Source organism: Rhinolophus ferrumequinum, chromosome 3, assembly GCF_004115265.2.
Source record: "Rhinolophus ferrumequinum isolate MPI-CBG mRhiFer1 chromosome 3, mRhiFer1_v1.p, whole genome shotgun sequence".
Classification (NCBI taxonomy): domain Eukaryota; kingdom Metazoa; phylum Chordata; class Mammalia; order Chiroptera; family Rhinolophidae; genus Rhinolophus; species Rhinolophus ferrumequinum.
This window is the reverse complement of record NC_046286.1, coordinates 62,517,988-62,644,886: the sequence shown is the minus strand read 5'-3', so window position 1 is coordinate 62,644,886 and position 126,899 is coordinate 62,517,988. Positions and strand designations below refer to the sequence as shown.

The following is a 126,899-nucleotide window of genomic DNA, read 5'->3' as shown; positions in this document are numbered from 1 at the left end:
ATGTTGAACATTTTGGGCCAATCCCTTCTGGCCTGCAAAGTTTCTGTTCAGAAATCAGGTGACAATCTTATGGGAGCTTTATTCCCTTACAAGTTACTAGTTGCTTTTCTCTTGCTGCTTTCAGGATTCCCTCTGTGTCTTTAAACTTTGCCATTCTAATTATAATGTGTTTTGGTGTGGGCCTGTTTGGGTTCATCTTTTTTGGGACTCTGCATTCTGCTCTTCCTGGACTTGTATGTCTACTTCCTTTGCCAGGCTAATAAAGTTTGCAGTCATTATTTCTTCAAATAGGTTCTCAATTCCTTGCTTGCTCTCTTCTTCTGTAATCCCTATGATGTAAATGTTGTTATGCTTGATGTTGTCTCAGAGGTCTTTTAAACTATCCTCATTTTTTTTCTATTCTTTTTCTTTTTGCTGTTCTAATTGGGTATTTTCCATTACCTTGTCTTCCAAATTGCTGATTCAATCCTCTGATTCATCTAGTCTGCTGGTGAGTCCTTCTAGTGCATTCTTCATTTCAGTTATTGTATTCTTCACTTCTGATGGTTTCTGTGTTCTTTTTTATGCTTGCAATCTCTTTGTTGAAGTTTTCACTAGTTTCTTGAGCATCCTTATAACCATTGTTTTGAACTGTCTCTGGTAGTTTGCTAGCATCCATTTCATTTAGTTCTTTTTCTAGAATTTTCTCCCGTTATTTCATTTGAAACACATTTCTTTGTTTCTTCATTTTGGCTGCCTCTCTGTGTTTGTTTCTATATATTAGGTAGATGTGCTAGGTCTCTCAGTCTAGGATGGGTGGCCTTATGTAGTAGGTGTCCTATGAGGCCCAGTGGCACAGTCTCCCTGGTAACCTGAGCTGGGTGCTCCAGGAGTGTCCCTGGTAGGTTCTGTGTATTCTCCTGTTATAGTTGAGCCTTGATTGTTATTGGCACATCAGCTGGTGAGATTGACCCTCAGGCTGATTGGCTGTGGGGTTTGGCTACATTCACAGCTTATGGGCTGCTGTGTGGGAGGCTTACCTCACTGAGTGGGATTTGTCCCAGTGGGCTCTGGTGCCTGTTAAGACCACCTTTTGTATGTGCCACCTGTGGGACTAGTTGGCTGGTGATCTGCTGTGGTCTGAAGCCAATCTCCAAGTATGTTGGTTCTGGGGCCTCTTGGGAGGGGCTCTGGTGCAGGCCCAGGTCAGCCACTGCCTGTTACTGGCCAGGGACTACCTGGTTGGAGCTACAAAGTAATCACTATTGTTTGCTGCCTGTGCTAAACCTGGAAGTATGTGGGAGAGGTCACACTGCGAACTGAGAACAGCTACTACCAGAACCTGGCCTGGGGTAACCCTGCAAAATGCCAGGACACCAGAGGCCTGCTGCCACCTGCCAACTCCTTTAAGGTTCAGCCACTGATAAAGCCTCGTGCACTATGAGAATTGAGTGAGGCAGGGCCTCAGGGAGTCACTAGAGTGGGAAGAGTTGCGGTTACCAGGTTAATGTAGCCTCTGGTTTGGTGCCAGTACTGAGCCTGGAGAGACTCAGCAAGTCTCAGAGCACACTGAGGCCAGTTGCCACCCACCTGGGGCCCATTGACTCTGATAGTTTTCCAAGAAAGTGTGCAATGAGGGAGGGGATGGCTGCTCATGGAGAAAGTGCCTCTGGCAGTGCACGAATTGGGTTGTGCAGGTTCCCAGCTGAATCAGGAGGGTGGAGCAGTGGAGCTCACCAGACCAATCAGATTCAGATTTGGCCTATGGGGGTGGGCTCAACACAGCAAAGATGGCGCCTGCCTGCCAGCTGCGTGGGAGGAAGACTTCTCACCAGGAAAATGCCGACTGTCCTCCAGTCCTTCCCCCGAAGCCACATACCTCAGTCTGCCCCCCGGTTTGTCTGAGACCTCCCCCCCGAATCACCGTCCCTCCGCTGGAGCCCAAGGTGAGTGCCTGCTAGTGAGTGAGTGTATGCGCGTCAGTTTAAGTGGTCGTCTGCTTTCCCGCAGCCTTCCTTCCCCCACTTGAATGGTGGGAATCCCCAGTTTTTCACAGCCAGATGTTGTGGGGACTCCTCTTCCTGGCACCAGTACTCTGGGCTGGGGAGTTTGATGTAGGGAGGTGGGGTCCCTTGCTCCTCCAGGGGAACCTCTGCAGCTGAGATATCTCTCCTGATTCTCAACTGCCACAGGGAGGTTTGGGGCCCGTTCTGCGTCTCCACTCCTCCTATGAGTCTCAACATGGCTGCTTTATATTTTTAGTTATAGGATTTCTGTTCGGCTAGACTTTAGATGGTTCTCCAGGTTGATTTTTCTATAATTTAGTTGTAATTTTAATGTGTTCACGGAAGAACACAAGCACAGTGTGTATCTACTCTGCCATCTTGGATCTCTCTCTACCCTTTTCTTGACATGGTCGTTTATTGGCATGGTTGTTTTTGCTAACCTGGAGATCTTTCTTGACCTTGGGGACTTGAGAACTATATAATAACTGAATTGAACAATAATAATTGAAGGCTCAACTTTTACTAGAAGATATCCTAGGATATTAAACCTCAATCTTTGCTTCTCATCTCTCATTGTTCTTTCTTTGTACCATTTCCCAGAAAACAAACGTTTTAGTCATTGTGTAAAAACCACACTTCAGAATATTTTAAAGAATATTTATGAGAGGAGGAAGATATGATGTGAAGCTATTTCTGCCAAAGATAGGGGTTGGTAGTTCTACAAAAATTATTGAAACAGTTGTTGTTCAAAAGTAAAAGCAAGTTGAGAAAAGTTATCGTGTTCTCAAAACTATTTGGCTGAAGTATGACCAAGTAACACCCTTGTGAACAGTTATGAGGTGATGGGGCCCAACTCTAACAGAAGAGGCCATGAGAATGTCTTTAGCTATAGGTTGTTTTACTAAAGGATGAAATAAACATGATCTAAATAGGTGTTTCTTTTAAACCACCTAACTCAGAGCAAGCTGGAAGCAACAAAGATTTCACCAACCTGACAGTTTAAAAATAGACAAGTAAATGGCATTACATAGAGGAGGCAGGATAGTAGGATGGAAAGAGAAAGATTTTAATACTGCTGCTAACTAGCTGCACAATACCAAGTAAGTCATCACCTTTCTTGGCCTATTTCTTTACTTAGATTGGAATATTAAATTTCTATGGTTACTTTCTTCAAGATTGAAAATTTCATTGTTTTGAGATTCTCATGCTTAGAGAAGACATAGACAGTGGTAGTGTAATTTCTTGTTTTGTATGCTATTAAGGGAAGTCTTAGGATAAATTCAGAACCCAAATGATGTGCTTATTCGGAAAAAAAAAAAGCTCAAAGATGAATCCATTATGATGGCTCTCTGTCATTAAGTGAAGTGCCCTCAGGAAAAATACCGTTTGGGTAACACATTTAAACCCCCATGGTTCTAAAAACTGGAATATTTCCAACCACACTAGTTGATACTTGTTTTTAGACTGTCCTAACAAAGTGACAATATCTGAAGACACTAGATTAAGTAACTATATCTATGGTGATCCTTCTGTATCATCATATGTGCATGAGAATATGTATGTATTCAGATATATTTAGATACAAAGAGCTCAGAGAGAGCCTAGAGGCAGAGGTAAGCAGAAACCTCCATGTAGTAGTGCCAGGAATTCAGTGTGAGTGATGGCGAGAGGCCTGAAGCCCTAGAGAGTAAAGGATTGGGACTGAGCCACCTGCAGCAGTGGGACCCTTGGAGGGCTACAATCTTAGTGGAAGAAGGTCCCTAAAAATCTATTCCCCCAGCAGAAGGAAGCCTATTCTTGATGTAGCTCTGGGAGAAAATAAGTTTTTCATGAGAATTTGAAACCTCTGGCCTGTTAAAGGACTTGAATTTACACTAATTGTGAGGAAAATCATACACTGAGAAACTAAGATTAAAAAGCCGGTCCTAGCGGGAGATACCTCAGGGGTACATAGCAGAAGCAAATGTAAAACCATTTCTGAAAGAACCTTGGGGGTTAAACTCAGGCTACAAAGGATTTCCTCAAATAAAACAAGACCCACTTAAGAAGTGGGTCCTAATAAAAAATTACAACGGACAAGGAAATGGCCCACAACGAGGTAGAGTGAACAGATAAAAATAAACACTGGGATTTTCAGCCCAAGAATGTGAGATAACAGAATAGCAATCATAAAGAAAGTGTAATATAAATTATTTAAAATGCATAATAGAATATATACAAACCAGAAGAAAACAAGACATTTGAAGAACAGGTAGATATTAAAAACACAAATAAACTTTCCATAAAGGAAAATGTCATTGGAAGGAGAAGTTTAATGAATTAAACAGATTAGACACAGCTGAAGACAGTATAGTGACCTGGAAGATAAACCTGAAGCAACTACCCAGAAAAATATAATCATTTGTATTCTTTACATGAGATACCTTATGAATTATTTGAACCTTAGCATACCTTTCAGAAGATGAAGCAGTAAAGTTGACTATCTGAGCTAATGTGTGTAAAAAGTCATACTAGAACTTACATGCACTGTGGCAGCTGTTAGTCACATATTGCTATTGAGCACTTAGAATGCGGTTAGAGTGACTGAGAGACTGAATTTTAAAATATATTTACTTTTAATTACTTTAAGTTTAAAAACTTCTACTTGATTCAATTATTAGAAAACTCTTAGGTATGTTTGGAACAACTCAGGCATGAAACTACATTCTTTGAAACAGATGAAAGTATTTGATGAAAATTTAGTGTCTGAATTGAAATGTGCTGTTAAGTGTAAAACATACACCAGATTTCAAACACTTAGTATGAGAAAAATATTAATTTCAAAAATAATTGAATGTTGAAATATTTTGGATGTATTATTATATAAAATATTAAGATGACTATCCCCTGGGTTTCTTAAAAATGTGGCCATTAGAAATTTTAAAATTACATATATGGCTCTCATATTTCTATTAGACAGCACTATACTAGAACATATACTTAAACCAAAAATTTTTGAGACTTTAGTCCTTTAGATCTCAAATGCCAAAGGTTGGAGAGTGGGGAGGAGGAGCTAAATAATTCACTTGAAGACAGCTATTGCAATTATAGGAAGCTGAACATGCAAAGGAGTTATTTTTTTCTCTGTCACTAAAAATAAAACCATTCTAAGGACTCTGGCTGCAAGTCATGACTTCTTTTCCCTTAAGTTCCAGAAAATATATTTTGCAGTATTCAGGTTGAGAAAGTTGTTCGTACAATTTATTAAAGTGACTATGAATATGCAAAGTATACATATACGGATGGTGCCAAAAAATGTATCCACATTTTAAGAAAGGAAAAAACTATATTAAAATTGTAATACTCAATATTTACTGATAACAAAAGAGCAATACAAGTCACAATTGACTTCTGCAATTACAAGCGGTGCTCAAAGTGGTTACCATCAACCTTATTTTAATAGTTTTTTCCTTTCTTAAAACGTGGATACATTTTTTTGCACTCTCTGTATGTAAAATGTATATACATACATACATACATGCACATACATGCATACACACACAATGCATGCACGTGTATGTATTTTTAGTTAGCTAAATTTCGGAGTTTATGTGTACTAAACAGTGTAGTTTCTGAAATACTCAAGATAAATTCAGACTCTACTCAACTGATTCTCCTCCTTAGTGTGCCTATCATCTGGGGATATTGCTAGACCTGTTGAATTTAACCCAGTGAATGAATATGTTTTTAAAATTTCAGTCTTTCGTTAGTTCATTCATTTTATTTACCCATTGATCAAATAAAAATTGGTAACATGAATTTTGAGCCAACTGCTGTGACAGAACCTTCTTTCCATTGATTGGATCTTCTCTCCTTCTTAGGTCTTAGAACTTGCCTTGTTTATACTATATTTAAACAATTATTTTATGATCTACTGAGAAGGAATGCTGTCAATTGAACTATGACGCAACACTCATTTGAAGATGTAGCTCCATTTAAGAGGTACGGCAAATATGCATCTGTGATGACATATCACAATAATGTTCCATAGGTCTCACTTTGAAACCCAAACTTTATACTACTACGGATGGATATCTTGACCCGGATGCCACTTCACACTTCTCTTCCCCATACCAGAATTCATTATGGCTCCCCCAAGTAACCTCTACTTTCTTCTGAATTCTCTATCTCAGTAAGTGACCCCATTTCCAGGTGATTATGATGCAGGTGGTTCTCAGTCCACACTCTGAGACACACTCTGTTCTTCAAAGAGAGCCTCTGTAATTGCTGCTATTTCACTGCCAATGTTTTCTTTCAGGTAATTTACAAACATCTGTAAATTTTTACAAACATCTGGGGACATCAACCAGCCTCACAATGCATCCTCAAGACTTACTCTTTACTTTTCTACAGAAGTGTCTGTTTGATACTACTTCCTGTTCCTTATCTTAAAACTGTCTCCTTGTTTAAGACAAAATATTCCCAGCTTGTGCTTCAATATTTAAATATTCATTCGATTGAAATTTCACTAAAGCATCACTTTTAGTTTGACTTTTAGGAAGGAAATCTGTCCTGCGTACGACAAAAAAGGTTGCAGTAAGGAAAAGGAGTCAGTTGGTAACCACTTAATTTCAGTAACATAATCTTGAGACTTGTTTATGCTGGAAAAGAACCCCACTCACTTGTGCACTCTAAAATGAGAGCAATCATGACTCTGCCACCACTAAGTGAATAAATATGAAATGCGTTAAACTTAATCTGTATGCTCTGAAGGCTATATCCTATATTTTATTATTTAATTAGAATAAGCCCATTAATATACCACAATTAATACCCAATTAATACCCACCTCTAAAGCCTCATTTCTCTCCATAAAATCAAAATGACCCATTTAAAATCTGTAAATGGTTTAATTTGGTGGCTCATCAGAATTAAGACTTAAAAGGAGACTAAGAATGAAAATTCTGATAACATTTTCTATAAAAAATGCTTTATTTAAAAATATGAATTTTTTTTAAAAAAGACTTTTATATACAGTTGCTTAGTTTAGAAACAGTCAAAAAAACACAATAAAATAAACTCAGATTTAGAAATTATGATTTGTAGCATACAAAACACTGGTGCTGAACAAAACAGTTAAATATATGATTAATCCTTTCATTACTAACCAAATGTGATAATTCACATTTGTTAAACCCAGTGGTTGGGACTAAAGGAAAGGTCTTGTCTGAATTCTTTCCCCTTCAGGGAATGGCAGCCACCCTTTCTGGCAGGTACAGAAACGGCAGCAGCTAGGCAGTGTATTCTTATTTCTTTGAGTGCCTCTGTGTTCAAAACCATAGCTCTACCACTTATATTCTGTTTTTCTATTTTCTCCTTTGAAATTTATTTATATGTGGCTATAGCACCTGGTCATCTATACCAGGCTTTTTAAAAAATTTTTTAAAATGGATGTTCTTAAGGACAAGAAGCATGAACTGCTATTGATAGCATAGGACTCAGAGCTGATGCCCTTAGGATATGAAACTCAACATGATTTTTGGCTCCAAGTCAGCAGCTATGAGCCAATCTTTTGTAGCATGGCACTGACATATTTCACGCCACATTCAAACATCTGATACAGATTTGCAATCAAACAGGAGAAATGGCTTGTCAAACTAAAGTGCTATTAGCTACTATGTTCAAGAGGCTATCTTGACTTCACAATCTAAAGTTTAAAAAAAGTTTTTTTAAAAGTCACTGCTTCTCAAACTGGGGAACCCTAGTCATTTTACTGGAATGTCAATTTTACTCAAAGATTTGGAAAGAAGTTTAAGTTTCTAGTAAATTCTGTCGAATACATTCACAAGCCAAATCAGAATTTTAATTATAAAACATACAACTTCAAAGAAATTGCAAGTTAATATTTTGAACTATTCCCTCATACCCTATCTCCTATGAGGAGTATTTCAGTAGTAACATTTGTGAAGCAATGACCTAAGAGACCCTGATTTCTTAAAGTGTAGTCAGGTCCTTACCGACAGTAAATACAAATAATATGCAAAGTCGTGAGTTCTCTTGAGTTCCATCTTCAAAAATAACGTAATTCTCTGATTATAAACAGTCCTGACTATACTGATCATGAACAAAGTCAAGAAAAGAACTCTGGACTGATTTGTATTTTACATTGTTTAATAATTAGTGGAATGCTACAGTCAAAGATTGCTGGCTTACAACTAAAAATACTCAACATGTGTCATAAAAAATAGTGGAACTCCTGAATCCAAAAGATTAGAATTTGACCCACTGAAATAATGAAAACTGTAATTATGGGTGGTGTTACTCTTCTTTCAGAGTCACATTAAATTATATCATCCCTGTTCCTTACCTCTCTTTTTGTTGAAGAGGTCTAAGTACATGGTACCTTTCTGAGTTATTTGTCTTTAATTATATTACCTCCTTTAGAACCCCCAAATCCACTAGGGATTCTCTCCACTCCAGAGGGATCCTTTTAGTATGTCATGGGGGTAAGCCCAAACTGCCTGCCAATAGTAACTACTTGTCTAATAGGAAGTCGATGGTCATTCTCTGTATAAATAATATCTATAAAGAACAAAATAAAGCTGCCAATGAAATCATATGAGCCAAACTTACAAAGTTTTTTTTTTTTCAAAACAAGGTGTCAACTTTGTAAGGCCATGTAAGGAAATGATAATCTGTAAATCAAGTTGCCATCCAACACATTTAATAATTAAATAGTTAAATAGGATAGTGGATCAAAACGATCCTAGTTTAACGATTAATCTCATTAATCCCACAATTTAATGAGACCATCCCAACCACATGTTATGACTTTAGATGTTTCATGAGGATGCCACACGGCACCTATACACACTTTTTCATGAGCTTTAAACCGACTGTAGAGTTTTGTGGTCTTCCAGTCCCAGATGTTTAATTTTCCATTTCCATCTCCTGAAATCACATAGCTAAAATGGGAAGAAAAATTCAAATTATTCCAACACTTTACACTGGTAAAGCAAAGGAAGAACAGAGAAAAATCAGTGTGAATATATAACACTCAGAAGAACAAAGTAGAGCATGAAGCAGTCTATAATTTAAACTTCTACCAAAAACCATTCCCATTGAGTGAAATCTAAGAGTGAAAAATTATTTTTAACTTGGAAGCCTGGGAGACCCAGGGTCCACATCACAATCGCTCTCTAGACAGTCAGAAACAGTGCAGGGGAACCAATTTCATACAGAGCCAGCAAACACATTTAGACCCTTTCTACTATATTAGACTCTACCACCTTCATAATTACTTTTTGGCTCCAATTATCTTTTGAATACGTCTAAAACGACTCAGAAGTAGGAGTCTAGGGCCCAATTACCAGACCAAACATACAAGGTTACAGGGATTTCTGAATTACTTATACCTATATATTTTAGCAAAGAATGGGGGGAATGGATGCAGAGTTTCACTATGAGACTCTAGATTTCACAAATCTAGTGTGACCTAGAAATATGCAGAAGCTGGGTTTGAGATTTCAGCACAGAAAGGCTGTAGTGAACTTGTTAACTTCAACAATGCAATACAGAATTAATTCTTCTGGGTCTCATTCAATTACAGCAATATAGTGGTTACAGTCCTCTAAGCCTTGCTTAAAAAAGCAGAGAGAAAATAAGGCATTGCCTATGTAGACAGGAATTTGTATGTTGTGAAAGGGCACAGGACTAAGTAATATAAGGAGACGTACTAAAGAACTTAAAAAATGTCAAAAGTAGTTTTCATAACGTTTTATTGCTCTTTTACTTGGCATTTTGACAATCTGGGTAGTTCTCACGTAATTACATATGTGAAAGTGATATGTAAAGTGTTACTATTTGTACAACAGTAGTTTACATCATCGTATTTAAATATGAGAGTGCATGAGAAAATTTAAACTTACCTCATGTCTGGTGAAAAGTCCACCTGACAAGCATAGCCTGCGACCATATGGCCCTTAAAAATTTTTTTCTTATTTAATCTAAATCTGTTCTGTGCTCCAAAAATTAAGATTTGGTTGTCCATTGATTGGCATGCTAGCCATTTCCCTGTAAATTCAATAAAGGAGGTATTTTAGAAAAAGACTGAACATTTTAAAAAGACTTTTTATTTTAAATACATTCTTTGTTCCCAACTACTTTGTAAGAGTAGGAAAATAAATTTACCATACCACCTATAAAGTATTACAAATTTGTTGCTGGGAAAAGGTATTTATACATATGTAAAATTATCTGAGCAAAATCTATTATTTTATCATTGAGCACTTTTCATAGAAAAACATTTTGTTTAAATATAAGGATATACAGAAAGTCTGAGTTTAATGTTAATAGAACTAAACTAAAACTTTATGAAATGAAATTAATATGTAGTATTATAGACAATAGAACAATAGGGAAAAAAGAGTTATCTATGTTAATTATGGAAAAAGGAAAGATCAACTTTAGGTTAAGAAAACCTAGGATTATTAAATAAAACTATACAAAAAAAATATGGTTAAAAAAATTTCAGTAGCTGTTGTTGAAAGGCCACATTGCTTTTATCTACCCACACTTAAAGTCCCTCGAGCCTAAACTAAACTGTAGTGTCTTCTTGTGTCCTATATACCTGTAGACTTTAACTAAGGGAATGATACTAACAAGTCTGAGTGGGTAAATGGCCTCGTTCAAGATGGGCACAATATTTGTAATGAATGGTTTAAAAATACAGTATACGGAATGTAGATGCTGTGACAAAGTATGCAACATGGTGATAATCAAAATAGAACCCAGTTGAGTTGCTCCTCTCATAAAAATCCTAGGGCATCTGACGACAAGATCACCCATTTGCCTGTGGCAGATAGCCTGATGGAAGAGCAAACGCCTTCTTCCCCTCCCTTCTTTGCCCTGCACTCCTAGTAGCATGTGTGCTAACAGTGGCTTGGACGACAATGGTGCCCAAACGTGAGATTCTCCACTTTAATTCTCTCATGCAGAGCTCTAATTATATTAGTGTGCTGTCAGTACCCCAGCAGTACAAATTACCTGTACTTTAAAGGCAATGCGTTACTGAACAGAAAACAGTATTAGACTTATCTTTCGTATTTTTGCCCGAGAAAATCTTTTATAGTGAATTGCTAAGGTGTTCTCATTATGGGGAAACAGACCAAAATTTTATGTACCCTGAAAGAAAAAGAGCTCACAATAAATCACTACATGAATTGTTGAACAGGATTCTGTTGGTAGGAGAATTATTTTAAAAAACTTTCTCAGATGGAAATCCTTAGATGCTCAGTCAACATTAATTGCAAATTATTATTTCTTTTTTTTTTTTTTAAAAAAAACAAGAGACTGGGTGAGGATTCACCTATGAAAACCAATGATTATTTCTAATAGTGAAAAGATTTCCTTATACAAGTATGGCACTGTGACAGACTTCTCCTTGGAGGGAATGGCCAAGCTTCTTTTGAACAGAAATCACACCATGTCTTAGAAAGTAATTTAAAAACACATTCTGTCTACTAACTCACCATTTGGAGACAAAGTCACTGCAGGCATTGAGTGCATACTGGGTTCTGCTATATACTTGAAATCCACAGGGATATCCCTAAAAATTAAAAATAACATATCAGAATAAGTAACTTTAAAACGTACCTTTAGAAGAATTGTCTCTGAAACAAAAGAGATACTCTTGAAATGATATAGTTAATAAACCTTTCATGAAACTTCCTGGGGGAAGGAAAATCACAAAATGACATTCTATTGCTTAATATAAATCTTTTAGTTCATAAATGATTTTGTGATAATTATAACAGTGTCAATGATTTACTCTTTTTAAACTCTATTTGATTTAAACTTTGGTCTTTATGTTTTAAAAAATCTGTTACTAAATGTCCTTTAATAATGAGCTCATCTAAAAATGTACTATGGTAGGCAGAAGCAAGATGTCTGAAGAAAGCCTACAGGGAAACATTCTTATTCTACCTGCCAGTCAGCTTTAACTTTCCCTGCAAGCAGGTGAGGGTGCTAAGGAGCCTTCAGCAATGTTACTGAAGGGTAAGCAAAGCTCTATAGGGATCTGCAAGTAGGTCGAGCCCCTCCAGAAATGATGAGATTTCAGGAAAGGTAAGGGAGATTAAGTGTTTGGTATCTGGACAGCTTCTATTTTCAAAAGTTACAGGTAAAATACTCCAAATGTGTAGGTGCAGGAGAAAAGCATTAAAAAAATTATCTTATGAATGATACACAGGATAAAAATCTAAAACCTAGTTGCCTAAATCTATAATCATCAAAAGTTCAAAGTGCCTTTTCATTTTTAATGTTCTCTACGATAAAAAATTCTTTAGTAATTTTGAAGGATTTGTCTTGTTGCTTTTCATGATACACCAAAAAATATTTTTTACAGAGTGTGTGTGGGAAATGTAATCTGATGTTATCTCAAAATATAAAGCAGCAACTTCCATTTCAAACTATGTGTCAAGTTCCAAGACTTTGATTAAATGGAAATTATAATACCAACAATAATAACTTGCCTTTAAGTAAGGATTTTCTCTATTCATTTATCTATCCATCCAGAAGAAAATGATTAGAAAAAAATTCTACCACGGTCTTCATAAGAGGAAAACATTTTAGATATAACCTGGGGAACAGTATCGTTGATCAAATCTCCAACCCTTTACACATCTAAGGTAAAAAAACCTGACATTCGGAATGACCCAAATGTATTGAAAAGAGCCTCAATCTGAAAAAGGTTCAACTGTTTGTCCCTCCTCATACTTATTATTAGTGGCTAAGTGCATTTTTATAAATGTGTTATTATAAGTGCATTTTCTAAAGTAAATTACCCATAATCCAGTTTCATATCAATAAAAGTAAAAAAAATTTAAACAGATCCCTTATTTCAAGAACTCTTGGTACAATGAGCTCTAGAACAAGAGATGAATCTGAATACTTTGTGAACTTAATTATTACTAGTAAAAATGTCTACTAGGCAGTTTTATTTAATAAACAAAACTATTTTCCAATTATAACAGAAACTGTAATTCAGTATAATAAGCTAGTAACTTATATCTTACAAATAATCTTCAGTCTGGAAATGCAATCACTGAAAATACCCTAATAAAAATCTGTGAAAATTAAAAGCTAAAAGATAAATAGCATCAGCTCTGTAAAATTTTCTTTTAAAAATACTTTAACAAAATAAATACTATTGGGAGAAAACATGTCTATGACATCTTATGAATTCAGTCAATTAGAATACTATAGGCTGCTCAATATCTAATTATAATCTCTTATTCGCCTTTAAAACTACTTAGTAATCCCGTGTTTTCCCGAAAATAAGACCTAGCCGAACCATGAGCTCTAATGCGTCTTTTGGAGCAAAAATTAATATAAGACCCAGTCTTATTTTAATATAATATAAATATAATACATTATATTATATATATGTATATATATAATATACATAAGACTGGGTCTTATATTATATAATATATATAATACTGGATATAATATAATACCGGGTCTTATATTAATTTTTGCTCCAAAAGATGCATTAGAGCTGATGCTCCGGCTAGGTCTTATTTTTGGGGAAACACAGTCTTAGTTTGCATACTATGCAGAAAACCAAGTTTCCTTTGGTTTGTTTTGTTGTATCATCGTGCTACTCTAAGCAGGTCTAGTGTATAAAAGTTTGACAAATAACACTTGTCTGAAGGTCTCAGTGATAATTTTCCTACTGTTGGAGTCAGTTCTCACTTTGAGGTGGTCAGAGACTCCCCTTCTCTCCCAAGCAAAGTGCCAGTATCACTAGTAATTGATCTCAGGGATGGCTGTATGTGGTGAAGACAATTCCAGGGATCCTCAGGTAGTTTTGCTTCCCTCTTGTCTTGATAGCAAGACTGATCCTCACATTTATTGCTTTCTGACTAATTAATCAATCGAGATACAAGTTATCTTCTCTCCCCACCAGACCCTTCATTCATCTAATTAACCATCCACACGATTAAGAACTCCAGTTCTGGATGGTTAATGTAAGCGTCGTGGTGTCCACAAAGCAAAAACCTATAATAGAAACACAAAAGATAAAGAGACAGGAATCAAAGCATACAACTACAGAAAATCATCAAGTCACAAAGAGAGGAAGAAACAAAGGAACTATAAAACAACCCAGAAAACAATTAACAAAATATTAAGTCCATACCCATCAACAATTACTTTAAATGTAAATGGCCTAAATTCTCCAAAAGACATAGAGTGGCTGAATGGATAAAAAACAAGAACCAACTCTATGCTGCCTACAAGAGACTCACTTCAGTTTTAAGGACACACATAGATTGAAAGTGAAGGGATAAAGATACTCCATGTAAATGGAAACCAAAAGAAAGCAGGAATAACTATACTCATATCAAACAAGAGAGACTTTAGCCAAAAACTGTAATAAGAGACAAAGAAGGTCATTATATAATGATAAAAGGGTCAATTCATCAAAAGGATATAACAGTTGTAAATATTTATGTACCGAACCTCAAAGCACCTAAATATATAATGCAAATATTAATAGATCTGAAGGGAGAAATAAATAGCAATACAATAGTAGTAAGGGACTTCAATACCCCACTTTCAACAATGGATAGATCAGAAAATCAGTAAGAAAATCAATAAGGAAACATTGGACTTAAATGACATGTTAGACCAGATGGACCTAACTCTCATATATACACAACATTCCACCCAACAGCAGCACAAGACATATTACTCTCAAATATACAAGGGCATTCTCCAGGACAGGTCATATATTAAATCACAAAATAAGACTAAGTAAATTTAAGAAATTTGAATTCATATCAAGCATCATTTCTGACCACAATGGTATGACACTAGAAATCAATTACGAGAAGAAAACAGGAAAATTCGCTAATATGTGGAGATTAAACAACATGCTACTGAACAAGAAATGGGTCAAAGAAGAAATCAAAAGGGAAATAAAAAAATTTTGAGACAAATGAAAACAGAAACACAACATACCAAAACTATGAGATCCAGCAAAAGCAATTCAAAGAGGGAAGTTTATAGTGATAAACACCTACATTAAGAAGGGAAGATCTCAAATAAACAACCTAACTTTACACTTCAAGGAACTAGAAAAGGAAGACAAATAGTTAGCAGAAGGAAGGAAGTAAAGATCAGAGAGCAAATAAATGAAACAGAGACTAAAAAGATAATAGAAAAGATCAATAAAACTAAGAGCTTTTTAAAAAAAGATAAAATGGACAAAAATCTAGCTAGACTAACAAAAAAGGACAAAAGACTTAAATAAAATCAGAAATGAAAGAGACATTACAACTGATAATATAGAAACACTAAGGATCACAGGAATACTATGAACAATTTATATGCCAACACATTTATAAACCTGTAAGAATAGGAAAATACGTAGAAGTATACAACCTACCAAGACTGAATCATGAGAAATAGATTACCTGAGCAGATCAGTAATGACGAAGGAGATGGTCAAACTGCTAAAAAACTTTTCAACAAAAAAAAAAGTACAGGACTAGATGGCTTCACTAGTGAACTACACCAAACATTCATAAAATTAGTATCAATCCTTCTTAAACTCTTCCAAAAAACCGAAGAGGAAGGAATACTTCCAAAGTCATTTTTAAGAGGCCAGCATTACAGGCCAACATCCCTGATGACCACAGATGCAAAACATTCAACAAAATATTAGCTAACCAAATTCAACAGTACATTAATAGTATTATATACTCTGACCAAGTGGGATTTTCCCCTGGGATGCAAGGATACTTTTGAATATATGCAAATCAATATATGTGATACACCACAATAACAAAATGAAGGATAAAAATCATATGATCATGTGAATAAATGGAGAAAAAATAATTGACAATATTCAACATCCTTTCATGATAAAGTCTCAACAAACTAGGTATAGAGGAAACATACCCATATGTGACAAGTCCACAGCTAACATCACACTCAGTAGTGAAAAGCTGAAAGTTTTTCCTCTCAGATCAGGAAACAGACAATGTCATCCACTTTTACCACTTTTATTCAACATAGTATTGGAAGTCTTAGCCAGAACAGTAAGCAAGAAAAAGAAATAAAAGGCATCTAAATCAAAAAGGATGAGGTAAAATTATCTGTTTGCAGATGACATGTTATACATAGAAAATCCTAAAGGGTCTGCCATAGAACTGTTAGAGTAAATAAATAAATTCAGTAAAGTTGCAGGATGCAAAATCAATATACAAAAATCATTTGCATTTCTACACACAAACAGTGAACCACTGGAAAGAAAAATTAAGAAAACAACCCCGTTTACAACAGCATAAAAAACAATAAAATATCTAAGAATAAATTAAACCAAGGAGATGAAAAATCTGTACATTGAAAACTACAAGTTATCTGTTGATGTTGATGGATGAATGGATAAAGTGTATTTATATATACAATGGAACATTATCCAGCCTTTAAAAAAGGAAATCTTGCCATTTGTGACAACATGGATGAACCTGGAGAGCATTATGCTAAGTGAAATAAGCTAGACAAAGATAAATAATGCTATCACTTAAAAAAAAAAAAAAGTCGAACTCATAGAAGCAGAGAATAGAATGGTGGCTGCCAGGGGCTGGGAGGGTAGGGGAAAAACTAAGGCTAGTAAAAGGGTACAAACATTTAGTTGTAAGATGAATAAGGCCTGAGGATCTAATGTATAACATGGTGATTATGGTTGATTGGTTCATACTGTACTGTATGAAATTTTCTGAGAGTAGAACCTAAGTGCTCTCACCAAAAAAAAAAAAAAAAGGTAAATATGTGAGGTGAGGGATGTGTTAATGAACTTAGTGGGAATCCTTTCACAATGTGTATACGTATATCAAATCATGTTATACACTTTAAACATATTATAATATTGTTTGTCAATTATACAGTAATAATCCTGAAAAAAAAAAAGTACTCAAAGTCTGGAATCATTTTGATCTGACCCAAAATGCCTACTGTGCCTGGCACATAGTAAGGGCTCAATAAATGTATAAATGTAACATCATTAATAATTTCAACAGTAATGATTTCCTTAGATATTGAGTACATACTATGTGCCAGGCGTGCTGGTGCTGGGGACAGATGAAGAGTAGACGCAGGTCTTTTTTTCATGGTTAAGACCTTGTCAGGGAAAAGGAACAAATAAGCTAGCGCTAAAAAGCTATGGGAAGCAAAGGGTTGTGTGGGACGACAGAGAAGAGGCACCCATCGTCATGTGAGGATTGGTTAGGAAGATTCCAACACCCAGTGAGGACTCAATTGAAATGTAAAGAATGCCATCATTTATAAGGACACAATGTTGACTCTTAGGGAATATTTCTTAGCTCTGAAAAGGAAAAACGACCCTGCTACCATCACCCCTTAATTTAATCAAAATACTTTGCTGGCCAATGCTCTAATTTAGAATACATACATGTGTTCTTAAAGCCCTGTAACTGGTATGTCACTGAAATATTTACCAATTTCTTGTATACCACTCCACATTTTAAAATGGAGCTAAAATACCATTTAAAGATAGCAACATCTAAAAGTTCAAGTATAATCAAACTGTTCAAGTATATCAACTAAACAAGTGTATGGATGTTTATTATTGTGCAAATTGGTCTAAGGGGACTCAGATCTTAGTTATAAGGTAGGCTCAACTCATGGACCTTAAGGATGATGTGAAGACTACATATAATATAAAGTATAATCAACTCTTCCTTTATTAGGGGTAATTTGGAGGGGTGTTCTGGTGGTGAGTGTGGAGAAAAACACAGTTAAATTAAATTTTCAATTACCCAAATTGCCCTGACAATGGTTAGGGACTTGCTCAGCTCCACAGAGGAAGTCAGTTTCAGGAGGAAACTACTGGCTGTAGTTCAATGCTTCCTACTTCTTAAAGCAGAACAAATTCTGCGGGTGGGAAGACATACTTTCTACTCCCTGCAAGGCTGTAATCACAACTGAACTGTGCTTCATAACTGATTATCAAGACAAGCTGGGTTCCATTCAAACATTCATTTTAACAAATTATGCATTTCTTTGGAAATAAATTATAAAACATCATCTATGACACTCAGTGAAATTAGCTTTTAATATTTCTTGACTTTATAAAAGTAGTTTTCTTTTTCTTTAGGAAAGCAAAATTAACCAGTATATTCTCATTATGTTCTACAAATAAAAAAAATTTGTTTTCTCTCATATGCACTATAAGTGACAGGGCACAAGTGTGATGAAATGGGATAATTTTCAGTATTGAGGAGTCAAAATGTAGACAATGAAAAAATTAAGAGATTTTTCAGTATTTTCTTTGGGTTAGTTCTGAGGCCAGGATCTTATGCTCAAACTCTAGTGTAACCAATATAGTCATACATTCGTGGCCCCTACGTTGGTCATTGTGCAAAGATGAATAAGATACCTAATAAAGAATATAAGATTGCACTATACAAACTTTTCCCCAGAAAAATGACTCAAAATACATACCGTGTTTCCCCGAAAATAAGACTGGGTTTTATATTAATTTCTGTTCCAAAAGATGCATTGGGCTTATATTTAGGGGCTGTCATCCTGAAAAATCATGCTAGAGCTTATTTTCCGGTTAGGTCTTATTTTCGGGGAAACATGGTATCCTTTAGATAGATTATTCAAAGACTAAAAAAAGTAGCATGTTTAAATTTTTATTTCCATATTCTGAATACTCCAATCGTTATTTGATGGGCAAGATCACAGTTGTAAAAATATTTAAATGGCTGCATGTTATCGGGCTTTGTCATTGGACACAAACTTTTAAATTGCTTGCTTTATATAATCAGATTTTCTACTGATAGAAACTCACCATTCCCAAACTCTTAGGCTCTTGTCATCAGATGTGCTCACAAACCTCCTGTTCTCATCAACAAAAACAATGGTGTTGACAGCTCCCAAATGCCGATCATATTCTTGCACAATTTCTCCACTTCGAATATCCCACTGTATATCAAACAAGAGAAGAGGTAAAGACAGAAGTGGAGCAGATTTATGAAAACAAAGATCAATAATTATGGAAAGTGGAGAGAGGAAAAGATTTCCAATATCATGTTTTTATGAATTTACTGTTTTCTACCGAGAATAGAACACCAGCAGTCCCTAAAAGTAGCAAACATTAAACAAGCTGTTATTTCTTATTCCATCCCCTGATACAACACAAAGTTCATGAACCTTTAAAATGTTGTGAGAAGACTTACTTACTTGCACAATCTTTTTATCAGACATCCCAGCCACAAAGAGGTTTTGCTTATCTTCATCAGGATTAAATTTGACACAATAGGGTACTTTTCGGTTTGTAAATCTTGATATACACTGTCCTAAAACCAAAGACCCAAGTTAAACTAGGCAAAATAAATCTGACCATTTAAAGACAACCCAGGGATTACGATCTAGAGATAATCAGCTGAATAAATTATGAGGAAAGGCAGCCTACTGCTTGCTCTTTATTGTAAACCACATTGTTCCTTTTCATGGGGATTTTATGATTAAAAATATTTTTTTCAAAAGTAAATCTGTAAAATCAATTGCAGAATAGATACAACTCTCCAGTTGATTATAACGTGCAGCCAGAGCTGAGGAGCGACTGCTAAAGAATTTACGAGAAAGGGCTTTGGCATTAGAGACCTTGATATGAACCACTGGGCCATTTACTAGCTGTGTAACCCTCCAACACTTATCACTTTAAGCCTCAGTTTCCTCATCTATAACAATAATAGTACGTATCACATAGGGATATTTTAAGGATCGAATAAGATACTGCATATAAGCACTTAGCATAATGCCTGGTAAACAGGAAGTGTTCAATAAATATTAGTTATAATCATTACTTTTAAACTCAGCAAGATGAAAGATGGTTGTCTAATTACATAAAATTATACTAGCCAAAATGTACTGATGCAATATATGTCTGTAAATATATAAAACCAACTGGATCTTGGAAGTTTAGACCTACGTTTTAATCAGTTTGGGCAATTAAATTTAATTCTGTTCATCAGACATGTACTGTGCTTCTATCATGTGCAGTGCAATGTGCTAGGTGACTTAGGGGAACAAAAAGATCAATTAATAGTCTAGAAGATTTCAAATTTCCTTATCTATCAATACGTCTGCTTTAACAATTGCATTTAGTGGAAACAAAGTTTCACAGTCAAAGAGCTACTCATATAGCTGAGTTTCAACTCTACATTTTGTGATATAGGCTAATAGTCAAGCATACGAGAATTAGCAGTTAGAGAAGGTACCATTTTGCCACGTTTCATTTAAAAATGCAAATTTGTAAGATACATATGTATTAGTATAAGTGAGCTCTTACCTGTCTCAGTGTCCCACAGCTTAAGATACCTGTCATAGGCTGCGCTGAGGAACTGCGTTCCTGCAGTATTAAAGCAGATGTCTCTAACAGCTTTACTGTGACCTAAAGGCAGAGACAATGGAAATGGAGTATCTTCTTGTAAAACACAAACACTATAAGGAAAACAGCATTAAACAGTGTTTTTCAAGCCACACCATGAGTCAAAACCACTGGAACCCAATCCCCCGAATTTTACTGACTCAGAATAGGTTATATGTGGGTTTGGGAATCTAGGTGGTTTCCACCCTGCCCCTCCTGCAAAAAGCTCCTCAGGTAATGCTGATGCATGACATTTAGGTAAGAACCAAGAGAAAAGATCTAACTTTTTTATTTTCAAGTCTGTTATGGCAATCTCTTAATATGTACAACTGATGACTAAACAGCTAAGAATTTAAAGAAACAATAGGCCAATGAAAGAGAAATGACTGGTGACATTTTGGAGGTTCTCTCAGATTACTCAGAAGCTTGAAGTAAAAACAGGGACCTACACCTGAAGTTCATGAAAACTGTTCATTAATTGTGTTATTTGTGTGATCACATTACCAAATTACACAGAATCTCAGAGACAAAGCCTTTCTGAAAACAAATATTAACTTCTATTTTGTTTTAAGATGGCATTTTGACAAATTAACTTTAAGGTGCAAATCTGAAATCAATCTTGCCAATCAACTCTTTTGAAAAGTACAGAGACAAATAAAACGTGGCTAAATGAAAGCAGAAACTTAGTCCGGTTTTTTACTCCACTGTGACCAAGACTGCCAAAGTACAATTAATTGTGTAAAACATGCAGGGCACAAATGGTCAACCATATACAGCCGCCCTGAGCCACCACCACCCATCAACTCTAGGCAGGACTATGTGGCAATTAGGCCCTTTTTCTATAGCAGGAATCATCAGAGCTGCTATCATCTTCTTCAGGAGGAAATTTTCAGTTTTCCACTGAAAAACTGTCTGCCACTGCAGAGGAGACAAATGGGGACCAAATCCACTACATCTGCAGGAGACATTTTGTTTCCCTATGTGCGGCTGAGAGCCTTCCCATAAGTCTTTTCTTGGGCTGCTCCGGCATCTTGGGCAGTATTTATCTGTGCAGTGAGGCCCTAAAATCATAAAACACTACAGAACAGACTCCCACTTTAATCTAAAAACACAGGCACGAAGATTCACACAAATAGTGTTTCAACACAGTACAGTTAAATTTGGAAATGTAACTAGTCTTCACATGAAATCTGACAAAGACAATAAACTATTCTCTATGAAAAAGGCTAGACTAGCACAAAGCAGTCCTCTCTGGTGCTCTTCTTTCCTTCAAGGAGTTCTATCAATCTCTTCCTTTCCTATGCTTTAGTTGCCAATTCCCAGCCCCTCTTTGAAGCTTAATATCTGGCTACCTAATTGCTTACTGGACATTTTCATCTCAGTATCCCAAAGGCAGCTCAAATTCAACGAGTCTGAAACCTCACCATCCTCTTCTGTTCCCTCTCTTGGTGAATGACACCACCATTCTTCCAGCCACCTGGAAGTCACCCTAGATTCCTGCCTCACCCTTATCACTCTCATCCAGTTACCAAGACCCACTGATTTTAACTCTTGATTAATCCTTCCCCTCTATCTCTGTGGCCTGAGTTCAGGCTCTCACCATCTCTAATCCAGGCCAATGGAGTAACCTGGTAATTCATTCCTCTGCCTCCAGGCCTGCCCCATCAAACACCCGCCACACTGCCGCTGTGATCTTTGTAAACTTCAAATCTGATCATGTTGCTTTCCTGCAAGAGATGTTTAATGGTTGCTTCCCAACGTCGTCAGGATAGAATCTAAAGTCCTTTATTAATGGCACACAAGGGCCTCCATACTCTGATGCCCCTTCTACTGCTTTTCTCACTTTCACCTCTCACCGTATCCCACACACTGGGAATTCTGGAATGTATGTGGTTCCCGCAAAGCAGCATGCTTTCTCATGCAACTTCTACGTTTGCTTCTGCTGCTCTCTCTTCCCAGTTCTCTTTTTTTATCTGTGTGACTTTTATCTATGTGACTAAAGCTAGCGAGACTTTATTTCACATTAGTGTAGTAAAATTATGGTCAATAATGTTAAAAAGTTTAAAAAGTCTTTCCAAACAGATTTATAGTCAGGGAAAAAAGAAATATTACCAATAAATGTTCGCAGACAGCGCCTGTCTCCATAAACCTCCCATAGCTAGGGAAAAAAACACATAGACATATTAAATTTAATATAAGACTTTGATAAAATGACAACTTTCAATCAGTACCAACAGTCATAAGCTATGTGTATGCATACCTGTGTACAGGGGATTTAAGCAAAGGCATTATACATCATTAAATATACTGCTTGGTGCCGCTAGTCTGTGTTGCAGTTTTTGGACTCATGGACGGATGGACACACACACACACACACAGACACACACTTTAAAGCTAAATTTTGAAACCTGATACTGAAAGATACATCAAAATATCACTAGGACTCAGAGCTAATACAGGTGATTTTTATTTTCTTCTTGTTCTTTTCTGTATTTAACATATTTTCTATGATGAAAGTTTCTACTTAAGGAATACTGTGAACTACTTTTAAAAGAATTAAATACTATTAAAAGTGCCATGGTTATAACATTTTGGTACTGCAAGTTTTTTGGGGTTTTTTTGAACTTTTCTGAAGTAACAAGTATTATAGAAGCTGTATTATGAAAATGAGGATCTAGACTAACATGTAACAGGCTCATTAGTCTCATCATATCTAAAGTGAATTAAGACGAAGCTTTAAAACTACCTTTATTCTTGCCAGCCTCACATCTAATCCTCAACAGTGTTGCTAATCCTCTAAAATAGAAAGCATTTCCTGGCCACCCAGCATCAACGGGATGGCCTCAGTTCCCACAACACACCAGGCACGGACTTCTGGGACCTGGTCCTTTTCCTGGGACTGTAGAAGTTCTTTTGTGTCTCAGATGTTAGACTCCAGCCACCATAAAACTCGTAGTTTCGGCACACACCATGCTGACTACTGTACTCACTCCTCTCAGACATACGCTACTCTCTAACCCCCTTTACCCAGCTACCTTCCTAGTGAGGTATATTCCCTCTTTGAAACCAGAACACCTGCCTCTAGAACCATCATTCACATCAAAATGAAAATGCTCATTAAGGGACAGTGCCTTAATAATTTTTTATTCTCAGCCCCTTGAACATGATAGATACCTGACAAATGTTTACAGAGGTGAACTAAACTGAATTCTATGCTTTTTTAATTGGTCAAAGAGAAGACCTTAATCTCAATTAACATAGTTTGTATAAAGTAAAAGTTAAAGGAAATAAGGGCTTTTACTCCAAACTGTTGGAATGTCATCTTAAGCTAGTACTAAGTACAAATGCCTAAATGACTGTTCTCATTAAAAAAAAAGAAAAAAGAAAAAAAAAGCCTTTATGTATCATTAATATCCATGAATTATTTACAAAGGATAAAATCTTAACGATTCAACTTCCCAAGCCCCCAGAACACTAAAGGGTTGCTATTTATTGACCATCATCATGATCCAGAGATACAAACCAGAAAAGAACTATTATTTCAGATTTAAGGTTTTTTAAAAGGCTTTCCCCATATTTAAGTTGATGTGCATTGGCAACTGAATTTTTCCTACCACATACTCTACAGCTGAACATCACCTAGAGGTGAAGCTTCCTGAGATTATAAAAAGTGGGAGAAGAGTCTGGGAGCATTCCTGCCACTTGGTGTCTACTAGCATTTATAAGAAAAAGGATGAATTACATTATCTACCCTCTAAAAATCGTATCTCTATGTGTCCTCTCTACCTCATAAGGTTCTGAGGAACAAATGAAACTTACATATACAAAAGGCTCAAAAATTCATTGTTAATGAGTAAACATTTACGTATCTAAAGCCAAAGTGATTGATTACATTCTACCATCAGTTATCTAAGCTCACTAAAGAGCCTCGCCAACTGGACCATAGAGCCGTATTTGAATCGATAGGTTTCGAAGCAGTTCCTAAATTGTTGCATTCACAGGGCCTAAGAGAAAACAATTAGGCTCTAATTACCTAACAAACCCAAATTTATTTATAATTAACCACACAGATTTTAGTAAGAGTGCTAGCTTTGCAGCACTCTTACTCTATTACTGCACACTCACCTTAATTTTACAGTCCATGGAACAAGACAGCAATAAATGGCCAGAGAGGGGAAACAATCTGACTGCACTGACGCCCTATAAAAAGGTATTACAGTTATCAATCAGAAGCACTCTAAAACCAGCTAAAATTAAACATAAGGAAAGGACAGTATATTTTTAAGCAACCTAATTTACTATTTTTTCTCATTCCAAAAATCATGCCTCAGAATCATCTTCATTAGTATTCCAAGAGCAGCCCTACTGACACTTAGCTTCCGAAGATTTTTTTAACCTTTAATATTGACTTCCTCACCCAAGGGAATCCTTAGTCAATCAGGCTACTAACGCCCCACTCCTCTCCCTTCTTTCACTCAGTCCCTTTGTTCTTTGCCAAGAGCTATACATTGTCAGGTGGAACAGTGCAGATGACAAAGATTATTAACATCAAACGTTCTCAAAATCTTGTCTCTGCATTACTTTAAATACTATCATACTTTATAAACCAGGGAATATCTAATCTTTGAAGAGTGATAACTTCAAGGGCTAAGGCAAAATTACTGAAGCTCTGGTGCTAGTACAAGCCCATTACTCACTGACTTGGTGCCCACAAGGAAGCAGGTTGTGGCAGGAACTTAGAGGGAAAGGCCAGGGCTACCATAAGGGGACAGGACCCCAAATCCTAAAATCTTATGACATGGCCAATCCAGAGGACCTTGAAGACCGGGTCATCACTTGTGACTAATATGTGTGGGTACCTCCAAAGCCTATCTCAGGTTTATCTTCAGTTCGACTTCTCTGCTCTACCTTGACTTCCCTACACCTTTACCAGAAATAGTGAATGCTGCACATCAATAGCTGAAACTTTACATTAGCTACATTATTCTACATCACACAACAAACAAAAACCATGGGTTTGCTTACCTTTGTGTGTCCAGACCACACATGAATTTGCTTTTTGGGAAGATAACACTTCTCAGGTGGCACAGCTGACCGCAGGTTAACACCAACATCCTGAGGTATGTGAAGATAGGACCTGCCTTGATAGTCATACATTTCTTTAACTGAAACAAGAAGGCAAAGGAAAGCAATGAATACAAGCCATAGCCGCCACGAAACCTATAGCGTTAAAATGACAACAAACATTTATTCATAGAGGTATTATTCCACGTTAAGATTTAGGTAATAACACTCTGATGCTAAGACCAAGACTGGCTAAAATTTAGCTGCCTGAAATCATTGCTATTGTTTACAATCAGAGGTAGTGTTTTTGAATTCCTAAATACCCAGAGAATATTAGACCTCTGGATAAGATCTATACTTCTTTTACCCAGTTACAGATTTTACTGATTATAAGACTTTACTGTAGTATAATTACAGCGAGGGAAGAAAAAGAAATACTTGGGCCTTGTAAGTCACAGGTAAAGAATCAGAAGCAAAACAGCATAAGAAGGAAGTTAAAACAAAAAATATCAGCTATTCTTTTTCCTTGCTTTCCTCTTTTATGCCCTTGTGGGTTCCTCTTCCATTTCCTTCCTACTGATTTCACAATCAAGTCACTTGTGGGAACTAAATGACATAGTGTAAATAAAGCAGTTAGTAGCATGCCTGGCACAGAATACTAAATAAATGTTGGCTGTTTATTGTTATTATGGCTGCAAACACCACAGTACTAAATGGGCTCCTTGGAGATAGAATTGGAGCTTGAGAAACCAAGTAGAGCTTCATCAAACCTAAATATTTGATATGTGATATAACATTAGAATAATCAATACTATCAGTACTGAATTATTCTTTCTAGTTTCAGATAATCACTACATAATTTCCTAAACATAACTAATTATTAATGAACCACGTACATTCTAGAATATTTATAATTTATTTTGGTATATATGCATTTCCTTCCACAAATCAAAATAAACATGAGTCTTAATGTCCAATTTATTTGCATGGAAAACAAAGTTTACTCCTTTGAAGTATAATCTAGTAACTGTAAGGAAAACTGGAGAATATTTGATTTGGGTTAAAAAAAAAAAGGTTAAAATGACTTGGGTAGTATTGACACACCAAAAAGGGTCAAATCTGTCTTAGGAAATAGCACGTCGAACATTCAGATTTCTTTTTTATCATTTTTAAAAATTCATCAACACCAAAAAAATTATCTGTGGTTATTATTAATCATGCTATTTTTTCTCCCTTATTAGAACATGGAAGAGTTTGTTGTAATTTCTTAGAGATGCAAATTGTCCAATACGATTCTTAATATAATTAATCGTAGTAGCTGATTAATAAGGGTAATCAATATTATATGAACAGAAAACAGAGTAAATATCTTTAAGTTTATCATAAAAATGAAGAATCATAAAAAATATATTACCATGTAAGATTGTCTTTTCCTCCCCAGGTTTCTCTTCTTCCTGTTTGCCTTTTTTCTGCCTCTTTGCTGTGATTTCATCTAATTCTTTTTGTTCCTCCTAAGGAAAGTAAGGCGTGAATTTTAAAATGCATGCTCTAGAACCCCATCATGGCCAAGTTGGTTCTAAACACTTTATAAATGAGGTCCACTTTTTGGTGAAGCAATAGCTTCAAGTACGTCTCCCAGGATAACGTTCTCAATGCTTCAACAGATTACAAAATAATAATAAACACATAATGGGTACTAGTTAATACTTTTAAACTCCTTTTATACAAAACCATCCTCTGAAACATCGAGAAATATATTTAACATATTATGCTTATTACACAAGTGAAAGGACAAAGCAATTAGAAAATCTAGTACCAGAAGGAAACTGAGTTTCAGTACACAATGCTGTTCTTCAGTAAATAGCTTTTACAGAGTCATAAGGATATAAGCAATGACAATAGATTTGTGAACAACTTTTATAGGAGGAGGAATGGAAGGGAGGTGGGATAGTAGCGATTTTTGTAATAATGAATAAGTCAACAGCTGATGTCTAAATAGCAGCATATATATTATTGAGATATATGGATGTAAGATATAGCTATAATATAAGCTTCATGAGGATAGAATTCTCTTGATCTAGTCCATTATTGTATCCTGAAGATCTGGAACAGTGATTGGCTCATGAAACAGTAGGATTAAGAGGTAGGGAGGATCAGGGTAGGGGTCTATAGTCTTACTTTATACACTTCATAGTATAATTAAAAAAAAAAAACACATTATAGATATATTACTTTAAAAATTTTAAATAAATAAATAAATAAAACCTATATCATTTCTACAATCATAGTAAGGCTGATTCTTTAGTTACTATCTGAACATCTGATATTGGAAGATCAGCTACCATGGCAGTCTTTTATGAAAAATTGTTCAATATTGAACTGTAATGAGAAAGTATGGAAGAAAATAAATCAGAAATAAATATAAGTAAAAATATTCCAAAGGAAAACAAAGAAACTATTTTCTCAATTAATCAAGGCAGAGAAATTTTGATGAGTCATTTGGTTCTCTAAGGAAATCTCAAGTTTATTAATATAGATATCTTTCATAAAGATATAGCATACATCTGAACTGACAATGAAAGACATCAAAGCTTACTTCTGAAGGTTTGGCCACATCTTTTTCATCCACATATTTTGCCCAAGGTCCCAAGAAACCATCAATATTAGATGCATCATTTTCTTTGAACTTTTTCCTCTTTTCTATTTTCTTTTGACCAGTTTCAAACACAGTTAAACCTGTATTAAAAAAAAAAAAAGACATCACAGACACGGATCTTTATCTAATGAAATAGCAGCATACATATAATTTTACTTTATATGGTTAAAAAGGGTGATTGCTCATGTGACTAAAGATTTACTTAAAAATACAAAATAAAATCTGTATGACTATGCCAGATACAACTCATGTTATACAAAAAGGAATTCAACCTTCTAGACAAAGAAGTTTTCCACCACTATTATATTTTGCAAATTCTAATCCATGTAAAGAAAAAACCCAATAGGCCAATGAGATTTGTGACAAGTTAGCATTTAGATGATACTGTGCCTAATAATAATAAACACAAAATGAGTATGAACACAAACATGTATTTTGAAACACATATTCAAAAACTCAGCCTTCCAAGCAAACCTTGAAAGACAATCTCCACAGACATGAACAAGGAAATTTTTCTGCTGTTAAAATGTAGCTTTACATTAGTGTTGAGAAATAAATTGCTAAAAATAGCTACACATTAATAATTTATTGAATGATTTCTACAGGGTTGGCACTGTGCCAAATACTTGTAACAACTCCCCCAAATAAGTATAACTATCTTCCCTACCAGGTTGTACACCTAATAAGTGGCAAAAGCAAGCTGTGAAACTGATAGTTCTAAACTATATTGTTCTAAACTGTATCACTAGTGGGACCATTTGAGATCTTGCTTCCTGGCATGTTGTCAGTTTGGGCTGAAATAAACTTTTATAAAAACAAATAAATAAAGAAACAAACAATCACTGTTGTCTTGTAAAAAAAAATCAAGGCTAAATAAAATATTAGTTTTTTCCTATTGTCTAAAGTCACTTTTCAAAATAGTAATTATAGGTATATATGTCATTTCAAATAAATTACCTTGATTTTTTTCAGCTTCTTCTACAGAACCTATATACTTAGTAGCCATTTGATGAGTATCTAATGAAGGGTCCAATGCATAACCTGAAAGGAAAGAAGTACAAATTACTGACTCCATTTTTTTCCATTTACAATTCATTTTAATTCTATACATACTCCCTTTCATCCCAGGTGTTGAAAATAGTCTCTAACTTAGGACAAATCCTTCTTTCCTGAGCTATGTTTCTCTTTAGAACAATTAACCCAAATCCCAGGCTACACCATGAATGACTTAGCAGAATAAGAAGTATGCTAATGACTTGAGCATACTGACATTATAGTACTAAAAGCCTCTCCGGCCAAGCTATCACATGGCTGTCTTAAATTTTGTAAGAGCTTAAAAATATACGTATACCATACATTCAGAAGTTTAGAAACTCTTTTTCTTTTCAGTGACAAATAATACATGGCTTAGTTTATCAAAGTATATAAACTACTACTGTGTTTCTCCAAAAATAAGACCTAGCTGGACCATCAGCTCTAATGAGTCTTTTGGAGCAAAAATTAATATAAGACCCAGTCTTATTTTAGTATACATATAATATAATATAAAACCGGATCTTATATTAATTTTTGCTCCAAAAGACGCATTAGAGCTGATGGTCCAGCTAGGTCTTATTTTCGGGGAAACACGGTAATTAATAAAAAAATGAGGTAAGAAAAATCACATAAAATCTAGCTGTTATTTTGAAAATCCCATTCCCAGTAAAGACAGTCTGCCCTTCCAGTTTTGAAATAATATATTTCTGCTTTATAAACCATTCTTTATATTGCCACGGTAATAGAAGTAAGTAGGGATATCTACTAGCATATAAATATACTCCTTCAACTGGAGTATGAAGTTACATACAAATGTGGTCTCTAGTGGTCTATGGAAACTTAAGGGAAGTCTGTATTAAATCAGTTTTTTCTCAAATGGGGGTGCTAACATGATAAATGTTTGGTAAAATCGGTATTCACAAAAAGAACTAGATTGTTAATCAGTGTATGGCCTACAACTCACGTGAACAATCTCCCAATACATAAAAGTACAGGCCTATTTTCTATTTTAAGGGCACATCTTAGTGGATGCTGTTAACATTTTAATTTTCCAGCTAAAGATTAAAAGGAACTTCTTTGGGGAAACAGAAACAGTTTGTCATCAAACATAATTGTGAAATAAGCTAAGGATGTAAGTGCCCAACTCACCCTCATGATATGCTTAGAACCAACAACCTGGCTACTAGCTCATTTGCATATAGTGTTTTTCAATATTTAAAACATGTGCTTAGCCAGAGAAGAGAGCCTGACAGCAGAAAAGCATCTTTGGAATAGAATCTCTGAAATCATAGGTTCAAACCCCATGAGTTATTTTATCTTTCATCTCCTTGATGTACAGAACAGTGTTCTGTAAATGATATTTTTTAAAAATGAGACTATATAAGGCTCATATAAAATTCAGACAACATACCATAAGTTAAAAATCCCCATCTCAACCATAACGTATCTAGAATATAATTCTATCTTGAAGGAGATTTATGTCTATATAAACAGCATTACATTACGTGTTTGGAGGGATGGAGTAGGAGGCAGAAGAGGGAAGGGAGATCCCTGGCCCTTCCTGTTAACTGTATAAGCACCAATCCCCAAACTCTTCTGGCCATAGTCTTGTTTCTGAGGAAAGGAACTTTTTTTCATCTCCTTTTCCACATCCTCAGTGGTAAAATTTTTACTGGTACTATCACCATTACCACCACTGCCTCCCACCCCAGGTAATTAGGGCATAATATTATTTCCTTTATGAATAAGAGAAGTTAAAATATTAAGCTCTACGTCTTACTAGAAGTCCGCCAGTGACAGAATAAGAATGACTCTAACATTACAGAACTTCAGTCCAATCCGTTTTCTACCATCCTAAGTCTCAAATAAATGAATACATACATCTGTATTTTAGTTCTGAAATATTCTCACTCATCTTTCTGAAGCTTATTTTCCATTTTATTTTTTTAATGGAGTTAATGTCTACTTTCTTCATTTGTAGTCTTATTTGAAATGGCTATCAACTTTATTTTTTTATCCTTAAGATTATTAATACTAATATCCAAATGGGTGAATCAGAAGAGATTATAAACAATTTGCAAAAGAATGGTCACAAATACAGGCATACCTTGAAGATAGTATAGCTTTGGTTCCGGACCACCGAAATAAAGTGAGTTGTAATCTTTTTGCTGATGGAGGGTCTTGCCTTTAATTTGTAAAAAATGCAACATTTATGAAGCGCAATAAAGTGAAGCGCAATAAATGAGGTATGCCTTTATATAGGTTGAAAAACCTTCAACCTCATTAGTAATCCAAAAGAATAAAATTTAAACAAAGATAAATAATATTTTGTTTGTGAAATAAAGGAAAAACAAAGATAAATAATATTCTGTTTATGAAATAAAGGAAAAAACAATCATGGGTCTTAGGTAAGGAGAAATAAGACTTTCATACATAGTGGTGGCAGTAGAAGTTGGGAGAATTCTTTTGGAAAGCAATTTCACAACACATAACAAAAGATTTAAAAACTTTTATATTCTTAGACCTACTTCTGGGAATTCATCTTAAGAAAATAATGAAAAGCACTCAAAGTTTTATGCACAGATATTCAGCATATTAAAAAAAGCATTTTACTGCCGTTTAATATATACATCATCACATTTTTAACAGTGAAAACTGGAACCAACTTGAAATCTAAATGATACAAGGAAGTTTTACATAAATTATGATATCTTCATTCAGAGTACTCAAATTATTTAAAAAGGTTAATAAAGAGTTTCTAGTATTGAAGTAACTTAGTTCCTAAGTTACTAGGAACTATAGTGAAACTAAAGGTATTTACTTTAAATTCTATTCCATAGACTGGTGTAGAGAAAAATTCTGGGTGAAAGGAGAACAAAGAGAGGAAATCTCATTGAGAAGCCCCAAGTAAGACCAGCAAGAGAGCAAGCAGGCCAGGAATCTAAGAGGAAAAGGGAGGAAAACAGGACAAAAGGATTCACATAAACCACTGAAAGACTGAGAAGTCAAGAGAAATACCGTAAATGGGAGCTAACAGCAAAACTGTATAAGTAAAATGGGACGATACAACAAATGAGACTGAGACCATCTTAACCGATAAGGAGTCTACCGATGGGTTCTATGATACACTAAATGTAGTATACAATAGAAACTTCCAGAAATAATATACTTTGATTATAACATTGCTACAACTATTTAAAAATGGGGAGGGGGAGGAAAGTAGGATTAATGTTTGTTTTATATCCCAGCAGAGTTATAGTGATCAATATGAGACTTAGATAAACTGAATTCATGTGCCATCTCCTTTATGTCTCGTAGATAACACTAGTGTAAGACTGAAGGTTTGTTCCCCGGTACTTTGCAAATGAGGGAAGGTAACACAGAGTTCTCAGAGCCTGACATTCCATGTACCTGAGTTGAGAGAAAACTCTTTCTCATTATCTGAACAGAATCACTTTCTGAAGTTAGACAAGAACTTTCTATGAGAAAATTATAAAACTTTTAAATTAACAAGCTATACTTGCTTAATACTTGGGGGTGAAAAAAAGAGAGACTGCTAAAACTGAAGTTGATTAACTAGTTTATTAATTTAAGTTCAAACAAATTGCTCTCAGTTCTAAGAATATTATAAGGGAGACAGACCATAATTTTCTTAGTTTTGCAACTGGCCACTCCCTCTATTCCAGGTTGCCTAATATACTATAGCCCGACACTCATTTTTTTGTCTTTAATTCATGAAATACTTTCAACCTGTGTTCTAACGCACCCCCTCCTAATGGGAGAGGCAAAAAACACAAGTTATTAAAAAAAACAAAAAAAGTCCATTTCTGAACCCAGGTCTAAAGCCAACTGAATACTTTTAAATGCTTATTCTCTGTAGGATAATTTAAGAAGGAAGGCAGGTATCGGAGATTTAAGCTATCTAAATTATTGCTTAAGGCCCTTCTAAAGTCTAAGAAAACACGCCAAGTCTTTAAATCTGTTTTATTATAAGCTAAAATATAATAAATTCATGATGTAATAAAGTTGACTGATTTTTATGTGCTCCATATATATTTACATGGGATCCCTTATACAAGTAATGGGTACAATGCACTTATAACCATTTTATTTCAGTGATGTCTTTTAGGTGATTATAGAGGTGTAGTCTTAGTTGTGACGTTTGCACACAATTATAACCTTGCAAAGGTGAAATAATGATCTAATAAGTGACAATCGTTTTATAACTAGTTTCTAAGAATATATTGTGTTAATAATTAAACCTCTAAAGTAATTTACAGTGAGTCCGTTTGCATCGCTCATTAAACATTACAAAAGTAGCCTTCCAACATTAGAATAATAATATAAATTATGATACAACCAATCAATGGATATTACATAGCTTTCAAAACTGTTAAGCTTTGAGACTATACTGAAAAATGCTTATGATAAAATATTGAATAAAAAAGTGAGATGCAAAAATTTCAATTTAGAAAGATTAAGCTCTGTAACACAAACATGAATAGGAAAGAAGACTTGGAGGGATAAAGACCACAATGCTGAGAGTAGACATTTTAGTTTAGTGGGATTGTAAGTAAACTTTTTCTTCTCTTTCCTAAATGTTTAAAATTTGTTTATAATACTTTTTAATGAAAATAACTGTTACTAAAAAGCATCAGTGAAAACATAATATTGTGTCTTAACATTGTTTGGTCCTATCTTACAATAATGGAAGTTGATGGTAAATAGGACAGAAAAATTTGTTTAGAACTTTAAAAAAATTCTATCATAAGAAATAAAAGGAGGTATCAGAATTCCAAGTGCAAAAAAAATTTAAAAAGAGACAATATTGCTGATGTCTAAAATGATTATTAAATCTATTGTAAAAAGAATTCAGTTTTCTTTTTCAATTATTCTTTTGGGAAAGAAACATCAGCACAAGTGATTAATTCATAAAGAAGATGACTACTACCACAGGGATTAAAAACATTCTCATTTACTTTGCTCATCCACCCCTACCAAAAAAACTCTTCAAAGCAGATGATCAGTGTGTCTGTCAACCTATAGATAGATATAGATTATAGGAAAAGAAAGGAAAGGCACTACCAAACATGGACAAACCTGATAAAAGGGACAGGGACCTATGATCTGTGGAACTCTCAACAAGGGCATAATAAAGACCATTTTCTTTTAGAAGGGATTCCCAGCCTTGCATATACATTTTCTTATGTCCTGCCATCGATAGGACATAATTATTTTACACAATAAATTTGTGGCCATTCTATTTCCTGATGCCCTTCAGTGATCAATAGAATACTTTTTCAGTGGTAAGATCTAAGAAACAGAGTAAGGTCAACAAGTGTTTACGATAAAAAAAAACGCAACCTCTGAATCTATCCTGTTATTTACTAACTTCAATGGCAATCTGCGTATAATGGATGTTGAGTAATAACTGTTCACTATCAAGTACAACAGAGAGAATACTGTTCTTAAGACCACAGAATATTTTAAGTACTCAGAAATCATAGCTAATTTAGAATGACAGCTAAAAATTATTTACCTTCCCATTTATACATTTATAGATGTGTATAAGAAGACACACTACCCTTTTTAAAGGAATCCAGATTAATAAATTTAAAAAGTTAGAAGATACAATAGGTTATCTCATATACACACAAACACTTCTAACAAAGCCAAACCTGAAACTGTTAAGTCTAATCATCTTACCATATGTGGCAAAAGTTCTTCTTTGCTGTTCAAACATAAAATCATTGATATGAGCTGGTTCAGCATATCCAGAAAGCATATTTCTAGGGGCAGCCATTTGCTGTGTCCTAAAGGGATTTTCTGGTCCAAACTGCAGTGTTATAAGAAAAAAAAGAGAGGAAGGAAAAAAAGGAAGAAAAACTTAAAATTCTGAGTGTGTAAGGCTAAAATTACTAGAGTAATATACAACATACAATATATTTTCAACTCTAAATCATTAGGCTCTATTAACCTATTTGGGAACACACTCACTTCACTTAGTTCAGTACAATTGGATGATGGCTGATTAGGACTGCTTGTCAGCCCCTAGGACAAAAGGAGGGGAATGTATAATAGCTCACCCAAGTCTACAGGTGGTTATTTAAATTTAAGTTAATCTAAATATTCAGTTCTTCAGTCACATTAACCACATTTCAAGAGCTCAATAGCCAGCCACCTATGGTTATTGGCTACTATACTGCCATCATGGGAGGAAGCTCTACTTGGCAGTGTTGCTCTAGATAATTCAGATTTACTATAGTTTGGTCTAAACAATGATTTGGGGAATTTTGGGTGACTTATATTGATGATGGTACCATGATGTAATTAAAAAATACATATTTTTCCTCTACTTGATTATGAGTTCTTCCAAGTTGGAGACTTAGAATCCTCAATACTTACCATAGTACCTGGCATATAGAAAGCAGTATTGAAGAAAAGATTAATCAGAATCCTACTGGGGGCAAAAGACAGTAAAATAGACAATAAAAGTAAAGTGCTTGAAAAAGTCCGTAGGAAAAGACATTATAAATGTAAATAAAATTTCTCCACTCTGAAATGTCACACTGTAAGTCTTACACAAAATAACACCATTATTATCTATTGTTTACTATGCTTTGAGCTTCTAGAATGGCTTTCCAAATGTTATTTCATTTGTACAAAAATCCTGGAAAGTTAGAGAGGTATTTATTTTCTTTCATGTGTTAGAAATGAAGAAAAAAGCCGAAGATGAGGTGTTTCACCTGCCTTAGAGTCAATAGTTTTATTAACTTGTAGAATCAAGGCTAGAATAAATCCTAATCTAGTATTCTATTACATAATATTCCTTAAACATACAACCATAGACTCTAACTTTTAAAAAAATTGGGTAAAAAAGCACCTAGAATATATTATGTCAAGTGCTATTAACTTAATGCTATTATTAAAAGTATTGGGAAAATCCAACTCCTTTCTTTTTTGTTTTAAAATAAAATGAACTTCTCACTTTGGAAATAGTGGAATTAGACCAAATATTTTTATTTGAACTCCGGAAGGTCTGTTGTCATGATGAAACATTTTGACATTAGAGCATCTTAGGTCCCTATCATTAGAAACCACCTTTTTCTGTGATAGGTTTCCAGAGCCTAAATATAAATTATTGATCTTCTCTTAACCAGAATGTTGCCATTTCTAAATATCTACATTATATTATGCACTAAAATCTGAATTTAAATTATGTTAGATTTGCCTTAAAGTTTTTTCTGCTTTAGAAGAAAATAAATTACAAAATTTCTTTTTTTTTTGAGAGCTTCCATTTTTATGTTTTAAATGATTCAATGTTTTAAATGATTCAATCTTAAAAAATCTGATTTATAGATAAGGCTTTTATTACTATTTATTCTAAATTATAATAAAGGATAGTACAAGACTTTGCAGCCCATATTAGTTCTTCCTTTGCTGATGGGTGGAAACAAAGGGGAAAAAATCTAGTTTGCTGAATGTTGGAATTTACAGTTAACTTCATTCAGTCATCAAATTTATTACAAAACAAGAAACATCTATAAAATTAAAGATAATAAAATGATGTAAAAGTTTCCTAGATGCTCTGCCTGCTATATAGTCAGCTACCATCTGCAAAGCAGCATGTGATTATTTCTGGGGAGAAAAAAAAATATCCAAAATTCTAAGAATCCCCATTGTTCTCATTGTTACTCCTATCATATCTAATAAATTACCAATTGTGCTTTTAATTTCCAATTTAAAAAAGGAAAACACAATCTCCATAGTCTCGTCTTATTAAGATTTTACAAAAAGAGAACAATTCTCCAATAGGCCACACATATCAAACTGGCTCCATCTTTTAAAGAAAAATTCTCAGTGTTAAAGAACTTTGATTTCTGTATAAATACAGATCCATATATTACAGTTAAGTATATGTCACATGTGTTGCTATTCCTAACTCAGTCTAAAAATTTAAATATGCTTATGTTGTATAGATATTTAAGCTGAGACAACAGAAAAAAATCTTCTAATGATATAGGAAGCTGCCTGGGGGAGGACCCATCTGTATGTCTGGCTCACCTAACCGCCTGCTTACTGGCAGTTATCGAAGCTGACCTTAAAGACATTATGAAATGTCAACAGACAAAGGCAGAGAATGTGATTTAGTAGGATTCAGCTCTTCCCAGTTGCTCAAAAAGTGTCTCCCAGATGTTTCTGGTCTCTGTGAATATGCACCTCTTTTAATTCTGGGATAACCATTAAAAACAAAACAAAGCATATAAAAAACACACAAAACTAATTTCTAAATACTCTTTTCAACTTCTGGTAGTTAACTAAGTTCAAGTATAAATTTGTATTCAAATGATTAAAAAATACATATTCAAGTTAATTAGGTAGAGCATTTAACAGTTTTTAGCTAAGACAACATTAAAGTACACTGTAGTCAATTACAATTGTAATCTTTCACATAAAAATATACACATTTAAGTATTAATTCAAATCACTACACCCAAAAGAATACATGATTTTTCTGGGAGAGGTATCTTTAAATCTTCCACTTGAGTGAAGTAAAGATTGTATTAGAGTTGGGAGAAAAGTATTTTTAATTTGTGAAGGCACTGGTTGATAAATCTAAGAGATCTGCATATTATAAGGCAGTGATTCTCTAAATTCTTCAGTAGGTAGAATATTTGAGGACCAATGTCTTAGCAGTATATCACAGCGTTACAGGAATTAAGAAAATTTATACTAGTGAAAACTGATGAGTATATGAAATTATAATCGTAAGTTCTCATAGAAAAATAAAACCCAAGTTAATTGAACTAATAATCACACTTAAGATTGTTGGTAAATTTTTCATTAATTTTTATTGCAGTCATCAATGTTTAAAATATTCATAAACAACTTTTAAGGTGAGAAGAGTCTGTTGATTAACTGTTTTCTACAAATTTAGAAAAGATCACCACAATGCAATTTTACTGGTGGAATACCTCAATCTTGTAAACCATAAGCACAATTTAAGTATTATTAGTATAAGAATATATTAGGGCTGGTTCTATAAGCTTGGGCTTTAGCTCCCTCATCTATAAAATATAAGAGCTGAGCAATATGATTTTTAAAGTAAATTCTAACGTTTATAGGCACCCACACAGCCAGATTTTTAACAGTAACTGTCATTTTTTCTCTTATTAAATTTCACATTTTTTCTGTTCCTAAAAGTACTATTATTTTAAATCTGAAAATTTCCCTGAAGCTTATGGGTTTAATATGAGTCTAAAGAAGCTAATAAATACACTTTTCTCTAAGTAGATAAAAGAAGGATTGAGTGAAATGAAGAAAATGATTAGACTAAAACAATGGCTACTGTCTTCAAGTTCTATCTATAAATTTGAGAAAGCTTATCTAGATAACTAGGTAGATCCTTTAGGAAAAGTCCATGTAAGGGAGAAGCAGTATTTTATAAAATAAAATAGACAATTCAGTTAATTTACTGACCTAGCAGAGTCAAAGGCATAGGGGATACCCTGCAAACCCCATAATGGCCTTCAAACTGGTCTTCCAGTTAGAGAGCAATTGTTAAGTGATCAGGATTCAAATCCGCAAATCTGCGTATGTCACTTGCTGGTTGTATAATCTGAGACTTGGTTTCCTTGCTATAAAATAGGGATAAGCTTCATAGGGTTGTAGTGAAAACTAAAGGAGGTAAGTTACATAAATATATAAATCCCTCAGCATGGTAGCTGGCATAAAGTAATAAATGGTAGTTTTATCTCATTAGTTTCTATCCCTGTTCTTTTCCATCATGCAAACCCTTACCAAATGAACCCTTCCACAAGTTCAGCTTTAATTATGCCACTTCATTAAAAAATCTTAGAAATCTATTTATCATCTATTAAATCAAGACAAACTCTTCACCGTGGCCCCCTCAGAGCGCTGTGCAGTACTATATAAACTATCATTCTAGTCTTATGTCCCTGTTCTCCCCTACTGATAGCAATTAAAACACTCCTGTTCTTTAGATCTTTTATGATTTGGCTCATGCGGTTCTCTTCTGCCTGGAATCTTTCCTCATAAAAGCTTTCCTAGCCATCAATGCCAATAATAGTAATATAAATAACTATTTATTAAATGCTTACTCTGTGCCAGTTTCCTAAGCATACCATACATTATCTCATTTATCCATATAACTCAGTAAAGTAGAAATTATCTTTATTTTATCTGTGAGAAAATTAAGATAATCCAAAGTCACACAAGACGTAAAAAGAGGTCTCTTTAATTCCAAATCTCAGGTTCTTAATCTGTATTGTATTGCTTACTTCAAATACCATTTCTTTCATGGGACTTTTTCTAATCTTTACAATCAGATGCAATCTCTCCTTAAATCTGAGTAGTACTTTAGAAGCACTATTCAAAATAGTCTGCTTTCTTTTTAAAAAATACACTTAGCATATCCTCTCTAATAAACACTAGCTTGAGGAAAGGGGTTATCTAGTTTCTAACAGTGGATTCTCAAATATGGGAAGTTGAATTTCATCTAGCAAAGTTCCTCGTTAACACCTTCCAGACTTTGCCAAGTTATACAGACCCTAGCCATAAAATTCAAAGTTAACAATCTGTTATGTCACAGACAATTCATTTGGCAACCAGGAAAAATTGTAATTTTTCACTTTTCAGTCTCATCATTCTTTTCTTAAAATTGTTGATAAGCATTGAGGTGTTTCTAACATAAACTAAAGTGTATATTTAATGTGAGGCTTCCTAACATGAGAAAAAAGCCTAGAATTTTAAAGGATTGATAATCCCACAAAGAGAACAGGCCTACTGCCTTGTCATATCACCACAAAAAAATCTTGACCTTTTAAATTTTCTTGAATTTTTGAAAACTAATCACATAATATTATTAGTTACACATAGGATCTAAAAATTTAAGAAAAACAAGCTTTATAGAAAACACATACACTGACATAGGAATGTTATACACCACATTACTTCCAAATCTTCTCATTTTCTGAATTCAGTGGCCTTATTTCATTGAAGTACTTTTCATTTAAAAAAATCATAAAGCGTATATGTAATACGTAACCTCTCTTCAATGTGCTGGCTAAAATGGTGCCAAAGAATACAGGGCTTCCTGTAGTTCAACAGAATAGAAGGGTTTAAGAAATAATGGAATAAAATGTAAAATGTACCACATTTCAGAGCATAAGAATGAGATTTTTGCTTACACGTAGAGAATGGCTAGGGCACTGTCTAAATACTAAATACTAGCACGGACATCGTTGGCTGTGATACACATTTCAATTGCCACATTTTAAGTGACTACAGAAATCTAAGCAGGCAAATTATGTGAAACAGCTTTATGACTCTGCTTTATCAAAAAAAACCAAAAAAAAAAAACAAAAAACAAGACAAAACCCAATGACTATACACTAAGAAATAAAAAAGATTAAAAAGTACCTCTTTCTCCACCAAGATGCAGTAAGATTTGGTTCCTTACCTCCATCTTTAAAGTGCTTCTTAAAGATCCAGCTACTGAAGGCCTTTTTTTGTTTTATAGTTGACCATTTCTGATATTTCTATTTTGTCAATCAAGCATTCTTTTTGCTTTTGAAAAGGCAAAATATCTAGAAATTTAATCTTTTCTACAAATGTTCCTGAATGGACAATTTTCACTGTTAATGCGTTTTTTCCCCCCATTCCTCACCTTCTTTCATGCTTTCATCACCATTTATCATTACCATCATGTGGAAAAAAGAATCCATCAGATGTCTTACTCAGAGCAGGCAGTAAACACGGTGACTACTTCCCGGCAGTGACTCTGTCAGTCTGGCCCCTCTTTTTAGGGTTTAGCACAGCAGCATTTGTAGCTAGATGTTTTGTAATATACTGGGCATTGATGATGTTAACACACCAAATTCTTTTTCCCTTATGGTTAATTTGTAATACTCTCATCAATACTGAGAGGAAGATGTTACCTAAGTTCACATCTCAGAATCAGATATTTTGAGATTTCCTTTTTCAAAAGACATAGTTCTGTGCTATCAGGCTAAGTGGTATGTTGGTAGATAAAAATCAGTGGATTTTAAAAAGTATTCGCACAAAAGCATACACACTATTTAAACTTTTGGAGAATAAAAGGACATGTTTTCTTTTTCTTTCTAAATTGAGATACAGTTGATACATAATAGGATATATTTTCTAAAAGTTTAAATAGTATAGTTTCATAAGAAAACTGAACAATTCACCGTTTACCTCCCTATGTGTAATTTAAAGACTTGAGCAAAAGGTAGCATCTTAAATATAGTATGTTTTCTCACCTCAGGAGCAAACATTGTCTCATAGGTAGGGTTATACTGAACCTCTTTGACAGCAGGGTCAAGGTGAACGCCAGTCTCCAAATCTTCCTAAAAGAAAACCAAATGAACATTAAAGATCTGACAAGTAACTGTTTTATTTTAAAATTACATTAAGGTCACACTAGCCACGTTAACACCAACTTTATGGTTATTACATTAGTGCCATAATTAATAATTCTAATAATCAAAGACTAAGAAAAGTAATGTATATAGATAGATTAGAACACACAACAATTTTTTCCTTTCAAAATACTGACTGTATCCCATCTGAACAAATTTAAAATTTCTAAATAAGTTAACATTACTCAAAGGCTTAAATTAAGAGAGTCCAGCTCCTCTTTTTTCTTAACTCAAAAGACCTAATCTGGTTCCAAATTCAGGAGAAGCACGCTTTCTTTATTCAGCAAACCTTATTAGATGTATACCCCATGACACTGCTTAGGGACTGCAGAGGAAAAGCAAGTGGCAGGGCCCCGGCTTCTACAGCCTCACTCCACACAGGAGCCAGTGTGACTCTTAAAATATTCGTCAGATTGTGTTACTCCTTTGCGCTACACCTTCCCGTAGCTTCTCCACTCAGCGTAAAGGCCTAACAATGGCTCACAAGACTCATTACCAGTTCTAAGAAAGTATGGTGTTCCCTAGGGCATTTTTTGTCTCCTGTACAAAACATGTTTTCATACAGGTTTAATTTCCACATTTAACATGTTATAAATATCTTCAATTCAATGAAGGCATTCAAGTTATAGTTTGAAATTTATAAGGAAGTTACACATGATCTCTGAATTATGTTTCAGTAAAACTGGAATCACAAAAGCGCTGTTATAAAATGAGGTATTTGAATTTAACTGCTTGAGAATTTACCCTCCACGATCTGCCCGTCCTCCCCGTCCGCTCTCCCCGGCTTCTGTCTTCATCGAGCCCTGTGTCTGTGCTCACTTCACTCCAGCCTCACTGGCTCACTGCATTTCACCAAAGGACATTCCTGCCTCAGGACTCGGGACTTACTGTTCCCTCTTCTTGGAACGTTCTTTTCCTGAATAGCCACAGAACCGTTCTTCTTTCAGGTCTCTGCTCATTTTTCCAACTCTCTCCTTACCTTCCTTTGATTACCTCCATTATACGAGTATTTATCATCATCTGACATACATATTTATTGTCTACCTCCCTCCACTAAAATATAAGCTACGCAAGTTGGATTTTGTATGCACAAAGGTGTCCTCAATTGCTAGAACTATCCCTATCATATCACCATCTTTATTCTGTTGGCCTCTTGTTGATAGTAGGATACATCTGTCAACACAATGCAAAGTACTATTGTAAATTTTGCAAAGCAGGTGGGATATCATGATGTTGAAGAAACAATGCCATTGACAAATGATCTGGTAGAGTTAGACCAGCTAATGACCCAAGATTAGAAAACTGACAACAAAAATAATACGAGAGGCACACAGTTATTGTTCCAAAATTTTACGTCTTTTAAAACACCCTTCACAAAGCAGGCAACTTCTCTATTTCTCAAAGATAAGAGTTCTTCAAGTATGACTCCCTTAAACTTCCTTCCTGACTAGTTTCAAAATTGTTCGTATCTTTACCTTAGTTCATCATGACTTCTATTTCCACCCCAAATTTTTATCTGCAGCCTTGACCACACTCCAGGCCTCTGGATCCCTACATCTAACTGCCCACTGAATTTTATTAATGGATGGATGTTCCACCGTGTGACTCTTTGCTATGTCCACAGAAGGTATCATTCTCCATGACTCTACGACTTCACTCACTAACAAATCAGGCACCGAGTCTTACTGATTCTACCTCTGAACTATTTTTTCCAGCGATTCCACTCCCGCCCTCCCTTCTCTCCATCCGGGTCACCACTATCCTAGTTCAGCGTGTCAACATATCTTGCGTGGTTGGTTATAATACCTTCTTATCTGGTTTGCTGTATCTCCACTTTTGCCATATTAGACTAATTGCTGATTTTTAAAACTATCAAGCATTTTCATGCCTTCTGTGCTGCTGGCAATGTTATTATCTTTGTTCCTTACGCATTTCCCTTTATTATCTGATAATATGTCATCTTCTTACTTCCCCTGATACCTTTCCCCCTCCTGGCTCAGGCAAACTGTTTTTTTATCCATAGTCCTCAGAAATGTTTTACATAACGCCTTACAGCACTGGGGATGTTATATTATTTGTTGCACATGACCTTTACTTACATTTTATATCTTCACTGCCTAGCAGAATGCAGGGCACTCAGCACATGTTCAACAAACATTTGTTAAATTGCAGAAAAATCAAATCCATAGAGAAATTAAATAGAATGCAGGCTGACCAAAATCACTGAATTTGATAATTATGTCACAAAAAATCTTTGCCACAACAATTTTGGTTGTGGGGTGGAGTATGGGAAGCCAGTTGCAAGGGACAGAGGTATAACTAAGGATTTAGGAAAACAAGAAAGTAATAATTTTTAAGATATTTGAAATTTTTAAGATATCTTTCAAGATATTTGGTGATAAAGAAGAGAAGAAGAGATGTGGTGCCAGACTGAAGGATTTTCAGGGTGAAATTAAGTTTGTTTTTTTTCCCCTCCGTAAGAAAAGACGAGGTCCAAGATTTAGTCAATCATCATAAGCTAAAGAAAAGGAACTAGTAGGGAGAAACACGTGAAAAGGACGGCATAATCAAAGGTATGGTTATCCCGGAAGAGAGGGGAGGGGAGAACCCTGGACACAGTTGGAAGATGAGCCTTTGAAAAGAGAAAGAGCTCTTCTGTGAGATGAAATAAAGATGGCAAAGACAAGACCAGGTGATGGGTGATCGACCTGTGGGAGATGTTGGGATTACACTTAGAACTGATCATTTTCTTTTTTTGGTGTAGTTAGGGGCACAGTCAGCTTCACAAAGCAAGTGTGGTAACTACAGATTCATTTGTTCAGTCAATAAATACTGATTGTGTGCCTACTATGTGCCAGGCACTGGTTCTAGGCCTACAGACACACACAAAGATCCCTGCCCTTGTGGAGCTTATATTCTAGTGGGGGAGACAGACAATAACTAATACAACAAATAAGTGAATTATATACAGTTTGTTAGAAGAGGGCAAATACTATCAAAAAAAAGTACTTAACAGCATTAGTGCCGGGACCAGGATAAACATGTTATTTCATATAATCCTTACGATACTTCTGTGAGGTATTAGCAAGATTAAGTCACTTACCCAAAGTACTAATAGAATAAATGAGAAGAGAAAGAATTTAAAGTAACCACAATGAACTATGTTACAGAAACCCAATTAACAACAAACAAGAAAACAGCTGACAGAGTATCAGTCAGGGTTCTTAGTTGCAAGCAACTGAACCCCTCATGGGCTGATTAAACAGTATCCAATCCTTCTGAGTTTCTCCTACCATTGCCAAGAAGGGTGGAGGATCAGCTTAGGGAGATAGGCAGAAATAAAGGGTGAGTACCCAGATGGAATCACAACTCTGAATCAATCATATCACAGAACAGTGCAGTGAGGACAACCGTTCACCGTTCCTGAAAACCACTGCTGAACTGCTATGGCTGCTGCCACTGGATGCTGCTGTTGAAACGACCAGTATTAGAAACTAAATAATGTTGGCCGCCACTGCCACTTAAAAATATTTCCTTGCTTCTTTGTGGATTAGCTTTAGATTAGAATTTAGGTGGATGCATTTGTCTGGATGAGCCCAACCTATAGTCCTACGCCTTATCTGAAGGTAGTTAGGGGAATGAGAATCTGGGTTTTCAACTTCTGAAGTCAGGGAGGGATGTTCTTGACATTAAGACTCGTAAGAAAGAGGGTTCAAACGCTGGGCCACCTAAAAGATGACAGAGATATTACCCTAGTATGCATACCAGAATCTTCATTGATCAGAGAGAGTATCTTGCCTAGGGCTCAGTAACAAAACCCAGTACCATAAAGTTAAAAGGTTATATACAAATTGCTTAAACTGCATAAAACTAAATTAAATGCTTTATCTCTTAATATTCAACTCCTAGTGATAAACTGCTTAAAATACCAAGAGGCTTAGACACATTCATATCCCCCAATGGATTTTACAGAACACAGTTGCTAGAACCACTTTAAGATATGGTTTACCAAATCTTTCCAATAAGGGTATTCTAAATTTGAATTGTCTTGAACAGAGTACCATGAGATGCCAAGTTTTAAATTCAAAGTACAATTTAAAAAGAATTACTCTTTATATAAGCAACAGTGGCAACTAATAAAAAAGTAACTAGGTCTCAGTCTCTGGCTACTGCTAACATAACAGAACCAGTTGAACAACCCTCCAGAAAAGAAAGGGTTATTAATTTTACCTTTAATTAGAAAAACTTGGACAACACCACAATCTCGTTTTAATACCCATGAGGAGTTCAATAACAATTAGGCACGCAATTGAAATTACCGCAAAATTACAAAGTTTTAATTATCCATATAAATTAAAGTGCAGTAAGTGAAGAGCACCATATGGGTCAAATAAGTTTTAAAAGTTTATCTTCTGTTGATTCAAAGAAATTTGAGAACAAAACTAAATATTTACTTTCTAGTCCTTTTCACATTTCTTACTGTTGTACAAATAAGTAAACAGATGTGAAAGCACCTTATAAACTATAAAGCAGAACACAAATATTAATCATTATTATAAACTAGTTATCATTTACGGTACATTTTAATGGGTTGTGGAAGGAAGGAAGGAAAGAAGGAAGAGAGGAAGGGAGGGACAGAAGAGGGAAAGAGGATGGAGGGAAGAAGGGAGGAAAAAGAGATGTGACAGACTATATGTGGCCAGCACAGCTTAAAATATTTACTATCTGGTCTGTACCGAAGTTTGCCAATCCCTACCCTAGTATATGGTCAGTTAAAAAAAAAAATGTTTTATTAGTGCTTGAAAAAAATATTATGCATTGAGTATTATCTTTTTTATACCCTTTAGTTTGCTAATTTTGTTGTTTAGATTTTCTGTGTCAGTATTGGTATGTTTTGCTTTTTTAAAAATCAATTATTGAGAGATATACATTAAAATCTCCCACTGTGATTGTAGATTTGTCAACTTCTCCTTGTAGTTCTATCAATTTTTGCTTAAATATTTTGAACTTACATTAGGTTCATACGAATTTAAAATTGCTATATACCTCTTTGTGAATTAAACCTTGTATTTGAGGAAATGATTAAAAACATTGCACGAGCTGCCAAAATTCTTGTTATTAGTCACAATACAATTAGTCAAATACAGATGAATGTATCTGCATGCTTTACACACCTCCCTTAGTCACTTTTCTATCATTACATTTACTATGTGTAAGTTTTTTTTTGCATATAAGGAGGAATTGGTTCACAAACTAGCAATGATCAATGTCCGTTACTCTATTATCATAGAGCCTAGATCACTGAGAGGGTCTAGCCCCAGCTCTGCTTCCAATGGACCTCTGGGACCTAAGGTAACCTCTCCTAGATTTTCTTGAAGTGATTGAACTAAGTGAGTTCTAGAGACGTCCCCTCACCCCTACCCAATCAATATACATCAATTCTCACTGTACATGCTTTTCTGAAGATCATCTTTTTTACCTACTCTTTCACTCATTTTCTCACCAAATATATTTCCCTTAATCTTCTGTAATAGGCATTGGAGACATGAAAGAGAGCAGATGCAACAATCTCTGGTTCCCAGGGCCTCACAACAGTCCAGGGAAAAGAAAAAGGTTAACAAATTACAGCAATGTGGTAAGTGCTATAATTGAGGTATAAAAAGGTGCTAAGGTAAACAGAGGAGGAAACGTGCATGAGACTGAAGAACAGCAGAGTTTGGTTGGGGAGGCGGAGAAGGAAGGCACGAAGCAAGCAATTTCCAGGCAGAGAGATAAGTTTGGGCAAAATCTTAAGAAAAAAGAAAATAAGGCTTTTCAGCCTTTGCAGAGATTTCAGCGTGGGAGAACGGCAAGCATCATATGTTACACAAGGAACTGAGAAATTACCCAAAAGGCAACATGGTGTCTTTGGGCAGGGAAGTGATATGATAATATTGGATTTTAGAAAGATCACTCTGAGTGCACTGTGAAGGAAAGAGTGGGCTATGGAACTGGGGGACAAGAGCAGGTAGAAAGACTAGTTAGAAGGTTATCATCATCGTCCCGAAGAGAAATGATAAGAATCTGAACTAAAAGGTGACAGCAGAAGAGCAAAGAGATTTGATTAACATCATGGCACCATAATGGGCAGGACCCACTACCCAAAAGTAGCGGTGTTGAGAGAAAGTAAAGTCAAGAATGACTCCTGGGAGAAGTAAGGAAGATATGAAGCCTGTGTCAGTGAAAATGAAGAGGAAGGAATTGATTTGAGAGAAATGAATGAAGCAGAAATGTTAGAACCAGATGAATGACTAGCTTCAGGGGCTGAGGAAGAAGAAAGAGAAAAGGAAGACCCCTCTATTCTTGGCTTAGACTAATGGATGGGATCATTAATCAAAATGGGAAAAACAGGTGAAGTAGATTTTGAGAAAAAGAAAATGCATTAATTTTTCAGCACATTGGAATGGAGGTGCCTGAGAGCCATTCTGAGAGAGAAATTTAATCGTTTGTGCAGCTAGCAAGGAGTTTACAATTGGAAATAATGACAGTAATACTTTACATGCTTTATGACGTCTTATGACTCCAAGAGTGTTCCCAAGAAAACTAGGTTGCTTTGAGTTAAGGAAAACACGTAGTGAAGCGGGAGAGCTCCAAAAAGCTGAGCTGTGAAAGGAATGAAGACTCCGGACGTTGCTGAAGGGGTTTAAGTTTGGGGGAGTTTGTTTTGTTATAAAAATAGGAGGATTCTAAGCATTCTTACCAGCTGTCCATTAGTAAAAACGTGAAATTTACAAGTAGCTCATTAAACAGGGGTAAAAGACTTAAGTTATTAACACTAGACTTGGGAACATCTTAAATACACAGGAATTTTTGCACACTGCCTCCACTCACTACATCTTGAGCTTCTGATCACCCCCATTAGGTTCTACGGGGCCTACACTATCAGTTGGTGGGTGCTCTCCTTAGGCTCTAGACACTAATCTTTCCTCAGTTCTTCAAACACAGGCAACTGCTATCTGAAGGGTTGCTGTCTCCTTTGTTTGGAAACTCATGCCTTCGTTTGCACACGGCTGGCTTCTCGCTTTTTCAAAGCTGCTTTTTCAGAGAGGACTTCCCTGACCAACTTATCGAAGTCATACTCCCACCTTATTCTCTATCACAGTACTCTATTTGTTTCCTTCACAGTACTCAATCCAATTTGTAACCACTTTATTTGCTCACATTTCACTGGCTGCCTCTTCCACTAGAATGTATGTATCATGATGGCAAAGATGTCTGGCTTGTTGGTTTCTATGTCTTCAGACCTTAGAACAGTTCCTGGTAAATAACATGTGTTCAAAGAAATATTTGTTAAATCAACTATATAACCCAATTTCTCCCTCTATCACCTTTCTCAGTTGGGATCATGCAGCATGCTGGTTCTTAAATCCAAGGGCTTTTCTCACTGTGGACATACCAGGGGTGCCAAAAAAATGTATACAAGTGGACACTTTGGTCAACGTTGCTCAAGCAGTACCTAGCTAGTAATCAGAAGCGTCTGGATGCTGATGGTAACCACTCTGAGCACCTGTTGTAATTGCAAAAGTCAAACGTGACTTGTATTCATCTTTTGTTATTGGTATGTATTATTACAGTTTTAACAGTTTTTTCCTTTCTTAAAGTGTGTATACATTTTTTTAGTACCCTTGGTATATAATCAAAAGAGCTAACATGCATTGCACTTTTAGTAGATACCAGGCTCTATGCTATAAGCTTTATTTGCATTTCACTTCATTTTCACAATAATCCTCTTATATAGATAGGTGCTTTTAAAAAATCTCCATTGTACAGGTGAGGAAACAGAGGAGGTTGTATAACTTGGCCAAGTTCACATAAGTGGTGGAGCTGGGATCAAGATCTAGTTCTGACTTCAAAAACAAAACAAAGCCCAGCCACCACTCACTTCAAGTGAGGGCGCATACTCTAGTTTGGGAAATCCTGAGTTAGCTTTTCTTATGTTGTGAGAGTACACACGCTCTATCCAGGCCACATCCTAATCCACAAATTCAAATTTCACTCCCTATTCCCACTTGGTTTCTGATGGCGGGAGCGGGGAGCAGTGGAGGGCTGTCCTGAACTTCCAGCCCCCGGCTTCTCCCAAGGAAGATGCATGTGGGAAGAAGAGATCCAAGAGTTAGTGACGTATCTCTCAGCACTGAGGAAGAGATAACCAGGAGCCTAAAAGTGACTGTCAGATTTTGGAGCAGAAGCCAATTCCCGAACCGCATCAGAGGCAACAGCGCTTACCTTAACTGCCACCTCCGGAGCCGAGTCCACCGCCACTGCCAGAGACGGTTTGGCGGAAGGCGATTTAGTCAAGTGCATGAGGGAGTCGGCCGCTGGCAGCGGACACCGTCCGCTCTCACTGTCCGAGTCCGATTCGGACCCTGAACCCGAACCATAGGAAGCAGCCAGAGCCGCAATCGCAGCCGACATGACGGCAACAGAACTTCGGCGGAGACCAGGCCCCGGCGGAAGAAGAAGCGGCTCCCAGGTCCTGACAGATTGCCATGGCACACATTATTTACTTCCTTTGCTACGATAATTTATGACATTTTAAATAAATTAATAATGTTATAATAAGTACAACATAACTGAGAATTTGGAAGCATTTCTCTAAGGACATAGAGAGAATTATAATAGTTTATAACTTTCAGGACCTTCTGACTAAATTAAAGACTACGAGTTCCTATGTACCTTGCGGCCTCGAGGTCCTACACTCCCGGCGAGCAGCGCGACGGAAAGTGGGAGAGGCACAATGGGAAATGTAGTTTGGAGCAAGGGGGCGGGGCGGGGCGGGCAGGCATCTCTTTGACCCCGCCCCTGAATTGATGGTTCATTCAATTGGCTACCATCTTCCCTCATTCCCTGGCTTAGCACAGTTCTCTCTGTCCCCCTCCCCCAAACTGAGGATTGGGCTATACCATAAAACCTCAGGAAAGGGGGGAAGATTGATATTCATACCCGCTGATGAGTAAGTGGACGGAGGCTGAGTTTTCCACCACCGCTGAACCGAGGCACTGGGGGCTGAAGAGGATAGCGAGAATCTTAAGTGGGAAGACCCTGACTGGGGGGGTTATAGCTCCTGGTGGGAAGGATGGGAGGTTAGTTGGCGAGTCTAGCGGTCCCCCCTGCTTCAGGCGTGGGTCCCCGCGCCCAGTTGTGGAGAGGAGCGCGCGGGGAGGGGGCGGGTGGGGGGCGGCGGCGGCGGCTCGCGGTGTTGTTCGCTCGCGCGTCGAGCATACTGTGGGTCCGGCGACCGGCGGGCGCCGCAGGCGGCGTTCCCCGTGGCCCCATCCCTCGGCCACTGCTCGGAGCGGGTTCCACCCGGGAGCTTACTCTGTTGGAGGCTCTAGGTGGAGTCCCGGGAGCTGAGGGGGACCGGCGGCTGCCGCCGAAGCATGAAAAAGGGATAAGGCAAGAGCCCCCCAAGGTTTCACGGTGAGCGCGAATCTCTCAGGAATTGTTTTTTGGGGGGAGAGGGTGCTGGGGAGGAACTCTTTCTCACTGGCCAGAATGGAGAGTGGTGGTGTGGTGCTCTAGCCCGGCAAAGGTTACGGGGATGGGCGCGCCTCCCCCGCGATGGCCCCCACCCCCATTCGCGGGTTCCAGAGCTCCCGCCGCCCACCCGCCCGCCGGGCTGCGTGCCGAGGGCGACAGCGGCCGGCGGGCGCGCAGGGGTCTCGGTTGCAGGGACCGCCTGAGGCTGCTCTAGGTGGGGAGACTGCAGGGCTCACCTGCGGTGCCACCGCCTGAGCGCCCGTGCCCTGCACCCATGGTGCACCCCCGTGTCTTCTCGCTCCCGGGGAGGCTGCAGCACGGGGTGGCGGAGAAGCCCCTTCTCGCGCTACGTGCCGGGCTCTGTAAAGCAAGCTTATGCGTTTGCGTGTTTGCGCCGCGCTTCTGTGCCTAAACACATAACGGTAAAGCGAGTACCGGGAACCCTTTCTTCGCCTGAAGAGAAAGCGAAGCGGGGCGGTCGCCTCTGATGCCTGTTAATGGGGGGGTGCCTCGGGCAGAGTTAGGGAGCCGCTCCCTGGGCTTCAGTGTCGGTCGGACTCGCCCATTGTGCCACCCAGATAATTATTCAACTATGCAGCATCCACTGCACCTTTCCCATTTTTCTTTTCCCCTGGCTACAGCATGCCCCCTAGCTTCGGTACTCTGACGCCTTCTCTTGCACTTGCGGATGAGGAACTGGAGTAGTGATGAGAAGAAAGCACCCTGACCTGAACATTCACAACCTGCTCTATAGCCGATTAATTAATCCCCAGCTAGACTAGGTACATTAAAACGACTTGGTCTAATGCTGTCCTTTTCTGAATAAGGCGTGTCTTCGATTATATTTTAAGTTTTTTCTTGGGTGTTGGATTCACGTATTAGCTAAGTCTTATTTCTGTCCAGTAATTTATGTAGTTGATTTATTGGTTATTCAACCCGTCTAATGTTCTTAAATTTAATTTGTATGGTAGGTAACTTTCATTTTTCTAACGTTGATAGCGTTATATCATAATTACAAATGCAGTTTCAGTCTTTGAACTCTCAGGAACAGCTTTTCTCATGCTCTAAGTTTGTTAGGAAAAGTATTTTTATTTAGGTCGACTATTTGAATAAAGTACATGATATAAAAATTTTCAAGTTTTGAATAAGAAAAGTTTTGTGTTGATTTTCAGTAACAATATTTGATTGCTAATCATAGCCTTCAGTTGAATGAAAGGAAGCATTTAATATTTAAGATGGGGTTTAACTACTATAATGTGCATTCGCTAATTTATCTAAATTTTATTTTTTATTCAGTTTTCTTTGCAATATCATGTATTTAATTATTTGTTACAGATTTTATTTTTATCATTTTTCTAACTTCTGTCTACAGGATGGGTATTTTTGCATGATCCAAATGAAAGATGAAATATTTTTTGAAAATGGAAGAAACAACTGTTGGTTACTTGCTCTTATGTTAAAAACTTTACATCTCATTATTTTAAAATAAATGATTCACTACCAAATATAAGTGTTTTCTTTTTGTTTTTGTAATTCTCCCTTTCCAGCTCTTCTTGCTTAAGCTTGTTGCCATAACCCTCTTGATAAAACCGAATTGCACATAGGCATTGCAGAGGCAGTTGTTTTAAGGTACAGTAATTGTTTTATGGCACTTGGAAGTGGCGCACATACAGTATAATTTGATGGTGTAAGATCAGTTGCTTGCTTAGAAAATGACCTTGCAATTTACAAAATGGACACCTTTGTGCCTTGGTTTCCTTATATGTAAGTGGAGATAAAAAATACCCATTTATTCGATAAGTAGCATGTGTAAATTCAGTAAAGATGTTTGCATAATGCTTTTAAAGAAAATTGGAATGTTTTAGCTGATGAATGATGACAAATATTTCGGTGTAAAACAAAATGAAAAAATGTCATTGGGATTTTCCGTGACATGTTAGAATGGCTGATTTATCAACATTGGATTTTGCTTTGGAAAGGTATGGCCTTAAATTGAAGATTGTTTCCCATCCATTAAGGGTTTTTAATAATTGCAAATTCAGTAGGTTTTATAGTTAATATGTACTTACAAATGTACGTGTAGTTAACGTTGATGAAAAAAGTTATATGACGTAATAAGCAAGTAGAATATTGAATTAAGTTTGCGAAAAATAAAATCTCCAGAAAATATTAAGGCCTTTTTCACTGAAAAACTTGTAGCTGACACAACCCAAAATACATAGTTGTGCTCATTTGTAGGTATGACATGGTACTACTTTATTTTTCAGGTTTGTAAATAACCATATATTCAGAGACAATGTCTGAATATTGTGTAATACTATACTTATACATTTTGCTTTATTTTCATAATACTCAGGTCTATCATTTCCAAGTACTGATTTTCATTATCACAGCTTTTGATTTCTTTATTGAAGGATTAACTCAGTTAATTTTCATAGCAAAAACTTAAAATATTAATATTAGAACTTTTACCAAAAACAGTGCTTTTGGTTACTTTGTGGGGACAGTTCATATAGATAAACTATTCAAAATCTTTAAAATTACTATTGGATGGTTCCTTTTGAGAATTAATTTGGTTACATTTTAAATGTTTTCTTAAATGACCAACCAAAATTGAACTGTCATTGTTACTTGGGTAAATACAGTTAACTCAAGATTTTTCTAAGCTATTTAGGGACAGAGACTGACTTAATGTTTACTGTCATAAATCTAAGGATGTTAGCATAGTGTTTAGCAAATAGTAGAGGCTTGTTATTTTGTTGTTGTTGGACAAATAAAATGAATGAGTAAAAAGTATCCATTCATTCTATCCATTCATTCGAGTAGAAATTTAAAAAAAGATTGATCAAACATGAATTTTAATTCATGAAACATTTAGCTTTATCTCAAGAGAAAAGACAAAAATATATTTTGAGAGCCTTTGAATTTCATTTACCTGTTCAGTATAATTCCTTTACCCGTACATTTTTTTGAACTAGCACTAGGTATTGCATAAGGTATGCATCGTTAAGCTTTCGTTTGTGAAATAGTAATTTTCTTCTTACCTGTTCTTTGTTTTTCCTAAATTAGATGAGTATAGAAATATGTTTGATTCTTTTTGACTTTGATTTTCCAGTGACATATTAATAAAAAGATGTATGTAAATTATATCCTGTGCTAAATGTGCCAAAATACCCAACTTTAAAAATAAATGGCTCCTGAGGTGGAGCTTTTTATAAAATGAAGCTTTTTATGAAATGTGTTTTTAGTTATCACATTTAGCTTATAATTTTGAGCTTTGTGTATTGTTAATTACTAACCAAAATGAGATTGATTATACTTTAAAACTTATAAAATGGTTTACAGCTTGGAACTTACTTTCTCAGAAACAAGATGGTTAGTGGTTAGATTCGCAGACAGCCCACCAAATTTAACATAATTTACTTGAATTAGAGGATGAGGCTAATGATACTAGAGAATTTTTAAATTATATTAATAATAATTCTTATAAACATATTGAAAGTATCTGTTATACTGTGTACAACAATATTTCTATGGGAAAGTCCATTTAAATCTTCCTTGAAAATCTAGGAATACATTTCTCTTTGCGTTAGACATGACAACGTTATTAGGAGCTTGTCCTCCGGCACCCACTAGATATGGAGAAGAGGATCTTCCGTGAGTGGTGCAGCCTGCCAGCATCTGGGGCAAAGGTCAGAATGAGAGAAATTGGAAGGAGCTAGGGTCTTCTTTGTGACGTGGGACAAGTCATTTTACCTCTCACACAAGGGCTTTGGTTTTCCCAATGGGAATGTTGAAGTAGATGACCTCTGTGGTTCCTTTCACTTACAAATGAAATTCAAAGGCACTTAGAAGCTCGGTGTGACTTTTTCTGAGAGTTCATTTTCCCTTTCTAGTATAACTGTTTATATACTTCCTGTTAGGATAGCTCTCCGTTCTGGATCTACCTCTGAAAAGATTACAGTCTTAATCTTTTCACGTGCCTATTCTTGGAAGTTTAGGTTTTTAAAGGAGTGTTTTTCTTATGGTGGTTGTTTTAATCTCTTTTTTAATTCCCAGCACCACCAAGAAACAGAATTAAGATGGTTTCTTTTGTTTTCCTCTTTTGAATTACCAACAACCTATAAGTCAAGTCAAGGTAGATTTTATTTGTACTTTAGAGAAAGATCATATCCACGGAATCTCCAGAGATTTTTTTATAAGGAAAATATTGGAACTATAGTTGTGCAGTGGGTGTATGAAGGTAAAGAGATGGAATGTAGCCTTGGGTTAGGATTGTCAGATAATATTAGGTTGGTGTAAAAGTAATTGTGGTTTTTGCAATTATTTTTAACCTTTTAAACCACAATTACTTTTGCATTGACTTAATGTATGGGGTATCTTGTATTTTTATTTGCTAAATCAGGCAGCCTTACCTTGGGTGCTATAGAACTCTGGGCGTGGCAGGAGTATGGGTGCTGTGGGGTTGGAGGCGGAGTGAGAAAGTGAGTTTATGAATTCCTTGAGGACAGGGACAGTTTTGTTGTGTTGGTTGGTTGGTTGGTTTTGTTTTGCTTCATTTTTGTGTTTCCAGTATTTCTTTAAGTAAAATGGGTAGTTGAGTGGATACAATTGCTATGGAATAGCAGGTAAGTAATTTTTAGGAAGGTGGGAAGATCAGGATGCCGTGAGAAAAGGGGTGATGAAACAAACACAGCTATGTTTGTCATACACATCGGCATATTTTGTAGGTTTTCTTTCTTTCTTTATTTTTTAAAGAAGAGTACATAAATTTAGTGCATAGACTGTGCTTCTACTTTGCCTGGAATCTTAAGGTTATGGTGTAAATCTTAAGTGTTTCTGCACAATGCAGCACATTGTGTTTGAATTTGTTGCGTAACATAGGAATGAAAAGTATGGTTGCCATCACATCATCTAAGGATTTTTATGCTACTTCTGGAGTTGAAAGGCAGGCTGAAGGATGAGGTTTAGATCACAAAATCTTGGAATTTTTGCAACCGAATGGTTTAAAAAAAGAACAGTGATCAAAATTAGAATTGTTCTGGAAAATTTGGGAAGTAGATTGCTTTAAAATAACACTTTAGCCAAGATGTGCTACACAGTCCCCTGGAGAAGCAGAATGGCTTCCCACATGGCTGTACTGCTCCTGCCTTCATAGTGGCACCAGTAATAATCCTAAAAAAGCACCATTTTTTGAGCACCTGTTATGTGCTGGGCACTGCCCTAGGCATGTGTGGTTTAATCCTCACAGCAGTGAGGCAGTGTCAGTCTCATATTTATGAGGTGGAAACTTAGCTTTAAGCACTGACTGCTACAGAATCTTTCCCAATACTAGCCAGAATTGAATGCCCAGTCTCGTGGTTACTCCTGACTCAGGCTTCTTCTTGATGTAGGGAAAAAATGGAATTGTTTTGATTTACTTGTTAGGTAGCAACACTGGAGGCACGTGTTGGGGCCTGGTACCAGAGTTCATGTGCAGACTAAGAATAGTGTCCCAGATTACCATCCATGGAGTTGAGTGAAAGGGGCTGTATCATACCTTTTCACGGAGAATTCAGTTATTTTGCCAGTAATTTGCATACAATCAAACGTTTACTGAATTGATTAGAAGAGAAACCATTACTTTGCTTTAATTTAAACATCTCAAATCCTGATTTGTTGCTCCTACTAGTTCAGAGAATGGATAAATTTTCTTTTGGGGGAGAATGGGGAGTCTTGGAGATGAATTTGATTTTGGATGTGTTGAATTTGGGTTAATGAGACCTTGTGTTTTGTTGTCTGGCAGACTGGTAGTAGGGTTATTTGTATAAGTAATTTAGAGGCGATAGTTCAAGATTCTAGAAACAGATGGATTTATGAAGAGAAGAGAGTAAGAAAGAACTAGGATATAACAAAGCTGTTGACAGTATTTACAGAGTGAGAATTAAACAGAGCCAGATGAGCAGAAGGTGTGGTCAGAGAAGATGCAGTGTGGTGCATTCTGATGTGACTGTTTTGCCGGGACCAGGAGGTAAGGCCTTGTGGTCGGGGCAGTTCTCCTTTGAAGAGGAATGTGAAATGCTAGTGAAGCAGGAAGGGAAACAAAGCCAAAAGTATGTTGAGGGTTTTGAAAATAGAGGAGAGTGAAAGGATAACAGGAGTGTGGTAAGGACAAATAAATTTTATAATGAGGAACTGGATTGGTAGGATAGAATATTAGGTCTGACAGGGACATTTCAGAGATGGAGTTCTTAGAGGTAGAACTTTTTGAGTCTGTTCAGATACTTGATGTGCCCAGTAGTAGAAGTGAAGGTATCATAACACTCACAATTTTCATTGTCAGTCTAGTCATGGAAATGAATGAAATAAAGCATGTCTCTTAATGGATGCGTATATAAAGGACTTAGTTTCGTTCATTAGCATTAAAAAGAAAATGTAAATTTCTTTTTTGTAATGTTACACTAAGTACAGAAAGATGACATTAATGACCTGTCATCAGTTGAATATGAATTTTAAAATATATTTCGTATAGTAGGGATGGATTTATGAATTCTCCAACTAATTTTAAATTCATTAAATTTTCTCATTAAAAGTCTGTTATGTGAGAGGTCATAAAACTGCTGGTTAAAATAGTATTTTCTGTAATATCCTTATGGAGTCTTTTTTAGGTTAAAATGAGATAATTGCTATAAAGAGGCTTTTGAATCAAGTCTACACTAATGTAAGATATTACTGGTACAGTCCCATGGGACTGGGACCATAGTTAAGGCCCTGATTTACATTTTAATGAATCATTTAGTGTGGTATTTAAATGTTTCTAATGTAATAAATGAATAGAATAAATATTAAGTATTTGTCTTGGTATTCATCAATTTAGCTTTATTATTTTTAATTTTTAAGTGACTCCCTATACCAGGAATATTGAACTTAAACTAAAGAAAGATGGTGATGGTCTATTGAAAATTTTCACGTATCTTTTTAACATTTTTGTTTCTGTTTGAATCTGTTTTTCATCTGCAGCTGCCTCCCCCAAATAAAGGTAGAATTATCTATAATTGACTTTATTTGAGGATGACAGTGAGCCATACCAGTTCTTTAAGTTAGGTGTAGATGTATATCTCACTTTAAGAAAATTAACATGAAATCACTAGTGAAGTGAATATGGATAAAAATAAGAAAAAAGGTCCAAGCACTAAGCCTTAGAGTACTCTAAAATTTAGATGTACAGAGATGAGAAGGAGATAGGAGGAAAGCCAGGAATTTGAGATCTTCTGAAAGCCAAATTAAGAAAGTGGTTTCAAGAAATGAACAACTGTATCAGATACTGTTAAGAGGTTGAGAGAAGAGGCCTGAGAATTAACTACCGGATATAGCAGATAACTGACCTTAGTGAGATAGTTTGGTATAGTGCTGGAAATGAAAGCCTGAATGGGACAGACTTACGTGAGAATTCGAGGAGAGAAATCAGAGAACTCATTCAAGGAATTTTGCTATAAATGAGAATGGAGAAATCAGGGTGTATGTGTGGGAAGGGGGAGGTGGTAGGTAGAGTGGCTGGAGGGAGAAGTGGGACTAAAGAGGTTTGTTTTTGTTGATGTTTTGTTTTTTTAAGATGGATAAAATTATAGCATGTGTATATGCTGATGGCAGTGATCCAGCAGGGGGAAAACAGTGATGCAGAAGAAAGAAAGGATAATTAATCTCTACTGCTTAAATAGGGTTTGGGAACTGGTTTGGAACTTTGCCACCATGTAAAGTGCTTTCTGTGGAGAATTTTTTGATTCTGACATAGGCAAATTACAATGCCTAGTAACCAGTTCATCTACAGTTTTGTAGTTGTAGATTATTTTTTGGTGATGGGATGGGAATTGTTAAAGCCACACAGCAGTTTTTCACTGTAATAACTGCATTTATTTTCAAGCAAGAATAGGACTGTAATATGTTGACAGAAGATAGCAAAGCTCACTGATCTACCTGTTTGTTGGCATTCATCCATTAGTCTGAGATTTTTTTGCTTACATATTTCTAGAAATGTTTCTGGAAAACCTACCCTCTTGCACATTGAAGTTTATGTCTAATATTACTATCATAAATTTAAATCATGTATTTTTGGTAATAGCTGGTAGAAAATAATAAGCATTTTATTGCATGATACAAGTATTGGAATAGTTAATGCTATTTGATTAGATGGCTTTGTGACAGCTTTATTTAATTATAATTGGCAAACAATAAATTGTACAACTGTGTAAGTTTTGACTTACAGATGCGTTCCTAAAACCATCATTGACAATCAAGATAATGACCCCCAACCCCGCCGCAAATTTCCTAGTCTTCTTTGTATTGCCTGTATCTTCCTACTCCTCCTACCAACCCCAACCCCTATTCTCCGCAACCACTAATCTTATTTTCTGTCACTATATGTTAGTTTGCATTTTCTAGAACTTTATATGGAATCATACAGAATATGCTCTGTTTTGTTTCTTTCACTCAGCATAATTTTAATTCACCCATGTTGTCACATTCATCATTAGTTCATTTTATTGCCAAATACTCTTCCGTTGTATGAATACTATTCCAGTGGATAGCAATTTGTTATTCGTTCATCTGTTGGTGGACATTTGGGTTGTTTGCCGGTTTTGGCTATTAACAAATACAGTTGCTATCAGCATTCCTTGTACAAGTCATTGTTTGGACATATACTTTCATTTCTTCTAAGTACTTAGAAGTGGAATGGCTGGGTCATACAGTGGGCATATGTTTATGAGAAAGTGTCGAAGTGTTTTTCAGAGTGCTAATGCCATTTTACATTTCTACTAGCAAGGTATGAGTTCAGTTGTTCCACATCCTCGCCATTCTAATTTCAGGCATTCTAATAGGTGTCTGGTGGTATCTCATTGTGTCTTTAATTTACATTTATCTAAAGACTAATGAATGGTGTTGATTATCTGTTCATAATGCCATTTGTATATTTCGTGAAGTACCTGTTCAGATCATTGGCCATTATCTATTGGGTTGTTTTCTAATTGAATTTTAAGGGTTCTTTATTCTGCATACATATGCTTTATCATATATGTGATTTGCAAATATTTTCTCTCAACCTGTGGATTCTTTTCATTCCCTTAAAGTGCCTTTCAAAAAAACAGAAGTTCTTAATTTAGTTGAATTCCAATTTAACAATTTTTTCTTTTATGGATTGTGCTTTTGGTATTATATCTAAGAAATTTTTGCCTAACCCAAGGTAGCAAAGATTTTTCTGTTTTTTTTCCTGGAAGTTTTATAGTTTTACATTCTACATTTAGTTCTATGACCCATTTGTACATGGTGTTAGGTAAGGATCAAAGTTTTTGTATTTTTTTAAATATAGATACGCAGTTGTTATAGCACCATTAAAAATATTATCCTTTTTCTATTCAATTGCCTTTGCACCTATGTCAAAAAGCAACTTGACCACGTGTGTGGGATGACTTCCATTCTGTTCTATTGACTATTTGCACACCAATACTACACTGCCTTGAATAATGCAGCTTTATAATGAGTACCGAAGTCAGGTAGTATAAATTCTCTAATACTGTTTTTCTTTTTCAGAGGGTTATGTATTTCTTCTTGAGTAGTTGAATCTTTCAAGTAATTTATTCATTTCATTCATATTTAATTTATTGGCATAAATTTTTTAAATAATATTTCCTAACTATTCTTTTAATATCTGTGGAATCTATAGTGATATCACTCCTCTCATTCCAAGATATTGCCAATTTGTATCTCCCCCACCCCGCATTAGCCTGGCTAATCAGTTTATCAGTGTTATTGATGTTCTCATAGAACTAGCTTTTGGTTTCATTGATTTTCTTTTTCCTCTGTTATTTTTCTGTTTTCTATCCCATTGATCTCTGCTCTCATCCTTACTGTTTCCTCTCTTTTGCTTACTTCAAATTAAATTTGCTCTATTTTTTCTAGTTTCTTGAGATGAAAGTAATTGAGACTTAATTTGAGATCTTTCTTCTTTTCTAATATAGACATTTTATTGTCATATATTTCCCTCTGTGTACCTTTTGCTGTTTCCCTCAAATTGTGATTTTTTTGTAATTTTCATTTTTTCATTTTCATAAATTAACTTCTAATTTTTTGTTTTTATTCTTTGACTTGGGGCTATTTAGAAATGTGTTTTCTGGTTTTCAGATATATGAGAATTGTCCAGATATCGTTCTGTTATTAATTTCTAATTATATTGTACTCAGAAAACATACATCTGTAGGACTTGAATCATTTTAAATTCTAACTTGCTTTATGGCACAGAATAAGGTCTTTTTTGGTAAACGATAATTGTACACTTGAAAAGATGTGTATTCTGCTGTTTTGGGATAGGATGTTCTATGAAATTCAATTAGGTCAAGTTGGTTAATAGTGTTCTTCAAGACCTCTATATGCTTATTGATTTTCTGCCTACTTCTATCAATTATTGAAAGAGAGATGGTGAAATTTCTGACTATAGCTGTGGACTTTTCTGTTTTTCCTTGAAATTCTGTTAGTTATGACTTTTTTTTTTGAAGCTCTATTTATAAGGCGCATAAACATTTTAGATTGTTATATCTTGATGAATTGACTCCTTTAGTATTATGAATAATCCTCTTTATCTATAGTAATACTTTTATCTAAAATCTACTTTGATTAATTAATATAGTCACTCACCTTTTTTTCCCTTAGCATGATATATCTTTTTCCATCCTTTTAACTAATCTATATCTTTATATTTAAAGCAGATTTCTTGTGGGCAGCATGTGGGTGGGTCTCGTTTTCTTTAATCCAGTCTCACAACCTCTGCCTTTTAATTGGCATGTTCAGATCATTTATAGTTAATGTGATTATTGATGTGGTAGGGTTTATATCTACCATTTTGCTCTTTGTTTTCTTTTTGCCTTAATATTCATGAATACCTTTTATCTCCTTTTTTGTCTTTTAGATTTAGTAGTTTTTTTAATGCTTCCATTTTGTCTCCTTTGTTAGCTTAATAGCTATAACTCCTTGTGAAATTTTAGTGTTTGCTTTAGAGTATATTTCTAATTATTCTAATGTTAATGTATTAGATTTAATTAATCTAATTAATTCACAGATTAATTTGTCCAGATTTCAGATTAAGGGCTTAATATTATGTCATTTTGGGCTCATACTTACTTGCACTTTGGAGTCATAGCCACGTGGATTTAAATCCCAGCCATGCTACTTATGCAGTGTTTGATTGCTTACACTTTCTGTCCCCAAATCTTCTCATTTATAAAATGGAATTAAACTCTTCAATTGTTTTGTTGTGAGATATAAAGCATTTAAAATGGTAACTGACAGACAGTAAGCACTATAATTGGTAGCTATTTTTATTAAAAATTATTTTGATGAAAATGTCATGGATTTTACCTATCTTGACATCTTTCTGCTTGCTTCTTTGACCATCTTTTAAAGTACTTATTACTTCTTTATATTGGTTACTGGTCTTCTACTCTTCAGCTTTCCCAATTTGAATCAATCCTCCTGTCAACTTAATCATTTTCCAATGTAACATCAATCATATCACATCATTTCTGTGTTCAAAACTACTTCCACCCGCTGCTCACTTCCAGAATTAAGGACAAACTCTTCTTCCTGACAAGCAACATAGCCCCTTGTATCTGTCCTCAACTTGTTTTCCATTCTTTTCTTTCACTACATTTCTACTTTTCTACTTTTACTCTATATAGTCCAGTTAAACTGTACTTGTTTTTTTCCCAAATATATAATATACTTTTCCTGTCTCTGAATTTCTTGTTTTGTATGTCTGTGAAAAATTTTTAGTGCAAATTACCTGTTGTACCAGTGTTCACCTTATATAACGCTAGTCTTGTATTATTTTGGGTTAAACAGGTCCAAAATTTCTTATCTGTAGTTCTAAAGTCTAAAAGGCTGAAAAGTACAAGTTAAAAAAAGTTTTTTTTTAACTCATTTGGTGGCTCTGGTGGGCAGAATAATGGTCCCCCAAAGATGTCCATTTCTAAATCCCTGGAACCTGTGAATATGTTACCTTACTTGACAAAAAGGATTTTTGCAAAGGTGATTAAATTAAGAATCTTGAGATGGGGAGATTAGCCTGGATTATCCAGATGGGCTCAGTATAATCGCAAGGGTCCTTATAAGGGAAAGAGGGAGGCAAGAGAGTCAGAGATGTGAGGACAGAAGCAGAGGTCAGAGTGATGGGATTGCTGGCTCTGAAAGTGAAAGAAGGCCAGGAGCCAAGGAATGCAGACAGCCTGTAGAAGCCGAAAAATGAAAAAAACAGATTTTCCTATAGGTTCTCTAGAAAGAGCCCAGCTGTGCAGCTACCTTGGCTTCAGCCCAGTAAGCCTTCTGACTTACAGAACTGTAAGGTGAATTTATATTGTGTAAGCCACCAAGTTTGTGATAATTTGTTCCAGCAATAGTTGGAAACTAATACAGTAATAAAACCCGACCTGAACTGATGTGAGGGTATTTATAGTCTTTATTTATGTCAATAAGTATAAATATTCATATATTTCACTGTAGAAATCATTTTGATTATAGAATGCTGTCCTAGATCTTGTGGAATGGTTAGTAAGTATACTAAGTATATATACTGTACTATCTTTCTAAAAATCTTAGAAATTCTAAATTCTGAGACATATTTGTATGCAGTGGTCTCAATACAAGGGTTTATGAACCTAGAGTCATTTACATTAAATAATGTTTCTTTCCTGCTAAAAGATTATAAACTACATGAGGGCACAAATTGAGACCCACTACTCACCTCTGTGTCTCCTAGCGTAATGACTTACAGGTAATAAGTGGGGGAAAATATTATTGAATTGACCTTAAGTTTCTGTATACATTGTGGGAGTAGAAACTTGTGGGCGACTTGGAAACTACCCACATCATCTCAGATCCTAATGAGGGAGATCAGACATGTATTGGCTCATGATGAGGCACTATAATGTAAGTGACATACAAATATTACAAGAGAAGGACTGAAGTAATCTGAAAGTTCCACTAACGAAGTGACTTCCTAGCTAATGACAATGACCACCATTTGTATAGCACTTACTGTAGCAGGCTCTTAATGTGCAGTGTTAAATCCCCACAAAGGTCTTATAAAATAGATACTAAGAGATTTTAAATAATTCTCAATCCTAAAGGTGAGTAGATTGAGATTGGGTTCATTCTTTCAAGAGAATGGCATGAACCAGAAGTCTGTGATTGGACAGCAGGTACATAATATGTTCAGAGAATTAGATTCTTTTTAAGAGTGTATCTATATAAAGCTGTAGTATATCTAAAATATAGTTAGTTGTTGAATAAAATGTTAACTGTTAGTCTCTCTGGTTTCTGGGATTTGGAATGATTTTTATTTTCATGTATGTTACTATTTTCCAAATATTCTTCAAGAAACATGTATTGATTATGTAGCCGGCAGCAATAAATGTTATTTCACCATATTAAAAGATGTGGTTATTTCACCACATCACCATGTGTTGTTTCTGAATATAGTTGGGAAAACACTTTATTTGATGCTAACTGTTCAATGTAATTTTTTAAAATCAGTGCACTACCTAAATTTACTTCATTGTACTAATTTACATGCCATATGGACATGTTATTTCACTTTAAAATAACTGACCTTAGGAATTCCTTCCCTCTCTTCAGCTGTCTGCAGACAGCCATTATTAAAAAATCCGTTTCAACAGTTACTGCTTTTATGCCAGAAACAGTGTAATCCTGTCTTTGGAACTATACTGTGTTTGAAAATTAGTGTATACATTGCATTTCTGTATATTTCAACAATGTGGCATTTAACCTGAGAAGTGCTCCTGTAGAGAAATAGAAGAGGTGGGAAAAGCCTCTTGTGAAAAGTCAAACTGGCAGTGATACGATTATCCCTGTTTCCAAGTAGCAAACTACTAATCCTAGATACTCCAGGCACATAGGACCTAGGTTTTATTTGTTGGACAATTAATAATCTAAGGTGATGGTAACAGATACTTATTTTTAGGTAATAAATTTTATTTTCATGTTGAATATTGACACGAGACATTTTCATTTTCATTCTCTGCTGTTGTTAGAGAATAAGCCAATATGGTGCCATACAAAAAGTAAACATTGATTATTTTGAAAAGTATTTTTTGAACACTTGCTATGTAGTAAGCAGTATGCTAAGTATGGGACAGTAATGAGTGAAAAACTTTTCACTTTCATGGAACTTAATAGCCTAATAAGAAAGATACAACAATAGATAGACAAGTAAATATGCACTTATAAATTGAAAACACACTATGAAGGAAACAAATAGGACAGTATAATGGGATAACAAGGGGATCTATTTAAGAGGTGTTAGAATGTTAGAAGGTCTTTCTGAGCCTTGAGAAATGAAAAGGAGCCAGTCAGTGATGCCAAGAGGAAACTGTGTACAGCGGCCCTGCAGTGGGAAAGAGCTGGCGTGACAGGAAAGAGGGTAGTGTGATGAGCAACAGAGAAGGTAAGGATGGAAAAGTAAGGAGGGCCTTACAAGCTACAGTGAAGGGATTACGTTTAGAATATGGAAGCTACTGTGAAGGGTTTCAAACAGGAGAAAGAACATGATCATATTTAAATTTTAAGAATATCACTGGCTCCTCTAAAAGCAAGAATGGACACAGGGAGATAAATGAGTGTCAGTTATAGTCTGAGCAAGAGATGATGGTGGCTCGATCCAAGGTAGTGTGAGTGGAGGTGTAGAGTAGTGGACGGACTAGATACATGTTTTGAAGATAGGGTCAATCAAGTGGAATAAAAGATGTGGGTGATGAGTAAAGGGAGGAGTCAAGAATGACTGATAGGCTTCTGACTCTAGTAATTAAATGCATATTTGTGAATATCTGTTCCACGTGACTTAATTTGTTGACTTTTATATTATTAGCTCTTGGAAGGTTTGTAAAAAGGAATGTACTGCTTTTAAAATAGTAGATTCCAGAAATTTTAAGGAGGGCATCTTAACATGGGAGAAAACTTTTTAATTAAGTTTATGAGAGCAGATTATCTTGCTGTGTCTTCAATATTTAGTACAGTGACTGGCATAAGCAATAGGCTTTTGGTAGAAATTTGTTGAATGAATTCTTCTCTTTGAAAGAAAAATAAAGTTCCCAGAATCAAACTGAAACAAGATGACTCCTGTGCCATGTAAACTGCTTTTTTAAGTTGACCACAAGTGAATTGTTAGGCTACATAGACTGTGCCAAAATAAGCAAATAAAACATCTTAAGTTATAACAAAATATTGTTTTGTATGTGACATTATTTAGATGCTACTTTGTGGAAATGCTATAGAACCACTAGGATCTTGTAATTAATTTCTAGACAATTTAGGATGATACAGTGGAAAAAAACATTGAACTAGGTAGGAGCTAGAAAACCTGATTTGCAATTTTGGCTCTGCTATGTATAAATAATAGTATTTTAGACTAGTTACTAGCCTCCCTAAACTTTAATTTCCCCGCATATAAAATAGGAATAGTCTATCTCTTGAGGACTTTTTTGTAATGATTTAATGTAGTGATTAAATACATAAAAACATATACATCTACATGAATATAGCATTTAGCAAAGTGCCTAGCACTTAGTAGGAGTTATATTTCCCTAAAAGACTAATGCAATATCTAATATATTGATCTATGGTAGTTTGCAAAAATTACTACAATAAGCCCCTCCTTGACTTAGTTCCTCCCTCCTTTAAGTCCTGGCTTGCCTTGTGATGTGCTTTAGCCAATAAACTCAGTGAAAGTAATGTTTTATGAGTTCTGAGCCTGGGCCTTAGGAGATCTTGCATCTTTCTACATGTAATCAAGTCTAGGCGAGGCAGATAGATGATGAAAGATCAATTGGAATAAAGATAAGCCATCCCAGCCAAGCCATCTTAGACCAGCCAGTCCCGATTCCCTGGCAGCTGTCCTTAGGCACATGACTGAGCATGGCAGCCACGGTCAGCACAACTGCCCAGCTGAGCCTGCCCTAAATTGCTGACTCAGAATTGGTGGTTATTTTAAGCTACTAATTTTTGATGTGGTTTGTTACATAAGAAAAGCCAACTAATAAGATCCATGTGTTTAATAATCTTACTAAATTATGGAAAAATAGAATTTATTATAATGATTTACCAGATATTCAAAAAAGTATTTGCCCAATACTCAAACCATTTACATATACTTCTCTTATTTCTAATCCTTAAAATAACTCTTAATGATCACACAATTGGTTTGATTGAACTTAGGTCTCCCTGACCCAATGTCTGCTCTGTCCACTATGCCATGTTGCTTCTCAAATGAGATTATTTAGAAATGTTTTATAAATGTTTAAAAACCACTTAAAGTGTAACTATAGATGAAGTTGTTAATGCAGCATACTGGTAGTAGGTCTTTTCAGATTATAGAGAAACTAATAACAAAAATAAAATTAAAAAAAGGTTCAGATTTCCTTAGGCAATGGAGGTTTGCTCCAAAGTAGATTTCCAGAGTAGGGAAGTAACGAGGCTGAGTGGATATACAGCCCCCTGGGTCCTAGTGCTTATAGGATAAGGATTTACATCAGATGATTCAGGATGCAATAGCAGCTCTAGTGACCAGGTTTTCAGTGTTCGTTGTGCATTCATATTACCTAATAAAGAATTTCAGTTTCTCACTGTCTTCCTTGGCATTATGCATTGGGGCAGTATTTTGCGACATGTCCCTTTATAGGTGATAGACCTTTACTATGTCTTGTCATATGTGGTTGCTTTTTGATCCAGTCCAGTAGTTGTGATCAGATAAGCAAGTTTGATTTAATTGAAGACAAAATACTACAGCTCATTAGTTTTACTTTATGCAAAAATAATTTCATTTCTTTAGAAGAGGGTTTTGTGCTATATCTTACTTCTCACAGGAGAATAAACCACCCCAAATGTTAGTGACTTAAAGCAACCATTTTATTTGTTCATGATTCTGTAGGCCAAGCAATTTGGGCTGGGATCAGCTGAGCAATCCATCTTGTCAAGGTCACTCCATGGCTACGGTCAGTTACCTGACGGCTCAGCTGCGGTTGGATAGTCTATGAGGACCTCACTCACATCTGGCAGTTTGTTATGTATTGGCTGGCCCATGTTTCTTCAGGAGGCGATCTGAGCTCGTCTGTGGAAGAGTTCTAAGAAAGCAATTGAAGGAGCTGTGAGGTCTCTTGAGGCCTAGACTTGGAAGTCACACGATGTCACTTCCACCATATGATACTGTCAGAGCACACCACAGTACCAACCCATAATCAAAGAGTGTGGAGATCAGGTATTAAAAAATTGCAAAGAAATTGTGGTCATTTTAAATCTATAGGTCCTGAGGCACTTAAGGTTGATTAATACTTGTAACAATGCACAATTATTAAAAAATTACCACACAAAATGGGCTTGGGTTATTTGATAGAACAAGCAAGGAAGTCATAGCCCTGGAGGAATGTGTGAGGTGATAAAAGGATGGAGACTAAGGTTTTTACTTTCCTTAAATGGCCTGGAATAGCCCAGAGAAGTGTTATGTGTAAGGAACGGATCCTCACAGAAGAATAGTTTCGCAGTTTGTATCTTTTTTAGAAGATAGATTGCATGTAAGTGAACTTTTTAGAACTCTGAAAACTGGATCTCTTTTTTTCTGTCCTTCATTCTGTGGTATAAAAAGGACGTGAAAGTATACCACTGCTTAAAGTCTCTAAGGCAATTTAATGGAATGTACTTTTAGACTATTAGGAGTATAGACACAAAGATAAATCTGCATTTTCATTATAAATTGCTTCTTGTGATATTGTGATCTAATAAGAAACATATAGTTGGTCTTTGTCCTTGATTCCTGGTACAAAGCTCCTAAAACCTTGAATCTGGATTTCTGACTCTTAAAAACTAACATTCAGATTTGGTTATTGATTATAACCAAAACAGTCCATCTGAAGATTCAACAAAGCGCTTTCCTACAAGCATATGCATAATGGATCTGTGGTCATGCAAAATAATAGTTCCTAGAAGAGAAGGTGGCTGAAATCCAGACTACTACTATTTCCTTTCATTCAAATATTGTCCTTTAAAATGAAAGAAAGTAATTGCAATTATATTAGGATAAGTGTAGCCCTTTACCCTTGGAAGATTCCTTTACAGGAGATACTTTCAAAATTTTTTCACGCAAATAATAATAAGCATTTTTGAGTTGTTTGCTATGTACCAGGCTTATGCTAACCACTCTCATTTAATTCTCAAATAACCAACTGAAGTAGGGAGTATTCGCCCCAGTAGAGAGAGTAAGTGCTCAGCACATTACTCTTTGTAAGTGGTAGAGCCAATTTCAAACCCATCTCCTCTGTGGTCAGACTCTACTCCTACCCACTTTTGGAACTGCCTTTTAAATTTACAGATTAAGTAAACTAGCAATATTTTTGCTAAAGGACAAAATAAAAATGTTTTATCCATTGATAGAGTATTAAATACCAATATTAGTTTATTATTTTAATGTATGTGACACTATAACTGAAAGAAGTTTCATCTCATGTTGGCTTTTTGGTGTCTGGTTATTCTTTAAGCCTTGCTTTCCACAAAATGAGAAAGCTAACTATTCTCATTGTAATCTGGATATTCTCTGTAAAGACTCTACTTTTGGTGTATAAATGCAATCTGAGAATGATATTGGTATTTAAAAACATTATACTCTTAAATCCATTCAGGGTAACAGGGTTAAGAAATATTTTGGTCAAAATGAGAATTCAGAATAGGAGAATTATTGTAGGACATTATTTTTTTCTCATTAGTAAACCCTCTTTATAGTCTTTCTCCTAGTTTCCTGGTCCATCAGTTTCTTTTCATAAGTGTGAATCTGCTTTCCCAGCCCACTTAGTCCCTGATACTGGCTTACCCCATTTTGACTTGGTATTTCACCAGTTTTTCTCATGACTCTTTTCCCAACGACACCCTTTGATACCCTTTTAAGTTTAATTTTACACTACTACCGTGTTTCCCCGAAAATAAGACCTAGCCGGACAATCAGCTCTAATGCGTCTTTTGGAGCAAAAATTAATATAAGACCCGATCTTATTTTACTATAATATAAGACCGGGTCTTATATAGTATAATATAATATAATAATGGGTCTTATATTAATTTTTGTTCCAAAAGTTGCATTAGAGCTGATTGTCCGGCTAGGTCTTATTTTTGGGAAAACATGGTACATACCTGCCCTTCTCCTTTTGTAAAAACTTGGCCTGTCCATTTGACATTTGTTGTATCTTGCTTCCTTTATTATTAGAGTTCATGACTTGCTGGGAACCCAAAAGAGGAGGTAGGATGTACGAGAGCTAAGTCTTCTAGAAACATTGTACTCAAACTTCATTGTGCATTCTGATTTCCTGGGCATCTTCTTAAAAAGCTGATTCTGATCAGAAGTTCTGGGGTGGGACTAAAAATCTGCAGTTTTTCCAAGTTTCCGGGTGATGCTAATGCTGCTGATGCCGGTTTAAGGCCCACTCTCTGAACTAGCACTTCTATAGAAGGTCTAAGCCAGAAGGAAGTGCAGCAGGTCCTTGAATGATGTCATTTCGACATTGAGAAGATGTTATAGGCACCTAACTCTTGATTATATCAGTTAGCCTATGGTAAAAGAGCTGTCATTGCGTATTGTTTTGCTAAAAGTTGCTAGAACCTATTGACAATGTTAAGTGACAATGTATATATAGTTAGAAAAAAATATTGCCTTAAAGGAAACTCTTAAGTGATGATATTATAATAGCTCCCTAGCCCCTTTCATCCATGTGAGGACACAGTGAGAAGGCAGCCATCTACGAAGTGGGCCTTCACCAGATATCTTGATCTTGTACTGCCTTGATCTGCCCTAATCTTAAGCTTGCCAGCTTTCAGAACTGTATGAGAAATAAATTTTTGTTGTTTATAAGCCACCCAGTCTATGGCGTTCTGTAATAACAGCCTGAACAGACTAAGACACTGGTTGGAGTAGGAAGACGTGGACAGTAGACAGACATCTGAATAGAATGCCTTTGGAGTTCGTAATATTGCTAGACCCCTCTTAGGATTTTTTGAAAATGGTGGTAAAATATATATAACATAATATTTACCATTTTAACCATTTTCAAAGTATACAATTTTGTGGCATTAAATACAGTCACATCTTTTATGACTTTTTAAATAGATTTTATTTTTTATAGCAGTTTTAGGTTCACAGCAAAATTGAACAAAAAGTACAGAGAGTTCCCACATACCCCTCACCCACAAATGTACAACCTCCCCTTCCCCAGAGTGGTGCATTTGTTACCTTCAGTGAACCAACAGTGACACATCATTACCACTCAAAGTCCATAGTTTGTATTAGTGTTCACTGTTGGTGTTACATATTCTGGAAATTTTGACAAATGTATGATGACATATATCTACCATTTTAGTCTCATACAGAATACCCAAAAAATCCTCTGTGCTCTGCCTATTCATCTCTTCCCTCCCCCAACCTCCTCTGTCAATCACTATTTTTTACTGTCTCCATAGTTTTTTACGTTTTCCGGAATGTCTTATACTTGGAATCATACAGTATGTAGCCTTTTCAGATGGGCTTCTTTTTCTTAGTAATACATATTTAAAGTTCCTCCATGTCTTTTCATGGCTTGATGGCTCATTTCTTTTTAGCACAGAATAATATTCCCTTGTTTGGATGGACCATACTTTATTCATCTGTTCACCTGCTAAAGGACATCTTGGTTGCTTCCGAGCTTTGGCAGTTATGAATAAAGCTGCTGTAAACATCCATGTGCAGGCTATTGTATGGACATAGGGTTCCGATTCATTGGGTAAATACCAAGGAACATGATTGCTATATCATATTAAAAGGGTTTTTTTTAGGTTTTTAAAGAAACTGCCAAACTGTTTTCCAAAGTGGCTCCTCCCACCAGCAATGAATGAGAGTTCTTGTTGCTCCACATCCTCACCAGCATTTGGTGGTGTCAGTTTTCTGGATTTTGGTCATTCTAATAGATATGTAGCAGTATCTCATTATTTAAGTTACATTCTCTAGTTACATGTGATGTTGAGCATCTTTTCATATGCTTATTTGCCATCTCTACATCTTTTTTGGTGAAGTGTCTGTTTCGATCTTTTGCCCAATATGTAATCAGGTTCGTTTTCTTACTGTTCAGTTCTTTGTATATTTTGGATAAAAGTTCTTTTTCAGTCTTTTGCAAATATATTTTCCCAGTCCATTGTTTTTTTCTTTTTTCTCTTGACAGTGTCTTTTGCAAAGCAGAAGTTTTTAATTTTAATAAAGTCCAGCTTATCAATTATGTTTTCATAAATCTGGTGTTATATCTGAAGTTATTGCCAAACCCAAGGTCATCAGGATTTTCTACATTATCTTCTAGGAATTTTGTAGTTTTGCACTTTACATTTAGATCTGTGATCCATTTTGAGTTAAGTTTTGTGAAGGGTATAAGGTCTGGGTGTATATTCATTATTTTGCATGTGGATGTCTAGTTGTTCCAGCACCCTGTTTTTTGAAAAGATTGTCTAGATTATCTTTATTGTATTGCCCTTGCTCCTTTGTCAAAGATCAGTTGACTGTATCTATGTGGCTCTGTTTCTAGGCTCTGTATTCTGTTCCACTGGTCTGTCTCTACTTTTGCCACTACCACACTGTCTTGATTATTTTAGCTTGAAGTTGGATAATGTCAGGCCTCCAACGTTGTTCTTCCCCTTCAATATTGCATTGGCTATTCTAGGTCCATACAAAGTTCAGATCAGTTTGTTGATATCAACAAAATAACTTGCTGGGGTTTGATTAGGTTTGCTTTGAATCTGTAGATCAAATTGGGAAGAGCTGACATTTTGACAGGTTTGAGTCTTCCTATCCGTGAACATGAAACACCTCTCCATTTAGTTCTTTGATTTTGTTCAGAGTTTTGTAGTTTTCTTCATATAGACCTTCTATGTATTTCGTTAGATTTATAACTAAATATTTTGTTTTTGGGGAATGCTAATGTAAATGATGTGTTTTAAATTTCAAATTCCAATTGTTTGTTGCTGGTATATAGGAAAACAGTTGTGTTTTATGTATTAACTTGTATCCTGAAAACCTTGCTTTGCTTATTAGTTCCAAGAGATTTTTTGTCTAGTGTTTGAGATTTTTCTACATAGGTAATCATATCATCTATGAATAAAAACAATTTTATTTCTTCCTTGTCAATCTATAGGTTGTGGACCCAGAAGTGGAATTTCTGGGTCCTTCTTTGTCTCTTGTTATAGCCTTTGTTTTGAAGTCTATTTTGTCTGGTGTGTTACTACCCCAACTTTGTTTGTTTGTATGTTTCCATTTTCATGAAATATATTTTCCATCCCTTCAGTCTGTGTGTGTCTTTCAATCTGAAGTGAGTCTCTTTTGGCAGCATATGTAAGGGTCTTCTTTTCTTACCCATTCAGCCATGCTGTGTCTTTTGATTAGAACATTTAAACCATTTACATTTAAAGTAATTGTTGATAGATATGTAGTTATTGCCATTTTATTCATATTTTTGATCTTTTTCTTCTTATAGAGGTCCCTTTAATATTTCTTATAGTAATATTTCTTTGGTAGTGATAAACTCCTTTAGCTGTTCCTTCTCTGGGATATCGTTGGGCAATTTTTGTCTGTTATGATGGTATCTTTAGTTGTGACCTAAGAAAATAGATTAACAATTTTTTAAAAATTGCTTATTTTATGCTTTAGCACAATATAATTTACCTTTCTTGTTAAATAAAAGGTTTTCACCCTCAAATAGACAAGTTCGGCTATGGTAGATTAAAAGATGTAAAGTGTATGCAATTCATTTCTATGCAATTTTTAAATTTCTTTAAACAGAAAATGTATAATTTGTAGTATTTAAAAATTCTGATTTTATTTTTGCTTGCTAAATAAATTATAACTTTTAGCATTTAGGATTTTTTTTCACTTGTTCCCCATCTAACAAAGGATTCTACATTTTAGATGGTGTTGGGACCTCTATAAAACAATCAGAAATCAGGCAATTTTCTTAGGATTTAGGAGATGATGTCGGTAGGTCTTATTTTACTTTTTGCCACAAAGACTTTGATAGTTGAGTTAGATAAATTATCATTAGAATGATGAAGGAATAAGACAGAAATAAGAAAAAGAATCCAGCATTGAAATTGAAGTAAAAGGGAAGGTGGAGGAGAGTATTTTTTCTCTCCAAAAAGCTTTTGTATTTTACCTAAAGGCACTATTTTAATCACAACAAAAGCCATTTTTCTTTTGAGATTAGGATAATATTTTGAAACTACTTTGTATGCTGTATAACATTCCTCTGATCAAAATTTGTGTGACTGCTGTACCCTGACACTGAAGTAGTCCCTAAAGATGCAGAAATGAATAAGATACGATCCACATTTGCTCTTGGGAGAGCAAAACAAGCAAGCCTGAGATTCCACAATACAAACAATAAGGTATCATTTTTCTCAAATGTATTCCTTTTCTATGCACATAGAAAAAGAGTAGCTCCTTAGAATTATAATTAAATAGTTGCTTTAGTAAGGTGTGTGTTTGTGTGCGCGCGTGTCCTCAACACTCAATAACCTAAAGATTTTTTTTTTTTTTTTTGCCTTCCTACAGTTTATTGTTTTGTTCTTTTCTCGTTTATCATCAAGTATTGAACATCTTCTGTTTTCTAGATCTTGGAAATGCAAGCTGAGTTAAGCACGATTTTTGCCTCCTAGGAGTGCTCATTTGGGCATAGACAGCTACAATACAGAAGAGTGTAATTGTTAGTATTTAGGTAGATGCAGACATGGGTCAGAGTTGTGGGCACCAAAAAACAGATGTTTACATCTGCCTGGAAGATGCAGTAATGCTACCGTAAAGAGGTAATGTGTGAGTCTAGTCATGAGCAATTAAGTATTCTCTGTGAAGATAAGGAAGGGAAAGGCATTTTAGACAGAGAACAGCATGAGAAAAGGGAGGACTGGAAAACAAGGTGTGTTCAGAGTGATTAGTGGAAAAGGTAGAAGGAGTGTAGTAAGAAATGAAGCTAGGAGACGTGGCGGGGGGTACTAAATCCTGAAGAACTTGGTGTATTATGTTTGGACTTTATTCTGACAGCGGGGAATATTGAAAGGTATGTTTTGTTTTGTTTTTGTTTGTTTGTTTGTTTGTTTCAGGAGAAGGACATTACCAGATTAAAAATTTTGATGATAATCTTAAAGCTGTGCTGTAGGATGGATTGGTGGGAATGGTAATATAGATAGAGTGGCAGGGAGAAGCTGTTAGAGGAAAGACAAAGTCTAGTCCAACCAAGTGAGAGATGACTGGGGTTTGAATTAAAGCAGTAGAAGTTAGAATAGGAAAGGAAGGGTAGAATATGAGAGATGTTAATGAGATAGAACTAGTAAGGATAATCTCCTATTGGATACAGGTAAGAACTGTCATGATGGGGCAGAATTGAAGATGATGCCTAGATTTAAAGAGGAAATATAATGAGTTTAGTTTTGGACATACTGAACTTGAGGAATCTTACAGAACTTCCAACTACAGATGTCCTGGAGACAGTTGCAAATATGCATCTGCAGCTTAGGAGACAGGTTTGAGCTGGAATTACGAATTTTTAAGGTATTCAACAGATATATATTGAGCATGTTTTTATGTGCCAGACATGTACCAGGCACCTAGCATACTATGAGGAACAAAACACACAATCCCTGCTTTATAACTAACAAAGGAGAAGAACACAAATCAATCACGAAGATATATAATTTAAAACTGAGACAAATGCTATCAAAAAAAACTCTTACGTTGCTATTTTAACAGAAGGAACTGATTTACTCTGAGACTAGAGATCAGGGGATGCTCTCATTTGAGCTGCAATCTGAACAAGCAGGAGTAGGGAAGGGAGGCAATGTGGATAACAGGAGGGTAAGTATCCTGGGCAGAGGGAACATCAGCATCATGCTAATGAAGTACTTAAAGATGATCAAACTAGACTATTGATGCAAAAATAATAAATACATAACTATGTTATGAAGTGACATGTCTGAAACATAAGGATACAGCAAGGTTAAAAGGAAAAGTATGGGAAAAGCTAATCATGAGAATAAAAACTAAAAGAGAGTGGGTATTCCTATATTAATTTCAAACAAAATAGACTTTTAAGCCAAAAACCATATTACTAGAAATGAAGAGGGAACTTTATAATGATAAATGTACTTAATACCATAGTCTCAAAATATGTAAATCATATGGAGAAGTTGACAAATCTGTGATCATAGTGGGAGACCTTCACACATATCTCTGATAGAACCAGATGACAAAAAAATCAGTAAGTCTATAGAAGATTTGGGCACAATTAGCAAATCCAACTCATGGACATACATAGAACACTGCAACCAACAACAACAAAATATACATTCTTTATGTGTAATTGACTATGCTGGGCAGTAAGATAAATATAAATACATTTTAAAGGATTGAAATTATGCAGTGTATTCTTTGACCACAATGCCATTAAGCTAGATAATAGTTACAAAAAGATAATTAGAAAATCTCCATATGTTTTTTAATTAAAATAATATACTTCCAAATAATCCGTGGATCAAATGAAAATCACAATGCAACTTTGAATATATTTTTCAGTGAACAATAATAAAATGATATCAGAATATGAGGGACACAGTTAAATATATGTTTAGAGGGAAATTTATAGCTTTAAAACCACATGCTTGAAATGAAGCTGAATATCAATAAGCTAAGCATCTATCTATTTTTTTTTAAATAACAGCATATTAATCCCACAGAAGGCAGATAAAAAGAAACAGTAAATCAGCAATAATGAAATAGCAAGCAAATATACAGTAGTGAAATTCAATAAAGCCAAAAATTGGTTTTCTAAAGACTAATAAAATTGATAAACGCTTTCTGATACAGAAAAGAAAATAGAAGATGCAAAATTATTTATTGTAATAAAATGAAAAAAATATTTTATAATCTTATAGGCAAATTATAAGATTAATTTGATGTCAATAAATTTGAAATTTTAGATGAAGTGGATAAATTCCTAGAAAAAGCAACTTATCAAAATTCATAGAAGATATAGAGAATCTCAAAAATTCTATGACAATTAAAGAAAGAGAATCCGTAATTTTAAACCTTCCCACAAAGAAAATTTGAGGCTAAATGGTTTCATAGGTAAACTGTATCAAACTTTTAAGAAAAAAAATGCATGTTTTATACTAATTCTTCAAAATAGTGAAAGAGGGAATATATCCCAACTTGTTTTATTAGGCCAACACAGCTTTAATACAAAAGCAAACAAAAAGCCTCTCACGGGCATTCATGAAAAGGAAGATAATAGACGAATTTCTCTTTTGAACATAAATGCAAAAATTACTAAGCATAATAACAAACCAAAATCAAATCTAGCAATATATAAAAAAAGAAATTTCCCTATTTTGCAGTCAGCTGATTAGCAACCTTAATTACATCTGCTATATTAATTTCCCTTTGTCATGTAATAAAACATACTTACAGATTCTGGGGACTAGAAAATGGATATTTTTTGAGGGCCATTATTCTGCCTACCACATACATCTCAACCAAGCTGGGTGTATTCCAAGATTGCAAAGTTGTTTAACATAAAAAGAAAACCAATGTAGCTCACCGGGTTAACAAGAAGAGTTACCTTATCCTTAAAATAACAGACGAAAATCATTTGATAAAATCAGTGACTTGATAAAAACATCATTCATGATTTAAAAAATATTAGCAAACTAGAAATATATAGAAATTTCCTTAATTTGTTGAAAGGTGCCTATAAAACAAAGCAACAGTAACTGAACACCCTATAGCAGACATCTTGTGAAATGTTGAAGGCTTCCCCTTTGGTTCAGGAAAAAGACAAGAACGCTTGTTATCATTACCTTTATTTCACATTGTATTAAAGGTTCTAGCTAGTATGATGGGGCAAAAAAAAAAAAAATTAGGAAGAGATAATCATTATTCACATATGATAGATTATGTACATTTAAAAAATCCAAAATAATTACGGATAAGTTAGTAGAGATTAGGAAAGTCTCTGGATGTAGATCAATGTTCAAAAAAATCTATTTTTGTATATGCAATAAAGAGAAAATAAAACATGCCTTTCTAGCATCAAAAAATTATCACATACGTACCAATAAATTTAATAAAGGATGTATAAGACTTCTTAAAACTGTAAAACATTAAGACATTTTTAAAAACCTGAAATACTTGGAGGGATACATTATGTTCATGGATAGGAAGATACAGTGTTGATACGTAGATGTCAGTTCTCCCCACTGTGAGCTGTAGATTAAGTACAGGTGTGTGTGTAACTTGATAATCTTGATTCTAAAATTCACATGGAAATACAAAGGACCAAGAATGAATAGGACTTTTTTGAAGAACCAGGTAGAAGGGCTTGCCCTATTGGATATCAAGATTTAGTGTTAGGTTGGTGCAAAAGTAATTGCAGTTTCAAAGTTTGAAAATAATTCCAAAAACTGCAATTACTTTTGCACCGACTTTATATAAAACTCCATTAAGATAGCGTGTCATTAGCTCTAGGTAGACCAGTGGGATAATACAGAACCCCAAAATGGAAATATATATATATTTACATATGTATATATATATATTTCCCGATTTATGACAAAAGTGCCACTTAGATAGAGCAAAGGGGGAAAGACTGGTCTTTTCGGTAAATGGTGCTGAAACATATTTTAAAAAGTGGACTGCTGCCTCACACCATTCACAAAAATTAATTCCATATTAAAGATTAAAAGTGCAAAATGTATTTCAAAACCTGTGCTTTCATATTTATCCTAAAAGGAAAAGATTGATAAATTCCACCATATTGAGTGGAATTTAAAAGACATCAAGAGAGTGAAGTAAAATAGCAAGTGACACAAGAGAAGATATTTGCATAATACATAACTTCTGTTGGCTCATAGCCAGTGTTCCTACAAATCTGCCCTAATACAATAAATGATAAATGGAAAGTGGGTAACAGAATTGAATAGGCATTTCTCAAAAGAGAAAAATCCAAAAGATCAATAAACATATGAAAAGGTCCTTAAACTCATTAGTAACTTGGGGAAACACAAGTTAAAACTACAATAATTTATCACAACATACCTATAAGAATAGCTAGAATTTAAAAGTGGGCAGTATCAAGTACAGAGGATGCCAAAAAAAAATGTATACACATTTTAAGAAAGGAAAAAACTATTAAAATTGTAATAATATATACTGATAACAGAAGATCAATACAAGTCACGTGTATACGTTTTTTTGGCACCCCTGGTATTGAGAATACAGAGCCGCAGCAGCCAGTTACACAGCCACAAGGAGTATGTGTTGGTAGTTGCTTTTGGAACAGTTTGACATTCATAATAGCCTCAAACTAAAAACAACTCACTTATATCAACATTAGAATGAGTAAATAAATTGTGTAATCATACAGTGGAATATAATACAGCAATAAAAATAAACGTCTTACATCTACATAAAGCAACCTGAATGAATGGTACAAATACAATGTTGAATGAAAAGGGTAAGACAAAATACATATCATATGATTTCATTTACACAAATTTCAAAAAGTAATAAAAACTATAGTGTTTAGAGTACGTGCTTAAGTGTTATAATAAAAGTATAAAGAAAAACAAGGCAATGCTTATCAAAGTCAGAATAATGGTTATGTTTGGGGAGGAGGAAACCAAGGGGTAATTGCGGAGGGAACCAAAGTATGAGGTTTCTGGGTCCCAGGTGGTGTTTTATTTCTTATGTGGGGTTATGAGTGTTTGCTTAAATCATTGAATTGTGCAATTTTGTATACTTTTTTGTGTTTCATATTGTACAATTTTTAAAAGGTTTTAAAAATGTAGAGAATGCTGAACAAACAGGTCAGAGGAGACAAATTTCATGCAAAAGTTTGTTTTTAAAGAATGTTGGTAAGTAACATTTCAGTGTAATTGGATTTATCTAAAACTTTTCATTTGATAGTCTTAAAGTCTTAAAGCTCAGTAAATAACAAATTACTTCCTTTAGTAAACATTGTTGCTAGTAGGAAAGTAGGCAGTCCTCACTTTGCATGATAGTGTGGGACCAAAAAAAAATGACCATACGAACCAAAACTGCAGAGATTATTTTAGTAATCAACAGGAAAAATTGCAATTGTTCCATGATCTTTAAAAAAATCATCAAAACATGTAAAACTCTCCTTTGTCAGTTATAAATGTATAGAGGAATGAAAAAATAGTAAAACATTAATTTAGTATAGCGTAATATAAAATATTAGAAACAATTAAAGTCTTTTATTTCTTTGTAAAAACTTATCAAGAGTAGTTTGTGTTTTGCCTTCTTGTATAACTTCTAATAGCACAGCTATCAGAGAGAGCATCTTTTCTGTACCATGGCAAATTGTCTTACTCCTTTCTACATTTTATTAGCTTTCAACATTTTATTCTTTGCACTTTTTAATGTGGTGAAATAGCTCTGAGTTCTTTTTATTTTTTTATTTTTTTAAAGATTTTATTGGGGAAGGGGAACAGGACTTTATTGGGGGAACAGTGTGTACTTCCAGGCCTGTTTTTCCAAGTCAAGTTGTTGTCCTTTCAGTCTTAGTTGTGGAGGGTGCCGTTCAGCTTCAAGTTGTTGTCCTTTCAGTCTTAGTTGTGTCGGGCGCAGCTCAGCTCCAGGTCCAGTTTTCTAGTTGCAGGGGGCGCAGCCCACCATCCCTTGCGGGCATTGAACCGGCAACCTTGTGGTTGAGAGGACGCACTTCAACCAACTGAGCCATCCGGGAGCTCAGCGGCAGCTCAGCTCAAGGTGCCTTGTTCAATCTTAGTTGCAGGGGGCGGAGCCCACCATCCCTTGCGGGACTCGAGGAATTGAACTGGCAACCTTGTGGTTGAGACCCCATGCTCCAACCAACTGCGCCATCCGGGAGGCAGCTCAGCTCAAGGTGCCGTGTTCAATCTTAGTTGCAGGGGGCGGAGCCCACCATCCCTTGCGGGACTCAAGGAATTGAACTGGCAACCTTGTGGTTGAGAGCCCACTGGCCCATGTGGGAATCGAACCGGCAGCCTTCGGAGTTAGGAGCATGGAGCTCCAACCGCCTGAGCCACCGGGCCGGCCCTCTGAGTTCTTTTTAGTATGAAGTTTTTTGTTGGTATCACTGCCTCTGGTACATCTTTTAGTCAGAACCACTTTCCTCGATTACGTCAATAAGTTTGCCTTCACTAATTCCTTGACTGCATATCTGTAGTCTCAAACGGTGGCAGTGGTAACATTCTCACAATCAGCTATTGCTTCTGTTACTCCACTTACATTCGATTTGAATTTCATTATCATTTTTTTAGCATTATTATTTTTTGTTTCTTCGCTACACTTTTATCTTTGTTGACCCTTTTGCAGTTACCCATTTTGTAAAATTTCACATGCATTTATCACTGGAAGGTAAGAAGGTAACCTAGCTCTTTACTTTGCTGTTTATATGCAGATTTAATCACAGATAAAGAGTGACCAGTCACCAACCTACTTCAAAAAAAAGTGACGTGATTGGTCACTGATCATATCAACACAGTGATGTGTGAACTGAAGTGCTAGCAAAAAAATTTTCATTTACGTAGTTATTGACAGTTAATATACTGGGGTGAGTGGAAGTGGAACCATGTTGCTGGGGGACTAGTGTTACTTAACTGATAGTTGAAATTTGTGCCTGTGGGAAGCCTGAGAAATGAGGACTAATTCAAAGAAGGTTGAACTCTTTGATCAGTTAAATAAGATTTGGTTTGTTTCTATGAGATTGAGGATGTAGAGGTACTTGAAATACTTGATGTCTGAGCTATTGAACGTCTGATACATTTTATGTAGAAATGTAAATTTGATACTATTCCAGCTGCTTTAATCCTCTTAGGCACTGATTTAGAGAGGACCTTTCACACCAACTCTAGAACAAAACCCCTAGTTGTAGTAAGTAAAAACAGTGGTTTTAGGCGAGTAATAGTGATGGTGATCATAAAACCACCATGAAGCAGCTGACATTGAAAGTAAGGGTTTTGTTTTCAATGTTTTATATAATATTGACATAATAGTTGAAGATGAAAAAAGGTTAAATCAGTTTTGATTCATTTAGTCAGGTGATTCCATTTTCATTGTCTTATACTAGCAAATATTTTATTAAATGTGAAAGGTAAGTTCTCACTGTGTTGGTTGAAATTGAATAATGTTAATTTATTATTTGGTGTCCTGCAGGTGAACTGGCACAGAGGTTGAGCTCAAGATGCCATTAGTGAAAAGAAACATTGATCCGAGGCACTTGTGCCACACAGCCCTGCCTAGAGGCATCAAGAATGAACTGGAATGTGTGACCAATATTTCTTTGGCAAATATAATTAGACAACTAAGTAGCCTAAGTAAGTATTTTTATCTCAATTGAAATTATTATTCCCAAACCAGAATGTTATGCTTTAGAATGGTAAGACGATTGTCTTGGTTATAATATGGGGGTAGAGTGGGGAGGGGGGATATTTGGTGAGAATACAAAATTATTCCAAAAAATGTCATTTTAAGTAAAATTAATTAATGAGTTTTAGAATCATTTCTTCTTCCCTTGCATGTTTCTTCTGGGAAAGGGGAATAAGGACAGAGTCTTAGGAACAGAATTACATGATGGATAAGAATTATTGAGATGGTTTTTGAAATAAGATTTGATCTATGAGAGATAGAGTCAGCATTATACTTTTGCTTGCTTGTTATCGTTATTTACCTTTTAGAGGCTTTATTTGTATTTTGGGACACGTACATTTTATTAGCCTATTTTTTATCAAATATCAAATATCTAAAAGTGAAATATGTGGGATAGTCACTAGTCAGGATGAGGTTAGTCAAAGGAGTTGTCTGAAGGACATTAGGATGTCAGTGAAGAGTCTGCTATACAGCCTGACACGAAAGCAGCAAGTAAACCTGGCCTCTGACAGACAAAAGGCAAGCAGGTTGGCCAGGTAATAAATAAAAGGCAATGGAAGGAGCATGTAGGGGAGGAGGAGACAGGCCGTGTGTTCCCATTATGAAATTACAGAACAGAGCTGCTAAGTTAAGGAAGTAAATTTAGAATAATGGGAAATAATTTATTTAATGTTGAAAATTTAGAAAAAAATCCAGTCTATTGAACTGAAGGATTATCTTTTTAATAAGAGATTTATATTTCATTTTAAAGAGAAAACAAGGTGTTCTTGGCCTAGATATATTCTCTAAATCGTCTTAGATTTATCTTCTCATCTATAGATTGTCCTTACAAGCAGGATTGGCTCTTCTTTTCCTTTTAACTTTTGTCCTTTCTTTTTATAATTGAGTACTTCACAAGATAAAGAGAGAGGTTGTTAATCTAATTTGTTTCAAGTGAGAGCATTTGGACGTACACTTATATAGCTAGAGCAACATAAAAAGTTATATTTGAATGCTCGCGGTTAGAGCACTAAATTTCTACATTGCCTGTGAAATAAGTTTAAGAATAAATTAAAAGGCAGTTTATTTGAATTTAAGTATATTCCATGTCCCTTTTGGTGATTATGTTTTTCAGGTTAGTTATTGGCAATGAATGACTAACATATTATTGTTTATGTGTATCTTCCTTGGCAAAATCGATATAGAATACAGACAGGTCAAAAGAAGAGTCCTAGATATTGTATTAACATGTGATTAATTACATCATTTAAAGACATTTGCTAACTTTTTTTTGTGGTCTAGCACTAATTGAATCTAACATAACATGACTTTATATAGAATTTACATGTAATACATAATACCCAAGTACATCAGCATGTAAATATTGAAATGCGTGTGTTAAAGGTATACAAATGACATTAATAAATTTGGTTAAAATATTTCTTAAAATTAATGAATTTTGGAAAAATACTGGCATCTTGTTTTAGGTATATTCCCAATATATAATTGAGAACTAATAAAATAATTAAGGGTGTTAATTTGCAGTACTAACTCATTCCTTACATAACCTAAAGATGAAAAGTTAATGAATTTTCAAGCTGGTTATAGTCCAGATAAGCAATGCCTATCAGCAAGCACATAGTCGTGTCGTAGTCAAACTCTGAAAATAAACTACATTGTAAAAATATAACTAAGTTAGGTTTTGGGTGCTTCAGATTTGGCATCAGACTATATAGGCATTTTGTAAAAAGTTTGTAGAGATTCAAAAACAAAGAGCAAGGTGTAACAATAGTTTACCACCTTGGAATTAAGTTCTCTGGCAGCTTTCCCACTTGACGGTGGAGAACCTGGAATTAAATTTAAAAGGCCCCTAGATAGCTAGAATAAACAAACCCATGCACTAAAGATGCACATAAAATAACCAGTTGATCCCTCTCTCAGAACCTGTTGACTTTTACTTTGATAGTTCATACAGGTTTGATGATCTGGTTTCCAAATATTTATGCTTCAGAGCATTAAAGGGGAAGTATGGGGTAGATAATAGAAGTAGGCCTTACTGAAGCCATCCAAAAAGAGGTAGTTTACAGCCAAGGAAGAATTTGTATAAGGGAAGCAACAAAATAAACACTAGAATGAGGCCATTTAATGTAAAAGAAAATATTCTTAGGCTAGAAGCCTAAGACCCTAATTAATTTTTGTAATCAGTTCATGACTATAAATTCTCAAGAAATGGTTAAATTATCTTCAATTTTGTATTCTGCTTAAGACAAGGAAGCATAGAATAGATTTTATATCCATTTCCATCAAAAATAGTCAAAATAATTAATGTATTAAATAATCTCTGAATTTGAAAATTTGGCTCCAAAATGGTTCTAGGCTCCAATTGAGATTTTCCCTTTGGTACTATCGTTAGCATCAAAAGTATTGGAGAACACAGCAGTGAAAGTCAGCAGAAGGGGTCAGCATGGCTTGGGGCCGAACCTCCTCCTGACCTCTTCCTCACAGAATTGTACGTCCAGTTGTTTTTTTTTCATAGTAGAATATATTTCTGTTTTATAATACATAATTACTAAAAACTGAGAATTCACTTTATATAAATTTCTTCTGCTATACCAAAATTCTTTCCTATTTTAGTGGTGTCTTACTTTAACAACCATTGGAACTCTTAACCACCTGAGGGATCTTTTAGCATTCTTCCCAAATGCTTTCTCTTATTGAGTATTGTCAGTTCGTGCTGCAAAGTTGAGCTGATAGAGCCTACTTCTTGTTCTCAAACATAGGAAATTAGATATCAAGGTAGATTGACAGAAGGATGGATAGATTGACTCAATAAGACTAATTGGATGCATAGATAGACAATGGACAGATAGCAATACTTTGTTGTGGGATAAGCTATGTGGTTCTTGTCCGAAAAGAGCATACCCCATTTAGTTGAGTTAATATGATAAATACTGAAACCATTCTGAATAGTGTCATATACTGGCCTTTTCCTCCCCATGGGATATTTCCCTTATCTGCCAGAGAAACTGTGTCTCTGGAAGTATCTCAACACCAGGTCACACCCAAAAGTTAGGTGCTTCTTTCTCTGAGCTCTGTGGCTCTTACTTCATATTATAGTAAGAGCCACCTGTTGCTCTCCTACCCTATGTCAGGTACTCTGCCCGGCCCTTTGTTCACTCTGTCTCCTTTTCTTATAACTTCTTAAAGCAGATGTTTTTATCCCTATTTTATAGGTGAAGAAATTGGTACCAAGGTCTCAAAGCAAATGGGGCAAAGATTTGGACTTATTTATTAAATTGCTTTTCATGTATTTAAATGTCTGCTCAAAACTCGTCAAGGAAGAGACCTTCTTCTAATCATTTTATATTTCCAGAGTCTGGTACAATGTCTAACACATAAGACATTTTTAGTCAGTTTTGTTTAAAGAAGTGAATGAATATATACAAAATATATCCAAAAAATATATACAAAATTATCCTTTTTCTCTTTAAGTTCTTTTTTTTTTTTTTTTTTTTAAATCTTCTAGGATAGGAATTTTATGTTTTACTTTTTGGTGTATTTAGTAGATACACCTACCTGGCACAGGGTGAGCCCTCAGTAAATTTTTGTTGGTTTAACTGATAATATATTGAAATGCTTTGAAAAAAATGCAGCGTTATTCAAATATAAACTGGTAAGATTAATGAATTGATTTAATAAGTATTTATTACTTCTCTGTCATAGGAACTGTCTTGATAGAGCTTACTGTTTTGCTCTAGATTTAACCTAGACGGTATCCTTGGGTCTAAAAATGTCTTAATTTATGAAGACCATTGATCTTTTTTTTAATTTAAAGGTATGGATAGTAATTGACTCGTCTTTATGTTGTAAGTATTCCTTAGTTTATATGTTGTAAATACAGTTGAATATTTTTTCACTGTAGGTCTTCTAAAACTCCTTTTAGAATAGGGTTATTTTGGTTTAATCTTTTCAGTAATGAAAATTCACATGACTAGAGAAATACAATAATTTTAGATTTATGATTTTTTTTTAAAGAAACTGGGACAAGAGAGAATTAAAATGTCTCGCATAAATTTTCAGAATCTGTTTTGGGCGTACCTGAAACAAGTCATCTAGTAGGCTTATGAAGAATCTTGGATTTTGCCACTTGGCTTGTAATTCAGTTCTAGTGTAGAGTATTTATGAATGCTGATTTGGGATTAAAAGATGTATTATTTGTATGTACTTTCATATCATAATCTTTCCTAACCTTCAATAGGTAGATAGCTGTACATAAACCTAGGTAACACAAGTTACCTAGTAGGATGTAGTAGAGCTAGTATTTAAAACCAGATTTCCCAGGGTTTGTGTTATTTTCTGACTCTGTCATAATTGGGTTACTTAAAGCTAGAGTTTAAAGTTTAAATTAGTTTCAAAAAATGGCAAATTCATCAGGACAGCACTTTTAAATGTTAACTTGTTGGATATTTGTCTCTGATCACATTAAATTTTATGGTATATGTTTCATTTTTGCTTAGGTAAATATGCTGAAGATATATTTGGAGAATTATTCAATGAAGCACATAGTTTTTCCTTCAGAGTTAACTCATTACAAGAACGCGTGGACCGTTTATCTGTTAGTGTTACACAGCTTGACCCTAAAGAAGAAGAATGTAAGTTTATTCATATTATATTTTCTTTCAAATATGTATTTTAGGTTAGATGAGATGAGCGAAATATTTAAGAACATATTAAACACGAATTTATTACAAGTCTTTTCTACCTATGACCATTACAGCCACATACATGTTCTAATAAATCAGTGTATTATCTTTAAATGCCATTAACATGATGCTCCTGGCTTTTCTTTACTCATTTTTTCTTTTTCACCTCTTCTTTCTGTAAACTAAATGACTTTTAAGGTCTTGACATAAAAAATTTTTTGTCCAGACTTTTCACCATTCTCATTCTCTTTTCTCCCTTACAATTTACTTACATACTTTTGTCTTAGAAATAAAAATTATTTGAAAATTACTTGAAATTCTCAGTAAATTGAAATTGATTCTGTAAGAATATAATTTTTAAAATGTGCTTTTGTGTGTGCATATTAAATTGTGAACATCTGATCTAGTTATTTGAATGTTACTTCCCACTTTAAATGAACATTTCAAAAAAAATTTGAAATTCCCATTATGTAGGGCAAAAATGTTTTGTTTTTTTTTAATTCATTGGGATGACAATCATTAGTAAAGTTACATAGATTTCAGGTGTACAATTCTGTATTACATCATCTATAAATCGCAAAAATGTTTTATACTGAGTATTAAACAAGGGATATCAGGTTAAAAAAACAAACAACAAAAAACCCACATTATAGGCTGAAATAATGGTAGAAACTTCAGTGGTAAAACAATATTCCATGCTTTGATAGAGTATATTGAATATTAATATTTCTCAAACTCCTTTCTGTTTTTTTTAAACAAAAAGAAATGGAACTATTAAGTATATAATTTTTACTCATCCTAGAGAATTATTTAATACGAATCTTTTATAACCCTTCAGAGAATATTTTTTGTTGAATAACATTTTTAGTATAAATGCAAGTTATATAATAGATATAAACTTGAACAATAAGTATATTAAAGGTTATCACTTCAAAAAAGCAAAGAGATAGAATATAATGATAGAATATAATGATAGTGTTTGAACCAACTTCTTTTGGCATAACCTAATTTAATGCCTAAATGAGGAAGAGGCAAATACTTAACTATGCTAAGCTTCTACTGCTCGCAAAGATAAAAACTCAGATCTGGTTGTGAAAAAAAAAAACGAAAAAAAAAAACAGCACTTTTTTAAAAAACAGTTTTATTGAGATATATTTCATATACCCTACAATTAGCCCACCTAAAGTTAAATTGTACAATTCAGTGGATTTCAGCATATTCACAGAGTGCAACTATGACCACAATCAATTTTAGAACATTGCATTGTTGCAAAAGAAACCCTGTACCCCTTAGCAGTCACTCTCCATCTCCCCTTTCCCTCAACTTCTAGCAATCACTAATCTACTTTCTGTCTCTATGGATTAGCCTGTTCTGGATATTTCATATGACTGGAGTGATACAATACGTGGTCTTTTGTGGCTGGCTTCTTTCACTTAGCATAATGTTTTTAGTATTGGTTTATGTTGTGCAATGTATTTGTATTTCTGTGATGACCTATGATGTTGAGCACCTTTTCATGACTTATAAGTCATTTAGAGACAGGTCACCCAGTAGGAAGTGGTAGAGCTTGGATTTAAAACCAGAAATTAAATGATTTATCAGCAATTTGTGTATCTTATTTGGAAAAATGTCTTTTCAGATCCTTTTACCATGTTTAAATTGGGTTTTTTAATTATTATTATTCTTGAGTTACCACAATTCTCTATATATTCTGGGTCTAAGTCCATTTTCAGATAATATGATTTGCGAATATTCTATTCTGTAGGTTTTTCTTGATGGTATCCTTTGAAGCGTGTACATGTACATTAATCATACTTCCTGAAATTCTTAAAATCATTACAAGTAATGAAAAAATATTTTATGGCCATACTTTCAAATACATCACTTACATCCAAAATTTCTTTTTTAAATAACTTAAACATTTAAGTTATAAATATGTGCCATCTAATAACACAGAAATACACAGGCAGTTCTTACAGTAACTGAAATAAAAATTAACATTTAGTTTCAAAATACTGTTAAATTTTAACAAACCTCTTACCATTCCCATTAAAATGAAAATAAAATACGAGTAAATAACTTAAGATGTGTTTAAATGTTTTTAAAAAGTCCTAGTATACTAACAACTATCAGAATTGTTTATAGTTCCCTTTAAAATTTGTAGAGTATTGGGTAAGAATTCAAAATCTAAAAGCTGAACTGTTTAATTTGAAATTGTTTTGGGGATGTTGGATACAAGGAATTTTCAAAGTTATTTAACCTAAACTTTTATATTCAGTGAGAGTTCAAACAAAATAACATTATGAATACAATACCAAATTATAGAGTGTAATGTCAATATTTTTGTTTTTTTAATTGCCATTTAATATTAAGTAATGGTGAGAACTACCAATATAATTTAAAAAGTATATAAATGATGAGTTTTAAACAAAGACTTGTACAATTATATTTAATTCAATTATGCTTATAAACATATTGTGCTAATTTACTGTCATATATAATACTGTTTAAATAATATCAAATGTCATTGTTGACAACTGGAATTGTCTTTGTCACAGTGGTCTGTTAACAAATAAGACGAGTGATAAATGAGAGGAGTTGAAGATAGAAAAGTACTTACATTTTACATGGTTTTTACATCCTAAAAAAATTTTGAGAGAATGAACACTAGGTTCTATCTGGTTACGTACTAAGATTAGTAAGTGGGGTGGGAGAGTTGCAAGAATTGATCCATTTTGATTATAGTAAGCAGAGGCTACTTCTGACAGGAACCAGAGGAGCAGTGTGTGGTCTTGTGGCAAAAGGAGCAACTTCAAAGTCAGATAGATCTGGGTTTTCTGTTCCGACTTTACTGCTTATTAACCATTTTACCTTGAGCCAGTTATATAATACTGTCTAGGCTTGGTATTATGTTTAAAAGTGGAATAATAATTCCTATCATTGAATTATAAAGATTAACTAAAATAACTAATGAAATCATGTAGCACATACAGTATGTAACTCATTGAATATCTCTCATACTACTTTTTAGTGATAGTAAGAAAAAAACTTTATGTCTTTGGATTTTATTTTGGTGTTTTTTAAGTGTGGAATTCCTGGGAACGCAGCCATGGTGTGACCATTGCATAGGCAGCCTCACTGCTTCTGCTATTCCATAGATCCAAGTGTTTATGTTGAGTGAATTTTACTTGTGAGGATGATAGAGATACTATTCTAGGGAGAAGAATAATTTAAGAATTGTTATTATTGTTTAGTACTGACCTTGCTACGGTATAAAGCATTTATCTGTATACTTAAAGCCATATTGAGTATGTAAGAAATCACCTAATTTTTTTTTGATTAAAGTTTATTGGGGTGACAATGGTTAGTCAAGTTACATAAGTTTCAAGTGTACAGGTCTGTAATACATCATCTATATATCACATTGTGTTCACCACCCAGAGTTAGTTCTCCTTCCATCACCATATTTTTGATCCCCTTTACCCTTATCTATCACCTCCCTCCCCCCTTACCCTCTGGTAACCACTAAACTATTGTCTAAATCACCTAATTTTTTAATATCAGGAAATCACTCCAAACATTAAACATGTAGTATTTTGGTATATTTCTTATGTCGTCATGCTGCATAGTGCATAAGAAAATGAGTAAATGAAGTTATTTTAAATCATCATGTATGTGATGGGGCTGTGCTGGTTACTGGAGGTGCTAATGTACAAGAAGTCTGAGTCTTCAAGAGCTTGTAGCTAAGTAGTAATCCTTATGGTACAAGACAAAAGATAAGTGAAATAAAGAATAATACAGATTGCCTAGTACTTGAAAATATTTTCTTTACTGTAAAGTTTATTTTAACTTTATAGTATATCTATAATATTAGTAGTTAATACAGCATAGAGGTCAACAGCGTGTTTAGCCCAGAATGTCACTGATAGCTAAGTAATTCCTTCAGTGTTGTTGGCATAAGCTAAATAAAAGTAATAAAGGTCGATAGGGGAAAAGTGTATAGAAGAAAGGAAGAAGAGGATGTAGGTTGGTGGGGGCTGGGGATGGCAAGTAAGAAAAAGAAAAGGATGTATTTGGTGAAAAATACAGATAGGTTTCAGGTGTCATCGGAGCCTTCTGATCCTTAGAAATCAAAGGCTGCATTAAAGCCCACCTGATTGGGAAAATTAGGTATAAAATGCTATGCGATATAATGATAGAGCATTTAAAATATAGTTCCTGATTCATAAGCCACCACCGTCACAGCCTCCTGAGCAATGCTGACTCTTAAACAAATACAGTGTATGAATTTGTTCTTACGTTAAATCATCTTAATAAAATAAACAAAATACATTTTTGATTTTTGTTTTAGTGTCTTTGCAAGATATAACAATGAGAAAAGCTTTCCGAAGTTCTACAATTCAAGATCAGCAGCTTTTCGACCGCAAGACTTTGCCTATTCCATTGCAGGAGACATACGATGTTTGTGAACAGCCTCCACCTCTCAATATACTCACTCCTTATAGGTCAGTAGGCTAATAAGTAAGAAGGCTGGTTATTTATCTCACACTTCAAGTTCAAATAGGCAGCAGTCTACCTTTAAATGCTAAATCCCCAAACATTCTTTATTTCACTGGGTTTTTGATCAACACAGAGAACCCTTCTTATCCACAACCTTTAGAAAACGTTTGCTTTATCCACTAGGTGAGCTCCAAAAGCCCTGGAATACAAAAGACAAGGCTAATTCAAGGGAGTCGTTTGGACAAGTGTTAATAAGAAAAGCCAATGGCAAACTTATTACTACAAAGAGCCAAGGAGTTGTTATTGTCTTTTTAATTTAATTTCTAATCAGATGGAAAATAAAAAGTAAAGAGCTCAAAATTCCACCATACTTAACAAAGTAAATATTGCTTTTGGTTGTTTTATCTACTCTTAATCTGTATGCATTAAATTTACATAAGAATATGTAGTATCTGTTTTTAAAATGTTTTTTACCATTTAAAATAAAATCTGGAATTATTCAGGCTTTTTACGAAGTCCTTTCACATGATTTGTTAAATAGGTAATTTAAGATGCAGAACACATATCCTGAATAAAATGGTATTCATTTAGTTTTTTGAAACTATTTGTCAGTATGCAAGTCATTTAGATATAAGTAACTTACTATAAGAATGACTATTAGGTGATATTTTGCGGGTTTGGTAAGATGATAATAAGTAAATTGGAGTATTGGCAGAAACCTGGTACAGTGTCTGTATTCTAAATGATATTATTGTCCTTTCAGGCTTTTATCTTAGGCAGAACCATTTGTAATTATTGGAATTTCTCAAAGGACTTTTAGAAAACTAAATTCAGCAGAATTTAGGGATGAAAATTATCCAGCTGTACTTTAAATTATTAACACCAATTCTGAAAACATCTAGTTTTCCATTTTCATTAGTTTACTGCCCAACTTGTGAGAAATGTTTCATTGGTTCAGTATTCTAATTAATTTTGCCATAATTTTTGCACATGCTATATTTTATTAATGTAAGAAAAACATTTCAGTAAAACTTTCTATTCTTGTTGCGTAAGTTTATTAATACATATTTTAATTGATAAACTTTATATTTCAGAGATGATGGTAAAGAAGGTTTGAAGTTTTATACCAACCCTTCATATTTCTTTGATCTATGGAAAGAAAAAATGTTGCAAGATACAGAGGATAAGAGGAAGGAAAAGAGGAAGCAGAAGGTATTACAAGAGATTCAAAAAATTGAAGTTAGTTTTCATGTATTTGTTTTGTTGCATACATAGAACTTTATTAGTCCTGTACTTTGACAGTTTTATTTTATTGGGTCCATATAGTCAAATACTGAAGTCTTTATAATCGCACAGAAAGATCACAGTCTAATTTGAGCATATGAGCAATTAGATTATTATAATGTAGTATGAGAAGTGCCATAACAGAGGTGTGCTTGGATGGTGTGAGTGGCACAAAATAGCGTTTGTTTAGAGGACAGGGTTGGCAAACACTTGCAGCAAAGCTTACAGTGTATCTTGAATAGCAGATAGGAACTAAGTGGACCAGGGAAGAGAAAGGCTTTCTGGTAAGAACGAACAAAGGAATGTTGTGCAGATATTGATAAAGCAAATTAAGCTAATATTTTCTAACTGCAGAGCATATCCTAAACATTTTGGAAACGTTATTCTCAGTAAATTCCTGTTATCTGCTGTGTTGTTTATTTGCCGCTTTCTGATAAAGTTCACTTTATTCCATGTTAATGATAAATAGAAATATAGAAGGAGGAAGCAATGTTGGATTTAGGTAGAGTTATGAAGGAGGGAAAGTCGGTCTTCATCACCCCTCTGTTTCTTCTGTAGCTATCTCTACTTTCCCCTTTCCCCATAATGCCCTTATTTTCTTAGACAGTATCCCAGTGCTCTAGCTGGAGCAACTGGCAGCCCAAACTACCCCTGCAAGCAGTGTTTTGTTTCACAACCACAGTGGTCTTAAAATGTTTGAACTGGAATGCTTTAAATGGACATGCCTGTCTAATTCACAGCCTTCCCCATCTTATACCCTACTCTCTTCATTTATGAATGTCATCTGCTTGGCCTTTTGGGGCATTTCACTCTATTGTACCTACTTGAGACCTTTATGCTTTTTCCCATGATTTAAGAATTGATCCATTTTTATTATGGACAGCAGAGGCAATTTCTGACAGGAACCAGGGGAGTAGTGTGTGGTTTTGTGCAATACCACTATGTTTTATTTTTCAAATACTCTGTTTTCTGCTGAGTGACACAGTTATAATGGATTAATTAGACAAATGGATTTTTTTCTAATGTATTGGCTAGCTAATTGGTGACTTCCCAGATTACATAACCTTAGTAAATTTTCAGGTTTTGGTTCAAGGTAGACAGTGCCATTAATGGTAGAAATTTCACTCATAGCAAAAACTGAAAGATGTAGCTGAGTTGGTGAATCATTTTCCATCTGAAAGGACTTTCTGACCTCAAATTTTGTTACTTAGGCATACTATTTTTATCTGGTGCCTCAATTCCAATTAGAGATTAAAGAAACATGACAAGAAACTGGGATTACAAGCAAGCTAGCTAAGATTTAACTCAGAAAGTACAAATGAACTATGTCTGTGTTACTTTTATTATATTATGATTACATTGTCTTTTCCAATATTGATGTTTGAATTTTATCTTGATTGTTATAACCTCCTTTTAAAAACCTAGCACTTCAGCATTTGGCTTTGTTTCAATGCATCTGTTACAGCAGAAAAACCTAGATCGTCCTCATGAACCTGAAAAAGTGCCAAGAGCACCACATGACCGGCGGAGAGAATGGCAGAAGCTGGCCCAAGGTCCGGAGCTGGCTGAAGATGATGCTAACCTCTTGCATAAGCATATTGAAGTTGCTAATGGCCCAGCCTCTCATTTTGAAACAAGGTCTCTTTTTCTTTTGTTTGTTTTTTAACAAAATTGATGATAAAATACTGGCTTTATTTCCAATATCTACGCCTGTAAGTGTTAGGTCCTGAACTGTTGAACTGGCACGCCCTGTTGTGGGTATAGAGATGATTCTGCAACCTTGAGCACGACAAGCCTGCTGAAGTCTAATCCTGGGCAGATTGCTGTCACACCTGGACTTCGGTTCGGTTGCCTTTAGAAAGAGCTGTTTGGAGTAGATGACCTTCAGATGATCTTTCCTATGCAGTCTCAACTCCCTCTCAGTATTTCAGGCAGTCTGCTAGAATCCCATGGTAGAGGAACAGGGTCCGGAAATTTTTTTTTGTGTGTGAAGTATTATTGAATTATATATCACTATATGTAAAATAGGAATTGAGAAATGATTATATTTTGTTCCTTTTTCTTGCCCCTTTCTATGCCATATCTATAACTTCCTTTCTCTGCCACATCTCCCACCTCAGATATATCAGGACTTTGAAACAAAATTACTCATCACCTTTTGCAAAAATATAGATTAGGTCCTTTTCCTTTCTCAGTAGCTAGGGGCCCTATCTAAGTAACACGCTACCCTAACATCTCTCTGTGAAGAAATTTATTTTTGTATAGTTGATTGGTTATAGTTATTATATAGTTATTATATAATAGTTACTGATTTTTGAATGGAAAAGATCTTAAGGTTTTCTTTTGAATAATACATGTAAATTATTGGGACATAAGTGTGAAATAGTTTGGCCTATTTTAGGAGTAATATACATCTAAGACACTATTTATGTGCATTACTGAAAAAAGACTGAAAGAATTGAGATTTTTTTTTAAATGAATAATCTATAGGCAAACATTTATTTCTACTACTGTTAAGAAATTGAAGTATTTAGCTGACCCAGTAGTGTAAATATATTATTTCTAACTTGCTTTGTGCTCATTTTTTAAATCCAGCTTTGTCCCCAGCATGCAGTACAATAGTAAATATTTATGTCTTCACATGCTCAAGGTACCTAAAATTTTGCTTTAAATCTGATCTTAAGTCCCATGTCGCTATATTACTCCACATACTATTTTCTGAGTACCCTAGCACCTTTGAAAACACCAAAAAGATAAAAATGATGTAGTTAACCATCTCTGTGATGCTGGGAAGCCTTTCTCCCTGGGTACAAGACATTTGAAAGTCATTTAGATTTAAGAAAGCGACAAGATATCTTAGTGGTAGAAAATTCCAGTTTTCATATTCTAGCTTTTTGTCATTGGCATCTTATTGTAAAGAAGAAGATGAAACAGAGGAAGGTAGCTTTGAATGCAATTTACTAAAAGTTAATTCTTTTCTTGTTTTATAAGATTATATATGTAATACTTTTCATTCTCGTAAATTGAATTAGTATTATATTATAAAATAACAAAATAACTGAAGGTCATCATTAATGAACCTGAATCAGTAAGGAAAGTTTGCATTGTGAGCGGCATTTTTTGTTTTAAAAGCAGGATAAATGTAATAAATTCCTGAAAGAGGTTTCTTAAAAGTGGTTAAAATATTGACATTCAAAGGATAAACTTGAACTCTCTCACTTTACTCCAGTAGAACACTTTACTCCACCAATAATTCAAGAAAACTATACTGATATTGTGTATTTTTTTAGGCCTCAGACATATGTGGATCATATGGATGGATCTTACTCACTCTCTGCCTTGCCCTTTAGTCAAATGAGTGAGCTTCTGACTAGAGCTGAGGAAAGGGTCTTAGTCAGACCACATGAACCACCTCCACCTCCACCAATGCATGGAGCAGGAGATGCAAAACCTATACCCACCTGTATCAGGTATGTTGGGACAAGCACTTAATGCTTTATCTCAGGGGTTGGTAACCTTTTTCTTTAAAGGCGTAGATAGTATGTATTTTAGGCTTTGTGAGCATACGTTTCTGCCACAACTACTTAATTTTGCCATTGTTGCGTGAAAGCAACCATGGACTATGTACATGATTAAATGAATATATTTCGTTGAAATAAAACTTCCCATTTACAAAAACAGGGAGTGGGTCAGATTTGGCCTGTGGGCGGTAATTTTCCAGCCTCTGATAAGAGCTGACACATTCTTTTGGGGAAATTTAACTAAGGAGAGTTTAAAGATTAAAGTGTTTTCATTTTATTATAGCTTTGTTATGAGGCGCGGCATAGCAGGTCCTTGAATAGTGTTGTTTTTGTTCAGTGTCGTTTCATGTTGATGAGATGCTGTAGGAACTTAACTCTTGTTTGTAGCAATTAGCCTGTGGTAACACTGGTTTCATTGTACATCGTTTCACTTAAAGTTAGAACCTATTGACAGTTTTAAGCGAGGGCTTGTTGTATATTAATACAAAGTAAGAATTTTTATAATGTGGTAAGAGACTAAAAAATGGGAACCAAAGGTGTGATTATAAGTGTTAATTTGATATTACGGGAAATACTCTAAAAATTTGAGAGAGAATAGGCTCATAATTTTTAGGAAAGCTATTTTGAAGTTTAATTTTGTCCATTGATACCCAAATTATAAAATTTGAGAGAGAATAGGGTCATAATTTTCAGTAAAGCTATTTTGAAGTTTAATTTTGTCCATTGATACCCAAATTATATTGATACCCAAATTTTAAAAGAGAAATAGAGATCAGCTTTACAATTTTCAGTTAAAAATATCAGCCTTCTTGTCTCTGATTTATTTGATGTTTCATCCTCAGGAAGGAAGAGGGCTGTAAATTTCCTTTTGTGGTTTGTGATTAGTTGTCATTGATTTGACTGAAGTGACATGATGACTCTTCATATAATATAGCATTATAAATACAGCATTGTGTTGGCCACAGGTATTGCTACAAATATTGTAATATGATAAATGTTGAGCCATTACAAAGAATTATATCACTGTGTAAAATTGAGCATTTTACTTATCAAAGTAAGCATAAAATGCTTGAGTGGATATGAAAGTTGCATGAGGGGATGAGACCATTTAGAATTTTACAAACCAAAGTACCACTTGTTCATTTTCTTGGTGTACTTTTACTTATTTCATTCTAAATGCTGGTGAAAAAAATTTTAATTTCTATAGGAACATGTTAATGCATCTGCCTTGATATGATTACTGATAGTCGTTTATATTTTGTGTGCTTAATCTTTTCTCTTTTAATAACTTGCTAGGATCTCTCTATCATTTCAGTTCTGCTACAGGTTTGATAGAAAATCGCCCTCAGTCACCAGCTACAGGCAGGACACCGGTGTTTGTGAGCCCCACCCCCCCACCTCCTCCACCACCTCTTCCATCTGCTTTGTCAACTTCTTCATTAAGAGCTTCAATGACGTCAACTCCTCCCCCACCAGTGCCTCCCCCACCTCCACCTCCAGCCACTGCTTTGCAAGCTCCAGCAGTCCCACCACCTCCAGCTCCTCTTCAGATCGCCCCTGGAGTTCTCCACCCGGCTCCCCCTCCCATCGCACCTCCTCTAGTACAGCCCTCTCCGCCCATAGCTAGAGCTGCCCCCGTCTGTGAGACTGTACCCGTTCATCCGCTCCCACAAGGTGAAGTCCAGGGGCTGCTTCCGCCCCCACCACCGCCTCCTTTGCCTCCACCTGGCATTCGACCATCGTCACCTGTCACAGTTGCAGCTCTTGCTCATCCTCCCTCTGGGCTACATCCAACTCCATCTACTGCCCCAGGTCCCCATGTTCCATTAATGCCTCCATCTCCTCCATCACAAGTTATACCTGCTTCTGAGCCAAAGCGCCATCCATCAACCCTACCTGTAATCAGTGACGCCAGGAGTGTTCTTCTGGAAGCAATACGAAAAGGTAATTTTCTCAGGGCCACTAAAAGCATTCTATTGTAGCATTAGAAACTTTCTAAATATTTGAAACAATAATGTTTTCCTCACTTACAACATTTTAAATGATTATGTTTTTACACAGATGGTCTTTAGAAAATAAAGCTATGTTCAACTTATATTTTAAATCATTTTCAAGAAAATGTATGACATTATTACAGAAAATTAGTTAAAAATCTTTATATCATGTTTAGTATGTATGTTAACTCCTTAAAAAACCATATTTTCTTCAGAGTTAAGGCTGTCCATTTGGTGTCTCAGTGACACTTGCTCTACCAGATGCCTTTAAAAGATTAAGTTTCCTCTTGTAGTAATTAAAAAAAAAAACAAAAAAACAAAACTTGACATATTTATTCATTTATTCAGCCAATACTTCCTAAGAACTTACTATATGCAAGGCACTAACAAGATAGAATGAATAAGAAGAGTGCTTTTTCCTCAAGTACTGGGGAAAAGAAAGCCACAGAAAATATACTCAACAATGTTTATTTTATTTGATAATAATAGAGGTAACAGAAGAGAAGTATCATCTGGTTAACTTTTTAGGATTTGGTGAGCAGGGAGGCACAACAGATCATAATGGTTTAATAAACTGTAGATGTCCACTGGGGTGTCTGCAAAGTTCCACCAACTAATATCACAGGTGATAACGTAATGAAGAAATTAAGTCTCTCTAAATATGATTCCTTCACATTCTTTTTAATACATCTTGCTTTTTATTTTTCTATTAGTATTTCTTATGTGTATTTGATTTTACTCCAGAAAGATTAATAATATCTACTACTTAATATGTTGGTTTACAATGAATCGTTTGGATTTACTGTATCAGGTATTCAACTACGAAAAGTAGAAGAGCAGCGTGAACAGGAAGCTAAACATGAACGCATTGAAAATGATGTTGCCACCATCCTATCCCGCCGTATCGCTGTGGAATATAGTGATTCAGAAGATGATTCAGAATTTGATGAAGTAGATTGGCTGGAATAAGAGAAATACATTGATAAATATTACAAAACTGAATGCAAATGTCCTTTGTGGTGCTTGTTCTTTGAAAATGTTTGGTCATTCCAGTGTTTTGCTTTCTTTTCCTTAAGATAAATAATCCTTTTTCCTCCATAATTTTTGATTTCTAAGAAAACTATTAGCATACATTTCAAACTAACTGTTTTACAGTGGCTTATCGTTTTTATTTTTCCCTGAAAAGACATAATTTGGTCAAATAAACCATTAAGTATTAAGCATGGACAGCTGTTGTTAGAATAGCAGATTCTGTTTTTTGATATATCTTAATTGTGCACTTTGTGAATTTTAATTTAAAGAAAGCAACTAAGATTGAACTCTTGAGGGCAGCTGTATCTATTAATGAGCCTTATTCCATTTCTTGATGTTTTAAAAAAAGAAACACTGCCTTGATTATATGAATACACTCAGAAAGTACATTTAGCTTGTAGTATTGAATTCTCTTAAAGGAATGCTTGAATTTTTTTTTAATTATTGTTTTATTGTTTTTAAATATTTGCCTTATTTGAATGTTTAGCAGTACCCCCTTCCCACTTATATATTGTGTGGTATGATTTTGCTTGCCTATAAGAATTTAAAAGATTTCCATGTGAAATACTCTGACATAAACATACATGTAACTTACATAACTGTTAAGAATAACAGTCTGATTTAATAAATGGTTCATTTTAAAGGTTAATGGGTGTTGTTCTTTGAATAAAACTATTTCTGAAAGTTTATCAACAGTTTACTTAATACATAGATAGTAAACAAAGATTTTAAAAACCCCTTATGCTGTGTGATTTCCTCTTAATTGTACAGATTCATATTGTCCAGTGTGTAGGATAACTTTTATATCTTTTTTTAAAAGATTTTATTGGGGAAGGGGAACAGGACTTTATTGGGGAACAGTGTTACTTCTAGGATTTCTTTCCAAGTCAGGTTGTTGTCCTTTCAGTCTTAGTTGTGGAGGGTGCAACTCAGCTCCAGGTCCAGTTGCCAATTGTTAGTTGCAGGGGGCGCAGCCCATCATGCCTTGCGGGAGTCGAACTGGCAACCTTGTGGTTGAGAGCCCACTGGCCCATGTGGGAATCGAACCGGCAGCCTTCGGAGTTAGGAGCATGCAGCTCCAACCACCTGACCCACTGGGCCGGCCCCACTTTTATATCATTTTGTTCCCTAAGGTCACAAGATCAATATTTTTCAACTTATGCTCTTAAATTAAAATCTCAACTTGCTGTCTAATTTCAGCACATCTTGACTTCATTTTAACATCATTCTTGATATTATATTTTGCAATGATAAGATGAGTGGTTAATATTTACCCAGTCTAGATTCAGAGGTGGAGGGGAAGCAGCATTAGTATCAGATTATTTAGTGTGAGGAAAACACTAAATGAGGTTTTGGTAGCTTGACTGTAGAAGTGACTGCAATCTTTATCCTTGCCTCTGTCTGCCCCTTTTGCAATGCAATTTCCAATTCCTTTCATCAAGAGGGGTTCTAATACAGCGCCTTGACTCTGAGACTTGTTTTGGCTAATAGCATATGGCAAAAGTAGGCTCAGGCTAGCCTGCTAGAAGATCAGAAACCACATGCAGAGAGCTATCCCAGGTGAGGCTGTGTTAGACCAGCCAAGTGCAAGCTCATGTGCTGCCTGACTCTACACAGATGAGCAAGCCTAGGAGCTAAGATTAGCCCAGCCCAGGAGAACTGTTCAGCTGACCCATAAACTCATGAGTAAAAATAAATGCTTATGGTCTGACACCTAAGTTCTGAGGTAGATCATTTCACATAGTATTATTGTGGCAATAGCTGATACATGTGGTCATTGGTAATTTGATAATTTGGTGGTTGTGTAGGCAGATAAGTAATGACGTATAATCCTTGTATAATAGGAATGATGAACTAAGTTCTATTGTAGCAATACAGTTTGGACATAAAAACATTTCCTGATGGCTCTAATAAACAAAAAAGATTTGCTTTGCTCTTTTGGTAGCTTTGCCTAGAACAAGAGATTGCACAGCCAGTTGAGGTTTCTTTCCAACCTTACAAAAGTGTGTAGTGTTGAATTTAACTCAAGAAAATATGGCACAATTTAAAGTTTGTCTTTCTAAGTATGCTTATGGTCAACTGGCAGTAGCTAATAGATAGATTTTATAAAGCTCGATTTTGTAGCTAGACAACTGAAACTTAATGGGACTGGAATTGGAGCAGGTAAGGCTGATACAAAAGGAAGTGGTTGAAGATTTCTTAATAGAAGCAGATTTTTTTGTAAAGCCTGGCAGTATGCATCCTAGTTTATGGTAGAGTTTTGTTTGTTTATTTTTTACAACATTCCTGGAAGAAGAGAAAGTGCCCACAGACTGAAGAGGCCACATATGTAGTATTTATTTTAAAATCAAAACAACCTTTCAGCGTAGATATTCAAGTTAAATTGTTGAGAGAATTTTGAAACAAATCATTCAGTGGTCAATTTTAATATCCTAGGAAGAATGAAAGTTACTGGGTAATGACTGTCTTTTTCTCATTGAATTATATTACTATTCCACAAGGTCGTGCATAAGCATAGAGTCAGAAAAAATGGATTGTGCATTGTGGGGAAATAATTGGCTTTACTTGTTTTGGTTGAAGTCACCCATTTACCGCCATACTAACAAATCCAATGAACACTCTTTAGTCCTTAATTTATTTGATCTTTATTCTATGCATACTCTACCTCCTTGAAACTGTCAGTCCCTCTGGCGTGTGTGTGTGTGTGTGTGTGTGTGTGTGTGTGTGTGTGTGTGAGACAGACTGCCGTCCCCTTCCCAATAATGGGACAGGAGAAGGGGAGGGAAATACCTAGCAGCAGTCGAGTTTGGGATGAAATTCAGTCATTGTGGAGGGAAAGAGAGTGTGTCTATAACTTTTCCTAAGTAAGGGATGTTTGTAAGCTGGAGATTTATGAGGCATTTTAAGCTATAATCATCGCTTTTTATGATTTATGATCTATTTGGGCGGATGAGATATGGCTTCTGAAGCATTTTCACCTTATAAATATTTATTAAAAGATAAATAAGAAAAATGTTCATTTGGGTTGTGTTCTGTAAATTATGAAACACCTCCCTTTATTTCCACTTTTAGAAAGTCCTGCCCTTTCTTCAATAATCATCGCACGTTCATATTTTCATGAAGTCTCCGATCACCACAACAGGAGTTCAGATTCCTTTTCTATTTATCGAATTCTTTTATTATAAGCATTTTTCAAGAGATACTTATATCATTTTGCAGCACAGTTATTACCTATTCGAGTTTGACAAATAGATTATTCACAAGACAGCCAGGACCTTGTCTTAAATTGGCAACTCACAATATCTCTTCTTAAAAACAGATTCAGAAGTACCTCTTTTTATTCTGTCCAGTAGGGCTCTTAAAAGTTAAGTCTTCCTAGACACTGCTCCTGTTTAAAAAAATTTTTCCGCACTAATCTCAGTAACATAATTGACCTAAAACTAGTCCTAATTTCATCAAAACTGTGTGTGTGCGTGTGCATGTGCGTGCGTGCGTGTGTGTAATTTAAGAATTGGCTTTTTTCACCAAAAGATGGAAGGTGTTAACATTTCTGAAGTCATTTTTTTAAGACAGTAAAATTGATCAAGTTCTAAGTTAATGGAAATTCTCATGAATTACTTTCAAGACAGCTTTATCTTTGCCCTTAGTAAACGTACTACTGCTTTTTTATTTTTTTCATTTTCACTCTACATTTATCTTGACCCTAGCTTTTTAAAAAACTACCTCCCCAAACGAGCAGGTATAAAATAAATTATTTAAAGCTCTTAAATAGTTCAAGAAATTCCTCCTGAAATGCATGATTTCTGTATTATTTACTTAGTAAAATGATGTAAACGAATCAATGCAAGATATTAATCATGCAATATTAGAATTTAAAGATCACCTTGCTGTGTTGAACTAATGAAAATGGTGTTTCTAAATTGTGTCATATAACTGTAATTAATAGAAATCATTGTACTAAAGCCAAACAGAAGGCATAGGACCCTTGTAATACAAAGAATAAGTCTTTTCCTTGCTTTATTCATTGCTGTACTAAGAACAAGTTTATTTATGTACTCCATGACTTGGCTGTAGAATACATCAGTAATCTCTGTTGCTTTTCAAGCCTGACAACCAGGCTCTGAATAAAGAATGAATACCAGCCTTGAATGAACATTTCAGGCACTTTTTTTAACAGACTAGTTATCAATACCTTTTTCTCATTATTGTAAGGCCAGCTGCTCTGACTTTTTTTTTTCTTTAGAAAAAAAAAATTTAAACACAACTGAGCATGTATTGAAGTCATCTTCCTCAGGATATTTACAGTTTCTTCTCTTTCCTATAATAGATTTTTTAGTGGTAACAGTATTTTATTGTATATATAAATATGTTTCTGTGTATGTGTGTCTGTTATACCCAAAGATTTCTTGATATAGCTCTATTTATCCATCCTGCCTTTAGGCTACCTTTTCTGGTCTACTATGCCTGATACAGGGTATTGATGTCTTCCGGAGTAATAAAATTTCTCATCTATTTTTCTGGCCTGGAAACAATCTAGAAGACACAAGAGCCATCAAATCACAGCTTGTCTTCTATTGTAACAACTTCAAATTTTTTTCAGTTTATTTTTTTAAAGTTTTTATTAAAATATAGCTAACGTACATTATATTAGTTTCATGGGTACACCATAATTATTTATTTATATACCTAAAGAAGTGCTCACCGTGATAATTCCAGCAACCATCTGACACTGTACCATGCTGTCACAATATTATTGACTATATTCCCCATGCTGTACATTACATCCCCATGACTTACTTGTTTTATACCTGGAAATTGGAACCTCTTATTCCCCTCACCTTTCTTTCCCTTTTTTAATTTTTCAATTACAGTTGACATTCCATATTTTATATTAATTTCAGGGGTACAGCATAGTGGTTAGACATTTATGTAGTTTAAGAAATGATCCCCCCAACTAGTCTAGCACCCACGTGGCACTTTACATAGTTAGTACCATATTATTGACTATATTCACTGTGCTTTGCTTTACATCTCCATGACTATTTTGTAATTCCCAGTTTGTACTTCTTAATCCCTTCACCTTTTTCACCCAGTCCCCCAACCCCTCTTCCATCTACCACCTCAATAAATCTAATACCCATTTAACACCAAACATAGTTATTACAATATTATTGACTATATTCCTTGTGCTATAACCTACATCCTCGTAACTCTTTGTAACAACCAATTTGTACTTCTTAATGCCTTCCCCTTTTTTCACCCTGCCCTCAGCCCCCTCCAATCACTCCCAACAAATCTAGTACCAATATGACACCATACAGTTATTACAATATTACTATATTCCTAGTGCTATACCCTACATTACTGTGTAACAACAAATTAGTGCTTCTTAATCCCTTCCCCTTTTTCACTCACCCCCGACCCCTCCTATCTGACAACCATCAATATGTTCTTCGTACATATGAGTTTGTTTTGTTTGTTTATTTTGTTACTTGGATTCACTATAAGCGAAATCACATTGCATGTCTTTCTCTCCACTCAGCACAATACCCTCCAGGTCCATCCATGCTGCCACACAGGGCAAGAACCCATTCCCTTCCCTGGCTGAGCAATATTCATTCCTCTTTATCCATTTATCCATCAAAAGACAGACACCCAGGCTTCCTCCACATCTTGGCCATTTTAAACAATGCTGCAATGAACATATGGACGCACATGTCTCATCAAAGTAGCATTTGGGTTTCTTCAGATAAATACCCTGAAGTGGGATTACTGGGTTCTTCTTTGTCTCTTGCTATAGCCTTTGTTTTAAAGTCTGTTTTGCCTGGTGTAAGTATTGCTACCCTAGCTTTTTTGTTTTGTTTTTGTTTCCATTTTCATGAAATACCTTTTTCCATCCTTTCCATCTGTGTGTCTTTCAATCTGAAGTGATTCTCTTGTAGGCAGCAAATATTATAAGGGTTTTGTTTTTTTACCATTTAGTCCTCCTATGTCTTTTGAGTGGAGCATTTAATCCATTTACATTGAAAGTAATTATTGATAGATATGTAGCTATTGCCATTTTATTCATCAGTTTGATTTTTTTCCCCCATCTTAAAGAATTCCCTCTGTCATACTTTGTAATACTAGTTTGGTGGTGATGAACTCTGTTAGCTTTTTCTTGTCTGGGAAGCTCTTTATCTGTCCTTTGATTATAAACAATAGCTTTGCTGACAGAGTAATCTCAATTGTAGGTCCTTGCTTTTCATTGAATATTTTGTGCCAATCCATTCTGGCCTGCAAAGTTTATGTTGAGAAATCAGCTGACAATGTTATGGGAGCTACCTTATAAGTTACCAGTTGCCTTTCTCTTGCTGCTTTTAGGATTCTCTCTTTGTCTTTAAACTTTGCCATTCTAATATAATGTGTTTTAGTGTGGGCCTGTTTGAGTTCATCTTGTTAGGGACTCTCTGCACTTCCTGGACTTGTGTGACTATTTCCTTTGGAGGTTTGGAAAGTGTTCAGCCATTATTTCTTCAAATAGGTTTTCAATCGCCTGCTTTCTCTCTTCTTCTGGTACCCCAATGATGTGAATGTTGTTATGTTTGATGTTGTCCCAGAGGTCTTTTAAACTATCGTCATTTTTTTTAAAATTCTTTTTGCTGTTGTAATTGGGTGTTTGCCCCTATCTTGTCTTCCAAATTGCTGATTTGATCCTCTGCTTCATCTAGTCTACTGGTGATTCCTTCTAGTTCATTCTTTATTTCAATTATTGTATTCTTCATTTCTGACTGGTTCTTTTTAATGGTTTCTATGTCCTTTTTAGTACTTGGCTATCTCTTTGTTGAAGTTCTCACTAAGTTCCTTGAGCATCCTTATAACCTGTTTTGAACTCTGTCTTTGGTAGGTTGCTTGCCTCCATTTCATTTAGTTCTTTTTTTGGAGTTTTTTTCATGTTTTTTCGTTTGGGGTGAATTCCTTTGTTTTCTCATTTTAACTGCCTTCCTGTGTTTGTTTCTATGTATTAGGTAGATCTGCTATGTCTCCCAGTCTTGGTCAGGTGGCCTTATGTAGTAGGTGTCCTGTGGGGCCCAGTGGCACAGTCTCCCTGGTCACCTGCTCCAGGTGCTCCAGGAGTGTCCCTTGAATGGGTTGTGCATGCCCTCCTGTTATGGTTGAGCCTTGATTGCTATTGGCATGTCAGTGGGTGGAACTGACCCTCGAGCTGACTGGCTGTGGGGTTTGGCCATGTCCACAACTTACAGGCTGTTGTGCAGGAGGCTTACCCCACTGAGTGGGATTCGCCCCAGCAGGCTCTGCCTGTCACGACTACCCTTTGGGTGTGCCACTTGTGGGGCTAATTGGGTGGTCTGCTGTGGTCTGAAGTCAACCTCCAAATATCTTGATTCTGGAGCCCCTTGGGAGGGGCTCTGGTGCAGGCCCAGGTCACCCACTGACTGTGATCAGACAGGGACCACCTGGTAGGAGCTACAAGACAATCCACAGTTATTCGCTGCCTGTGCCAATCCTGGAGGTGCGTGGGAGCGGCCACACTATGAACCAAGGATGTCTGTCATCAGTATCAGGCCTGGGGTATGTCACAAAGTGCTAGGACACCCTGAGGCCTGCTGCCACTTACTGGCTCCCATAAGGTTCAACCACTGATAAAGCCTCGTGAGGTATGCAAGTTGGGTAAGGCGGTATCTCTGGGAGTCACTAGCATCAGAAGAGTTGTGGTTACCAGATTAATGTAGACTGTGGTTTGGTGCCAGTGGTGAGTCTGGAGCTACTCAGCAAAAGTCGCAGAGCACACTGTGGCCAATTGCTTCCCACCTGGGGCCTGCAGACCAGGCCTTGGGCCCGGTTTGTTTCTTAGTTTTTTAAGAAAGTGCAATGCAGCCAGGGCTGGCTGCTTAGAGAACATGCCTCCAGCACTAGGGGAGTTGGGTAGGGTGGTTAACAGGGCGGAACCTGGAGCTCACCAAACCAATCAGATTCAGACTTGGCCGTAAGCGTAGGGGGCGGGCACATGCAATTAAGATGGCGTCTGCCTGCTGGCCACACAGGAGAAGGACGCCTCTCAGGGAAAATGGTGACTGTCCTCCAGCCCTCTCATTGAAGCCACACACTTCAGTTTGCACACCCATGTGACTCTGAGGCCCCCCGAGTTACTGTCCCTCCGCTGAAGCCCAAGGTGAGTGCCTGCATTCGAGTGAGTCTGTGCGTAGGCTGTTTAAGAGAACTCCTGGGTTTCCCACAGCCTTCCGTCCCACCCAGATGGTCGGAATACTCACTGTTTTTCACAGCCAGATGTTGTGGGTGCTCTCTTCCCAGCACCAGTACTTGGCTGGGGAGGCCGGTGTGAGGCTGGGGTCCCTTGCTCCTCAGGGGAGCTGGGGTAGGGAGGGAACCTCCGTGTCCGAGATGCGTATCCATCTTGATTCTCAACCGCCACACAGCGGTTTGGGGCCTGTTTTGCGTCTCCACCCTTCCTACCTGTCTCAACATGGCTTCTGTATATCCTTAGCTATAAAACTTCTGTTTAGCCAATCTGCAGATGATTCTCCAGGTTGATTGTTCTATAATTTAGTTATAATTTTAATGTGTTCACAAGATGAGGCAAGCAGTGTGTTTACCTACTCTACCATCTTGGATCTGCCTCTGATATTGAAAGTACCTGTTTCTTACCTGTGAAACTCTGAAATGTTGCATTTCTAAGTTTAAAGAAAATCCATAGGAACTATTTATCTAGAGCATTCCAGGTAAAGGAGCACGTCTTTAATTATGAATGATTAATTCTTGTATTTATTTTTACACGTATTATTTCTTTTTATTTATTCAACAAAAACATTTGTTGCCTGCAGAGTTAATCTGTTGGTACTAGGGCCATACCAGTGAAAAGAGAGAGCCCTACTTTCTGAGCATACAGATAAATTAACAACGAACAATGAATGTTATGTTAGGGACGCTCATAGCACAGAGACCAAACAGTCTAGGAAGTCAAGAAAGGCCTCCAAAAGGAAATGGCATTTAAAGTTTGAGGTGGACCTGGGCAGGCAAATGTTGAAGAGGGTGGACAGTCTCCTAAGGCAAAGGTGTGTGAATGTCTGGAATTGCTTGATGTAAAGTATGCAAGGCATGGAATAACTAGAAATAAATAAGAAAGGTAAGCAGGAGAAAATAATGAGAGGGCCTTAGGAACCATACTAAGGAGTTTGCATTTTATTCCATGGGCAATACAACTGAGGAACTAACATCAGAACAGCATTTTGGAAAGGTTTTTGGCAGCTACAAAGTGGTAAATAAATTAGAAGTAAACTTGGAGGTCAAGAGATGAGTCAGGCTGTTACAGTAGGTGACATAATAATTAGGGATGGTGGTAACAGAGGAGCTATATAACAAGATAGATTCAAGACAGATTTAGGATGTGGAATCCACTGGACTTCGTAATTGGAGAGGAAGGAGTGAAGAACAACTTCCAGAGTCCTGGCTTACTGATAAAAAGACCATTGGAGGAGCAGGACTGGGGGAGTGTGTGATACAGTTTGGGACATAGGCAGGGAAAGGACATAGCCATGGTTGGATGGAGGGATTAATTTTGTATTTGTGCAAGGAAACGTCTTCCGCAGGAAGGAGAAAAGGATGGCTAAGTAAGCAGTTAGATTTGGAGGTCTGGTGCCAAAAAATTGTGAAAGTTTCCTTCTAATGGCATCTAGTATTTTCTCTCTGAAGTAGATGACAATGCTTCTCAGGGTGATTGGGGAGCAGAAGGATTGTCAACATTTTTAGGAAAAGTAAGATTTGAAGAAGTCATTGTGGAAAATGGGAGAGCTTTCCAAGGAAATAGGAAATTGTCCAACAATGTTGAAAACGTTGAAATTGGTGACTGTGGATTTTACAGTGGCTCTCCAGTTTGCAATGTGTGATTTTTTTTTTCCTAGCAGTCAGACGACAATTGCCAGAAAGATAGAGTTGGATTTCGACTGTATTGTGGGATGGAAGGACTATCTCTAGGGAAGACTGTCCGATCTCCTTAGTGTCTTAGTCCCATGATTAAACTCACATGTTGAAGTTGTTCTCATCTACCGTATTTTGCTGTGTATAAGGCACACTTTGTTACCCAAATTTGTGAGGGGAAAAATAAGGATGCGTGTTATACATGGGTAGTACTAATTCTGTATCTATATAAATGTTTTTAACTCTTTATTTATGTTTATGAGTTAAAAGTGTAACTCTAAAAATCTGTAACGATATCTGTATGCAAAATAATACCCTGGAGTACAATATTTGGTTTTGTTGAACTTAACAGCAAACTTGCAACGATGAAGAGTTCTTGGCTTTCTATGATGCGTAAATTTGTTACCGGTACATAAAATTTCTTGTACCTTGTATCTGTTCTTGTGTTTTGTAATTATTTGTTACATAAAATTTCTTGTACCATAATATGTTAAAAAATAAATGCTACAATTCCTTTATAATACAACAAACAAGTACCTAAATGTAAACAAATACAAATTTGAATTAAAAAGTTAAAATGAAAGATTTTTTTTCCCCCTGAAAGTTTGGGCCAAACACATGGGTGAACATTATACACGGCAAAATACGGTAATTTTCCATAATGCTAGTTTGATCTCCTTTTCTCATTAAGTACACTCCAGTTGGCTCTCCTGGGTTGTCAAATCATGCAGATGAATCTTCTGTCTTTTTAAGACTACATGCCACCTCCCCTAGCCTCACATCATCTTGGTTTTCTTGCTACTTCAGTTTATTATGCAGTTCCTCCTTTTTATCCTGTGATACACCTATAGAATATCTGCCCTGTTCCTATTTTAACACGTTCAACTACCCTTTATTCTGTTACCTTTCAGATCTAGAAATCTTCTGAGGATTCTGTCACAGATAATTCTGCCATGAAGGTTATCTAATTCAGAACAAAGAAGCAGCTAGGGGAGGCTCTTTGGGATTTGACTTTTTATCCCTTTCATGTCTAAGTTATCTCATCTGCCTCATTTACTTTGTTGGCAGGAATTCATTTTCTTTTGAAGACACTTCTCTCTGCTCAAAAAATAAATACTATGTTTGATTCTGTTAACTTTGTTTTTTAGAACGTATTAAAACGAGGCCAAATATTTGGATTTAATCCTGGATTTGTTAATTTTCCACAGCTCTTTTGGCAATAAACTGTTTCTTTACCTTTAGCCAACTCATCTCAGACGTCTGTGTCTGGCCAGGAGCCTCAGTAACGGCATCTGGTTACTTCAATGTGAACTGCTTACCATTATGAACAAAATAACTCAAAGAGAAGGGCCTACTAACCAAGTACTAAGCCTTTCATCTGATAGCAAAGACCAGTCCATTCCTTTTGTTTGGTTGTTTAATCTTTTTTATTATAAAACATGCATGCATAAAAGTGCATACAATTTTCAGCTCAGTAATCTACTACAGTGTGAATACCAATGTAACCACCATCCAGACCAAGAAACAAAGTATCGTTATCCCTCCAGAAAGCCTCTCTCATGCCACCTCCTAATGACCATTCAATTCCTTCCCTCAACTCCGACTCCAAGGGTAACCACTGTCCTAATTTATGACTATCACTTCCTTGCTTCCATCTAGACATTTTACTACCTAAGCATGCGTTTCTGAATATAGTAGTTTAATTTAAACTTTATATTAATGGAATCTTTTGGTATGTACTGTCTTGTGTCTGACTTCTCAAAATTTTGTTAGTGAGATTCAACTATGCTGCTGTATGTAAGCTGTGCTGTGTTTATTTTCATTGCTTTATAGTTGTCTACAGTATAAATATACCACAATTTATCCGTTCTACTGTTGATGGATATTTCAGTTTGCAGTTTGGGGTTTTTACCAATAATATTGATGTGAACATTTTTTCATATGTGTCTTATCCATGTGTAGGTATTTCTGTGAAGTGTATACCAAGAAGTGAAATTGCTAAATCATAGGATATGCATATTTTAGCTTTAGTGGATAATGTGAAACAGTTTTCCAAAGAAGTTGTACCAGCTGAGACTTCTACCAGCAGTCTGAGAATTCCTGTTGCTCCACACCCTTGCCAGCCTCTGGTATTATTCTGTTCAATTTTAGCGATTCTAGCTAAACAGTGTCTCATTTGTGACAGTGTCTCATTGTGGTTTAAATTTTCTTTTCCCTGGTTACTAATGCAATTGAGCATCTTTTCATGTGTTTATAAGACATATCTTATCTCTCTCTGTGGCTTGTCTGCTCACTTTAATGGTGCTCTTTGAAAATAAGTCACTAATTTTAATGTCGTCCATTTATCAATCTTTTTTTATGGTTAATGCTTTTTGTGCCCTGTTTAAGAAATATGTCTCTATGCCAAGGTTGAAAATAATTCTTCTATATTGTCCTCTAGAGGCTTTGTGTTTTACCTTTCACAGTTAGATTTATAATCCATCTGGAATTGAATTTTGTGTGCCATATGAGGTCAGGGTTAAGTTTCATTTTGTTTTCATATGGGTATCCAATCAGTTAGCACCGTTTATTGAAGACTGCCCTTTCCCCACTCCTCTGCAGGGCCAATTTATCAAAAATACCTAAACGTAGACAAAAATGAGAATACGTATGTATTTATGCTGATCTATGATGATATGATATAACTGTATCATAATGACAGACACACACAAATACATGAGTCTATTTATATACTTTTTTCTGTTCCCTGGTCTATTTTTAACACCAGTATCACAGTTTTCAATGGTTATAGCTTTATGGACAGTATTGATAATCCAAGAAAGCATGCGTGTCCACCATATTGATTTTTAAGACTATCTTTACTATTCTTGGCACTTTGCATTTCTATATACAGTTTAGAATCATATTGGCTGCTGACAGATTGGACATTTAGAGGCAGCAGTAGCTAGATTGGGGAAGCCCATTACATCATCTTCATTTCTGCCCCTGTGCCCACTCTGTTTGTGGGCCCTCATGTAAGTTTTCCTGGCCTTAGCATAGCAGACTTCCATCATCTGAGCGTTTAAATGTCTCTAGAACTCTGTGCCTCTGATGAACGGATATTTAGTTAGCTCTCGGTTGTGTCTGCGATTCCACTGAAAGAAGGGCCCTTTTTGTAAGCTACCAAACGAAGCTCTCACCCAGAGACTTTAACTGCTTGTTAACAGCCCTCATGTTCTCATTATCCCTCTGCAAAGCATCATGGTAACTTGGCAATAACCAGCCAAACCCGCTGTCCTTTTAGGCATTGTTCTCTCCATTTCAATCAAGTGCCTGCATCATTACATTTGTTAGGGCAGTCACCTCCCCAGGATGTTTTTTCAGGTCACCATTGGTGCAATCTTTAGCATTTTGCCCGTGACCCTGTGCCAGGGACCATCCATGCCCACACACCAGTCAGCATGGCGTTCCTCTTTGCCTACCAGGTCATAGAAATGCCCGTCCAAAACTCCATCCTATCATTGGTGTTCTTAGTCCAGTGCTGGCACCACGTGTGTTAGTGTAGGTCTTCTGAGATGCATATGCCAAGACAGTATTTACTGGGGGAAATACCTCTGAAGGAAAAAAGGGAGTGGGGCCAGAGAAGGCATGTGGAGAGCCTTTAAGTGGCGAAAAGAGAGGAGAGAAAAAGGAGTATTGGTTGAGAAGTATCTTAGATTGCAGTGTTATTCTAAGAAAGTTTTGACCAGGCCTATGGGGAGTCCTCGTGCCAAAGTTGCCTGTTAGAGGAAGGAGCCAGTATTGCTAACCCTGCTGTGCTCAAGCATTGACTAGGGGCAGCATAAGGTATGCTGGCCTTGGCATGAACGTAATAGTGGATCCAGAGGGGCATCAGCGGGGACCTCAATCAACTATGCTCCCCCCAGTAGGAGATCTGAATGGTGCATTTTTATAGCCAACATAGATTTCTTTGGTGCCTTTGTCAAAATCAAATGAATGTATGAGTGTGAGTCTATTTCTAGGCTCTCTATTCTACTGGTTTATTTGTCTGTCCTGTGCCAATACCCCACAGTTTTGATTACTGGTACCTTTTGTAAGTCTTGGGGTCAGGTACTGTTGTAAACCCTTCAATTTGCTCTTTTTCAAGATTGCTTATGATATTCTAGGTCCTTTATATTCCCATGTGAATTTTAAAATAAGCTTGTCAATTTGTACAAAAAAATTGGGGGGGGAGGTGAATTTTGTCTAGAATTGCATTGAATCTATAGCTCAATTTGGAGAATTGACAACTTAACAATATTTAGTCTTCCGATGATGAGCATGGTCTATCTCTCTAGGTCCTCTTGAATTATTCTCAGCTACAGTTTGTAGTTTTCAGTACAGAGGTTTTGTATATTTTCTGTTAAATTTATTTCTAAAGTATTTTGTTTTTGACAATATTTAATTTTTTCACTTTCCAGTTGTTTGCTGTGAGCATGCAGAAATACAGTTGAGTTTTGTGTATTGACTTTGTGTCCTTCAAACTTGCTAAACTCACTTATTAGTTCTAATAGTTGTTTTGTAGAATCCGTAGAAATCTTTATGTTAACATATTATCTGTGGATAAAAACAATGTACCTTTTTAAAAATCTACATGCCTTATGTTTATTTTTCTTGTTTTATTACCCTGGCTGAGACTTCAAGTGCAATGTTGAATTTGAGTGGTAAGAGCAGACATCCTTGCTTTGATCCCATCTCTAGTGGAAGAACATTTACTAAGTATAATGTTACCATTAAGTATGATGTTAGCTAACAGGGTTTTTGTAGATGCCTTGTATCAGTTGAAGTTCTCATCCAGTCCAAACTTGCTGAGAGTTTTTATCTTGATTTGGAGTTGCATCTTGTCAGATGCTATTTCTGTATCTGTTGAACTGGTGATATGATTTTTCTCCCTTCTAGTAATATGATGGATTACATTGATTGATTTTTCAAACATTAAATCAGCCTTCCTAAAATAAGTCTTTGCTTGATCATGATATTTTTTTCTATATTATTAAATTTGATTTGCTAATATTTTATTAAAGATTTTTGTATCACTGTTCAGGAAGGTTAATAGTTCTATTTTTTTGGAATGTCTTTGTCAGATTTTTCATATAGGAAAAGTGGCCTTGTAAAAGTGTTTCCTCTATTTTCTGAAAGAGTTTGTGAAGAATTGTATTTCTTTTTTAGATGTTTGATAAAATTCACCAATGAAACCATCTGGGCTTAAAGTTTTCTTTGTGGGGTGGTTCATAATAAGAGATTTAACTTCTTTAATAGATATTAGGTTATTCAGATTTTCAATTGTGTTCATTTCTTCTGTGTTATTAAATTTATTGGCATAAAGTTGTTCATAATATGTCTTTATTGTCCTTTTAATGTCTTTAAAATCTGTGGTGATATTGTGAGTTTCTTTTTATCTTCCTTGGAATCCAAAGTAATTCTTCAATCTGTGGCTTGATATCATCCATTTTAGAACATTCTCAGTCATGATTTCTATCAAAAGTTATTCTGGCTTAATTTTTTTCTTTTTATCCAGGACCTCCAATTGCCTACATGTTAGACCTCACTGTCTCCTCTCTGTCTCAATCTTTGTTCTCTATTTTTTATTCTTTGTCTGTGTTTAATTTGGATATTTCTCTTAACCTCTTTAGTAAGTCATGTAATCTGTGTTTAATCTACTTTTATACCCATTGAATGTGTTGCTAATTTCTGTTATTCTAGAATTTCCAATTTTTATAAGTTGCTAGTTCTCTGTCAGAAATTTTAATTTTGTCTTTTATCTCCTTGAAAATAGCAATGATAGTTATTTTATAGTCTGTTTATCTGTAATTCCAGTATCTAGAATTAATCTGGATACATCAAATACTCTCTGTTTCTAATGTTGGTTATTTCTATTGATTTTCTTTATGTTGTCTTCTCTCCTTACGCTAGTTATTTGTGATTATAGAAATAATTTGAAGGCTTTTTTAAAAAATGATATCTCCTTCCAGAGAGGATTTACTTCTGCCACTCCCTGGCCCAGTAATCAATATAGGATTACCTCAGTCCAGTTTCAGGAATGGAGATATTTCAGGGTTGAATTGCAGTCCTTTCAGAGCATGTTTACTTCTGATACAAACTTACTCCTAGGGGGCAGCCCTTTAGGGTCCAAACCTAAAGAGAGGAGGTTCACCTGACCTCCTATTGGCAGTCACAGATTCTAGTTCCTATCCTTCTGGCACCATGAGGATGTCAGAAATTCTGCTTATGTTCTTGATAGCCCTCTCAGGAATCATTAAGCTCATCCAAGAGAAAGTAACTGGGCCATCAAATTCCCCAGATCTTGGCCTGGAAATTCTTTACTATCTTGTTATCTCTCAGGTGGTTTCAAGCATATATTTTAGCTAATAGTTATTATTATTTTTTCTAGCTTTCTGATTGTCCACAGCAAGAAGGTAGATCTAAATTGCCTGGTACCCCATTGCCAGAAGAGATTGACCAGCCCAATCTCTTTTTTTATTCCTTTATCAAAAAAAAAAGGGAAATTAATGTAAAGGCCATTTTTGGTACTAATGAAAAGTAAAAACTAATAAACATTTTCTGTCTGGAGCATGAGTTATATAAAATGCAGTTTCCAAATTTTAACTGAGTTTTTTAAGCTCACAATTAAACTGCTGTGAAACTGCATGCAGCTGCATTTAAAGACACATCAGAAGAAAAAAGAACTGTGAACAATCCATGTTATTTTTAACTAACAAAAGGAAGTGTTCAAAAGCATAGATACAGAGGCTTACATAAGTGGAGACGGTGCATCCCTGGAGTTTTCTGAAAAATGAGAAAAAGCAGGTGACAAACCTGTCGAATGGTTTCCCATTTACTGCTTTAGGACTTACAGGATGCTATTTGAAGTTATACAGCTTGTAAAAACGTCATCATAAATCAAAATCCTCTAGTGGCACCTTACTTTGAAGCATTTTTGCTTAAGAGAAGACTGTGTTTGTTTGAAGCATTTATTTATACTTCCAATTCTATGATAATTTTGGTGATTGTAGAATCTTTGTTGATTACAAATGGTGACCTAACAAGGATTGCTGATAATATCTCTGCCAGAGGATAGAGACTGTCTTACTCATCCTTCTGCTCCCAGTTCTTGGTATAATACATGTTTGTTAAAATGAAACTTTACTGATCTAGAATCCTTGAGAAATAGATCATTCTGGATAAATCTCATTTTCCAATAATTAAGGGTTACAATTGTACATAATATAAAGGAAGTATTACTATTACTCCCATTTCTACCACCACCTCCAACACCATCCCACCAACCACCTGTTCTTTTTGTGCCAGACACTGTCCTAAGTAGTTTACATTCTTTATCTCATTTACTCCGCCTCACAACAGGCTGAGATAGGAACTGGTATTATATCCATTTTGCAGAGGAAGGAGCTGAGGTTCAGAGAAATTGTGACTTGGCCCGTGTCTCACAACTCAGATGGAGGAGTCAAGCCTGGATTTGAATCCAGTCTGTCTGACTTCAAAGCCCACGTCCTTAGCCACTGCGATGAAATTTTCTACCTTTTTAAAAGGAATATTTTGGACATTATTTCCATTAAAAAAATGATACTAACATAGCACTTATCAGAATGCATTATAATTATTCGTTTGTATTAATATCTCTTATATTAGACTGAGCATCTTGTTCATTTTTGTGTCCCCTGCCCTCAGTAGAGGCCCTAGCCTCATGGGGGCCTTCAGTAAATGCTTGTTAAAATAATGAAAGAATGAGTGACTTAGTATCCTTATCATCAGTATTGGTTACTGTGAAGTGCTAAACAGCAGGTACAGATGGAGATTGGTGCATAAAGTTAAAACGGTGGTGTTTCCCTCCTTGTACTTGCTTCTTTTGAAAAAAGTTCCAGGTGTCATTTTTCTTTTTCGCTCATTTCTTTTATTCCACAAATATTTATTAATAGTTATTATGTGCCAGGCACATATGACTATTATGTGCTTGTAAAGAAAAAGACCACATAGATTTAAAGTAGCTTACAGTCACTTTCTCATAAAAGAGTGAAGCTAGTACAGCTGCACCTCTTACGAAGGGTAAGAAATACCCTTACCATAGAGAATTTTCTGGCTCTAAATAAAATCCTCTGCTTTACTGTTTTATTATGTTGACTTGTCAGCATGATCGATGCCTCTTAACAGAGTGAATAAGTAGATTACCTCTTAAAACTTTCTATCCACTCTTCCAGTTCACTTGCATTATTAGTTCATGGAGTGAGGAAAAATTGCCTACCATCTCCCCAGTGATTATTAAACTTGGCTGATCATCAGGTTCCTCTGTGGAACTTTTACAAACTTCTCAGCCATTTTTTCATTAAATATTTCTTCTACCCTGTTTTCTCTCATCTTCTTGGATTCTAATTGCACACATGCTTGATAATTTGATATTGTGTCACAGCTCTTGGATGCTCTGTTTTGTTACCCACCCTCGCATAGCTTCTTTTCTTTGTGTTTCAATTTGGGTAATTTCTGTTACCTTATCTTTGAAGTTCACGGATTCTTTCTTTGGCTTTGTTGAGTCTACTAATGTCAAAGCCTTCTACAGCTCTATTACTAGGCTTTTTATTTCTAGCTTTTCCATGTCATTCTTTCTTATCATTTCCATCTCTTTGCTAAAATTTCCCTTCTATTCATGCATGTTGGCTACCTTTTTCATGAGAGCCTTTAACATAGTAATTATTGTTGTTTTAAAATTCCCTGTCTGATATTCCCACAAGAATAGGTACTGTAGGTGGTGTATTTGATGCCTCTTGTCTTCTTTTTTTGTCATAGCAGTTCAGAGATAACAGAAAAGTCCAGATCAACATCCTGTTTATAGTTAGCTTATTAATAGATACCTTATAATCTTTTGTTATAGTGGAAGGTATCCTTTTATTACATATTCTAAATGCTGATATTTTTTTTCAAAATATTGGTACATTTCCGGCAACCTTGGTGATCTTGCCCAATAATTCTAATAGTTATGAATCTCTTGGATTTTCTAGGCCAAGATTGTAAATCGTTGGGAACAGGTACACTGTCTTGTTAACCTGGTATCCCTGTCACGAACACAGTACCAGGACAAAGAAAGTGTCACTGACTTTTGTGGAATGGATAGAAGCCCTATGGGATTAAAAAATAAAATATTCTTGATTTAAAAAAAATAAAAACATTGAGCATGAGAGTGTCTCTGTACCTTTGAGATCTTGGGACCGAGAGAGGAGTTTTTGAGAAACTAAATTCAATTCGTTTCATTGTGAAACGGGAACCTTCAGTGAGATCTAAGATTCAAAGAAGGGGCAAGATATAAATGGCTGCAACTAATATCTGGGACAAGAAAACACCTCAGAGGAAAGCAGTCCAAAGCAGGGCCAGCCACCAAACTGCCATCCCACAGAGGGCAAAAGGAAAGCTCAGAGAGGTGGCCGAGGGAAAGAAACAGACCATACAAATAAGAGAGACCCTTCCCATCCTCCTTGGGAGGTTCCAGCTTCCTTATTTGACAGGGAACTGCCCTCTTCCTCTACCCCTTCTACTTCTTAATCAAACATAAGAGCTTGACCGAGCTATACTTCCCTTCCCATCTGTTCCTATCTACTATTTTCCTAAACAGTCCATTCGTCGTTAGCTCCATCCTGAAAATGCTTGGCTTACGACTGCTGACCTGCCTTGCCCTACTCAGTAGCTTTCTAACTGTTACAGAGAAGGGACTCTGCTTGCGGACAGTCCTGCGTGACTCGTACTCCAGCTAGTCCCTGACCACTCTTTGTCTGGGCCATTTCTCAGGGTTGTTTTTGCGGTGAGCCACCTTGAGGGATGAGGTAATGTCTCCCTCCTGACCAAGATCCAACTTGCTCGCTTCCTGCTTTGAAACAGCAGTCACCCCACACTCAGCATTGCTCTCCTGTAAGGTGACTTACTGCGCTCCAGATCCATGGACATCTAGACCCATTCACATCACCCCTGGGGCAGCTAGAGCTCAGGGGACCATTGGGAACCTCTGACACTTTGACTACTGCTTTTGCTATGAATCATAAAGGGTTGTATTTCTTACCAAGTGTCTCATGTCTTCTGTCAGCATCCAGGAAAGCAGCTTCAAGTAGGATGAAATCTCAAACCCTTAGCAGTTCTTGACAGACCAAACTCTAACCATTCAGCCAATCAGGTTGTTTGGGACTTGCCTGCAACAGGAATCATCAGAAATGATTAAATTTTTCCTCTTTGCTATCAGCCTCTCTACTTCATTGCAGGAATATTCAGAACCAAGGCTGGAAGAAGCACTTTCTTCCCTGGAAATATGGCCATATATAATCTCCTGTAAATAATGAAAGATAACAGCCAATATCAGAACTGGAACTTGTTACAGGGTCTAGGCCTCGGGACTCCTGTGTGCTTGGCTGGAAACTTCACATCTGCCCCTTTTCCTCTTCTCTCCTCCGGCCCTCTCTCTCCCCTAAACTCCAAAATAGGGGATTTAAGGGTGTTTTTTTTTTTTTTTTTTGTACTGTTTTATTTGGAAGTAATTTCAAACTTACGGAAAACTTGCAAGAATAAGGATAGTACAAAGGACACCCGACCAGCTACCTCTTACCCAGACTTACTTGTTAGTAACATTTTACCTAATTTCCTTTATTATCGTGTGTGTGTGTGTGTGTGTGTGTGTGTGTGTGTGTGTTTTCATTCTTTTTTAATGAACCATTTGGGAGTAAGTTAAATACATTCGTCTATTTTAAAATAAGCTTACATTTGAGGTCCACCTTTTCCCAAATTCCATTCCACCATGAGTAATGTTAACCTGAAGTTGCTAGGTACTCAGAATCTTTTATTATCTTGAGAACTTAATAAGGAACATGGTGATTGAGAGTTTGGGTACCTAGTAGTTCTTCAATAAAATGACTATTTTCACTCACAGGAATATTATGATACTTTATATCATAGTTCCACATGTATATATATAATAATATGTTGTCTTCAAAGCATGATTTTTAGAGGTACCATTAAATTTTTAAAATTTCATTCCCTCTTTAGGATAAGATATAATTTAAAGTTTCTTGGTTTCTAGTGTTATTTGGAATGTATGATTTTTAAGTATTTACTTAATAATTTTCTCAACTATTTTATATGTTTGTGATGTATGATTTGTATTAGAAAGCTACACCAAAGGAATTCTGACTATCTCAGATTGAAAACACTTTGCAAATGTTAACACTCCACAAATATTATTAATTATGGATTGTAGTGACTGCACATGGTACCAGTCTTATATGTAGAAAAAAGAAAAGTAGCTTAAAAAATAGTACACGTGAACCAGTTAATAACAGATTTTTTAATTATCTGGTCTTCTGTGCACATGGTGTTGGCACCATTCTCATCCCTGGTAAATAAGGCAGCAGATATTCTCTGAATATTTCAATGAAAAAATTCAAAAATTCGGGACTAATATTAATGGTGGTTATACTTCATTAAAATATGATTTTATTATTGGCCAATGGTGATTTATAATACTGAGACCTGAAGAGATATGAGCAGAAATCATAGCCGGTTTGCTTATCCCAGTTTAGAAACTTCAGTGCCAGATCCACATTAATTCCACAGTTAGTTTTAAGAAAGTAGCTGGTTTTAATTAGGATTGAAGTTTCCCACTGTGACTTGTGCTTGGAACAAGAGAGAGTGTCACATTAACTTAAAATGACAGAGGCTATCTTCCTAAGAAAATAGAACCAGCAACAACTTACCAGAGTTTCACGTTGTGGGAAGGCAAATAATAAATGATTCTATCAAAATTTCAGCTACTTTTAATAAAGGTATATATATATATATATATATATATATTTGAACTACCTTGTTACAGCAAAAGCTGGAAGGCATTTTCTTTTTATGTAATACATAAAAATTACAAAATACATAATAAACACCCACATACCCTCTATCTATCTTAAGAAATATACGATAATCAATGCAATTGAAGCTACTTGTCTTCTCCCTGCCAGTTGTAACTACTAACATGAATTTAGTATGTTTGTTATTTCCATGCATTTATTTAAATTTTTATTACTTATGTGTATATATATATATGAATATATATACTTGTATTCATACTTATTTTTTATGCATATATATGTATATGTAAGGATATCTCCCCCAAAAATATATGAGTGTGTGTGTGTGTGTGTGTGTGTGTGTGTGTGTGTGTGTGTGTAATTCCTAAGAACTATATAGCATTGTTGCGCATAGCTTTCAAACTTTGTATTCATGGAAGACTATATACTTCTGCGGCTTTCTTTTTTCTTCAACAATATGTTTGTGCGTTTCATCTAGTATAATATACGTGAGTCTAGCTCATTCAGTCTCACAGCCAGGGTATTCCAAGGTGGGAATCGAGTATAGTTCATTTATTTTCCTCTTGATGACATTGACTAGGTTGAACCATATAAAATTTCTGTTTTCCCAGGAAAAGAAGGTTAGCTTTCTGACTTGCTAACGTGTACATGAATGATGTGACTCATGAAGGATGGCTTTCCCTGATATGCCTTAGCTATTCCAAGGACAGAGGCAAGGAATGCAGTAACAGGCAGGCTTTTCAGAGAAGATGTGGGTGTAGAAATACACTCCTGGGAACCAGAGTGAGGTCATTTTGAATAGAGGGAGAGGCTAGGAGCACTCAGCTCACTGCTGAGAGAACCCTGACATCAGGACAGAGGAGAATGAACATGAAGGCTGGCATGTGCCAATGGAGACGGTTGGTTCTGATTAGTACATTAGGTAAGGAGCTGGGGACCCAGGGCCAGGAGAAAAAGGCATGTTGGTAATTTTCTAGCAGTGCCCAGAAGACAGCAGGCACTTGGCCTAGAGAGCTAGGAAAGCAGGCCCAGGCAGGGAAATATCCTGCTTCTCAGAAACAAGGACAGCCTGTCTGAAAGGAGAAAACCTAGCGTGGGGTTAAATAGCCCTCAGAGCAGGCAAACAACCCCTTCCTCTCCCCCTTCCACCTCCAAGGGCTGAAAACTAGGAGAGGGATTCACAGGGTGGTCTGAACAAGACAGTTTAATCTGTGTCAACCTTTTGAGTTACATAAGATTTACCTTGCACTGCAGTAAAGATTGCAACCAACAATAATCATGCTAAATCACAGGGAAGGGGGAAGGAATAGGGGTTCAGCTCTGAAAGGAGAGAGCAGAAAAATCTCATACGGGAGCAGAATGCTTAGGTGCAATTTACCTTGTCCCTGTTTTGGGGAGGTTGTGGGGAGAAGGACTTCTGAATAGCAGGTGAAAGTAAACCAAAGCAAATGATTAGACCTTGACAACAGGGCAAGAGTTTGGGGGAAAGGGAGGGCATGTCATGGGACTTAGGGTTTATCACAAGGGAAAAAATACATTCAAGACAATCATAATTAAGGAAGGGAACATGTAATGCTTTTTTAAAATTATTATTAAAGTTTATTGGGGTGGCAATTGTTAGTAAAGTTACATAGGCAATGCTTTTTTTTTTTTACTTGAAGAAACATATTCAGATTCTTAAAAATCTTATAGGTGAAATCCCAATTATGCAAGTATAAAAATATAGAACACTTGGATGAAATTTGCCAAAACATCTCTAGATCGTGAAAGGCTCATATTTTTTTTACAGATCGTATGCATTTTCTACATAAAAACATTTATTTCAAAAGTGAGATTTATTTTTAAAAACTGTATTTTAGAGTTTAAAAAAAAAAAAATCTACAGAAGACCACACTGATCCTTGGGTGAGAATCACCAGCTAGGGCCAGCTGCGTGTAGTGTGTGTGTGTAGAAAGAGAGAGAGAGAGAGAGAGAGAGAGAGAGAGAGAGAGAGAGAGAGAGAGAGAGAGAAAGAGAGAGAGAGAGTTTACTTTTGATACTGTCCATTCTTTCCTTCCAGAATAGATTTCCCACCTCACTCCCAAGGCAGCCTCCATCTCATCCCACCCCTGTCTTATTACCGCAGCGTTACCGCTTCCGTCCTATGCTGTGCAATGCCAGCAATTCTGCAGCACCCTGACCTCACTGTGTCCCACCCGTGAAGCTTCATCCTTCTCTCACCAACAGGATCTACCAGTCCTCTTCCATGTCCCCAGGGGGCTTAGACACGATCAGTAAGCTAACAAGCTAATCACCAAAAAGATTTATCACTAATCATTTATTTTATTACTGATATGATATTTAACAGACGATATTAAAGAGTGGAAAGGCTGAAACCAAAAGAATGATAATTTAACAGGTGATTTGGCAGTTTCAAGTAAGTTTTAGGCCAAGGTTTCCTGGATGCTTGTCAACTCACACCCAAGAGCTGAGGTTGTGGATTGATTCCACAGTTTTATGTGTTTGGGTTATCTTGTGATTTTAATCCTGAGAGAGAGCCTGTAAACAGTATCTCAACAAACACAGCTGTAGAGGAAGGAACATGTGCTTAATACAGCTGTGGCCAGCTGGGCAATTTCAGCCCTACTGTTGCATGTTATGTGACCCTGAAGAACTATTTGTCTTCGGTAAAAATCACATTGTCCTAAATATGGCCTTTTGAGATCTTTGGATAAATGAATGGTGCCAGGTATCCCATTATCCATATGAGATCTAGTCTTTCTAGAAATAGGATAAAAGAACTATTAAAGATTGGGTAACAGAGAATTGGATAAGAAACACAGCCTTCTCTGCACTGGTTTAAAGGTAAAATACTCCAGTTTCTTGGAAAGTTGATTGAAGGAAGAAAATATATACTATGTATGTAAATTTATTTAATATATTCTCCTAACATGAGCTACCTTTCAGACATAGTTTATGTGCTTCTGTAATTCATCAACAAGATTTATTAGACCTCTAACATTGGTATTTGATTCAGCCTTATATTTTCAGCAGGAAATGATTTGTCTTCTCAAAGAAAATATGCAATCTCTGGAGTTCTTTCAAGCATGCCCTATTTCCACACCTAAAAATAATGCTATCAAAGTGAATTTTTTATCAACTGCCGTACAAACTGTCTTGAGTTTATATGTGGCTTTAATTTTGATGTTCATTCACTAAGCTAAAAAGTAAAAGTACTAAACTTGCTATGTTTCTTTACTGGGGTCCTGCTGAACTCCACAAAGATAGAAATTGTTCAAAACAATATGGAATACAAAATTTCCTCCTGTGGTATTTTAGAAAAAGCTACCTTAGTTAAATGCCAAAACACAGGATGTAGTATCTAAATGATAAGACTTACAAATAAAATATTGTCAACCACCCAGTTTAAATTCTCAAGAATACTGTTACTTTTTAACAGATCAACAAACATGAATACTTACGTGACAGGCATTTTATAGAGAGGGAAATCACCCATCATGAAATTCAACAAATATTTTTTACAGCGCCACAGTGCAATAATAATAAAACATCATAGTGAAAAAGACCCATTCATTATCGTTTCAGATGTTCCTAAGTCCTCAGTGGTGTCCGTTTCTCCAAACCCTGAGGTATCACAGATCTGCTTTCCATTGAGATGATATACTCAGATGGACCTCGTAGCGCCTTTAGCTGAAGAATCTAATATTAACCTGTCACCTCTTTAAAAGAGGTGTATATACTTGAGCATATACATTTAAAAAAAAAAAGAAAGCAAAAACATGGATGTGGAATATATTCCTCCATGGTATCTTTTAACTCCCTGTCTCCATTGTCAGGCGTGCTTGCTTGAGGCGGAAGTGAGAAGTCATTGGCTGAGTTCAGTTGTAACTGGATCTCCTGCCAGTGGACAGTGTGACCATGAAGGGACATAACAAGGGTTTATGTTTGCCCTGATGGGCAATGAGAATTTAAAAACGACTCTAAAGAGGCCCCTGACATCTCCGCCACTTAGTATGTGGCCTAACTGCTATAGTCCCGTGCCACATGTGAATGCCATTACTAGACCTTGCAACACCAGAGAGAAACTCAAAATGGTTAAAGAAAGAAAGAAGCTAGATACTGCTTTTTTCCCCTTTGGTCACATTTTAGCAAACACATTAATTGCAAAATTGAATACCTGCAAAATCTGAAGTAATGTGAAATGCTTCAGTAAAAACACTAGCAGCCAATCCTCAGATGGCATTAACTATATGCCATATACTGTTCTAAATGCTTTATATGTATTATGTCATTTCATCCTCACAACCACCCTGTAGGGTATTAATATGGCCCCCATTCTACAGAATCCAAGGCACAGCAGGTTAAATAGAAGTCTTGAGATCACCTAAGTAATGATTGGCAGAGCTAGGGCTGAACCCAAATAGCCTGGCTCCAGAGCCCATGCTCTCCACCACGAGACCATTCCGCTTCTTACAGTGGGAACGTTTCCGATGTCAGTCGCCTGGAGGAGGTGAAGCAGTAAGTGTCTCCTGTAGCTGGACCGCTGGTAAACCCAGCTGGATTGGAATTGGTGACTGTTGTATGCATGCATTATTGAGTTCCTGGCTCTGGTCTGAGTATGGCTGCTCGCGATAACAGATCAGCTGTTTCAGTTGCATTCAACTTCACTGGAGAGGTGGAGAATTGTCTTTTTAGAAGAACAATGTGTCTCCACTAAAGCTTTGGATGTTGTAGTGGAGTTTTTGTTCTTCTTCAACATGACATTAAACATTACATAATCCCAGTAAGGGAAGACCTATATGGACCACAGAAAATCCCAGCAAAACCAACTGTTAGGAAATGGGGAAGAAACTTATTCAACCTTTATTGGTATCTTTAAAAAAAAAAAAAAAAAAAAAAAAAAAGGATGGCTAGAGAGTAACTTTGTACCTCACATGATAATAGGCCGAAAGCTCCATCAGTAGGCAATAGTCTGTTTAGGCAAGAAGAGCTTTGAAATTAGGTGGTCCCAATAGAACAGAATTAGCCTTGTGATTAGTCAGCTTGAGGACCACCAGCTCATCTGAAAAATTAACCCTAGGACCTGTTAATGCCACTGTTATAGGTGCATTCTTTTTTATCTTAAGGCTTTATTTCTTCATGCATCTCCTTTTAAAACGTAGCACCCCTGGGAGAGGGCACGGCTTTTGCCTTTATCAGCCCACACCTGATACTGTTCATCACTTTAGCAGGGGTTAGATGACAGGCAGCCAAGTGGAAGAATAGCCCCTGGAATCAGGCAGAAGAGTGCAGCAGAAAAGGTGCAGAGGGGTCGGAGACAAACTTCATTACCTCACAGATTTTCCCATGCCTGGCTCGCCTCCGAAATTTGATGAGTACAGTATTCAACCTAGACAAAAATAAGGCTTTTGAGAGCC

At 35.7% G+C, this 126,899-nt stretch overlaps 2 protein-coding genes across 11 annotated transcripts; one reads left to right on the top strand and one right to left on the bottom strand.

Annotated features, from left to right (window-relative positions):
* Nucleotides 1–8,532: 8,532 nt before the first annotated feature.
* Nucleotides 8,533–50,126, bottom strand: CDC40 (cell division cycle 40). Its single transcript, XM_033103414.1, has 15 exons — nt 49,912–50,126; nt 41,488–41,574; nt 34,892–35,021; nt 29,108–29,191; nt 28,091–28,230; nt 26,909–27,005; nt 25,456–25,595; nt 24,556–24,630; nt 22,543–22,588; nt 20,353–20,454; nt 19,242–19,357; nt 18,850–18,983; nt 11,495–11,571; nt 9,893–10,037; nt 8,533–8,929 (listed from the first exon to the last, which is right to left on the bottom strand). Exons 1-15 carry the CDS (start codon nt 50,098–50,100, stop codon nt 8,752–8,754), a joined length of 1,740 nt encoding a protein of 579 aa, XP_032959305.1. The 5' UTR covers nt 50,101–50,126; the 3' UTR covers nt 8,533–8,751.
* Nucleotides 50,127–50,539: 413 nt separating this feature from the next.
* On the top strand, nt 50,540–100,334 carry WASF1 (WASP family member 1). Of its 10 annotated transcripts, none has more exons than XM_033103425.1 (10): nt 50,540–51,105; nt 51,807–51,947; nt 82,460–82,620; nt 87,169–87,303; nt 91,706–91,859; nt 92,949–93,066; nt 94,604–94,776; nt 96,429–96,608; nt 97,975–98,603; nt 99,465–100,334. In XM_033103425.1, exons 3-10 carry the CDS (start codon nt 82,488–82,490, stop codon nt 99,620–99,622), a joined length of 1,680 nt encoding a protein of 559 aa, XP_032959316.1. In that variant the 5' UTR covers nt 50,540–51,105; nt 51,807–51,947; nt 82,460–82,487; the 3' UTR covers nt 99,623–100,334. The 10 variants fall into 10 exon arrangements, with proteins under 10 accessions (XP_032959316.1, XP_032959315.1, XP_032959313.1 ...); XM_033103418.1 differs by having other exon boundaries at nt 50,840–51,105; nt 92,949–93,093; XM_033103424.1 differs by lacking the exon at nt 51,807–51,947 and having other exon boundaries at nt 99,465–100,332.
* Nucleotides 100,335–126,899: the final 26,565 nt, after the last annotated feature.

Coding starts and splice junctions, on each gene's coding strand:
- CDC40 (XM_033103414.1), bottom strand. CDS start 50,100: ATGTCGGCTGCGATTGCGGCTCTGGCTGCTTCCTATGGTTCGGGTTCA. Junction 20,455..22,542: donor CTGTCTGCGAACATTTATTG/GTAATATTTCTT, acceptor CTCTGCCTTTAG/GTCACAGTAAAGCTGTTAGA. Junction 11,572..18,849: donor AGCCTAAGAGTTTGGGAATG/GTGAGTTTCTAT, acceptor TTTAATTTTTAG/GGATATCCCTGTGGATTTCA.
- WASF1 (XM_033103422.1), top strand. CDS start 82,488: ATGCCATTAGTGAAAAGAAACATTGATCCGAGGCACTTGTGCCACACA. Junction 91,860..92,948: donor AATATACTCACTCCTTATAG/GTCAGTAGGCTA, acceptor TTTATATTTCAG/AGATGATGGTAAAGAAGGTT. Junction 94,777..96,428: donor GCCTCTCATTTTGAAACAAG/GTCTCTTTTTCT, acceptor GTATTTTTTTAG/GCCTCAGACATATGTGGATC.